Genomic DNA, 127383 nt, shown 5'->3' on the forward strand with positions numbered 1-127383 from the left:
TGCGTTTTTTAAATCTGTATTACCATCCAGTCCTTGATTAAATTCTTTGCTGGGTTTTGAAGGCAGAGATTACAGCTGTCTTTTTGGAGATTGTGTTTTTGTTAGTGCAGGCATATATTAGAAAATCACTGTAACTATGTAACGTAGTGTCCCAAAGCTATATAAGAACATAAGGGTGAATATAATGCAAAGATTATATATAAGTTAAAGCCCCAATTCAGCAATGTACTTACGCATTTGTTTAACTTTAAGAAAATAAGCCTTACCAAAGTCAGTGGGATTACTAACATTCTTAAGTGTTCTGATGACTCAGGAGTTAAGAAATTTTGATTAATCAATCAGTTTTAACGACAGTATGTTCTCCACGAGTCTGTTGGACACTTAGGTTGCTAACTATGGTACTGTACATACTCAACAGCTCTAAGTTTAAATTTTATTAAGCAAAATAAATCTGAAACAGAAGATATATATAACTAAATAGTAGGAGACATTTTTCAATGGAGTATTTGGCTTGCTTTGTGTAGTCTTGTTTTTTTCTCCTCAATATGGCCCCTCCCCCCCCCCGAGAAATCTCTGTATTGTGAATTAATTCTCCTCCCTCTAGGCAATGAGTAGATGAATGAGAGGATATATGAATGAGAGCTTGGAGGGGGGGGTTATAGACTCTGGCTATCCAGAACCTCACAACTAGCAACTAAAGCTATAGGACTTGGAGACTGATGTCTTGATGGATAGCTGTGTCCATTCTTCTTCATCAAACAAATCCCACTGAAGGTGAAAGTACAGAATGGAGACATCTGAAGGACAGGCAGCTTCTCTAGCATTGAGGGAAATGGTACAGTAACTCCTCACTTAACATTGTAGTTATATTCCTGAAAAAATGTGACTTTAAGCAAAACGAAGTTAAGCGAATCCTATTTCCTCATAAGAATTAATATAAAGAGGGGGGTTAGGTTCCAGGGAAATTTTTTTCACCAGACAAAAGTGTCTGGTGAAAAAAATTTCCCTGGAACCTAACCCCCCTCTTTATATTAATTCTTATGAATACTTATATATAGTGACAAAGCTCCGAGCCTGTATTGGTGGATCCCACGCTTCCAGGCAGATTCAGTGGCCTCAGAAGCTCACTAAGGCCCCCAATACGCTCTCCCTTTCTCAGTACAGCGGCAAATGTCACAGCTTATTGAGCTACTTTCATCAAAGGCCAGTATGGGAGATGGGAAGGTGGAATACCCACAGTCTCTGTTGCTCCTTAGAGCTCAATAGGTACAGTTTGGCCTCCTGCCTGGACCAAAGTCTGCTTCCCCTCTCAAGGGGATCTCTGTAGAGCGGGGGGGAAAGGGGAACCCGGGCCCACCCTTTACTCCGGGTTCCAGCCCAGGGACCTTAATGGTAGCAGCTGTTGGCGGCTTTCCCTTCACCACTGACGCTGCTTTGATTCCCTGGGCCACTTCCCCATGGTCCCCTTTTCCTAGTTTCACCCTTGATTCAGGAATGCTTCCTCTCCTCCAGCTCCTTTTACCTAGGCTTCTCTCGAGAAGAGCTGGAAAGGAGAGCTTTTAAGCAGTCTGAGTGGGACCTTAATTGGTTCCAGTGGTCTCCATTAGCCTAACAACCTTAACTGACCCTTTGCCAGTTAATTGTGGTCAGGTGCCGGCATTAGCCTAATGACCTTAACGGGTTAAATTGGCGTCAGGTGTCTTGATTAGCCTGGAGTAGCCTTTGTTTGGCTATCCAGGGAACAGGGACCTGCTCATTCTAAGGCCAATATACCTGCCTTCCACTACTCTCTTATATCCTTCTGGTCTAAGTCCGTCACTATATATATATATACACACACACACACTATAGGTTTTAAACAACCAATTTAATACTGTACACAGCAATGATGATCGTGAAGCTTGGTTTAGGTGGTGAAGTCAGAGGGCGGAAGAGGATAGGATATTTCCCAGGGAATGCCTTACTGATAAATGATGAACTAGCACTCAGTTGAGCCCTCAAGGGTTAACACATTGTTGTTAATGTACCCTCACACTCTACAAGGCAGCACAAATGGAGGGAGAGGAGACAGCATGGCAGGCAGAGACACACACCCTGTGTGTGAGAGAGAGAGATGCGCATTGCCCCTTTAAGTATGCTGACGCCACTCTAAGTACACTGCCTTTTTAAGTAGATCAGCAAGTTGAGACAGCAGCTGCTGCCAGCAAGCTCCCTCCATCTTGAGCCCTGTCCTGTCTCCCCCTCCCCCCCATAAAGATGGGATAGGCGGGGGGAGGCAGGAGCAGGGGGGAGGAGGACATCCTGACATTAGCCACTCTCTTCCCACCCTCCCGCACAGCAAGCAGGAGGCTCCTGGGAGCAGCTCCAAGGCAGAGGGCAGGAGCATCACAAGGCAGTGGGGGGAGGGACAGCTGAACTGCTGGCAATTGATAGCCTGCTGGACGGCTGCTGCACACGGAACTTAGGGGAGCTGATAGGGGGACTGCCGGTCAACCCTGCTTCCAAGCCCCCACCAGCTAGCTGCAACAGACTGCTCTTTCTGCAAGCAGTAGACAAAGCAGGCGGCTGCCAAACAACGTTATAAGGGAGCAGCCTTTCCTTTTGTGTTTCTTCCCTATTTCCTGTGGGTACATGTTTAGCTCCTGATTCTCTCTCACCCACTTTTCCTGTTTTTTTCTTTTTGCATTCTCTCCAGGTGTAGCGTTTTCAGGTCTCATGCTGCTTCCTCCCTTCTTGCCAGGGGCAAGAGCCTCTTTTTGAGGGTTTTGACATTTGTGGGGTTGGTTTTGCCCACTGGCATCAGTATTTCCCAGACATGAGTTGATTGCTGATGTATCTCTCTCCCTGCTCCCCAGTGCTTATGTACTATAGCCCATATTCTTCAGCCATTTGGTGGACCAGCAGCCTGATTTGAGAGTTCGAGACAAAGGAAAACCCAACTACATCTTGCTGCTCTCCAGGAACACCACCATTAAGACTGTATCTATAAGCCGTAATGGAATCCCAGTCTCTTCTGCAGAAGCAACCCCCAGTTAGGGTACACTTTCTGGACTTCAGCAGAGGTATCCAGTAGCTTGTTTCAAGCATCTGAGCACATTAATCTATCACTATTACATCAAAGTGATTTTCAGGAAGTAACATCAGTGGGCCGTCAGGGAAAGCTCAAGTATTTATTGTGAGAACAACATTAGCTGAGGGGAGAGCAATATGAGAAGATACTCCTCCCACAGCCTACCTCCTGAAGGTTATTCCATGAGAGGGGATGCTCTAGATCTTTACATGTAAAATGCAGATATTGATACTTAACGCTTACATGAGTATTGTGAGAACAACACAGAGCACTGAAAGATGCTATATGGGCGTGCAAATTGATCAAAATTCCAAACAACAGAACTACCTTCATAATTGGCACTAACCAATGTGTTTGTTGGCAGTATAAGCAAAGAGTATCTAAAACACTCACCCCATAAATGATTGAAATACAATTGGACTAACATAAACCAATATAAAACAGAAATAACTACTCTAAAAATCAGTGGAGCTGTACTATTCTAAACCTATTGCAAGAAGACAATCAGACCCAGTGGTGGGGACTGGGGATAGCATGAATGGTTCTGGCTGGCGCTGTACCTATTCTCATATAAATTTGAGGCCTTCCATTATCAGTCAACACTTTCATGAGCACTAAATTAACTTTAAATTTATTATATAAGACAAGGATTCCTTAAGAAGTAAGTTTCTTACCCGAGATAATCATCATCACTTTTACTCTCAACATAAACTGACTCCTTTCCTATGGATTCTCCAACTTAGAAAAAAAAAAATTGAAAATTTCATAGGAAAATGGAACTTCTGTATCCAAGAAATTACCACATTTGCGTATGAATTACCTTGCTGCTCCTGTTTTGCTCATTTTGGAATCTTAATGGAAAAGTTTCATATTTTTGATTTCTCAGAGGTAAGTGTCATACTGAATGTTATCCAATAGATTTGGCTCACAGCACAACCTAGCTTTTTTAGTAATTTAAACAAGTGATTTCCATTATATAAAATCAGTATTGTCATATCAGCTGTAAAAGTAAATTAGTCTTAAATTGGTAACCTTTCCAGTTATGCAGATGATGACAAATATACTCAAATGAGTCTGGAAGCAAGTGCAAGTAATAAGGCAAATCTCAAAAGATTTGAAATTTAGTTTTGTTTAGGTAAGCATCCTCCAAAATGTGGATCTTTATCAGAACTATTAGAACCTCTTGGATTTGCAAATCTGTATACGCTGGAAATCTTCTGAGAGCAGGCTCCCAATTGCCATTACGTTTTGCTTTTGGTCAGGCCCAACACACCATCAGGGTAGCCTCTTTAAGTGGTTTGGTATTTTAGCACATGTACTTCTACTTTCTGATAGAATCAGGAAATATAATTAATAATTAAGACTCACATTACGTATTATTATATCCATTGCTCTCATGGGGGAATTAAAGCATAGTAAAATTAAGTGACTTGGTCAAGGTTACAGAGGAAGTCTATATTAGAGTTAGTAAAAAATGCAGCCCTAATATTTGACTTTAAGAGCTAGGGCTTTAAAAACACCAATTATGTGAGAATTGAGATAATATCACATAATAGGTGCCTAACTGCATTTGTGCTTTGAAATTCTCTCCCTCTTTGGCCCTGGTTGGTGTTTCTTTTTACTGGTTCTCCCTTTCATGGTAAATTTTATGGTAAATTAATGGAAGTAATTGTTAAAAGGACCGAAATAAGCTATAAATAAATACAATCATTGTCACAGAATCAAGTTAGTTAAAATGCAAGTAAATGGGCCATATTCACCCCTCATGTAACTCCACTGAAACTATTTCCACCACAAAACCCTTCACCCAAATGCTGACTACTTGGTTAAGCATTGGAATAAATTGTCTAGGGAGGTTGTGGAATCTCCATCATTGGAGATTTTTAAGAGCAGGTTAGACAAACACACCTGTCAGTGATGGTCTCATAATACTTAGTCCTGCCATGAGTGCCGGGGACTGGACTAGATCACCTCTCGAGGTCCAGTTCTATTATTCTACTTCCCACCTGGATTGCTGCATTTTTCTCTTTGGCCTCCCACAATTTTGCCCATGCCCCTTGAAACCATCCAAAATACTGCCAGAAAAAGCATTTGCTTTAGCCTGACCATGTACAGCCCCTCTCCAAATCCCTGGCTGGGCTCCCATTCCCCGCTACATCAAATTTAAGCTCTTTGCCCACATTCAAAACTCAGAACCGCCTCTTATCACCCTTCATTCCCCAGCCTATCCAGGCCACATGCCTCATTGTTAAGCCTTGTCTCGAGTCCCTCCCCGATCTAGTCTCCATCCCCCTTTCCCTACATCCCCTTATGAAAGGGTCCCTCTGTCCATCTCTCTCCTTAATATGCACTTCTTCCAAGTCATTGCACCAGCGGGTCTGGCTTTGGGGAGAGGCGTTAGGTACTTCACCTGGTAGCTGAATTTGCTGTAAATCACTTTACATTTAGGCAACTGAATAGGGAAAACGCATATTACTGACTAAGGGGAAAGGGGGGTGTATTTCATACGTGACCGGTATAGCATCTGGGTCGGAGTCCTGCACCGCCGCGTTACAGGTGCTGATTCACACACCTGTAGGGTGACCAGTCAGCAAATGTGAAAAATCAGGATGGGGGGGGGGAGGTGTGTGTAATAAGAGCCTGCATAAGAAAAAAGACCCCAAAATCGGGACATCTGGTCACCCTACACACCTGGCTCCCAGGCCAGGCCTGTTTGGGCTGGCGGCAGCTACACCCCAGCGCCCTCGCAAGACGCCAGCTCCCGGGGGGGGGGGGGGGGGGGAGTCAGCACACAGCAGCAATGTGCGGTGGGGCAGGTACGTCCCCGACCCGCAGCGAGGGCTCGGCCGAGGTGCGCCTGCGGAACTGGGAGTCCCCGAGCGGCTCCTGCCCAACGCCTGCTGCACGGGCTGGGAAGGGCGGGGCGCAGGGAACCGGCTCCTGCCACCACGGCTGAGAGCGCGAGGCTCAGGCCCACCGACCACTGACCGTTCCCACAGCAGCGGGGGAGGGAGCCGGCAAGCGGGTAACCTCGCCTCACCCCAGTCACGTGATTCCGGCATCGCTGGGATTTTTCGCTCGTGCGGGATTGTGGGAAATATCTTTGCACGCTCTTCCCCATCTCAGATTGCGCGCGCAACCGCTTTCGTAGAGCGCCTCGGGGCAGCGGTCATTGACGGCCTGTCGTAAACTGAATCCTTCCTTTGGTTTTTCATTGCTTGGCTGTGAGCTACGGCCCCTCGGTCCCCCGCGCGCTTTCCGGCCGCGGCGCTGAGAGGACCCGAGCGAGCGCGGACAGGGGCCCGCCCCCCTTCCCCGAGATGCCCCCCAAGAAACCGCCGCCTGCGGCGGGGCCCAATAAGAAGGCGGACCAGAAAAAGAAGGAGAAGATCATCGAGGTGAGGAGGGGGCGCCGGGAAGAGGCGGCGGCGGGAGGAGCCGGGGTGGCCAGGCCCTCTGAGCCGCCTCACGGTCGCGATGGGGCGAGGGGGAGTAGCTCAGGGAGGGGGAACAGGGAGGCCGTAACCGTCTCTCGCACGTCACGCCTCTGGTGTGTCCCCGCGTCGCCTCCGTATTCCGTCCGGCCCCTTTCCTGCCGGTCCCTGCTACCCACCGCATCCCGTAGTCCCGTCCCTGCTCCTCGGCCCCGATCCAGCCCCCATCACCCCTCTCCTTCCCCCTCTCTGCCCCCCGCCAGCTCCCTGTCCTTCCCCTCGCCCTTCCCGGGATGCGTCTAGGGCCCTTTCTTGATCCCATGTCCTCTGGGGGAGCCTTAAACCAACAACCTTAGATTGCCTTAGAAACGGAGCTGATCTCCCTCTTTCCTCTCCTCCCCCTGGGGAAATGGCTACCGGGCGGCCACTTCGGTTGAAACAACTTTATGAAAATGTTTTTAAATCAACAAGCTTAAAAACAAAAGTGTAGAAGCTGCCACCAGGTATGGAGGCGCCTCTGAAGGGACTCCGCCGCCCTTCCTCTCCCAAGGCACCAGCCGCATCTGTTAACGCATTGCTTGCTTCTCCGTGGCCCTTTAACTGCTCTTTTCATTGGATCCCGTAAATAGACCAGGGTCGGTTATTTTCAGCCTGAAGATGGGTTGGTCAAAGTTTTTATTCTGACACATTAGAGCACAAGTGTTGGAAAGCTTGCAGGGCTCAGCTCTTTCAGATGTATGTCTGCAATGCCAGTCAAATCAAATCACTCTGTATGTGGATCTCAGTGCAAAACTTGGCCTATGGTCTCTTGTGTCAGGGCATAATGTCAGCTGATGGCGTGGGTAAATACTTGTTTAGCAAATCTAGGCTGAATACATTAAAGATTATCAGGTAGTAACCTTCTGTGCTCTGTTGGTCCTCTAACAATGTTTGTCATTCATAAAACTATTCTTGACTGTTAAGAAATGTCAGTGTTTATAATTTTATTTAATAAAACCTGTAACATTATACAGGCTTATTTGTCATTGGGATTCCTTGTGAGTGAATATCTTCTGAAATGCTGAAAATATGACTTTTTGGGGTGGAGGAAAGAGTGTAAATAAAAAATTAAATATCTAAGCAAACTGAGTGAGATCAGTCAGGTACGTTAGATTTGGGACCTAGATATCTTAACAATTTCCTTTTAAATATAATGCTACAAACTACCCTAAAATAATTGTTCTTTTTTATTACACTCCTTAAACTGCTTTAGATTTTAATCATTATCTTGGAGTGTTGATTGCTGAATTAGTAATGTTCTGGCTGAACTCAGTTATAGGAGAGTTCTAGTCCACAAAGACTCTTATTTTGTAGTTGAAAAAACAGATAAGTTATCTTTGACATTTCAGATGAGATCACAAACATGATAGTACATGTAAAGTAATGGTGTATTTAAGGGACATTCGTTATATAAAATGAGGCAGTAATGCCACATGTGAATCAGTCTTCTTTTTTCATAACTTAGGGCATGTCTACACTACAAAATTAAATCGACGTAAGTTAAGTCAACATCCATACTCCATACCAGGAGCACTTTGAGGGCACTGACAACTGGAACCCCCCACCGCAGGGCTGACAGCTGGAGCCCCACCACTGGGAAGCCCCAGCTGTCAAGCCCATGTGGGGCTGACAGCCAATAGACGATGTAAGTAACGCAGTGTCTACACAGCTGTACCACTGCAAGAGTGCTTGGGTAGTCGCGTTATGCCAACAGGAGAGAACATAATAGCTACCATTGTTCGTTGAGCTGGTTTTATGTTGGCGGGAGAGCATCTCCCGTTGACGTAGCACTGTGCACACAATGCTCAGGGCTGTGTTTGGTTTTTTTACACCCTGAGTGACAAAAGTTTTGCCCCATAAGTGCTAGTGTAGACATGGCCTAAGTTGACGTAGTGGGTGACTTACATCGGTGGGAGTGACGTTTTAGTGTAGACGCTTACAGAGTTAGATCAACATAAGCTGCTTTACGTCAACCTAACTTTCTAGTGTAGATCAGGCCTTATATTTGTTGTATTTAAAAGCTATACATTCATTGCAAAGCAACAAATTATTAAAAATATACACTGAAAACTCACTAATCCATTATTATTATTGATGGTTAATTAGTATGTAAAACTTTGTGAGCTTGAGTGCTGGAACTATTTTTTAGTGTTTTCAATAAAAAGTAACCAGTTTCTAATTTATTTATTTTTTTGTTATTTTGCTAGGTGTTTTTCCTCTATTAACATTTCCCAAATTGTGTTAACCAAGATGTTATCATTGGGTGACTTTTTTTTATTCCAGTGACTAGCAATAAAATATTTTTCTGCTTCTAATAAATAGAATTAAATCAAAGGCAAAGTTAGGCTTTAAATAGAGGTTGCAATCACAGAAAAATACATTGCCGCAGATAGGAGTGTAAAGGGAGTTGTCAGGTTTTATATAAAATTTGGAACTAAGATAGAAGATCTGCCTTCCATAAACAAACTGGAAATGTAGGGAGACAAATTGCTGCAGAGGAGCGTGAGCAGACACTTTTTGCCATGGAATGGGGGGATACTCAGCAACTTTTTGGATTGAACACACAGAAAGCAGGTGCCTTTTCTTCAACAGTATGAAACTTTGTGAAATACTACTTTAATGGTATCTTACAGTGGTCACATAGGGAAGATGGGTGAGGAGAGGAACTACAGCAATGGTAAAGAAAACTGTTAAAAGAATGCAGGACAAGAAAGGATTATATGGATGTTTTACTGTTTTACAAAATTTTGGGGCACAAATATTCAGATAAATTGAAGACATTATGACTTAATTTGGAGGACCCTTTGGTTCAGCACCTCTGGGGGAGGCAAGTGACAAGCACACCTTGCCATAACAGAAAACAGCAGTAAGGGGGAAATGCTTTTGGCTGGACACCCTAGGGCAACTGTTGCACTTACAAAAATGCCATGGAATGGCATTCACCCCCAAAAAAAAAAAAAAGCAGAATCTCCAAGTCCATTTTAAGGTCATATATGTAGTTCCTATCTTTTCCATAGCTTAGTGCATTTAACTGAGAAGCCTTTTTCTGCTGCCCAGAACTTGAAACTGGTGTTCCCAGAAAGTATTGTGTTTTAAGTACCCTTCTAGTCTATTTTCTGTTATATCATTCTCAATAGAATAGATCAGTGTTCCTCAATCTTGTGAACATTGTGGGCCATATATGCAGCTCTCTATGTGTTATGTGGGCCGCCTCCACACTATATATATATAACACATGTATGGCCCTGAGGATGTCACATGGGTCGCAGCTGTGTGCTGATTGGGCCGCAAGTGGCCTGTGGATTGAGAACCACTGGAATAGACAACGTCTTTCTTTATTTTGTGTTACACATTGAACTTGGGAATAATATTGTTCCACAAGTCAAAGTTAAAGGTGTGCGTAATGCAAGGTAACCTCTTTTTAAATAAAAAGCCCTATAGGTTTTACAGATTTGTAAAGTTGACTCTAGTTACTACAGAAATCTCCAAAGGGAAAATAAAGGATTACGAGTTGTTTTGGAGCTGAGTCTCAAAATGACATGCAACTCACATGGTAAACTGAGCCTGACAGATGGAATGTAAGATTTTATTCTGTTCATTTTACTATTGCTACATCATGTTATTGGTTCAGTCATTCATAACTGCCAGTTGAGATTGACATATATTATCAAGATAGATTATTTAATTTACCAAATCCTTGTTGAGGTATCTTTATTTTATCGTTTTTTTTTTTTTTTTTTTTTTTAATTCTTTTAATGCTGTCTCCATGCAGGCCTTCTATATTTAAATATAGACCAGATTACATCATTCAAAAATTAATAACACTTATTGAACTGGAAGTTACAACCATAGGGTTTTTTAATTTGTTTTAATTAAATCTTTAAATACTCTTCTTGCTCTTTCTTGACTAACAAAGAATTAACTGTAATTGCTGAATGCTGTATGTTACCTTTGAGAATAACATGGCTTGTTTAAACTGAAAAAAATCTATTTTAATTTAAGAGCTAGTGTTTAATTTGATATGAGACCTTCAATCTTTGCCCAATTCAAGACTAAATATTGCCCATTCTGTTCCTCAGATCAAAGTAGCTTTGGGGAAATCAAGGGTGGGAATGGTATTGATAAGTTGAAAGGAACAGTAAATTTTTGTTGTAACTTAAATTGAACTTTTCATAAAACTGTCCAGTAGCTGAAGCATCACTTATACAAATCTCTTCTAATTTAGGACAAAACATTTGGTCTAAAGAATAAGAAAGGAGCAAAACAGCAGAAGTTTATCAAGGCTGTGACTCATCAAGTTAAATTTGGTCAACAAAATCCAAGACAGGTAAGCACTTAATCTGTAATTATCTCTTATCAATCATAATGTCTCATATAGACTGAGATGTTGTTGAGGTAAGATTTATTATTTACCTAATGTATTTTTGCTAGCACAATTTGAATTTATTCAGTTGGTTTAGATTTATTTTAAAAATAATAGCCATTTAATTGTCAGACACTAATTCTCTTTGTCATTATTGTTAAGTTAATGTTTATCTAGTTAAGGAGTCGACAGTCTGCAGCACGCATGCCAAAAGCGGCACGCGAGATGATTTTTACAGACCCCCGGCCGGCAGCGGCTGAGCGACTCAGCCCACTTCCAGTCTGGGGTTCCGGCCACCGGCCCCTTGCCAGCCGGGGTTCCGGCCGTCGGCCCCTTGCCAGCCTGCTGCCGGCCTGAGATACCAGCCTCTGGCCCCGCTCACCTTGCTGCTGGTCTGGGGTTCCAGCCGCCTGGCCCCCTACCAGCCGGGGTCCAGGCCTCCGGCCCTGCTCAGCCTTCCTGCCGACCTGGGGTACTGGCAGCCAGCCCAGGGCTCTGCTCCTGGCCTGGTCCCAGCACTCTGCAGCCCTTATCAAAAATTACACTACAATTAGATTAAAAACTTGAAAACTTAAAAACTTTGTTTGTATATTACAGTAATCATTAAAACATGTATAATGTTAATAAATACATAGGTTTTATGAAACAAAGTAGTTGTACTTATGTGCCTGTGCTTAATTTGTGTTTTCGATGATTTACCTTCTAAAAAAATCTCGCATGTCTCGTACCCCCAGAAAGGGCATCTCGCACCCCCAGGGGGTGCATGCACCCGAGGTTAAGAACCACTGCACTAAACTGATAAGATCTGCATTTTAATTTAATTTTAAATGAAGCTTCTTAAACATTTTAAAAACCTTGTTTACTTTACATACAACAATAGTTTAGTTATATAAATATAGACATAGAGAGAGACCTTCTAAAAACGTTAAAATGTATTACCGGCACGCGAAACCTTAAATTAGAGTGAATAAATGAAGACTCGGCACACCACTTCTGAAAGGTTGTCGACCCCGATCTAGTTAAAGGATAACATAGTTCCAAATCTAGAAAAAATTTTAATATACATTTTTTATAAAACCTTTCAACTAGTGAAGATGTTTCCATATTTAAAAAGCTTTCCAGTGGTAACAGGATTAGCAAACATTCCTATGGAATGCTTTTAATCCAAACATTGTATTATTGCGCTAGTGTGTGAAAACCTGAAGATAAATAACTACCACCTAATTATAAACAAAAGTGAAACTAAGTGGCCCTTTTTTACCGATAGGGGTCAGGAAGGCACTCTTTTCCCTCCGTTCCATTCTAAGGGCTGAAGCATCAGAGGTGGCTAGGCAGTAATACTGGCTAGGCAGTGGAGGTTAAGTAGCAAATGTGTGGCAGTAATAGTGGATCACAAATTGAATATGAGGCATCAATGTGGTACAATTGTGAAGATGGCTAATATTATTCTGGATGTAATAATAGGGGTGTTTTAAGTAAGGCACAGAATGTAATTGTCCCGCTCTACTCACTACAGATGAGTTACTCCCCCACCTGAAGCTTTTGTGTCCAGTTGGGAGAGTCACACTTTGAGAAATGTAGACAAACTGGAGAGTTGAGAGGAGAGCAACAAAAATGATAAAAGGTTTTAAAAAACTGACCTATGAGGAAGAGTTTAAAAAAAAAAAAACTGGGTATATTTAGTCTTGAGAAAAAAAGACCTGATAAGGCTTCAAGTAAGTTACGGGTTGTTATAAAGAGGATATTGATCAATTGTTCTCAGTGTCCACTGAAGGTAGGACAAGAAATAATGGGCTTAATCTCCAGCAGGAGAGATTTAGGTTAGATATTAGGAAAAACTTTCTAACTGTAAGGATCGTTAAGCACTGGAATAGGCTTCCAAGGGAGGTAATTGGAGGTTTTTAAGAACAGGTTGGACAAACACCTGCTAGGTATGGTCCTGCCTCAGGGGAATGGTCCTGACCTCTCGAGGTTCCTTCCAGCCAGACATTTCTGTGGTTTTAGGCCACTGCCAGAGATGGGACATACATGGGAAGGTACGGTGCTATGTGATGGTACCAAGAATTCTTTTCTCAGGTGTCTGGGTGGGTCTTACTCACAGGATCAGGGTCTAGCTGATTGCTTTACGTGGGGTCAGAAAGGAATTTTTCCCAGGTCAGATTGTGACACCTTGGGTTTTTTGTCTTCCTCTGCAGCATGAGGCACAGGTTGCTAGCTAGGATCATCTTTAGAGCCCTGTGAAATTCTTTTTTGGTTCATGTCAGTTTCACAGCTGCCCAGGGCTGAATAGCAATTGTAAAACTGACCAGACTTATGTTGATTTCACTCAGTTGCTGCTTTTTCACAAAGCAGTGCGCAATAGAGAAGAATTCTCTCAACAAAAAATGGAAACTGGGCAAGGTATATCCTTGTATGTCTTACGGACTTGCGAGGTACATCATTGTATTAGGATTAGATGTTGAAACTTTTCTCCCCAAACAGCCAGGAAACCTAGAAGTCTGGAAAGAGAACTTTCAACATCTAATCCTAATACAGTGCTGTACCTCCCAAGGCCATACCTCTGTGAATAACCCTCAAGAGTCAAGGACAGGCATGTCTTGAGGTACAAATGGAAGTGCTGTCAAGCTAAGAAACAACTTCAGCTCTAATCCTAGAGGTGTAACCAAGGTACTCTAATAAGTGTGTAATTTCAAAGAGTAAATCATTAAACATATTGGTTTTTATTGTAGTTGACAAGTGTGGCGGTGCCATTTCATCCATCAGATGCAAAGTAGGATTGAAATAGGCTTTTCTAGATTGAATGTCATTAGAAATCAAAATTGTAAAGATAATTTGGCATCTTTTTTAGGTTGACTGTTAGCCCAGGATCAATTTACCTTCATAACTATTTTGAAAGTTAGATATCTCCTGCATCATTTAGGGAAGAGGGGAGCCTGCTTTTAACTCTGCATTGCATCAAATTATGCCTCTGCCTGGAAGTAGTAGTATACTGGTAGCATCCAGGCTGCGGAGCCTGAATGGCAATATATTGAAAAAAAGAGAATGACTCTTTCAAATGAATGTTTACCATTGACTTCAGTTCTGACTGGGCCATTATACACTATCATCATATAAATATTTACTACTGCTAATAATAATGAGAGCATAATTATATCCTTAAATAGTTAGGTATAAAGTCTCATTAACAACTTTGGGAGGAGAGTCAGGCGTACTAAAACTAATTAATTGTACATGCTATTTTCCCATGTCTTCGTTCTTCTGCACAGGTCCAGGTATTGGGGTATAGGTCTTTTTTCCTACCAGCTTAAGTAACAGTGACTTATGATGAGGGGACTTGATTTTTAAACTACTAGAAGGGGGAGGCAGGTTCACAATGTCTCCCTTGTAGTCATAGAAATAGTTTTCCCTTTCTACTTTATTCATTGTCTCTTCCTCACACACAATTCAAATGAAACTAAGCTTTCCTGCTATATACACCATCAGTTATTAACAGAACACTGTAATGCTGAAGAACTGCACACAATAAAATAAAAAATTGGCTAGGTGATGTAATGAATAAGATGACTTTCAAAGCCAGACTTCGTGGCTAGCTGCTGCTGATGCACATAAAAGGAAAGAACAAAACATAAATTTTAGGGTTTTAATAGTAGAGTCTCTACCTTTCTGGATCCTGGCCAAGAGTAACTGGGCTGAGTGTTGGCACTGGATCTTTAATTCAGTTATTCCTCTACTGTGACAGTTTGTGTTTGCTAGAGTCTTGCTAGAAGATGGCTGTCCTGTGCCAGCAATGACACTTATTTCCTGATTTCCTCTTCCATAAATGTGGAACAAAAATAGAAAAGGGTCCTTCAAAGTGTAAAGTAAAGTGTTTCCTCTCTTCGGTTTGAAATGTATTTTAGCTCTTCCTAACATTTGCTAGATAGTGCACCCTGGCCATTAATACAAGGAAATATTAGGAAAAGAATAATGCTGACACCTCCTAAATCAGTGACTGTCGTTCTATATGACATATAATTAATATTGCATGCTATATTATCTTTGAAGCTGTAGTGTACAGATTGTGAGTAATTTCATGGTTCTAAATATCCTTTACTTCTAATCTGGGATTATTATAGGCTGGTCAAGTTGAAGGTGACAAGAAATTAAAGAAAGATGATAAGAAGAAAGAATTACAGGAACTAAATGAACTCTTCAAACCTGTAGTTGCTGCCCAGAAAATTAGTAAAGGTAAACTAAGAGTAATGTAACATTTTAGTTTGTAGATAATTCTATTGGTATTTTATGTAGTTCACATTCAAAAAGTATTTAAAATGTCAGTTTTCCTATCTATAAGCAAGCAGTTCTAACTTTTTTATTTTAATAATTCCATTCTGTTAACAAATAAAACTAAAATGGATATGAAGGGTTATATTATGTGACCTCTTAATGCAAACCATTGTGAGGTCATAATGTCATTGATCCGAGTACAGAAATCTGTACGGATTTCAATGGAGATTTCTTCATTAACATTGGCAGTCTGATTCTGTGCTGCATCCAGTTTTTACTGGGTACAGTAGAGTCAGGGGTGGAGGGCTGTTAGAGCCAGTTGCAGTTCCCCAATTCTCTGCCCTGGAGATTGCTAGACTGTAGCGCACTCACTCTAGCACTGTCCTTCCCTGAAACTGTCCCTGTGCCAGAGGCTGCAGTGAACTGGTTCTACAGGCTCTATGCCAGTTGTGGGCCTTGCATATAGTTTTCGTTCTCTGTGTCCTCCCCCTTAGTGTTCAGTGGCGTCTCTTTCTTTGTAAAAGTATAACAGTTTGATTATTTTATTTATGTAAGTAAGGAACACTTTAAATTACCATTATCCCCATTTTACAGAGTGGGGAAACAGTCATGGTTGTTGTGTCTTAGGCTAGATCTATACTACAAAGTTTTCTCAGCGTAGCTGTGTCGGTCAGGTGTGTGAGAAAAATCACACCCCTTAGCTGACCTATCTGTGCCAGCCCTAACCCCAGTGTACATGCAGGTATGCCAACAAGTGCTTCTGCTTACATAGCTAACTTTGTTTGGGGAGCTGGTGGTAATATACCATCAGGAAGAACTTCTTATGTTGGCATATACTGCACCTGGACTAGGGGAATCTGCCAGTAGAGTTGTAATGTAATGTGCCAATGTAACTATCAGCAGAGCCTGTATAGGGTAGACTAGCCCTTAGGTGTCAGATCAGATCATTGGCCAAATCAAACTTTTTTTTTTTTTTTTTGCCTGACACCCACCCAACATCACTGCCTCATTAAGACTAAATCCTAGTAGTTTCATTGCTATAGTAATACGTCCCATAGCAGTGGTTCAGTGCCTGTGAAAATACACCTCTACCTCGATATAACGCTGTCTTTGGGAGCCAAAAAATCTTACCGCGTTATAGGTGAAACTGCATTATATCAAACTTGCTTTGATCCACAGGAGTGCTCAGGCCCGCGCGCCCCCCTCTCTTCCCCCCCCCCCCCTCCCGGAGCACTGCTTTACCGTGTTATATCCGAATTCATGTTATATCGGGTTCCATTAACTATGTTGCACTGGAGCTAGATGGCTGCCACTGAAAATATCATGCCTTATGAATCAATATAGGAATTAAGTACAAGAAACTTGATTAACCCAGTTGATAGTTTTAAAGTGAATTTGATTCTTGAATTAGTACCTATTGTAGTAAGCTAAGAGTAGGTCACATGCATTACTTAAGCCACACATTGATGCCAGTTTTTCTTAAATATCAAAATGCCTTTCAATTTGGACATTTAAAACAAACCTAACAACAAAGTAGGTATGAAGCATACAGTACATGAAAGACAGCAGCTTGGTAGTGGTATTGAGGGAGATTGAGAGAAGTTAGTGATGGTGATTGTACTGTGAATAACTTCTAGTTTTTTTTTAAATTAACTTTGAATTTCCATGCTCCACTGTTTGATGTTTAAAAACTGAAATGTTGTGTTAATGCTTTTTGAAAACAATTGGCAAATTTTAAATGCGACTTAAAATGTTTTGCCTGGAAACAGTACTAAAATACTAAATTTCATATGACACAGGTGCAGATCCCAAATCAGTAGTTTGTGCTTTCTTCAAGCAAGGACAGTGCACTAAAGGAGATAAGTGCAAGTTTTCTCATGATTTGTCTTTGGAGAGAAAGTGTGAAAAACGAAGTGTTTACATTGATGCAAGAGATGAAGATCTTGAAAAAGGTATATTCTTTCTGGAAAATAACTGCCAACATATTTTTCTGGTGCCAAAGTTCTAATAATAAGTTCATAAGCTCTTTGGAGCAGGAATAGTCTTCTTGTTCTGTTTGTACAACGCCTAGCACAATCAGGTTGTGGCCTATGGCTGGGACTTCTAGGTGGTTGGTAATACAAATAATATTGAGCTGACTTAAAAAAGAAAAATCACTCAACTTCATATCTACAAGAGAATTTTTTCTAGTCCCTATTTTGATGGATTAGTATAATAAAGACAATGTGCTCCAGGGCAGCAGTCCGTAAAATCTGGTGGTGTGGAGTATTTACAATATAGAGGGGGGCAAGTCATATAGAATTGGCTCCTTTTAGTTTCCAATTGCTTCTAAAGATAGCCAGGCTTTAGAAAAAGCAAATGAACTGCAACTTATTATGGTTTTTGCACATATGCTAGTAGTAGTAGTAGTATAATGTGTATGAACAGTATTTTAAATTCAGGTTGCTTGGGAAGCTTCTGTCTGTGGCTTCATTTTCCATCAGCACCGATCAGTTGAAAATAGAATGCTGTTTGGCTTTGCACTTTTGCTCAGCATGGGTTAGAGAGCTACACTAAGACAGGTCAATTTTCTTTTGTGGTTGTCACGCACTAACACAATGTATGCCATTCCTGCTTGGTAATGTTTTAACCTTTTGACACACTGAAGTGGTGCACCAGGACCACACGTATGATTTCATTGTTCTTGTTAGTGTTCCAACCTTTCACAGCTTCTTTTCTTTAATGGCTGCTTCTTGTGTATCACCAAAGATGATAAAGAACTTCCTGCCTTGACTTATATCTGTCAGCCTCTCTTCTCCTGCTCATGTGTTTATTTGAACTATTTTCCCCCACCTCCTTCCTGGGCACCATCCCACCTACTGTTCCTTGTTTCCTTCTTTTTCCCCCCAATCCACTCAACACAGACATGGAATCTCAGATTCTATGGGGGTTTTGGGGGGGGCGGGGGGGAACATGAGTTTATGTGGTGGAAGAGGTGTAAATTCCTTAAAATGCTCTCAAAGAATTTTTGATTTAAATAAAAGCACGTGAGGCTTTGAAAATCCTTTTTATTAAATCATAATTAAGAACCTAAACTTGACAGTATTGCTTTTCCTTTACTGCAGTTAAACTGCAGAATCCAAAGCAGTTTGATTGTGAGGTTTGGCATTTTAGTTATAATTCGAGATGTAAGTGAAACCAACTTTTTTACTATTTATATCTAGATACAATGGATAATTGGGATGAGAAAAAGCTGGAAGAGGTGGTGAACAAGAAGCATGGTGAGGCGGAAAAGAAAAAACCCAAAACTCAAATAGTATGTCCTTTTCTTTAATTGAGTAGCAGTAGTTATTAGCTATCATTAGAGATAATTAAATTTGGAAAGGTATTGGATTTTTCTACTAGAATATCTTGAAATCTTTATTTGACTATTATAAAGACATTTTGAGGATAAAGGTTGACTTGCATTATTCTATCATCTTGCCATATTTCTGAAATAAACAAGGCTCTTTTATAGTTATAAATATATAGTTTATGTGCATATTTGGGTATGAGAAGCATCTTTTTCTAAGATAAAAATGATTTCATAAACAGTATGAAGAGTAATCCTGGTACATTATTGGATGTAATTTGACTACCCATTTTCAAGATTCAAGTGTTCATAGTTACATATGCCAATAGGATTACTTATGTGATTGATTCTCTTGCACATCTTACTTTTTTGATTGTGAACCTAAGATGCTAATAGATTTATAGATGGGAACAAAGAAATATTCTAACCATGAGTGCCCTATCAGTGCATACAGTTTAATCTTTTCTGTAATGCTAAGTCTAAAAAAAACACTAATTAGAAGGTATTTTCTAGTCCTTAGGGCTCCAAAACTATGGGATATTTTAAATTGGGACCTTAATTTGTATCTTAACTAGCATCAGTTTAAATCTTTAATATTTTATACCTTTGTGTTTTTCACTCTTTTAATTCCACATTTTTATCCATTCACAATAACTAAATATTACTCATGACACAGTTGGAAGTGAAATGTGAAAGAACAGCTTGGGATCTATAGTAAAATTAATAAATTGCTTGTTAAAGTTGCCACATTCACAGCTCTGGCAACTGAAGTGTTCTATCTACAGATGGGTGTAGGACTGCAGCAAGAATGCATGCTGTCCCTTCAGTGTGCTTAAAAACTTGACCTGGAAAGGAGAACTTCCAAGGTTGAAAGGGTAGTAGAGTACAGTCTCCATTCTCATTACATTCTTGATGTATCAGTTTGAGACTGTCAAAAACATACAAAACCATAGCCTCTTTTTAAATTTGGATACCTCTCAATGAAGAACAGGACATAGACCTGACCAACTCGCTTTACACAGAGACACTGGATTTATACCACTAGACAATCAATCACCATTCCTTTGAGCCATCTGTTTCCCCAAATTTGGAAAACCTTAACAGAAAAAGCTGCTGAAAACTTTAAATGCAGTTTTTTATTTAAATAAGTTAATCAGTTTTACTCTTTTGTCCATTGTTCTTTAATCAAAATACATTCAAAATATTTCTTCTTGGGACTTCTGTTTGAATGATAGCTCAGAAATGTAATATGACAAGCTGTGAATTACTGACCATTGCTGTAATACTGTTCCTGAGTTAATGTGACAAACTCACTTTACCAGTGTATGTAGCTGGGGAGGAGAAAGTAGGATTCAGGGGTAATAACCACTGTTTTTTAATACAGGTCTGCAAGTATTTTCTTGATGCTATTGAAAACAACAAATATGGCTGGTTTTGGGTTTGTCCTGGTGGAGGAGACAACTGTATGTACCGCCATGCTCTCCCTCCTGGCTTTGTACTAAAAAAAGACAAAAAGAAGGAGGAAAAGGAAGATGAAGTTTCTTTAGAAGATCTAATAGAAAGAGAGGTAAGGTAATAGCTAACTCAGTCATTCAAGCCTGAATATTACATGGTTTAATTATTTTTTAACAAAGTACTCTGAAAAGAGATACATGTTCAAAATACTCTTCTAGCAACATAGTAAAATGGTACTCACTGATGTTTGTATCCATTTGGGTGTTAGAGTGAAATATACTTAGTGATTCTTTGAAAATAATCAAGTCTTTCTTTTGAAACTGTTAATTTCTCCAGTTTATTCACCAGATAAGATTGCAAAGTAAAGTTTAACTGAATATTTACCTCTAGAGGGCAGCAATGTTTTAGGTCAGAATTTTGACTTGTAGTACAGAAATGCAGCATCTGAGAACAGTAGGCACTATTGAAGACTGGGTTTCTGTGTGTGGGTTTTTGTGTGTAAATCAGGAAGTAGAAAAGATTGAAACCAGAAGAAAAATCTAGTGGCGTTTCTGCTTATTGTTTAAAAGGAACCTGGGAATTTTATTAATAACATCTCTTCAAAAGCCAGGACAAGTGTTCCCGTTGAAATTGACAGCTTTAGTTCATACCATTTATATTTTAAGGATGCACATAACCATCATTTCTTAAATATTGCCGGGTTACCTATAGTAGTAGAATAGATTTGGATGTAGCCTATTTAAACTTTTCTTTGATGAGTCAAACAATCTCAAATTTGAGTGCATGAATGCATGTTTATTATTAGTAAGTAAGTCAAAAGAAAAATCTCATTAAGTATCTCTAATGTACAGAAAAATCTTAAGAGGGAATGATTTTAAGAGTCAGTTTCTTAATTTGTGAAGAAAAACTTGACCTATTGTATTGTAGATAATTGTGTTCACAAAGATTGATTAAAGCTAATATCTTTATTGTACAGCGTGCTGCCTTAGGACCAAACATTACCAAAATCACCCTAGAGTCTTTTCTTGCATGGAAGAAAAGAAAAAGACAAGAAAAGATTGACAAGGCTGAACAAGATATGGAACGGAGGAAAGCAGATTTTAAAGCTGGCAAAGCACTGGTGGTATGTTCTCCACTCAAATACTACTACTTGTAAGAGGAAAGAGTGAAATACACTTTATAATGAGGTAGCTGGCCTGAAATTAAGCCGTGTGTATTTTCTTTTATTCTCTAAATTGCAGTACAGATAATAATTAGTGTTGTTTGAACATGTCTTACTTGCTTCCCCATGGATAGATCAGCGGACGTGAAGTATTTGAGTTCCGTCCTGAGTTGGTTGACGCCGATGATGAAGAAGCAGATGACACTAATTACATTCAAGGATCAAGTGAAGATGAGGTAAAGAAGCAAGTATTAACTCTTTTTAACTACCTCATATTGCTTGTTACCGTTTAAAATTTAGAGGCTAACTTTTTGGTTTTGATAGGCTTCCATAAAAAAAGTAATTATGATTAAATTTGAGAAGCTTGGCTAGTACTTAAATAGTAGGTGCCCCTTTTAGTTTGCTGTTACTTATACCGAACAAAATAAAACTTGCAGTAAGAAAAGTTGATGTCAAATGTAAAATTAACAAATCAGTTGCAGGAAAACAATGATTAATGCAAAAAAAACCCTTTGTTTTTCAGGTTGAAGATCTTGTGAGGATAAATGATGTAGACTTGAACCTGTATGTCCCAAAGGATGTAGATGAGACTGGTATTACTGTGGCTAGTCTTGAGCGATTCAGCACATACACTTCAGTGGAAAAAGATGGTAAGTTCACTGTTTAGGCATAACTAAATTAACAGATACAGTACATTGAAGTAATGTTAAAGGTCTTTCCAATACCCAAATAGAGAGAGGCTCTGAAGAAATGTTTGATAGATTTGTATAGTGCTTATTGCCATAGTATCTTAATGCTGCTTCACATATCATTATTCTGTATTTTCAGAACACAATATTTTCTAGTATAGGGGAAAGGAATTGCTGTAGGCAGATTATTATTTTTTTAATGGAAGAAATGCCCTTTGCTTTGTGACCTCTAGTTAATATTTACAGTCATTTCTACTACAGTATTTGTTGTAATTTTTAAGTGATTTAAAAATTACATCTTGAAACTGGGAAAGGAAACACCTTTCTTTACACTTTCCTGTTTTAGTAAATAAGTGAATGAATGATGACTCCAAAATCTGTAAGTTTACCTTAAACTTGTTAGCTAACTTTTTAAGGCAAGTACTCATCTTACTATATATTTGTACAGCAGCTACCATATAAAAGCCTGATCCTGATTGGACCTTTCTGGACTTATAATACAGCATTAAATAATAGTAATAACTAGGGCTGTCAAGCAATTAAAAAAATTAATCGTGATTAATCGCTCTGTTAAACAATAATAGACTACCATTTATTTATTGCAAGGTATTTACGTGCCAGATATGCTAAACATTCATATGCCCCTTCATGCTTCAGCCACCATTCCAGAGGACATGCTTCCATGCTGATAACGCTCGTTAAAAAAATAATGCATTAATTAAATTTGTGACTGAACTCCTTGGGGGACAATTGTATGTCTCCTGCTCTGTTTTACCTGCATTCTGCCATATATTTCATGATATAGCAGTCTCAGACAATGGCCCAGCACATGTTCATTTTAAGAACGCTGTCACTGCAGATTTGACAAAACACAAAGAAGGTACCACTGTGAGATTTCTAAAGATAGCTACAGCACTCGACCCAAGGTTTAAGAATCTGAAGTGCCTTCCAAAATCTGAGAGGGATGAGGTGTGGAGCATGTTTTCAGAAGTCTTAAAAGAGCAACATTCCAATGCAGAAACTACAGAACCTGAACCACCAAAAAAAAAAAATCAACTTTCTGTTGGTGGCATCTGATTCAGATAATGAAAATCAACATGCATCGGTCCACATTGCTTTGGATTGTTATTGAGCAGAACCTGTCATCAGCATGGACGCATGTCCCCTGGAATGGTGGTTGAAGCATGAAGGGATATATGAAACTTGAGCGCATCTGGCATGTAAATATCTTGCGACGCCAGCTACAACAGTGCCATGAGAACGCCTGTTCTCGCTTTCAGGTGACATTGTAAACAGGGCTTTGGAGCTGTGCTCCAGCTCCGCTCCAGCTCCAGGCAAAAACCTGCAGCTCCGCTGCTCCGGAGCTGCTCCGCCCTCTGCTCCAAAGCCCTGATTGTAAACAAGAAGCAGGCAGCATTTATCTCCTGGAAATGTAAACAAACTTGTTTGTCTGAGCGATTGACTGAACAAGAAGTAGGACTGAGTGGACTTGCAGGCTCTGAAATTTTACATTGTTTTATTTTTGAGTACAGGTTTTTTTGTACATAATTCTACATTTGTAAGTTGAACTTTCATGATAAAGAGATTGCACTACAGTACTTGTATTAGGTGAATTGAAAAATACTATTTCTTTTTATCACTTTTTACAACGCAAATATTTGTAATAAAAATATATGCTTTGATTTCAATTACAACACAGAATACACTATATATGAAAATGTAGAAAAACATCCAAAATATTTAATAAATTTCCATTGGTATTCTGTTGTTTAACAGTGCAATTTAAAACTGCGAGTTACTCACGTGAGTTAACTGCGATTAATCAGCAGCCCTAGTAATAACTTAATATTATGAACCAGTTGGTGAGGACAGGAGATGTAAAAATCTTTTGCATTTATGCACATCTGTGTTCACTTGTAACTGTTAAAAACCCAGTCCTACAAGCACACAAGTAGTCCTATTGAGTTCAGTGGGATGAATTGCATTAGTAGGTGCCGTAAGTCTTAGTTGAATATGGCCGTATGGCAGTATTTTTGCATCAAAACATAGGTGTGTATATTCTTCAAGCATGGAGCCTAGTTGGTGGTGAGAGAGAGAGAGAGAGAGTGTGTGTGTGTGTGTGAGAGAGAGAGAGAGTGACTAAGAATTTGTAACATTAATAGACATTGTAAGAATTTTTTATTTTCAGATAACAAATTAAGTGAAGCTTCAGGAGGTGGGATAGAGAATGGGGAGCAAAGTGATTTAGAAGAAAACGAGGCAGAAGGAGAACAGGAAAATGGAGTAATAGATGCAGTTCCTGTTGATGAAAATCTTTTTACTGGAGAGGACTTGGATGAACTAGAAGAAGAATTAAACACTCTTGATTTAGAAGAATGAACAAACAAATCGAATAAGAAAATTGAAGTCTACCTTACAAAGTGAAAACTGACGACATCATTTTTTCGTCTAGAATTCTTAAACAGGATGTTTATGGTTTCCCCAACTGATTCTGGAGGGCACATCAAAAATCAGAAGTACTTTCCTTCGGTTTCCTTTACTCCACTCTTGACTACACCTCATCGTAAGCTATTCAGAGTAGTTAATAATTGAATTGAGAGCTGTCATCGCAGAAAATGAGGTGTAATTTTCAACTAAAAGTAGGAAGCATAACTTGAGTTAAGTGGATTTATTACTACCAGGTGCAGTATACAGTCAAAGTGAACATTCTTTTCACCAGAACTGCATTTTTTAATAAGTAATTTTGAGTTGATTTAGAAACTGCCTAAAATATTTGAGCAATGTACTCTAAATGGAGCTGGTACAGATTCAGATGTTCATGCTCCAGTAGGTATTGATATGCTTTACTTCTTCAGCTGGATGCTAAAGATGTGGATTCGTGAATTGATACAGCATCAGCTATGGTGCCCTCTGTTTAAAATGTTTTAAACTTTCCCTCCACCTTTTGCCAACAAGGTTGTAAATAAAGACTGTCAACTTTAAAATCATTATGTTGACTTTTCTTTACATCAGTGTGTGACAAATTGTAAATAAAATATATTTTGTATGATATAGTGAGTAAATATGTTCCCTCTAGTCGTGATCCAGAAGTAAACTTGTGGGTTTCAGCTAAAGGAGTGGCTAGTTACAGTTAGCCTTCAAGCCCTAGACCTTCATGCAGAAGAATTCTAAATTGCATATTATCTTTCATCTTTCCCTGCAATAAAACCGTAATAGAATTAATATGACAGTTCACTCACCTGTTGTCGCATCTTATTCTTCCCTTGGTCATATTTGTACATTGTCTAGATTAGCAGCTTTTCACGGGGGGATCTTGTCTTCATATGTCTATAAAGCACTTAGCATATGTTTGGCACTATACAAATTATAAACCAGAATACATAATTAGTACTGTCTGCATCTCCAAAGGAAAACTTGGGGATGGGCATTGTCTTTGACCTCTAGAAGGCAGCATTTTCAGGCCTAGGTATAGGTCAATATGATGCTTTAAATGTAAAGCTTACATAAAGTTTACATGTCCTGTGAATAAAGAAATTGCCTCCATACCAATGATTCCTAATTTATAGTCTCCTGGAAAACCAATATTTATCCCCACCTCCTTAGCTTACAAAAAACCCTTGCTTCAGAACTAAAAATCAAGTAACAATACTGTTGCATTAATTATAAAATGTGTACTGATTTACTCATCAAATGACTTCAGAATTATTTTCCAAGGAACATTAAGATCCGTAGTACTATGGGTGAGTTTGCACAAATGTCTTCCAAGTGGTAACATCAGCTTTAATGGGTTACTTCTGGTGTTGCTAAGATGAACTCTTGCATCTGGAATGCCATTGCTAAATTAGCTGCCATAGACATTTTTTGCCCTTTTTGGGATCTGTCTTTGGGGGGGCGGGAGAGGGGGACATTTTTTCCCCTTAGCAACAGAAAATAGCATCTGAGAGACAGAGAGAGGCCCAGTGAAACTGATTTCTAAAAGTAAGTATTTAAAGGAAAACACTGATCAGTGAAAGCTGAACTTTCTTACTAAATATTTAATTGTCAGAAGCTTCCCTCCCCCTTCCCCCCCACCTCCCTGACATGACCACACATAAGCAGCACTGCCAGCAGTCTGATGTAGCTCAGGACACTGAGAATGCAGCTCCCATTTTGAATGAATGACAATACATAACTTTCAAAATATTTGTTTTAAGTTGGGTTAAAAAAGTGGCTTAATCATTTATCAGTCTGTTGAAAGATCTTCCTATTTCTGTTCATATTTTATATATATAAATGACTTTTAGGCCTGTAATTTTTCCTACTTAAATGTGGTGGTTAAAATATTCTATATTAGTGTGACTCCCTCCCCTTCACAATGAACATTAGCATGGTTGTTAGCTTTTGTATCATTCCTTGATGTGAGGCGTCAGGTGAGAGGGAGAGAGATCAGTACTGGATTTGGAATCTAGCCAAAAGTCTCTCTCTTATCTGCCCATTTTATTTCTCAGTTCCTTGGTGCCAGCAGTTTCAGTGCATTTCCTGGCCAGTGCAGTAACACTATTGGCAAGATTAAGTTTGTCTATAACAGTAACATATTCTAGTAATTCTCAAACACTTGATGTTATGGATGACATCTCTTAGCAGTGTAGTTATTGAGCTATGTTTCAGGCTTCTATGTGATATGGTAGCCTCTTTGCTCATACAACCTCTTTAATATGCAGATGAATAAATGAAGATGAGGCTTGTAGCATCTGATATGTATATGTATACTGGGGAGGAAAGGAGATTTAAAATCCCTACTGAAGTATTAAAAAAAGGAATATTGGGTGGGGTATGGGGAAGAGGGAAATGGGAAGGAACTTAAATATTCCTTGAAAATTTTTACCTACTCTTAGCACTGGTAATTCCAAAGGATGTCTAACTGAAAAAAAAAAAATTTTTTTCCAACTTTTCTTGTCAAATACCCACAGCACTTTGTGTAGCCAGTTTCCTTGTTTCCCTTTTTAGTTAGGTATAGGACTGTATATTGTGAAACCAGTATTTCTACAAAGAAAGGGGCAATTGTGCTTCTTTATGCTGGATTAAAATGTGTATATCTGGATAAAAATATTACGTTAATCTGTTACTTGAGAGTTCAGATGATTTTAACAGATATATACTCACTGTTGCTGTGCAAAGTGCTTTTCCTGAGAAAATCTGCAATTCTAAAGAGATCTTAAACCTGCAGCTAGCTTGGTCATTAGAAGTTGGTGCTGAAGCTGAAGAAGTTAGGGTGTAGCCACCAGTCAGTGACTTGTGCCCTACAATAACACAATATTGGTAATCAGCTGCCCAAGACACTTTTTGGCAATTGAAAGATAATTCTTGTGCCTTCTTGCAGGCAGGCATCTGTTACACATACTCACACACAGTATTGACTCCTATAACTGCAGTGGTTTAAAAAGGGTTAAATTGTGTCTTTGAAATTGTGCCAAAAATCTTTTGCTTTTTTTCCCTCCCCCAATCAGAACATCGACCAAGTCTGATTGCAAGAATGTGAATAATTGGGGTGTTAAATGTAGTGTTCCAAAGTTTCATGAACTACGGGGTAAGTAACAATTCTGTGGTCCACAAAATCCAGAGTACCACATCTGGCCAAGGGATGAGGTGCCTAAACAAATGCTAGTAGCCACACCAGCATCATTTCAAAAGTCGGGGAAGAGGAGAGTAAAGTGTTCAATGAAAAGATGTTATAGTACAATTAAAATACTCTCTAGTTCTGTACATTTTAAGTAGTATGTATTTCATTTAAAAACTGAGCGCTTTGGGGCCTGACTTTCAACAGTGCAGCGTACCCACAGCTTCAGTTCAAAACTATAAGAGCTGCATGTGCTCAGCACCTCAAATAATTCCCCAGGGCCAGAAAATATTGTCATTCACTGCCCTCATCTGTGTCCTTTCTTCTTTGCCAATTCTACAGTGTCCTCTGTTGCTCAGCTCTTTTGCCCTGTCTTGTTTTCTAACAGTAGCAAGCAGTATGACAGCCTTTAGCTTTAAAGAAAATCCTTAAACTTGGGTGGTGGTTCAGCATACTTTCAGCTTTGAAGAAAAATTTAAGAAATGAACGCAGAAATGTGCTACTTTAAATTCAAGGCATTTCTGTACTTCTGTCATTTGAAGATCGGCTTAAACATAATCTATTTTTAAAATATTTTCCAGTCCCGTGTCTTGTACAAAGCTCAAATTCCAGGAAATCAAGCAGTATGACAAGTACTTATTCCAGTCTGTGTGCTAAATTAAAAACGAGTGCATTCTTTGTCTGAATGAGTTCTGGAAACTATATCTGTGCTTTTGCAAATGAACATTGATGTAATACAAGTGGGTGCACCTGAATCTGTGATTTCGTGCACAGATATTTTTCTTACTACTGCCAAGTTGAGGCTTTTGTTCTTGTTTCTGTGGTGTTAATTTCTCTGTGATGAGTTGAATAATCTCACATTAAAGTCAGTTACAGTAAAGTGAGGGACAAGGTCCTGCTTGAATGAAATGAGTTACCTGAAACATTGCCTTTATGCAATTCACTGAACTCAGATACACGTTATATACATTTGTTGTATCTAACGTGAATAAAAAGTAGTTTCCCTTCCTCTAATCTGCCATAGATAGTGTATTAATTCAGTGGAAGGGACTCTTCATTTTTTCTAGTTCAGGAAACATGCTTTTCTGGCAAAAAAGGCTCACTGATTAGGTTATAGATTCTTTTCCTCTTTTCACCTCTCCTCCAGGCCCTACGTCTGTTCATCGATAGCTGCTGTATTTTGTTTGTTTTTAAAATCCTTATACACACTAACATACAGTGAAGACACAGCTTTTTTCACATTCCATGTAATAAAACTAGTTCAGATAATGAAGGTTCAATTGTTTCTTGGCTCTTCTGTTGTGTGTGACTGAAGTCACTTCCCAAAAGTTGCAGAACAGAACATTATAGTATCCAAGTCAGCAGTAGGAACTATAACTTGCTTAAATATGCAGATATTCAGTTAAAGTAGCGAGAAAACAAAACCAAAGGTCAAGAGGAGCTAGAATGACAGTTTCTTTCTACTACAGTAGCTCTATTATTTCTTTGTTCCAATTTCTTAAACGTAGCTAAGCCTGTACAATGTATTCAAGTTTTTGTTTCTAAGCTTAATTATTACCTTGTAACCAATGTGTTTGGAAACACACTCTTAGCCACGTGTTCTGTACTTCTTCTATGCCTACAGCTGCTATGCCTATCTTGAGCTATTAGTGAAATATTAGAAGTGATCATTTTAAGTGCACAAACCAGGAAATTCACAAGTTCAGATCCTTGCCTTCCCCTAATGCCCCAAAATCACTATAGCTTTAAACTTGGGAAGATCCATGTCCCTTTCTTAAATGCTTTAGCTTACACAGTAATAACAAATCTCATTTCTTTTTCTGTAGTATGTTTCTTTATTCATAGTTGCCAGTGTTAGGAGAGACAAAAAAAAAGGAAGATGGTGGGAAGAATGATGGGTCTAAGAATGACCAAAGGGGTTAGAAAGAAAAATGGTGTTTAGTAAAAAAAACAAGTCTAACAAGTGCCTGGGAGGGAGGCAGCACCAGAGAATTTCATTTATTCTTACATTGTTATAATTTCATTTTAATTTAATACAAACTAGAGTAACTAGATAAAACTATCAATATCTTGATCTTGTCAGGACCCTAATCCTTCAAGCATGCTTGTAGCTTTGTCAGTTAACAATCTTTGTTATGGAAGTGCCTAGGGACCCACCAAGAATGGGGCCCAGTGCTCTAAGCCCTGTACAAAGGTGTAGGTAGCCCTTGCCCGTAGTTCTGTACAGTGTGTTTTACAAGGCACAAAAGTGATTTAGAGAGACCTTTCAGTGGTTGTATATGCAAATTGCCTGCCCCTTCCCTTCAGCTCCCATATACAAATGCAAGACAGTGACTAGCTTTTTCTTGTCTCTCTTCAACTGATCAACTTCAATAGATGCTCTGTTGTCCTTTAGAGAGAGCAGCCTTTGCTGCTTTATTCATTTAGGATATTATGGCCCTGATATGCTCATACTAAAGGAACTATTGACTATTATTCCTAGTGATGAGAAAAATTATCTATTCTATTCAATGAATCATCAATAGCACCATTTTATTTGTGTTTAGTCCAGCAGGGCACAGAGGCAAGGTATAAAATGAATAGCTACATTATAAATGCAAATTCTTATAAAATACAGCATTGCAAGTATGTACATTGGGACATGGTTAATTAAAGCCACTTAAGGAGAAAGAGATGACAAAATTCTTCCAACCAGAGTCACGCAGAAATAACGACGAGATAGTTGCTTTGTGCCTCAGTGGGGCATGTTGCAACTGAGTAACAGTTTAGTGAGGATCAGTGAAATTTTGTCTAGCGTTTTCAGACTGCCTTTGTTTAAAGATGCATCTTGCTACTATCAGAAGCTATAACAAGTCAAGAACAAACAGCCTCCGTTATTTTTCACACCCCATGTATCACATATGTGCCTTATATTTTGATGAGAACAATGGACCAGAACCTCATCGGGTATAAATCAGGGTAACTCCAGGGAAATCGTTAGAAAAGAAATGAGAGCATGAAAAACAAAAGGTAGAATGAAACAAAAGAATGAAATGTCTGCTCATTCTACCGCACTTTCATTTCAATCTTCTACAGCAAGGAGGGAAAAAGAACCAGAGGCATTCTAAAAGGGAAGAGAAAAAGAACAAACTACAGCAGAATAAGAAGATTACAGCAAAAAGTGTGAGAGAGCCCAAAGCAAGACCCAGTGAGAAAATCTGATTCCCTTGTACATCAGATGGTTCTGGTACATGTGTTCTAAAAATAACAGATTATGCAGAGGCTCCATGGATCTACTGAAATAAAACTGTATAGACATTTTAATGACCCCTTCCATCAGTTTCAGTGCATATCAAGGTAGTGAGAGGCAGTGAGGCCAAGTGGCTAGAGCACTGGACTGAGACTTGGAAGACAAAAGTTCTCTTTCCAGCCCTGCCATTGGCCTGCTGCGTTCCCTTGTGCAAGTCACGTCCTCTCTCTGTGCCTCTGTTTCCCCATCTGTAAAATGGGGATAATGATACTGAACTTTTTAGAGCGCTTTGAAATCTACTAATGCAAAGCACTATATACAACCTACCTACTGTTGTTATCGCTTGTGGTCATTTTGGAATCTCAGCCAAACCATTCTGCCATTCCCTGAACACTAGAAATTGTGAAACTGCATTTACTACACCAGTCTTTTTATAATGGAGTGAATTGAGCCCTTAGAGACAGCTCAGAAGATTGAAGTCCTCTTTGTATCCTCTGAACGGGAGTGCTGCAGGCAGGTGCAGTGCAATCTTTCCCTCTCACTGCTCCAGTCATCTGCCTCAACCTTTCTCTGGAGGAACCAGCCATGTGGGAATAGCAGTTTTGTTTCCTCTCCATGCCTGTTTAATTCTTGGCTTTTCTTCTGCCACTGAGGGGGTCAGTTTTGTGGGTTTCTTTAAGCCCTGGCCACTTGTCCATAAAGAGTGGATCGAAGGCCATCAAGCAGCCATGTGTAACAACTTGTATCTACATGAAAGACTCTGAATCACATTACCAGTCCTCCCATGTTTTCCATCAGCCTCACATGTCTCATGGCCAGGACACAGGGGTGTACCTAAACAAGGGCAGCTCTCCTTTGAAACCCCAAGATTCCAGTCCAAACAAATGTAGGGCAATGCAGCCTTGAGTGTCTAATCAGGAATGGCTGTAATTTTCAAAACTGTCACTCTTATACAGCATTCCCATAGAAAACTTGTATTTTGTTTTTCAGACAATTCTCTAATTTACATTGACTAGTTTGAATAACTGCTGCATTTGAAAGTCAGCTAGTTGTACTTGCCCTTTTGGCTATATCTATACATGCTAAGCAATATGCAATCATTACACAATGGATAACCATATCGATGTGTATTAAACTTTTATTACTCTGTCTGGTGTATAATTAAGAGATCACACTTTGAAGGATCAGAGGCCTCAAGTCAGAAGGATGCAGCAGAGGTGTGTTGTATGCAGTCAGAAAACACAGGGAAAGGTGATTTTATATATATATATATATATATAAGATATCCGTGTAGTGGAAAACAGTTGTGATGCCAGTTAGTGGATATACTTTTATGCACCAAAAGAAATAAGAAAGGGCATAATCCAGAAAGCCTCCAGACCTTCCACTGACTTCAGTAGATTTCCATGTCTGGAGAACTTCCAGCATCAAGCCCTTTCTTATTTCATATGCATATACACTTTGGCTGCATGGAAGGGGAATCTTATTTCTTTATGGCTGATAACAGAATATTCGGTAATTAATATTACTGCTTCCAAAGTTTCCTACTAACACTGAATTATGTATGTTTCAAATTATTTCCCCCGAAGTAGTATCTTATATTTTCTAAATTTCATCTCATGTTGTGTATTGTCCCAAGCTGCTAATCTCTCTAGGCTCCTTTGTATTATTACTGGCCCGGACAGACGGTCAGGATGTAGGGCTGTATGAAGATGGACAACAGAGAAACAGGAGTCATCAGGAGAGATACGTGAGATACTGAGGGAGGAGCGGGGGATGTTCGAGGTGACAAGATGAGCTAGGATATGTGTGTGACCAAGAGGGAATAGAGGTAAGGGTTTCAGGAATCCCCTGGATCTGATATCTACATAGAAGTCTGCCAAAGAATGCCATGTAAGTCTCTGATGAAAGCTTATGTCACACTGATCATCATAAATAAGGCTCCTTGTTTGTCACGGAGCTCATGGAAGTCACGGATTCCGTGACTCTCCATGACTTCTGCAGCAGCTGATGTGCCTGGCCCTGGAGCCGCCCGAGTCCCCCCACCCCCCAACAGCAGGAGTTTGAGTGTGAGAGGGCTCAGGCCTGGGGATTGAGGTGTGGGGCAGTGCTTACCTGGGTGGGGGGCTCCCCTCCCTCAGCTCCTAGCTTCATGTGCTGCCTCTGCCGGCAGGCACTGCCCCCACAACTCCCATTGGCCACAGTTCCCAGCCAATTGGAGCTGCAGAACCGGGGCTTGGGGCGGAGCGGAGGCAGCCATGGAGCTCAGTAGCCAGGTAGGGAGCCTGCCCTAGGCCTGTCAACCTTCCCCGCTGTTTCTCTAATGGAGAAAAAAAAATCTTTATTAATTCTTTAAAAAAACAAAAAAAAAACAGGAAATATGAGCAATTAATGCCTATATGGATTATATTCGTTTTTCAAGTTTGCAGGACTGCTATTCAGAATGAATGTTTAGTAAAAGGCATGAGTTATGAGGACTTAATTCTGGCCAAACCAAGGAAATATGAGTCGATTTTTAAAGCCAGTGGAATTGTTTCTTATTCTGACTGTGTGAGGTCCTGGAAATAAAACGCGGATGAGTAACTTATCTACAGAAAGCAAAGAATCATGGGAGGAAAATGTCATTGTCTTATACTGAAGTAATGTTACTAACAATACTCAAGGAATTAAATCCAAACACAGACATGTTTTGGAACTCACTTCCTTTTTCTTCCTCAAGACTCTTTCAGGTTGTTTCTGGCCTAACCTACTTAGCCAGCCATACCTTAAGACATGATCTTTGGGCTAAATTTTGACACAAACTACATCTTCATCCAGCCATTGTCCTGACTGGACTATTGCATTATTCAGGCAGGGGTCTTGGCACCTTCTATACTGCATGAAAGCCATATAATCATGGTTGAATCCCTAAGGCCTTGGCTACACTGGCAATTCACAGCGCTGCACTTGCTGCGCTCAGGGGTGTGAAAAAACACCCCCCCTGAGCGCAGCGAGTGCAGCGCTGTAAAGCACCAGTGTAATCAGCGCCTGCAGCGCTGCACGCTCCCTCGCAGCGCTGCAAGCTATTCCCCTCGGAGAGCGCTGCGAGAGCTCTCTCGCAGCGCTGGCGGCACGACTACACTCGTGCTTCACAGCGCTGTGAATCCACGAGTGTGGCCAAGGCCTAAGGCTTTTGGGCCCCACCAGTTTGCAAAACATCCCTGAGGGCATCGTCAGTCCAACAACTGAATGAGGCACTGCAGATCTGGTAAGACTCATCACATGCTAGCCAGAAGCATAGACAGAGTGGTCCCCAGAGTCCCTGCCCCCGCCATTGCTCTCACAGATTCCTATGGTTCACAGATGTCCTGCACCAGCAGATGAGATGGGCAGACGCTCAAGTGACAATGGTGGAAATCAAAAGCAAAAACACACCAAAAGAAAAGCCTGTTTCCAGGCCTATCCAAAGCTTGTATTTCAGGCCAAGAGATCACTGCGGCTCACCTCCATTAATGCACCAAACCATGCCCAGTAGAAATATTCAGAGTGGTGAGTGATTTCACCAACCCCAAGTGCCTACAGTCCACAGCACAACCTACCCATAGCTCATGCTGATATCTTTCTTCACTGAGGGCACTGTCCATGTCTGTAAGGGCTTCTCAGGCGGCATGGTACTGGAACCCATCAGCAAATCCATGATCAGCCCTCCTTCACTCCATGAATTCATCCCACTCAAAACATGTGGGACACTCTAACGGAGTCATGACCCAACACTTATGAATCAGACTCCTGGCCTGCTTGATTAGTAAAGAAGAGTAATGAACAACCGGGATATCTTCCAACTGAGATTGCTAATGCTTCTTTTGTCCATCCTTCTTCCTGCTTTAAAGACTACACTGGCAGACCAACCCTGAAGAAACCATCCCTCAATGCCACAGATTAAGCTATTACCCACTATCTAATCTTCCTTTCTTTGGCAAGTTTAGAAAAGCTTGTAAATGTATTTGTCCACAGGGCATGCATGCCTACAGATTGTCAAGATAGTCTGCAATTCATCTGGCATGAAGCTGGGCCTGCAAATATCAGTGTGCTCGAGAAACATTTTCCGCCATCTCCAACTAGCTAGAAGTCTGTGTCCTCCCATCCTTGCTACTGTTGACCTGGTCACAATAAAACACACCTTTATTTCCTTTCACCATTGCAGCAATGCATGGTGAAAGGAAATAAATAGACAAGACAGATACAGAGTGGAAGAAAATATTATCCCCATTTTACAGATGGGAGATTGAGGCACAGAAAGAGGGAAGTGACTTGTCCAAGGGCACATGGGAAGTTTGTGGTAGATCCAAGACTGGAACCCAGATCTCTCTTAGGGCCTAATCCTGCAAAGTTTTATTCATGTGAGTTGTTCTGTTGATTCCACTGGCAGTCCTCGTGTAATAACTATTCACACAAATAGAGGCTTGCAAGACTAGATCCAGAGTTAGCAGATCCCAATAGGGGGCAGAGTTTATCCCTAGACCATAAGACCCTAAAAGAGGCTAGATTAATTTTAAATTAATCCTGCCTTTCTCCACAACCCCATCCCTAGCATTTCTAAAAAATGGAGCCAGTCCTCCCATCCACTCTTTAATTGTTAGCTTTTATCACCAAGTATCCTAGTCAGTAACTGCAAATCTAACAGTGGAGATAAGAGGAGAGCAAACACATAAGCACATACTTTGCTTGTTCACTGTCTGAAACATGATTTTACAGGCTTCATTTTATAGTTATGCTGGAACACTGAGAAAGCAGGAAACCCCGCCCCCCAATCTCATCTCCATGCCTGGTGAGATGGTGTTTTTGCTTGTAAATATTAACAAGCCCATTCTTGTGTATTCAGACAACAGTCCATCTTATTGCTCTGTCAGACCTAATTACTCAGTGCAAGCAATAAACAGAGAGATTAATTAAGCTTTTCTACAACACAAAATACTCTTCTTCCTTGTTAATGCAGAGTAAGCTGGCTTTGATCAGGACACACAGTGGTGCAACAGTTAAAGAGACATCAGCAGAGAACCAAATATGACCCAAATCCCCTTCACTTTCCAGCTCTACCTGGGCTGGAGGTGGGGGTAATAATGCCATATTAGGAGATGTGGCTACACCCTGAAATTGTCTAGACTTACTGACTCTGATTGTGCTCTGAATTAAGCCCAGACAGTAATGACTCCATGACTTCCGCTTAGCTGGATCAGTGACTAAACTTGGTGGGAGAAGAGTGGGAGGCTGTCTGCTGAGTCAGGAAAATGACAGGCTTTATTACCTTACTCCCTTTGGTACAGCTCAAGATAAAATGAGAAGAGATATGCATGTGAAACAGTAGTGAAGGAAAGAGCAGAGGGGAAATTGTTTGAAGAAGTTAGATAAATAACCCCAGTGATAAGGAACCCAGCGTGTGATATTTTCACATACCTTTTCTCTTAATGAATTCTCTTAACTGACAATGGAAGATAACACTAGACAGCTAAGCAGGAAGAGTCACCACTAAAACTTATTATTTGACACAGCAGCTCTGACACTTTGAAAATAAATCATTTTTCAGTGTTTTGGATATAGTTTTAAAGGGACACTGTCAGTTTAAAAAAACCCACTCTTCTCTTTCTGTTTTCCTACTTGTGCTGTAAGTAACACCTAAACGGTCTATAACCAAAAGAGATTAAAGCATTTTTCTATTTCTGAGCTTGTTTATGTTGCACATTTGCCAGCACTTTGTGTCAATTCACTGTTTATCCTCTATAGTCAGTCACTTAGCTGACATCTTGTTTATGTTTTTTACACATCCACAGCAGGAAAGAGAACATTTTTTTAAAAAAGCAGGAAAATTGCCAGAGAGGCTTAAGGGCAGGTGTAGTAACTGAAATTATTAAAGCTATGTTTACACTACAGCTTATGTCCGCATAATTTACGTTGCTCAGGGGTGTGAAAAAAACCACACCCCTAAGCAACATAAGTTACATGGACATAAACGCTTGTGTGCAGAGCGCTATGTCAGTGGGAGAGCTTCTCCCACTGACATAGCTACCGCCGCTCACAGAGCTGGTTTTATTATGCTGACAGGAGAGCTCTCTCCTGTCGACATAGGGCATCTTCACCAGATGTGCTGCAGCGGCACAGCTGTATTGGTACAGCTGCGCTGCTGCAGCACTGTATGTATAGACATGACCTAACTTTCCCTCTGTTCTTAATTTATTGGATTTTAAGTCTGTGCCCTTTAAGAGGGAGTGTTATCCATTACCACTGGAAGCCGGGATTTACCTGCCACTTAGCTTCTCTGTGCTTCAGTTCTTCCAGCCATAAAATGGGTATAAGATTTCACTATTTGACAGCATGGACGTTGTGAGAATTAATTAGTGGTAGTAAAGAGACCTGGTTGGAAAGTGCTTTTTTTTTTCCTGTGGACTTTTTTTTTTTTAAAAACAATCTCACAAAATATTGAAAGATTTTCAAGGAAGTAGACACTTTCTGCAAAACAAAAAAATAATGTAAGCGAAAACCCAGTTTTCTGTCAAAAAGGTTTTGACAGAAAAATTTTCAGCTACCTGTAGTAATAAAGCATTTTCAGATTATCAGATGAAAACTTCTGGATAAGTATAAAGTATTTAAGAATATAATGTACAGTATTTATTATTGGATTTAGGGACATAATCTTTTCAGTTTAACAATATAATTCCTTTTTGAGGATATATCGTATACTCTAGTTATTAAGGGCAGTATTTGCTTGGCTGGGAGTGTTGGCTCTGTTATTTAACTAAAACAATATTGCTTTTCATTTATAAGGATTGTGATTTAAAATTATATTTAGCACAATAGGCGTGCATGGCATTTTAGATATATTAATGCCTACATGGAATACACAATTCCTGCTTTGAGAGTTTTACAGTGTGAGTTATATATAACGTGACATGATGCAGGGGGAGTATCAGCAAAATGATTATTTTAAATTAAAGTTAAGCCAAAATCTCTTCAATTGTTTTTGAGCTAGGTGAATGGAAGGGGCAGTCTATACTTCTCCCATTGTCATAAGACATTTTCTGCAGAAAAAACTCACCTGGATATACATTTGGCCCTTGTTTGATTCTGTTTGTATGAGGACTCAGCCGTGTGTCAGTGTGCATTTATCCTCTCTGTTACAAGGACTAGAAACGAAATGAAATTTAGATTCTGCAGACACTGATGGGTCCAGCAGAGAAAGTAGGTATAGCATAGTACCGCACAGTTCAATCCCTCATTTTTGACCTTTCCTCCAACCCTCATCTTCATCCTTTCCCTATAGTGCATATCAAATCAATCCCAAGTTTCCCAGCTGTAGTGAATGGAAAGAATAATTAGGCACGGCATAGGAGCATTTCTCAAACCAACATAACCATACTAGTATGTTGAAATGAATAAATGGCCCACTAGACAGATTATCAGTCAATTTCTATGTATGTAAAAAGCAGCCAAGTATTTCTGTTTTGGAAAAAACAATTCAGGAGTAAGACAAAGTTTTATGTTGAAACTTTTCTTCTTTTTCTTTTCCCCCTCTTTTGCTGCTCATATTACATAAAATCAGTGTATGTGAGAAACAGCACTGCCTTGTGTTTTCATAATTTATGAGCTTTTTTATTGACAAACTTTCCAAATTTACTCAAAACTACGCCTCAAATTCTGCTCTGTTACACTGTGTAAGCAAGGGCAGAACCTGCCTTGCGACTTTAAATATGCAGAATTACTATGCTTTTAGCAGTAATTCTCCATATTTATTAAATCCAAAATAGATTCAGAAACTTTCCTAGAGGTTACCATTATCTTGATCTTTCCTTTCTAGTCTACCATAATCTGTGCAATCTTTAGTTGACTTCAGACTGACTTAATTTATATTGTATATAACCAAAAATAATGTAATTATATTTTATCCAGAGATAAATATTATGTTAGGCCTTTTAAATTTAAGGTGACTTTCTCTATTAAATTTTAATCTAGTGCTAGATGATGTCTGCATCTCCAATACTGATAATCAATGGGACCCTTACATAGTTTGTTCTTATTAGCTTATGCCCTAAAGACTACAGAGATCAATGAATTTGAGTTGTTGAGAACTAGCTGGGAAAGAAAAGAGAAGACTGTGATTTCCTATTGGATAGAAAACAGGAAACTCTGATACTGATCCTAAAATGTAATTTATTACTGTGGTTGTGGATAAAAGATCATATTCCTACTGTTTGTGAAAGGGTCTTAAGAGGATTAGTTCTTACAGGAAAAGTAAGACAAATCTTGTTAGAATAGAGGACTCTATTAAATATTAATACATTAATTTGATTAGATATGGATTAAGCCTTTTTATCAAAAGATAAATTATTAAAATGCCTCCTTTGGAAAGGAATTTTGTTCAGGAACAATGGTGGATGGATTAATAGTAATTCTTTTAAACAGCACTTTAAGAATTTAGCACTTTTAAGAATTATTTCCTATTGGATGTGTTTTCCACTTGAAAAAAAAAAAAGAAGAGTCTAATCCTTATAGATGCTGATTGCCCTCCCAGAATCACAGGATACAAGTTTAAAAGCGACTTCTAATATTGGGTACCTCCCTTTTTTGAACTCCAACTTCAGGCATCTTGCACTTGATTTTCAGAGGTGACGAGCGCCCGCAGTTCCACTTAGTCAGTTAACAGATTTTAAAGCCAAAAGGGAACACTATGATCACTCAATCTGATCTCTTATAAAACACAGGCCATAGAATTTCACCAAGTGATTCCTTCATCAAGCTCAAGAACCTCTTTTAGAAATACATCCAATCTTGACTTAAATACTTGGGGCTTTTCTACACTATCCGCCGGATCAGCGGGCAGCGATCGATTCAGCGTGGGTTGATTTATCGCACCTAGTATAGACACTATAAATCAACCACTGAGCGCTCTCCTGTCGACTCCAGTACTCCAACGAGGAGTGCAAACGGAGTCGACGGGAGAGTGTCAGCTGCTGACTTACCACACTGAAGTTGCATATCTTAGATCGACCCCGCACGGTAGTGTAGACAAGCCCTTAGTGATGGAGAATTCATCATATCCCTTGGCAGGTTGTTCCAATGGTTACTTACTCTCACTGTTAAAAATATGTGCATTATTTCTAGCTCCAGCTTCCAGGCATTGGATCTTATATCTTTGCTAGACTAAAGAGCTGGCTACTAATAGAAATCTTCTCCCCATCTTCAGGTGTATTTCATACACTTATTTCCTTGCTGATTCCCTCTTTTTAGGAGGGATTTCCAGAACTCTGCATCTGACCTTAAATATGAAATGTATCTATTAAGATATCTCAATATACACCTACCTGGTATCTTTAATATATTGTGTGCAGCCTTTATTATTTGCTGTCATTGGTTTTGCTTTTACTTGGCTCAGTCCCGAGGTCCATCTAGTTCAGTATCTGTGTGCATCACCCACACCTTCCTCCCCCCCCACATCTCTGCCAGCGGTATGTACCAGATGCTTTAAAGGAAAGTGCCTGAAACTCTGACAATTCTGGAACAACATGTTCATAGAGGAAGTTTCTTCTGAACCCTGATCCAGATACTGTTTATTCAAACGTGTCTAAATTTGGAATTGATCCTGACCAATGGGAAATCTTGGCAAGTGATTGTAACAAGTGGCACCATCGTCTCCATCTGGGTATCAAAGTCCATGACAGGAGCTGGCTCCTACAGTTTGAGGAGAAAAGAGCCCGTAGGAAGCAAGCAGCTCCCAACCAAGATACATACATTTGCAATAACTGCCAAAGATCAGGCAAATCTCAGATTGGCCTATTCAGTCACATGAGACCTTGCAAACCATCTACATCACAGGCTGCAATTCCCACCATCTCTTGCAGACGAAAGGATGCCAACTTGTTAACTAATGTAACTGTATTCCTATTTGGAGTCTGCAAAACTGTTGGCCTTGTGACAGTGAGTTCCACAGGTTAATTATACATTGATTTTTGTATTGTTTTCAATTTTGTTGCCTTGCTGTTTAATTCAATGTTTCCTTTGTTCAGCATCATGAGAAAAGCCAGACTTGACACTCATTTTACCGTGTCATTATCTTATGTACCTTTATCATTCCCCCGCTTATTTTCCTCCTCTCTGAACTAAACAGCCCCAGCCTTTTCTATCTCCCCTCCATTTGAAGGTCTCTCTCTGCCTCTAGGTATCTCCCTACCACTTTCATCTGTCTCTGAACTTCTTTTATTGCCAGTATTTTCTTTTTCAGCAAGTGACTAGCACCGAAGACAGTATTGCAGGTGAAGGTGTACAACTGATTGCTATAATAGCATAACATTTTCAGTGCTTTATCCCATTTTGTATGCAACCAACATTTTATTTAGGAGTTTTGAACATTACTCTACATTGAGCAGAGGTTTTCATTGAGTGTCCATAACGAGATCCAGGCCTTTTTTCCCTGCGGGATTAAAGTTAATTTTGAACCAATCACAGTGTACGGATAGTTCCAAATTATGACTTCCAATGTTTATTACTTTGCTTGAATTTCATCTGCCATCATGTTGCCCATTCTCTTAGGTGTTCTGAAGTTCCCCAGAATCTTCTCTTGTCTGGACTAATCTAAATTTTGTGCAGTCTCCAAACTGTGGGCCTCACTACTTAAACCTTTTCCTGAGATCACTGACAACTAATAGATTCTAAGGCCAGAAGGGACCAATCACCTAATCTCACTTCTCGCGTAATACAGAGCATACAACTTCCCCCCAAATAATATCAAACAACCACGATCCCACTATAGAACTCTAGGGCACTCTACTATTAACCTTTTGCCATGCTGAAAACTGACCATTGATTCTGACTCTGCTTTTGTCCCTGTAGCGAGATTGTAATACATGAAAGCACTTTCCCTCTCCTCCCCTGACTACTTTCTTTCCTTAATAGCCTCTTGTGAGGGAATTCATCACAGGCTTTTTGAAAGTCCAAACATGTAATGTCAACCAGTTCTCCCTTATCTGTAGACTCAGATGTTTCTAAATAATGTCAAGGCACTTGACCTCATTAAAGATTAAGTGTATGACAAATTAAACTTTAAAATTAAAAAATCTGAGTTCTTAATCTGTACCAAATATATTTTCTTTCCACCCTGAAATTACTCAAAAATAGCCTTATAACTTTAGCAAACTTTCCAAAACATTCCGCCTTTTGGGTTAGAATAAATGTTTTAAAAAAACCCCTTAATTATGATGATTTTGCATTTGTCCACAGAAACACAAGATGAAATCCTGGCCTCACTGAAGTTAACCGGCGTTTTACCACTGACTTCAACAGAGCCATGATTTCACCCTGGGAGAATGAAGACACAGTCCCTGTTCCAAGAATCTTCTAAGGTACACGCTTTGGTTTTGTAGAAAAAGATCTCTTCTTCCCTCAGTTCTGATTTCAGGGATTTTGTGCTGTCATCATTTCCCTGACTCTCCAGTTGCAATTGACTAAGTAGCGGTGCCACCTGCCCACCTTTGCCCAGAAGCCTCCCTTGTTCTGAGGCAGCTGTCCTGGGAAATCTGCCAGGGTGCTCAGCACACTCTGCCGCGGTCTAGATTTCTGCTCAGGAGCATCCTCGATGTCCCGGTTTTTTGCAGCTTAGAGTGGCAACCTTAAGCCTAAGTGTCCCAAGGCGGACAAACACTCCATCGCCGGGGGGCGGGAAGGGGCACTGACCGGCCCCTGCTGTTGCTCCTGCCCCCCCTCCCCCAGTTCCCCGGCCCCTGCTGCTAAGGGGTTCCCCGGGCCGCGCAGAACCCGGCTCTCGGGCGCTGCCTGGGGCTGGTGCTGCTCGGACCTCCTGGCGCCCCGGGGCCTGGCACTCACGTGGTGGGGCGCCCCGGCGCAAGAGCAGCCCAGCAGGTGCCCCTTCGGGTTCCCGTCCCCGACCGGCGGGGGGAGGCGTGGAGGGAAGCGAGTACCCGTCCCATGGCCGGCGCCGACCCTGTCCGCCTCCCCCCCCGCCGGACGCTCCTCCCCCTGCCCTAGCGCCACATGATGCAGCTTCCCCCGCCCCGGCGTGGGGCGGTGCATCAGCCGCCGGGGAGAGGCGGAGGCCGCGGCGGTTTCTCGCCAGCCCCAGTCGCAGGGAAGAGCCGCTCTGGGGACACAACCAAAAAGGAAGCGACCCGCCCGGCCAGGAAGCCCTGCACAGCCCAGCGCCCCCTCCCTGCGCCTCGCCCCGGGCAGCTGGTCCCTGCCGGCAGCGGGCACTGCCAGGCTCCGCTTCGGGCTGCTGGGGCCGGCGGGCGCTCGGGCATCCTCTGGGCACTGCCAGGCGGCTGGACACCGGCCATGGCTCGCCTCTGCCTGCTACTGCTGCTGCTCCTGGGCCGCTGGCTGGCGCTCGGCGGCGCCTTCAATCTGGACGTGGACGGCCCGGCTGTTTACTCCGGCTCGGAGGGGAGTTACTTCGGCTTCGCTGTGGATTTCTTTGCCCCAGACTCCTCCTCGTACGTATCTGTCAGCCCGGCGGGCCGGGGTCCGCACGCTGCTGGTGGGTGGGGTGTTGTAACCTAGGTCCCTTTGGCGTCTCCAGGGCCGTGTGAGTCCCCAGAGGGGCTGTGGCCCCTGGTGGCAGGGTGATAGCAAGTGTGAAGAATCAGGACGGGGGTAGGGAGTTAATAGGCGCCTATATAAGACAAAGCCCGGACTATCGGGAATGTGACTATCAAATCAGGACATCTGGTCACCCTTGGTGGAGCCTTGAAGGGCCGGGAGAAGGAGAATTGTGAAATGAACAAAGCCTCCCGTCCCGTCCTCTTCCCCTGTCCCCCGAAGCGGGCGAACATCCTGTTCTACTCTAGCTCGGGTCTCTAGACACTTGATTTCTTTTCTGGCACACTCTCTCTCTCTCTCTCTCTCTCCCCCCCCCCCCCCCCCGCTGTGGTTTTGAGATTGACCAGATGCATCCTATGCATCCCAAGCGTACAATGTTGAGGGTCGCTTTCTATGAACGAGTGAGGGCGTTGTGTGAGTGGCTTTTGGCTGTGGAAGTCACACAACTGGGTGGCTGAAAGAAACTCTGCTTTTGAAACTCTGGTCCATTATCACCTTTGGCAAATTGTGTCAAAGAACTTTGTCAGCCAGGAAAGTAATTCAGAAGTTCACACAATAATAATAAAGACCAAGCTAAAAGGAGGCTACCTACACATTTAAATGGCTACTGTAGCTTATTTTTGATTTGGGAGAAAATCAACCAAGTTCTCTGTATTAAGCCTTTCAGAAGAAAACTAATGGCAGGCATTAGTGCGGGCCTGTTTGCTTTGAAGGGGATGGCTAAATGGCCTAATATTAAGGATTTAAATATATAGACCCCCTGAAACAATAGATTTAAATCTCCCTTCATTCTTCCAGGATATACTGATCTAAAGCCCACTTGAAATCAGTGGAAGTCATTTTGTTTCCTTAGGCCCAAACTGAATCTTGTGCAGTTCAATCAATAGACCTGGCTTTTGAATGAGACCTTAAAAATTGTACTGCCTGGGCACTAAGGGCCATTTTTAAAACCAGATCCTTTTATGTGTGTCTGCATATGCGTACACAGTTACCATGATTGTGTGCACAAACTGGATATACAAAATTCTACTCCCTGCAAACATAGGATAGGTCACTTTTGTTTTAAAACTGGTGTGCAAAATATATAGTTCTTCTTACTCATCATCATAGTTAAGGGCAGGGGCATAGACTTTGTGCTTGGACTGGAAAATTTCTTAACAGTATTGCAAGACTGTCATAATCATCGTAAATATTATGTATGCAAATTTAGGCATGGGTTTGTATTTGCATTGTTGCATACAAAACACTGAGTATCCTGTTTTAAAAATCTGCCCAAGTAGCTCCCCAGGCAGTTAACAGAAAGATAGGATTTTTTTCTGGTGACTTTATCAACGGAATCAGAATATCTGTTTCCCACTCCAATGTTGTGTATGAAACTGTTTGACTCCATTGCTATAGCCCTTTGCAAACATGGAGGTATTTCAATGGTATATCTCTGAATTTTGTGAAGTATCTGAGGGTTCTAAAGGATCAAAAGTGCTCTAGAGATTGCTATTGATCATGTGCACTTCTTGAAGGTGTGAGATTTGAAAAAGTTGCAGTCCGATTTTAATTGGCACCTTAAAATAAGGATTCAGAATGACGTAGTTCGTGATTCACAAAAGTGTTCCATAGTTCTTCTATCAACTCTTAGATTAATTATAATACTACCATTTATCTTTCTTAGGTGGGATACACATTATAGTTCTCCCTTTTTGTGCCTTCCCCACCCCTCCAAAAATCAACTTCAGCGGTACAAGATTTACATATATCTGACATATGGGGTGATTTTTCTACTCATCTCTTGATTTTAGCAGCTAGAATTTGTTTATAAACTTATTTAAATATTGAGTAACACTTTTTGTAAAGTATCAGTCTTGTTTGCATTCTTTGTTGCTCCAGTTAAGTAGAAGTCACCCTGTAACTTGTAAATGTTGCAACACTTTTTTGTGCTGTCTTCATTCTGCAAGTTTTATACTATTATCTTTAGTTGTATATCTTGAGTAAGAATAGTAAATATGTAAACAAATTAGAGGTTCCTATTGTTTTCTGGCACAAAAGGTCTGATCCAACTCCCATTTAAGTCAATTATGGGGGATTTTCCCATTGATTTTAATGGGAGTCAGAGTGACCTCTTAATGCCTTATTGTAAAAGGTCCTGGTTTACTATAGTGTTTGTTTGCTTTTACCCTTAGAGTATTGGCATTTTCCTGATGACCAGCCAAATGAGAGAGACATGACTATCCTGTATGGGAATTCTTTTCCTTGGTGGTTTTTATATTGTTATGCAGTCACAATATGTATCTTGCGTGCTTACCCTACAAAATTAAGCCTCAATACTGCAGATTTACCATCTATTTAACTTTAAGCATGTCCCGTTCAATGAAATTATTCACTATTAATGCCCTTAAAGTTAAGAACATGTATAACTCTGCAGGATCAAGGTTTTATGTGCTAACCTACATTTTATACAATGGACCTGTTCAGGTGTTTGCAGAATCATTAGCTGTATTGAATATTTCATAAATGTATATATTTGCTGTGAAAGAGACACACATTCTGAAATATCAACTTCATGATAGTTACACCAGATTGCATAAATACAAAGCAGTGATCATAATTAAGGCTATATTTTAGTGTCAGGTATTTTTAGTAAAAGTCACGGATAGGTCATGGGCAGTAAACAGAAATTCACAGCCTGTGACCTGTCCATGACTTTTACTAAAAATACCAGTGAATAAAACTTGGCGGGGGGCTGCCTGGGGCCCCTGTGGGTGCTGGGGGAGGGCAGCCTGGCTGCTTGGCGGGAGGTGGCCCGGGACCCCCACTGGTGCTGGAGGGTTTGGGGGTGGCCATGGACCCCCACTGGTGCTGGGGGGGCGCAGGTGGTGGCACATGGCCTGGGATCCCCGCTGGTGCTGGTGGGCGGCGGCGCATGGTCCGGTACCCCTGCTGGTGCTGGGGATGCACGGGTGACGGCGTGCAGCCCGGGACCCCCGCTGGTGCTGGGGGCGACGGGTTGGCGGGGCCGGCAGGCTCCCTACCGGGCTCCATGCCTCCCCCTCCTAGCAGCAGCAGCAGCGTTTGGGTGTGGGAGGGGGCAGAGGGTTGGGGCACGGGATGGGGTGAGGCGGGATCTGGGCAGCGCTTACCTGGGGGGCTTCCCCGGAAGCAGTGACAGCCCCTCGCTCAGCTGCTAGGCGGAGGACTGGCCAGGCAGCTGTGCACGTTACCTCCGCCCAGAGCTCTGGTCCTGGCCAATGGGAGCTGCGAAGTTTAATGTCCAGAAAATGTAACGTCAAGAATGGAATGAAGCACGAGTTATAAACCTTAGTCCCCTCCAAAAAGCTGATTACAAATCTTGAAGCTTGTCCCTTGTGTACTAAATTTTCCTGTGTCACGCACTGAATAATTAGCCTTCTCTTTATCCCCACTGCATGCTTGTGGCTAAATAGCAAAGCTTTCATTGACTTCAGTGGTTCAGGATCAGATCCATGATTCTTCCTTTGTGATATGCAGAAGCTTGACAATGTATGTAAAAACACAGTTTGCCCATTTGGTCCAACCACTGTGTGAGAGAGAAAATAGGCAGTGAACAACAAACTACATGATATCTTCAGTGGACCATTGTGCAGAAATCCAAGAAAACTGTTTTTCATTATGATTAGGAAAAGGCATTTAGTGAAATCAATGTTGGATCATGTTACAGTAAAAGCTTTATCTGGCATGTTGGGGGAATGGGGAGTGCTGGTAAGTCAAAAATTCCAGTTAACTAAGACGGAGGGAGTTTGGGTGCAGGTGGGGGCTGGGGGTTGGGGCACGGGGGGGGGGGGCGTGGGCTCTGGAAGAGAGTTTGGGTGTGGGAGGGGACAGGAGGTTGGGGGCACGAGAGGGGGTGCGGGGTGCCAGATCCTGGCAGCACTCATCTCAGGCGGCTCCCCGCAAGTGGCAACGTGTCCCTAGCTGCTCCTAGGTGGAGGCACGGCTAGGCGGCTCTGCGTGCGGTCTCTGCCCATGGGAGTGCAGAGACAGCACTTGCGGTGGGGTGGGGAGCAGCACACGGAGCCCCTGTGGCTGTCCCTCCACCTAGGAGTAGCAGGGACATGTCACCACTTCCGGGGAGCCACACTGAGCCAGGTAGGGAGCCTGCCGGCCCCACGCCAACCAGACTATAAACCGGACTTTCAGTGACGATCAGAAATGCTGGTTTGTAGAGCTTTCCACTTGGTAAAGTGCCGGATAACACAGCTTTTACTGTATATGATTTCTGCCAAACTTGTGACATGGATCATTGACCCCTGAGCCTTTTTTGTTGCTGCTATGTAGAATGTTTTTTTTTTTTTTTTTTTTGTCACCTACTCTTCACTTGACATAGCTTCTTTAAGCTCTGCTTCATAAATGTATTAAGGCTTTAATGTGTTTATTTTTAACTTGCTGCAAAAATTATGTGCATCTTTTGTTACTCAATAAAACTTTATTGTTTGGAAAATAATTCATCTTCATTAATTCTGAACAGATGCTGCAGAGTGCCTGGCGGCAATGAGAGCACCCACTTAGTTTTTATTGTAAACTGTGACACAGCTCATACGATCATTGTGACCTTGTGTTTGTCAATCATAAATGTACAGCAAGCACCACAAAATTAGTAGGTGCATTGCCTGTTTTGTGATCCTAGATGTGCATCAAACATCGCACAATTCCTAACTGGTCCCCAAACTGCAGAGCCACGTAGAACACAGAACACCACAGTGTCTTACTGTGGCTCGCTGTTAAAGTGCTCTTCCAGAGCTTCCCTGATATAGCTCCTATATCTCCATGATAACCTGTTCTGATAGCCCCTGTGTCTGGCTGTTCAAACTCAGCAGACAGCTGCTCTAGCTCTGCCCTACATCCTGGGAGCAACTCTTCACCCTTTGCTTCACAGATACTATGCTGGTAGTCGAATCTGTCAAGGTGGTCAGTCAGTGGATGGCTTTGTAAGGCAGGGGAAGGCTGGGTCCTCCAGGATCACTATTGGCAGTTGATCACTTTTTGTTGATGTACTCTGTGGCAAGGCAGTCTGGTGCCAGAGTAGGGATATGTGTGCCCTCTATTGCTCCCGCAGTTTGGGAACCCCATTGCTGCAAATCCATCTATTGGACCCTGCATGCTGCCAAGAGTCAGAGCCCTGTGTACTGGGAGATGATTAATGGCCCTGCACACTTGTATGACGGCTCCCCACAGTGGATTTTCCCACTCCAAAATGATTTCTCATTGACCAGTAGCAATCCAGCATTGCAAGTTTCCACAGTGTAAATGCCACTTGACTTTCCACTGTCAGTGCAGCTCTCATTCTGGTGTCCCTGCACTGGAGAGCTTGGGGGAGTTCAGCACACAGATCCAGGAATGTGGCCTTGCGCATCCAAAAGTTCTGCAGCCACTGCTCATCATCCCAAGCCTACATAACAATGCCATCCCACCAGTCAGTGTTTGTTTCTCAGGCTTAGAACTGGCACTCCACCATTTGCAGCTGCTCTGTGCACACCACCAACAATCTTGAATTGGTTCTCGTTATGTCCCACTGCAATCTTTTCTCCAGAGAGTCATCATGTTCTCCGTGGCTCTTCTTGAGGCTCTGCAAATACCAGAGTATCATGTGTCCTGTGATGGTAATGCTCATGACAATAATTCACAGCTGAGCATGCTCCATGCTTCTGTCAGCGATGACGGACAGTGACTAGTCCTATGCAGGTTCATGGGATTTTCAAAATAGGAACGAAAATTATGGAATAGAGATGACATTATGGGTTGGAGACAGTTGCATGATGGAATCTTGACCCTGGAGTCACAACTCATTTTGACTCCACCATGCATTGCCAAAACTTTCCAAAAGACAGTGCACTGCTGGACAGTAGTGAGTTGCACACTGGAATACCTACCCGTGGTGCACTGCACGTTGCATTGAAACAAGCACTCCTTTGTCTTGACTACATCAAGTACCTTTTTGTTTCATTTCTGACTGCCACCACCAGTGGTACCATCCCTGCATGAAAACCAGCAATGTTAAAAACAGAATCTCATTGACTTCACTGGGCTTTGGATCAGGTTTTAAGTTTTTGGGATCCACTTGTAATATGACTAGCTGGTCAGGAATAATTCTGACTGATTTCAAAACAGTGGGCCAGACCCTCAGCTAGTATAAATTACGTAGCTCCCTTGACTATACTAATTTACCCCAGCTGAAAATCTGGTGTACCCTTGCTTCACTTTGGTAAGTGCACTAAGAATTGCTTAAGTGAAAGTTTAGAAAGCAGGAGTTGAAATGTAGAGAAGATTAAGAAACCTGGGTGTTTCTACACTGGGGATATTTTCTAACCAGTTTTGAAGTTGGTTCAGCTAACTAATTTGCCAGCCTTACACTATGGTTATCTGAATTAATTTCAGGGCTGACTCAGTTTCAGGACTGACTCTGTTTAAACAAGCCATGCTATCTAAAGCTGTCTAAAACCAGGTCTCTGCTATGGCTCTAACTGGTTTTAAAATCTATCTGAAAATATTCCTAGCATAGACTGGGGGATCCTATAACATAGTATGTTCTTATGAGTTTTTATAGGGGAGATACACTGGGAGTGCTGTCCTTTCTCTTCCTTTTGCTAGAAGCATTCTTTTCTTCTTTAACACGTTTGTTTTGGTTCTACGTAAGGGCCAACCAACAAAGGGTCCCATTGTGCTAGGCTCTGTACAAACACAGTGCAATAGACAGTCTCTTTCCTGAAGAGCTTACAATCTAAATAGACCAGACAGACACAGGGTGAGGGAAGGGGTAGAACACTTAAGCGGAGCAAACAATGTGATGACAGCAAAGAGCATGTTGGTTCCACAATTTTTTTTTTTTTTTGCTTTAGTTAGGAGGGGGTGAGGTAAATGGAAAGGGAAGAGAAGAGGGATGAAGGGTACAGAGCAGGGACCTGCAAGGATGAAGGGTCCCAGAGCTTGGGCTCCAGCCCAAGCCCAAATATCTACACAGTGATTTTTAGCCCTTCATCCTGAGCCCCACAAGCCCAAGTCAGCTGACCTAGGCTAGCCATGGCTATACCACAGGTCTTTTATCCATGTGTAGACATACCCTGTGAGGGCAGGGGAGGGCTGGAGAAAACAGCCAATCAGCATAGGGCAGAAAAAGTCCACTCAGAACTGTTGAAGGTTGTCTGAATATGGAGCTCACATGAGCAGATAAGGAGGGAGGTGACGTTTCCTGGGTCCTAGGGTCCTCATTGTGTTTGGGTGGTCTCCCCTGCACAGTTCTATGTCCAGGGGGCGTGGAAGGAGGGGTTGTCCCAGTTTGCCCCATTTTGCCTCCTCCCACCAGTGCAGCAGGCCCTGCTTTGGCTGCTTCTGCCCCTACTGGCTGGAGTCTCTGGCTTTGACAAATAAATACAAATTTGACATAAATGATAGGAAGGCAGAGCTGCTCAATGCCTACTTTCCTTCAGTCTTCTCACAAAAATAATATGTGACCGGATGACTAGTGAAGTTACCATAGACAGTAAAGGGGAAGGGATGCAGATCAGGATAAATGAAGAACACATCAGATATGTTCTGTCTAATTTGAATGAATTCAAGTCACCAGGGCCTGATGATATTCACCCTTGGGTGCTGAAGGCATTAGGTGAAGAAATCTCAATGTCACTGGCAATAATATTTGCAAACTCATAGGTGACAGGAGAGATTCTGGAAGACTGGAGAAGGGCTAACGTAGTGCCCATCTTTAAAAAGGAGAAGCCAGGGAAGTATAGACCAGTCAGCATGACCTTGATACCTGGTAAGCTACTAGAGCAATGTATAAAACATACAATTTGGGAATAGCTGGAGGATGAAGGGGTAATCACTAGCAGCCAGCATGGGTTTACTAAGAACAGATCATGCCAAACCAGCTTGATTTCCTTCCTTGACAGAGTAAATGGTTTGGTGGGTAGGGAGAATGCTGTGGACCTAATATACTTGGACTTTAGCAAGGCTTTTGACACAATCCCACGTGAGGAACCATCAATGGAATGATGTCAGACTGGAGGGAGGTCTCAGGTGGGGTTCCACAGGGATCTGTTCTAGGTCTGGTGTTATTTAACATCTTTATTAATGACCTGAGTGTATGCCTAGAGAGTATACTGATCAAATTTGCAAATGCAACCCCCCGAGCTTTGTGTCAAACACTTTGGAGGATAGAGCTAAAATTCAAAGGGATCTTGATAAATTGGAGAACTGGGCTATAGATGATAAAATGAAATTCAACAAAGACAAATGTAAGGTGCTACACTTAGGGACGGACAGCTTTACATCCAGTGTTGATCACAGTGAGCTCAATTTTGAAGTCAAAACAGGAGTACGTCAGGGGTGTGTCATGTCTGAAATCCTCTTCCCAGTCGATGACAATGTTGTAATGCGGCGTACAACAGAAGACATGCCAAGAGGCATTAAATGGACACTCTTCTCATCCCTTGAAGACCTGGACTTCACATATGATGTCACTCTACTATCACATACCTAACACCATATTCAAGAGAAAACAACTCAGCTCAACGCATTCAGCCAGCAAATTGGACTGAAAATCAACTGCAATAAGACAGATATCATGACCTTTAATATTGCCTCACCATCACCAACATGGATAGAGGATTATGTTCTCACTAATGTAGAAACATTCACAACAGCACCATCAGCCAGGATGGTGGAACAAGCCAGGACATCTGGAACAAAATCAATAAAGCCAGAAACACCTTCAGGATCTTAAATACAGTCTGGAAATCATCAAAATACAACACCAAAACCAAACTCAAGATTTATCAGAGCGGCGTACTTTCAGCACTACTTTATAGTGCAGAATGCTGGGGAATGAGAAAGTATGACCTGTCCAAACTGTCTTCATTCCATACAACTGCCTCAGAAAAATCCTCAGTATCTTTTGGCCCAGAACAATCTCAAACCAAGATCTATTGACACAGTGCAGCCAAGAGGATCTGAGCACCCTCACTGCCAGGAGGCGTTGGAGATGGATTGGTCATGTGCTTCGGATGGAAACTGATTCCATCACCAGAATAGCAATAAGATGGACACCTGAAGGCAAGTGAAAATGAGGCTGCTCGAAAACAACGTGGCAAAGAACTGTGGAAGCCGAGCTGAAAAACCTGGGGCACAGCTGGGGAACCATTGAAAGACTTGCCAGAAACAGACAGGAGTGGAGGAGCTTCGTCACTGCCCTAAACGCCAGAGGTGTAATAGGAACATGATGATGATGATTAGGGAAGAAAAAACAAATGCACAAATACAGGATGGGAGTTAACTGGCTGTGCAGTAGCACTGCTGAAAAGGATCTGGAAGTTGTGGTGGATCACAACCTCAATATGAGTCAGCAATGCGATACAGTTGCAAAAAAAAGCAAATGCAATTTTAGGTTGCATTAACAGAGACATAGCATGCGAGTCATTCTACTTAGCGCTGGTTAGGTCTCAGCTGGAGTATTGTGTCCAATTTTGGTCACCAGTATTTGGAAAGGATGTAGAGAAACTGGAAAGGATCCAGAGATGAGCGACAAAGATGATCAAAGGGATGGAATGCAAGCCATATGAGCAAAGGCTGAAGGAACTGGGTATGTTTAGTTTTGAAACGAGGCGATTAAGTGGGGGACATAATAGTGGTCTTCAAACATTTGAAAGGCTGCAATAAAAAAAATGGAGAAAAGTTGTTCTCTCTTGCCACAGAGGGCAGGACAAGAGACAATGATTTCAGACTACAGCATAGCAGATTTAGATTAAATCTTGGGAGGGGGGAACTTCCTAACTGTAAGGACAGTAGGACAATGGAACAGACTGCCTAGGGAGGTCATGGAAGCTCCTTCACTGAAGGTTTTCAAAAGGAGGCTAGATAGCCATCTGTCTTGTAGGATTTGTTGTGTCTAAACCATCCATCTTGGAAGGGGTTAGACTAGATGTCCCTTGAGGTCTTTTCTAACCCTATGGTTCTGTGATTCTATGACAAACTGTTTTATTAAGCATTCCTCTCTGCATTGGTAGTAACACTTTTACCCATTGTCTGCATTTTAAAATGTATTTGAGCAAAATGGCTCTCCGTGGCTTTAAAGGGAGGAACAGTGTCATAATATTCAGTATAAAATGGAAATAATACAATAGGCTGCTTATCAATTGCCGCCTCTTATTTTCTATCCACACTGTTTTTCAGATTCAGACCCTAAAGAAAGTGCTGATTAGTCAAGCGTGGTTCATGGAATTGTCGGAGTTTCTGAAAGATGTAGTAATCTTGAGTTGAATTGGTTTCTCTTTCTTTTTCTCACTCCCAATCTGAATATACAGAAGTAGATTTTTGCAATCTGCAAGTTCTCACAGCCTTATGTCACAGCAGCCACTGGGCAGAATGCAAATCTAAATACACATGAAGATTTTAAAAATTAGAATGGGTGTGAAAGAGAAAAGGGTTAGTTTTTGATGGGTTTCAATAAAGACTCAGTCATATGCCAAACATGCAAATGTGTGGTTGACATCAGCTGGGGTTCTTGGAGGGACTAATTAAAAAAAAAATGCTATTACTAGGCTGACTTACCTGTTAGAATATTTTTTAAATGAAAAATCCCAGATTTTTATCAAGGTTGGCCTTTGACTATCTGCCTTGAATTGCTTTTAGGTATGAAATGAACTAGAAGTGATGCCAGACTATTTTTTGTTTTGTTTTTTAACCAGGGTACACTACATCCTTTTCTGTCACACACACAAGATTGAATAATGCAAGAGGGAAGGAAAGGCTATCCAGCTAAATGTCTGTTTGAAATCTGAATTGGTCAGGAAATGTTTTAAACATGAATCTCTATTTACACTTTCTCAGCTGTCTGGTTTTTAGTCAAAATTTTGTTTTAACCTGCATTAACACAGGATCCAAAACAAACCCCCTAATCCGAACATCCCTGAATCTTGAAGTAGTTTGGATCCAAATTCTAAGTTTGTGTCTTGTAGCCATGGTTACATAACCATTTAAAGCACTATATAAGAGCTAAACATTATTATTATTAATTAGTGACTGTGCTCTTGAACCTTCTATTTGTGTTTTTCTTTTTTACTTCAGGATATTTCTTCTGGTGGGTGCTCCAAAAGCGAACACTACACAACCTGACATTGTAGAAGGAGGCCAGGTGCTCAAGTGTAACTGGAATTCCAACAAAAACTGCCAGCCTGTTATATTTGATTCCACAGGTAAAGTTTGATATACTTGCTGTAAGTAGATGGAGCTTGTAATGTTTCCCATGCCCTAAGCCAGGGGGCTTTCACAACAAAGTGAACACAAGTGTCACACTGACACTTTTTTCCTAAAATACTTATTTATTTGTTTTTCCTAAAGTTCATTATGGACATGAACACATCCAAATCATTGTAATTTATTTATGTAGGTTTTTATTTGCGGACTCAATAATAAAAATAATGTTGTGAAAAGTAATATTTGTATGTTCTTTAATATCACTTTTCACAGCACACTTAGTAGCTAGCTGGAAAGCTGGGATAAGTGATACTAGAAGTATCAGACCCTACTTCTAGTATCACTTATCCCAGCTTTCCAGCTAGCTATTAAGTGTGCTGTGAAAAGTGATATTAAAGAACATACAAATATTACTTTTCACAACAAGTATTATTTATCACAGCTTCCCAGGTGAAAAATGATACTTGCATGTTTGTTCATCACTTTTCTCAGCAAGCACCAAGACAAATTAAGCCCTGGAGGGGGAGGCAGCGGGGCCAAGGGTGATGGAGGGATGGTTGTGGGGCTGGGAAAGGCAGTGGAGGGCCAGTGTGATTGGGGGGTTGGGGTCTGCATGGCAAGAGCCAGGGGTCAGTGCCTGCTGCTGCATGGTCAGAGCTGGGGGCTGTGCAGCTGAAGCCAGAGGCTGGAACCTGCTGCCGTGTGGCCAGGACCAGGGGTCAACACTCGGGGTTGGCTCCCGCCATATGGCGGTGGGAGCCTGGGACCAGAGCCAGGGGCTGGAGGGCACCCGAAGCCCTGCAGCCAGGCTCCTGAAGTCCCGCTGCTGGAGCTGCTACCCAACCATCCCAGGGCTGAAGCCCATCCCCTCCCCAAGGTTGGTCAAGAACTTACTGCTTCTGCAGTGTTGTGCCCCACCTGTCTCCAGAGGCAGTGCAGGGCAGTGCATCCAGGAGCAACAGGGAGAGAGAGGGAGAGGCCAATACTTGCCCAGGAGGCTGTCATGGCCACACGAAAGGCCCCTGGTGGCCGCATTAGAGAAATTCTGCGCCTAAGCAATGTCTGACAGTATGGGACTGTTCAGATTCAGATGAGGGGTTGTGATCCCAGTTAGTTTAAATGCAAGTTCTCTTGGTTTGACTCACTAGTCAGGGCTTACTCTTCTTTCTCATTGAGAATTTCAGTGCGTTTGGTGTGTGCTGGAAGCTTATGTGAATTAAGTTTTTTTTGTTTAACCTGACTACAGCCCTCGTTATTCATTTATACTTTCTCTTTTGTATTCTGAAATATATCTAAGACATTACATGGTGAATACGGCCCTGACTTACATGTGTGCACCTCCCACTCAGGTTATTCAAAAACATCAAACTGAAACCTGTGGGTGTAAACTGAAACAAAAGCAAAGGTTTTCATGAACAGAAATCAGTGGGGTTTTTACAACTCTAGTCATTTCACAATACTTACCTCACATCTTTGTCAGGATTTCTCAATAGGTATGCAATGAGAAATTAACCCATGTCAGCACTGTACTAAAATGGAAAACAATATTGGTGATGTATTATACTGTGCAATGTTATCATTCCATTCAGTCTTTTTACGCTCTGTTACACTTAGTGATTTCCACCAGCTGTAGTAGGCTATGCGATAATCCACTGCACGTGTTCCTACACTTGAGCCCATGGGTATTGAATCCTGTTTCCCACAGCTTGTTTTAGGCCAGCATGTGGAAAAACCATTACATGTCATGAGCGTGGATTAGCAAGACCTATATTAATGTGGCCTGAGGAAGCACTGGTGATTTAGAGCATTACAGGTCACCATCCATCTGTGTGTCTGTCAGTACTATCTATGTACATGTATGCACACGTGAGTTTTGTCTAGATAGGTTGTCATGCTTATTCAGAATTTGTAAATTAAACTACAGTACAATAAAGATGCTATTTTTCTATTGCATTAATTTGTCAAGGTATCTCACCAAAGTCTCTGAAATCTGCACATGATACTGGAAATTGTTCTGTTTATTAGTTTCTAAATAGTTGAAAGCTGTACTCGGCATAGTGTGTATAAAACTCCTATCAAGATTTGGCTCTTTCTTCATTGAGAACAAACCATGATTTTAAAGTTGTTTTGGCTGTAAAATTTCAGTCCACAGCTACCAGTTTGTCAGACTGCTTAGGACATAAAAGCTATGTACAATTATTATTTTCAAGTTACTAGGGTTTTTTTCCCCCCTTCTGAACAGGGTAGGGTAAGAGTCATGAAATTGGGGGCTTGGATTTGACTGGAAAGTAGTGTTGGCAGTAGCTTTAGATATCATAATGGTCTATCGCATATTTGTTCTTCAAAATATTCCTTAACATATATCTAGAAATAAGACTGACTTTTTATTTCACAGTGCCCTAAAGCATGCTAAGTACTTTACAGCACAAATACAACAAGGGTGAAATCCTGACACCATCAAAGTCAATGGCAAAGCTCCCATTGACATCAGTGGAGCCAGGATTTCACCCCAGGTCCTTGCCTCAAAGAAACCTTTTCTCATGTCCAAAGTTAGGTGGTAAAAGAGCGTAGGTTGTGGGAGGGCAAAACTTAAATATGATCATGTGGTTGCCTAGTTTAGTCCTGAAAGATTAATTTAAAACCTATTTTAAGCAAATAAATCTTACAAATGTACTCCTGATATCGAAAATATTCTCTGACTCTCCAATAAGGGATGGACTAGTACTCAAAGCCATATTCAGGCAACAAGACTTAAGAGCAGAACACCCAGGAATCTGAATGTTTAACACACCTGACACTTCTGATGTGACATGAGCTTTAGAAACTCAGATTCTCAAGTGTCCTGTGTTTTATATTCACTCTAAATCATTGATTATAACACTTTTGCAAACCACCGTGTCGAGTTCTGAACAGTCCTTTTGATAGGGTAAGATTGGTTTTAGTATAGTTGAGGCTTGTCAATCAAGTCAATGACCGCTGTACAAATATCTTCGTTGACCAGAATACTGCTTATGTACATCTCCTCCTTGCAGTAATCTCTTTTGAAAATTTGGTATTCTGGATTTAGTCAGTAGTACAAATGGCCTTGAATAACCAAATTCAGACATGTAGCAGTTCATGATGAACATACTTTTTGTTAGGGGATCTCTTTTTTTCCACTTTAAATATCATCGTTAGTAGATGCGTTATAAATACCAAGAAATATAGGGGATATTCTGGTCATTAAACTTCTTTTTGACATTAAGCACTGTAGATAAATGTTATTGACATGTATTTCAATACAATTTTATAGCATTTTTACAACTAAACTGATAAGTTTGCCACTATTACAGAAATCAGTGTAGGCTCCAATAAATGATGGAGTAAAATTTCCTGTATAGGAAGAAAGTTTTGAGAATTCTACTGATGAAAAGTGCTATATAAGAGAGAGAGATTACTAGCTAGTCAAGGAAAGCAGGATGTCAGCCCCGTTTCTGCAGGCTGTATTTTTAAAAGTTCAGTTAAACATAGTTCTTTCAAATCTTGTAGTTCATTTTCATCCACTGGATGTTAGTTAGCATCTGGTCAACAGAATAAGGAGAAATATGTTCGTAGTCTAAATCAGGATGCTCAGACACCTCTATACATTTAAAGTAGCTCTCTTTAAAGGACACTACGCAGTTCGGGCCCCAAGTTTAAATTTACTTTTTTTTCAAAACCTGTTATAAAAATATTTTTTTATTGCAAACTTTTCTTTTATTTAAACATTCCCTTGCAGTACAGTAGCTATATTTGCATTGGGTTAGTGTGCAAGATCAAAAAAGTGAAACTGATTGTAAACTGCCAGCAGAGGTAAAGCTGTATTTAAATTGGAGCTGTAAGCAGAAAGATATGCTTTAGCCAGACACAAATTATTGGGCTCAATGCAAGGGTAAATGGATGAAATTTGATGGCCTCTGATACAGGATACAGATGGTCCTTTCTGGCCTTAAGTGATATGAACCTGTGAATTGAGGGAGTACGGTTTCAATGTCCAAGCTGAATGTAATTCAAAAACATAAACTGTGAATGCTCTAAAGTATATTAGATAGTAAAATAATTTCAATATGAATAATCATAGGCCCTGATCCTGCAATCCATTCCACGCAGGACCTCTGTGCAGATTCTCAATGACTTCAGTTGGAACCTGTGTTATGCCGCTCAAATTGTAGGATTGGGGTTTAAGCTGGTCTAAGTAAAACAGATAAGAATTTTGTTTCAAATATTGATAGTGGAACAAAATCTGCTCTTGTTTACACCAGTGTAAGAGAGCAGAATTTGTCTGTATTTCTGTGTCTTTGATAAGCTTTATGTTTTCTGGATTATGCTGAAGTACAGTCTTGGACACTGCTAGCAATCTTTAAGAGATCTTTCTACGCTAGCTGAAGATTTCTGCTAGATACAGAACCCCCACTTTGATGTAGAAAAACCTCAGGGGCAAGTGGCAAAGGGAGATGTGCCTCTTCTGTGGTGATCACAATTAATGAATCAGTTTAGGCTCTGAATATTTACAATAGGCTTTCCCATATGCCAGGCAAAGTAGAGGAAAAGGCCTCACTACTATAATGCATGTCTCTACTTATCAAGGTATGTACTACTAGGCAAACAAGCAGTGTTTTATTTGTATTTTTGCCTTAGGTAATGGGCACATTAGGTTCCTGGAACTTAAAGATAAGAATTTCATAGTTGAGAATCATGATGGCTCAGGAGAATTTTTATTCAGATACATTTTCAGTTGTTAAAATTTCATTTGGATGTTTATGGAAATGCTGTATTTGTTACATTGTGTCTGGGAGATTAAAAAGTATGTTTATACTCCAAAAAAACAGGGCAGTCAATGCATTGTAACAATGCAATCTCTTTTAATGTGTGTAATGCTGTAGCTGGTTCCCTGCCATTATCAGGCCAGTATTTCAGATTGCCAAAGCAGAATCATATTTTCTTTTTTTTAAAAGCGCATGGCAGGAACAAGGATGGCATTTTGATCTCTTTAGAGCAGAAATCTATTCAGATACTTTGTAAAGTACATGTGAAGTTTGGTTGCTAATGGAGGTAAGTCTGTTACACAACCTTTTGTGATAAAGTCTGTGAGAAAGTTAAACTAAGCATCTTGCCCATAATGGTTATTTTTGTGTTGGAGGTTCTCATTCTCTTTCATCCTGTGTCCCTTTATTCAGCCACTTGCAAACAGATATTCCTCAGAACTCTCTGTTCCTATATTTCTCTTCCTATGACCTTTTAAGCAGTCTTCCAAAGCAGGGCCTATAAGAATCCTCAAAATAGTTATGGGGAGGCCCTAGAGTCTAACATAAGAACCAGGGGGCTCTCAATGAAATTAATAGGCAGCAGCTTTAAAACAAACATAAGGAAGTACTTCTTCACACAACACACAGTTAGGGTTGCCAACTTTCTAATTGCAGAAAACCGAGCACCCTATCCCCGCCCCGTTCCCGAGGCCTTGCCCCCCGCTCATTACATTCCCCCTCCCTTGGTGGCTCGCTCTCCCCCACCCTCACTCACTTTCACTGGTCTGGAGCAGGGATTTGGGGTGCAGGAGGGAGTGAGGACTCTGGCTGGGGGTGCAGGCTCTGGGATGGGGCCAGGGATGAATGGGTTTGGGGTACAGGAGGGGGCTCCAGGCTGGGGGGTGGGGCAGAGGGGGTTCTGGGATGGTGCAGGGGTTTGGGGTGCAGGAGGGGGTGAGGGCTCTGTCTGGGGGTGCGGGCTCTGGGGTGGGGCTGGGGATGAGGGGTTCAGGCTGTGGGAGGGGGCTGCAGGTTGAGGCAGGAGGTTGGGGTACAGGGGGTTAGGGCTCCATTGGGGGGTGCAGACCTTGGGGTGGGGAGAGGGCTTGGGGTGCAGGAGGGGGCTTCAGGTTGGGGAGTGGGGCAGAGGGGTACAGGGTGGGGGTGGGGGCTCTGGGCTGGGGCAAGGGGTTGGGATGCAGGGGGGGTGAGGACTCCATCTGGGGGTGTAGGCTCTGAGGTGGGGCTGGAGATGAGGGAGTCCAGGTGGGGGGGGGACTCTCAGGGTTGGGGTGCGGGCTTATCTCTGGCAGCTCCTGGTCAGCGGTGCAGCGGCAGGGAAGCCCAGGCTTCCTGCCTGTCCTGACTCTGTGCTGCGCCCCGGGAATGGCCAGCAGGTCCAGCTCCTAGGCGGATGTGCGGCAGGCGGCTCTGCGCCCAGCTCTCCCCTGCAGGCACTGCCCCCGCAGCTCCCAGTGGCGGGGAACTGCGGCCAGTGGGAGTGCAGAGCCGGTGCTCGGGGCGGGGGCAGCACGTGGCGCCCTATGGTCCCCCTGCCTAGGAGCCAGACCTGCTGGCCACTTCCGGGGTGCAGCGCAGAGACAGGACAGATAGGGACTAGTCTGCCTTAGCTCCACAGCACCACCAAGCGGACTTTTAACGGCCTGACCGGAGCTGCCAAGGTCTCTTTTCGACCGGGCATTTCGGTCGAAAACCGGACACCTGGTCACCCTACACACAGTCAATCTGTGGAATTTGTTGCTAAGGGATGCTGTGAAGACCAAAAGTAAACTGGGTTCCAAAAAGGAATTAGGTAAGTTCATGGAGGATAGGTCCATCAATGGCAATTAGCCAGGATGGGCAGGAATGCAACCCCGTTGTCTGAGAACCAGACGCTGGGACTGGATGACAAGGGACGGATCACTCTATAGTTGCCCTGTTCTGTGCATTCCCTTTGAAGCATCTGGCATTGGCAACTGTTGGAAGACAGAATACTGGGCTAGATGAACCATTGGTCTGACCCAGTATGACCGTCCTTATGTTCCTAAGGAAAATCAATTGTCATTTACTGAGTGAATCTTCAATAGAAGACCGTATGCAGGGAACTGGAAAAGGCTTGTAATTCATCCACAGCATGTGATGGGGGCTAGGGAGGGAATGACCTGAGTCTCACATCATGTACATATTTCTCCCTGTGTATTTTGAGTGGTTAACTGAGTGGAACCTCTACAGCTTTGCAGAGTCATCCATCACTACTTTATTTCTCATATGTTGCACAAATGCTAATTCCTGAGTGTTGTTTGGAAATGGCAATGTAAAACATTACTCCCAAGAGTATTTGGCTGTTTTGTTAATGGAAAACTTAGCATTCTCTCTGTGCATGGACTAACATTTAATTAAGTGGGCTTCTTCAAAATTCTTCATTTAATTGTTCATATCCAGTGAGAATTCCATTTTATGAAGGTAATATGAAACTTAACTAATGGCTTTCCTGCCTGTGGTATATAACACAGGCAGATTTCAGTCTTAAATGGTTCTGGGGTAAAAGACAGGAATTCTCTCTCTCTCTCTCTCTCTCTCTCTCTTTTAAACTCCCGAGGGCTGGAGTCAGTAGAAGCCTTGCCTACACTAGGGTTTTTAACCACAGATGTAGCTAGACAAGTTTGAAACTCTTTTGTGTAGGAACTGCTTCCTGGTGGTCGTACTAGGGTTGTACAGAGCTGGTCCCAGAGGAAAGCACACACTATACCCTCCTCAGGGTTGACACAGTGGACGTGCTTCCCCATGAGTTGAAGATATCCTAGATGCTATTGTGCCACCTGGGGCTTTTTTTAAAAATTGCCACTCAAACTGCTTTGAGAGACTGGAAGGCACTTGTTCTAAAGTAATCACTGATCCTCCTAAAAGCCAGTCCATGCCTGAGAATATCTATATATTGGTGTAAATCAGTGGGGCAGTTATCTCTTCTTTATTTCCTGCAGAATAAGTACTGCAGTTTCTTTGTACTTACAAGCAAGAAGAGCAAGGTCAAAATGAAAATATGGTCCAGGTTACCTTCATCAATAGTTTCCAGAATTCTGCATTGGTGGTTCCCTCTGAAAAGGCTTTGCCGCTGGGAATTGGTGGTAAGCGCTCAGTAACCCTAGCCTGGGAATGGCCTACTTTTGAAATAGAAGAAAACCAGCAATCTACCCCCCCAAGGCAAGCCCACCGCAACCCCAACTACAAGACAATTCCGCAACACACACCCCTTCAACAGCCACTTACACTATCTAGAGAGAGAACACATATTGATAAGATTGATAACATCGCATGTCTCCTCACTCTCATGTGACTCAAACCATCTCTTGCACACGTGTGGTGCACTTGTGTGTTGGTGGGCAGACAGCTGCTGTATTTTCAACAATTTTGGTATGTTGTTGCTTAAACCAGGGAAGGGCAAACTACAGCCCGCGGGCTGGATCCAGCCCGTCAGGGCTTTCAATCTGGCCCGTGGGATTGTCTTGCGCGGCACAGAAAACTGTACAGCGTAAGTTCATGAAATTCGCTCCCTCCCTCAATGTGGAGGAAGATGTGCACAGCTTTTTGCCCCCAGTTATGAATTTTACAAACTGGTTTAGAGAAACAACAACAAGTTTATTAACTATGAAGGATAGATTTTAAGTGGATTATAAGGGATAGCAAACAGATCAAAGTACATTACCTTAGTAAATAAGCAAACCCCGCAAACTGAGCTTAACACACTAGATGGGTAGGATATAAATTAGCAAATTCTCACCCTGAGTGATAAACAGGCTGGCAGATTCTTAAGGCACAAGTTGCCATGGCTTTCCCAGTGGCAGGTTTTCATACACAGGCTAAAGATCCCTCTAGCTTGGGACTTCCCACAGTTCAGTTCTTGTTTCCAGGTGTGTTGTTGCAGGGAGAGTGAGGACCCCTCATGATGTCATTGCCCCCCTTTTTCGTGTCTTCCCACTTGCTGGAAAGCCCTTTTGCTGTGACCTGGGTTAAACACTTCCCATTGTGTAGTGCTATCTTGGAGAGGTTTTTATTGTACACAGTTCCTGGGGTAATCCTTGTGCTTGGGTGCATTTCCTCAGTAGGCCATTAGCATTGTTTGGCCTTTTTACTGTTGTATTTGAAAGGCTGATTACACTGGTCTACAATTTTTGAGAAGTCGTCTGCTTCAGAGATAAAATGTGCTATTTATTATGTATTTTGATGTGCTGAATTCAAATATGACAATTAAAACAACTGGCTACTGTTTCTAAGATATTTAAGTTTTTACATTTTATGTCTATGTATATTGTGTAGATAGTAGAGTTTTAATCATAAATTGTAAATCTAGGTCTTTTCATGTGTTTATGGTTGCTTTACATGATAATATTTCACCTGTCCTGTTTATGTAACACTTTAAAAATCAGCAAAAGGGTTATATAAATAAAATTTATTATGAAACAAAAGGCAAAAAACTATTATGTACATAGTTTAGTCCTATTCAGTGTCTACTCGGCACTTCTTGGCTTATCTCTTGTATTCATTAAATGGAGCATCTCTTGTCACTGTCCAGCAATAGTCTGCAAGCATTGATGGGCTCCATTTGCTCTGATAGCGTTTCTCCATTGTTGCAATGTCCTGGTGAAATCGCTCGCCGTGCTCGTCGCTCACTGCTCCGCAGTTTGGTGGAAAAAAATCTAGATGAGAGTGCAAAAAATGTATCTTTAGTGACATGTTGCAACCAAGGCTTTTGTATGCCTTGAGGAGGTTTTCCACCTACAACCTGTAGTTGTCTGCCTTGTTGTTTCCGAGAAAATTTATTGCCACTAACTGGAAGGCTTTCCATGCCGTCTTTTCCTTGCCACGCAGTGCATGGTCAAATGCATCATCTTGAAGAAGTTCATGAATCTGAGGACCAACAAAGACACCTTCCTTTATCTTAGCTTCACTTAACCTTGGAAATTTTCCACGGAGGTACTTGAAAGCTGCTTGTGTTTTGTCAATGGCCTTGACAAAGTTCTTCATCAGACCCAGCTTGATGTGTAAGGGTGGTAACAAAATCTTCCTTGATTCAACAAGTGGTGGATGCAGAACACTTTTCCTCCCAGGCTCCAGTGACTGTCGGAGTGGCCAATCCTTCTTGATGTAGTGGGAATCTCTTGCACGACTATCCCATTCGCAGAGAAAACAGCAGTACTTTGTTTATCCAGTCTGCAGACCAAGCAAGAGAGCAACAACCTTCAAATCGCCACAAATGTTGGTCATAGTTTATGCACCTCAAAAGTTGTTTCATGTTGTCATAGGTTTCCTTCATATGGACTGCATGACCAACTGGAATTGATGGCAAAACATTGCCATTATGCAGTAAAACAGCTTTAAGACTCGTCTTCGATGAATCAATGAACAGTCTCCACTCATCTGGATCGTGAACGATGTTGAGGGCTCCCATCACACCATCGATGATGTTGCAGGCTACAAGATCACCTTCCATGAAGAAGAATGGGACAAGATCCTTTTGACGGTCATGGAACATGGAAACCCTAACATCACCTGCAGGAGATTCCACTGCTGTAGTCTGGAGCCCAACAGCTCTGCCTTATTCTTGGGTAGTTCCAAATCCCTGACAAGGTCATTCAGTTCACCTTGTGTTATGAGGTGTGGTTCAGAGGAGGAGGATGGGAGAAAATGTGGGTCCTGTGACATTGATGGTTCAGGACCAGAAGTTTCATCTTCTTCCTCATCTGACGCAAGTGAGAATGATTCTGGTGTATCAGGAACCGGCAGTCCTTCTCCGTGGGGTACTGGGCGTATAGCTGATGGAATGTTTGGATAATGCACAGTCCACTTTTTCTTCTTTGACACACCTTTCCCAACTGGAGGCACCATGCAGAAGTAACAATTGCTGGTATGATCTGTTGGCTCTCTCCAAATCATTGGCACTGCAAAAGGCATAGATTTCCTTTTCCTGTTCAACCACTGGTGAAGATTTGTTGCACAAGTGTTGCAGCATATGTGTGGGGCCCACCTCTTGTCCTGATCTCCAATTTTGCAGCCAAAATAAAGGTGATAGGCTTTCTTAACCATAGTGGTTATACTGCGCTTTTGTGATGCAAAAGTCACTTCACCACAAACATAGCAGAAGTTATCTGCACTGTTCACACAAGTACGCGGCATCTCTGCTCACTTTGGCTAAACAGAAATGTGTCCCTTTGCAAAATCAAACACTGACAAATAAGAGAGCACGACACTGTATGATTTCTAGAGCTGATATAGGGCAATTTGTTCAGCAGAGTGATGTAAGCTTCGTTATGATTGCATCATCCATGACTTCTAGGAATAACATGATGCAATTCATATCATGTATGACGCAATACCAGCTTCAGATTGCATCATTCATTGTTTTGCCTAAAAAGCAAGTACTGTCCAAACCCAGTCATAGATTTATTCATAGATCCAGTCAAAGATGTATTTTAGTCATTTCTGGTTTAAATTGAGATCCCTTCCCTTTATAACTCACTTATCCTCCGCCATTCCCAAGTCAAGGGTCGTATATACTGACCCAATAGCATATCTTGAAAACTAGAGCCAATCAACAATTTTAAGCATCATTTTCGTTCTCAGTGACCCAGAATTAGTAAAGTTTGACTACATTTATTTCAGAAGCATTTTGGCTGTAGAGCAATGTTACGGATGCTTTCAATCTCACAACATGTTTCAGTAACACATACGTAGCCAAACTTCATAATTTCACATATGACGCTAACACATACAATCCAACAAGATATTAATGTCTAGCAGATAGACTTTCTGAATGATACCTCACAAGACTTACTTTGTACAAAACATAACTTAATTACATGACAGTGGTGTTACAACATCACCAGACAAATGCTTCAAAATTCGTTTCCTTTTAAAAAATACATTGGACGTTCAGTGCAAAAAATACTTGTTTTAGGGTAAATGCAAAATATCTTGTGTTAACACATTGTTAAGGTTTCAAAATTGAAGTGTCAGGCAGTGCACATTGTTTTTGTAACTTTAACTTGACTATGTTGCAGATCTACTGATGAGTGTACAGTATAAGTGCTAAGTAATTTTTCCATTCCTGTTTATCTTATTCACTGAGTAGCTTAATACATCACTGTCACGAAGTGTATTAACACTGGAAATTTTAATTTTTTGAGTTTCCTGACTTCTTATTAGTTTAACAATGTAAACATAACATAGCACTAGCAGTTTCTTTAAACTGAATTACTTCTTAAAACTCTCTCTGGAGTTTTCTTTCTGTGTTCAAATACAATTTCAGCATTTGTTAAGAAGCTCCAAGTGGGTGTTAAGTGATTCTTCAATACAAACGCTGTGGTGAAATCTACTCCCAGAACAATATACACTGTATAATTGCAAAGAGATCATGTAGTAGTAATTTCTCTTCCTTTTGAAGATACAGAGAGTTACTGGTTTCCCAACCAAATTGCTATAAACAAAACTTGTAGAGCATGTTGGGAAAACCTTGTCTACCTTCACCCTCACGACCTATCTGTGAAAACATAACTTGTGTTTTAAACTCTGGCTTTAAAAATTAGATTTTCGGGATTCAGATGGAAAAACTATGATCCTTATAACAAATAGTTTCTTTTCTCATTTCTCTCCTTTCTTCCCCTTCCCCACCAAATTTTGTGTAGAGGACCTCTACTGTACAGGGCGGATGCTCTAGCACATACTCTGGGTTTTGCATCTGATTTCCTGCCCTTGCTGCGTGGCAGCCAGATCTGGTAATTTTGTTCATAGTGAAAATCTGCACAGGCGTTGAACTGTAGCTAAATTTTACTACACCACCCTCTCTCTTTTCCTTCTGAAACCAAATTATATAAAACTTGTTAAAAGGTATGATTCACCCTATGGGCTGCACATAGGGTTGCCAACTTTCTACTCGCACAAAACCAAACACCGTTGCCTTGCCCTGCCCCTGCCCCGTCTTGCTCTAAGGCCCCGCCCCTGCCCCGCCCCTTCTCCAAGGCCCTGTCCATTCCATCCCCCCTCCCTTTGTTGCTCACTCTCCCCACCCTCACTCACTTGCTCATTTTCACTGGGCTGGCTCAGGGGGTTAGGGTGCGGGAGGGGGTGAGGGCTCTGGGGTGGGAATGGGGATGAGGGATTCGGGGTGCAAGAGGGGGCTTTGGAGTGTGGGAGGGGGTTAGGGTGTGTGGGGGTGTGAGGGCTCCGGCTGGGGGTGCAGACTCTGGAGTGGGGCTGGGAATGAGGGGTTTGGGAGATGGGAGGTGGTCAGGGGTGCAGGCTCTGGGTGGCGCTTACCTCAAGCAGCTCCCAGAAGCAGGGGCATGTCCCCCCCCCCACTGGCTCCTATGCAGCGGCGTGGCCAGGCGGCTCTGCGCACTGCCCCGTCTGCAGGCGCTGACCCTGCAGCTCCCATTGGCCGCAGCTCTCGGCCAATGGGAGCTGCGGAACCTGCACTTGCGGAGCCCCCTGGCTGCCCCTATGCGTAGTAGCCGGAGGAGGGACATGCTGCTGCTTCCGGGAGCCGCACGGAGTCCCGGCAGGTAGGGAGCCTGCCTTAGCCACGCTGTGCTGCCGACCGGACTTTTAACGGCCCAGTCAGTGGTGCTGACCGGAGCTGCTGGCGTTCTGGTTGAAACCCAGACACCTGGCAACCCTAACTGTGCACCTACATGAAGCTTTTTCTGAAAATCCCTAATTTCTAGTCTACGTGTACACTACACACCACTAGCAGCGACGTGTGGGGTATGTGTAGCTACACGCAGCAGTGAAAGGCTCTGGCAGGGTGGAGGCAGCAGTGAAAGGCTCTAGTAATGGGGAGCTGGTGGAGCCTTTCCTTGCTGCTTTTCCGCTGCCGGAGCCTTTCACCACGGCTGAAGTCATTCCCTGTGGTAGGAAAAGGCTCCAGTAGCGGGGAGGCAGCAGGACAATACACTGCTGAAAATAGTGGCATAGGCCAGGAGGCATGCCTTGGGCGGCTAGAGAGCTGTATAGGGTATGTACTCAAATACACCCTTGGAGGGTGTGTATATGTACTCATTCTACTTGCCTAAACCAGGCCTGACCGTGTATACTGCTATTTGTACCCATGCTAGGGAAGCTACCCGTGTATATACACTACACCCCTGAAAGAAGGTACACCCTTACTGCTGCACCCACTAGTTTTAACTGTTTGTGGGCCAGTCTCTCATTGCTTTGTGGTATGCAACTTTACCTTCCATGCCCCTCCCTCTTCACAACCTTGTAACTCAGTAGGACTGGTCTTACACAGACACAGATCCATCTACCGCTGAAAGTATTTCCAAATGTTGCCTAGCTGATGGGTTTTTTTGAAATGCTGAAAGGTAGTTCGCAGTAATTGTACAGACCGGGGATGTCCTCCTCTTTAGAAAAGATTAAATTTATTCTCATTTTGCCGAAAGATTGTCAGACACTAATTGTAACAGGTAACAAAAATCAGTGAGCAGATGGGTGTTTTGAAGTCATTGTACATGAACATCAGCAAAAGTAAGTTTTGATCAAGTGTGACGTACGAGGGTACAGTCCATACTAATGAGCAGCTGTGTCACCCCTGCCCTGCAACCTAGGGTGCCTTACAATGCCTTGCTGAAGTAGCTCACAGCTGTGCCGCTCACAAACAGCTTCCAGCATACAAGGCACATTAAGATTTTTTGTTACCGATAATATAGTGAATGTCAGGGGGCGTAACCTTTACTGGCTTTATGCAGTCTGGATAAATGCCTCCGTTCTTTTGCCATAGGATTTTGGGGGAGTGGGACCACTAAAAGCTATGAAATTTTATTCTGGACATACACTTTTCAGGGACCTACATGACCAGCTGAAGTCTATCAAATTGTACACATGTGAGCAATAGGTAGAAAATGAATGTGAACCAAAGGATTCTGTTATGTGACTGCTTCCAAAAAGGACATTATATTCTTCTTCCTTTCAAGTCTCTTGCAGTTCTCTTGAGTATCACGCCTGCAAGATTGAAATTAACTCTTCCTTTTTCAAGAATGTTTAGGGCATTGTTTGGAATCCCGTAAGCTTTTCAAAAGAATAGTAAAAAGTTTTAAGTTTGCAATGACAATCTTTCCTGTTAATGTTTCAATGCAGTGTACTTGTGAGCTCTTGAATTGCATATTAGATGGGGAAAATGTGACTGTTCCATTTCAAAATGCCTCTGTGTACAGCCCTGTGCAGTCAGCTTCATAACATGTATTTTTGAGTCCCTGCTTCAAGAGCTTCCTTGCTAATTCAAATACTTAGTTATCTGACAAAATACAGAAAGTTCCATTAAACTATTGTAAACTAAAATATGCTCTTAATACAACTTTGAACTTCCATGCTAATGAGTTGCAGATTTCTCTGGCAAATTCCATTTTAGCACAGAAAGTGCTGGCTCTGCAGTGATAAACTGTCTCCCCCACCTCTTTAAACATTTATATATAATATATATATATCCACAGATTGTGACTCACTGTTAGTTTCAATCTTTTTCCTGGCAATGAGGATGTCTCCAGAACTCTCTGCCTTTTCTGTATCACTTCCTGAAATCGGGAACTGGGAAAAGCATCTACAGAAAATTACCAGGCTTGAAGTCTGGGGTTTTCATGTACTGGTTGAAATGTTTGAGTCCATTCCAGCTTTTTCCTGATTGCTCCAGGAAAAAAAGTTACATAGGCTAAGTCTGACCGGGTGCAGTTTGGCACTTTCCCAATTAGCTGTATTCTTTCACTGCCCACGTTTAGTATACCACAGTGTTTACAAAGGAGTTGTCCTGTATTCATTTTGGCTGAAATTCGTTTGAGATCGATTGTTTTGATCCACGCTAAAAGAGAAATAAGGTTTTCAAAAGAGAAATAATAATAAATAATAAATGCCCCCCTCCCCCCCTTACATTGCTCAGCTTCCTTCCATACTGAAGTGGGTGATCCTAGACAATAAAAGGCTTTGTTTGGAAGCCTACTCCACCAGTCTGGCCTGGCTCTATTTGTGACCTATTTAGTTTTAGGAGGGCATATTAGCTGCTTTGTGCAGCTTCATCCTTTCAGTGTTCCATAGTTTAGGAACTGCTGATAGAGAGTTAAGGGCAGAACTAGCATGTTGTGAACTTGAACAAAACTCTTGAAGGCAAATTTATGTATATTGAGGAGGAAATAGTGGGGAACTCCTGCTTTCCCCTAGAGTAGGATAAGGAAGGGAAGTTAGGATGATAATATAGCTGTTGTATAGCACTTTTCATCAATGGATCTCAGGACTAGGACAGTTGGTATCTTTGGAAATTATCCACTTTTAGCAAAATATTGTTTTTTAAATGGGCATGATTGTTTTACTGGGCTAGCCTACACTAGAAGTGCTACATTGGTGCAGCTGCGCTGTTGTAACACATTTGGTGAAAATGCTGTGTGCCGACGGAGAGAATTTAGGGAGGTTGCTTATTCACACCCCCGAGCAACGTAAATTATACCAAAGTAAGGGGTAGTGTAGATTTGGCCACTGACATGGACAGAGATTTAAACCTGCGAATCTCAAAGGGAGCTGTTTGGTTCAAAAACAAACCACTCACCTGTGTGAAGGCTGTTTCTTCATTTGTAATTAGAGGGATCGATTCTAATCTTGCTAACTCCTCCTTCACACTCCTATAGCTCTGTTGAAACCCAGCTGTCAGCTCTGTGATTTACCCTGAAGTAAGTGAAATCTGAATCTGGCTCAGGGTAACTCCAGTGACTACAGAGTGGGGAGAGGTGTTACATGTGTAAAACCTCACCAATGTGCTGTCAGTTCCCAACGCTGGAGAAATCACTCTTGTGTGTTTGTGAATAGGTAGATTTCTGCCAGAATATTGTTTCACTGGGTGTAGTTGGATCGTGATTTAAGGACTAGCTGGAACACACAGCTTCTTGCTTACATCAAATGAGGTGGGGGGGGGGAGGATGGGGGGAATTCTGTTGCTCCAACGGAGCCTTGAGGAAGTAACAGGATTTTTTCCCCCAATCAGAGATAAGCAGGAGCTTTGTGTTCCCGTTTATCACTACTGGGTCATGATCCAAACAGGCTTGCTAACCAAGTGATACTCATGCAGGAGTCAGTCCCTTCACAGCATGGGACTTTTAAATGATGATTAACATTCGCCCTCTTGGCTCACGATCCCCCACATTCAAACCTTTATTCAGATTTTAGGTGGAAGATGTCCAGCTTCAAACCATCTACAATACTGCTTTCTGAGAAGAGCACTCCTGTATATTTTGTAAGGTTGCCTTTTTTGGCTAGCTGCATTAAGTTTCCATTTATTAAAACTCATCTTAACTGCACCACTCCTTATTTTACTGAGGAGACTTTAATCTATTCTGTAAATTAGGTCAGTCTTAAAATTTTACAGCTTTTTAAGTATTCATAGTCTGGGCCAAACTTCACCACCAGTTCAGTGCCTCTTGTCTTGACTCATACAGTTATCTCAATTCAGACTCTCACTTCCAGAGGGGGACAATGTTTACAGTCCAATCTTCTCATTACCATGGAGTTTTCATGAGTTTCTGCTTCCAAACATGTTAAGGGTTGCATAGCACAACTTCCAGATCACTTAACAGTAACTTCACCATTGTTTATATAGCAAATTGCATTTATATTGAATGAAGAAGGCATAGACTGTAGCGGACTGGCCAAAAATATGTCAGAAATAAACCTCCCCCCTCCTTGAATCTCTCTGCCTTCTTTGAAAGAGTGTGATTAATAATCTCCTCCTCTTCCTGCCATTTCTCCCCATCCCAACTTCCAGATGTAAACTTAAGTCCTATTTAATATAATAATGACAATGTCCCATTTCTCCAACAGCAAAAATACACCCACAAAACTGATCAGTAAAGGATACCAAGTTTGTTCTTGAGCAGGAGGCTTGAATATAATAGAACTGGAATGTATCAAGGCATAATTGTGTTAGGACCAGTTAGGTGAAGGTACTTTTTGTTTGGAGTAATTGCCTGCTCTGACTAGAAAGAGGAAAAAGTCCTAGGGGTGGCAAGGGGCTGAGCACTATTGAGTTGGCACATCAGGTCCTTTTCCCTAACGAAAAGGTACATAAGATGATGATAAGTAGGATGGTGGAACAGATGCACAAAGGAAAAGCCCCAACACAGATCTGGCATTTATACATTCATTTTTATTTATGTGACATGTACCCCATGATTAAGGCCCGTCATTTTCAGTTTTTATTTTATTTAATGTTTCCGAGGAGTTTATCACTACAGCAACAAAAACAGGTGAAAATCGGTGCAAAATTATTAATTTTTCTGGGTAAATATCAGGATTTATTTTGGTGGACAGAAGGACGGGAAAAAAGTATTCAGTAGGTTAATGCTTTGATGAAAATAATTCAATGTGGTTTGCTGCAGAACTAAAACTGAACTCAAAACACAATACCACTTCTGAGTTTAGGAAAACAATATATTTCTAATCCCCAAATAAAACTTTTCATTTGAATAAACAGTTTACTGTTGTAGATTTAGAACTATTAGCCTATAAATATTTACATTTAACAATTGGCCATACCATTTGCACTACGTACACTCAACTTTCAGCCTTTTCTCCTGATTTTTTTTTAAACTTTTGAATACTTCCTTGTGTTTTGAGACGTATTCTGATACAGATTTTTGTTTTCTTCCCATTTTAGTATATCAAATCTTTAAACCATTATCTGCTAACAGCTTGAAATGTGACGTGGTAGATGTGAGATTCATCAGTACATTCAGATGTGTACACACTTAGAGCTTGAGTGCAGGCCTGTTTGTTTGTGTGTATCTTCTAGACTAATACATAGCCTTACTTCAAGAGGCAGCTTTGCATATACACGCAGACTAATGTATTATCGTAATACATATATCTCATGCAATGTATTGTATTTCCTAATGCAACAAATTATTTTTTTTATATATTTGAATGATACAAAAGTAGGATGAAAATCAAGAAAAAAACAAATACTTTTTGTAAAACCCATAATTTTTTTGTTAAAAATTGGTTTAAACTGAAAATAAAGGGGCTTACCCACCAACTGTGTTCCTTGTAATGGATGCATTTTAACTTGGCAAGGAGATTTGTAGATGTAGTTTGAAAAATTAACAAATCTGTCTGAGCAAAATGTGTACCTCCTAGGTGTGCGTTCAAACACCCATTTAAAAATTGGATGCAGGGTTTTAAAGGCATTGTGGGGTAGTGTGTCAGTGCAACAGTGCCCCCTCTGGCCATGCATGGCACAGCCCCTGGGCTCACCTAGCCTAGCGGGGCTGTCCATCTAATTCTGGTGACCAGGAGTCTGAAAAGCCTTTCTCCAGTTCCAGGTCCATTGGGGGTTGATAGGGGAACCCAGGCCCGCCCACTCCACTGGGTTCCAGTTCAAGGACCTCAAGTTAGATAAGGAAAATCAGGGTTCTTCTGACTCTGACCGTGCCTGCAGCTGCTTCCCCTGGATCTCTGCAGGCTCTCTAGCCTGTCCATCGTTCATCCCCTCCTGGGCTGTTGTTTCTGGTCAGCTCTTTAGTAGTTTGCTGGCAGGAGCTCCTTTCTCTAACCTGCTCGCTCCTCTGGTATCCACCCACCCTTCTGCTTCCCAGCCCTTTTAGCCTTCCAGCTGTTGCAAGGCTTCCAATCAGCCTTGGCCAACAGCGCCTGTATTAATTCTTTGGTTGCTGGCCCAGTGTAGGGTACATACACCCCATGACAGGCATTCATTAGGCAGCCTTGATAAGCTACAAAAGAGTTAAAATAAAAGAAGAATGAACACTGCTGTAGAAACTTAGAGCAGCAAGGTTAACTATGTTATCCACCTGTGTTGGTTTTGACCTAAGAAGCCCTGTATGCTAAGGCCCTGGCTATTTTAGGATATGTCTATGCTGCAAAAAAAGATTTGCAGCAGAGTCTCACAGCTCAGATCAGCTGATTCGGGCTCCCACTATGGGGCTAAAAATAGCAGTGTAGACATTGGGGTTGGATTGCAGGTTCTGAAACTCAGTGAGGGAGAAGGGGAGGGTCTCGGAGCCTGGATTCAAGCTGAAGCCTGAACGGCTACACTGCTATTTTTAGCCCCATAACCTGAGCCCAAGTCAGTTGACCTAGGCTGAGACATGCTGCCTGGGGAGTCTTTGTTTGCAGTGTAGACGTACCCTCAAAGGCACTTCACTCCTTGTTGGTACCATTGCAGTTGACCTAATGAGCTTGTCTTCAATGCTTAAAAAAAAATGCATTTTTTACTGAGGGGTAACTAATGGACGTGAGCTATCCTGTGGTAAAGACACAGTGAAGATGAGCCCTCCCCTCCGCCCCACCCTTTTTTTTTTTTTTTAAACTGTGAGGTAAATTTGCTGCTGTCAGTCTGCGGGGGAGCGGGGAGGAGGCAATAGGGCTGACCTCAGTGTGTTTACTTCAAGGTCAATCTAAATTTCTTGTCTTCACTGGGTTATTGCCTTCCGATAGCTTATGCGCATTAGCTACTTCGAGGTAGAAAAACACAGCTCCTTTAGCAGTGAAGACCAGCCCAATGGCTTTGGATTTAAACAGGAGAGGATCTGGTGGCATGTTTTCTGTGTGGAACTCTGGTCAGTTGACAGTGGAGCATGCTGCAAGGCCTACTTAGACAATTTTTTTCCTGAGGGGATTTTTTGGTTGGGATTAAAGTTGCATTTTACTTTGCAAGGGAAGGGGATCAGGGTCAGGTCTTCACTAGATTTTCATTTTGTAGTTATTTTATTTGTACTGCAGAGAAACCAAAGTGTCCATTGTGCTAGGTGCTGTACAGATTCATAGTAGGAGAGAGAGTCTGTCCCAAAGAGCTTACAATTTAAGTTTAAAACAAGACAAGATGATGCAACAAACAAAATGGAGAGAATGGACAGGGGTTAACAGTGAAAGTGTTGTCAACTCTCTTTTTTTAGTCAGAAGTCTCATGGTATTTGGTATTAAAGCCCCAGTTACTACAGTCAGTTGATGGTTACGTGAAAATCTCAGCTTTCATTTTAAAAACAAACAAACAAACAAAAGTTTCTAGTCTGTGGACAAAAGCTTAACAAAATTGAACCCCCAAACCAGAAAGCAAATAAAAAGAAGCCCCAATTAATTATTTTTCAAATCTCATGGTTTTTAAGACAATATCATGATTTTTGAGGACCTGACCAATTTTATGTATGTATGTCTGTATTTATTTATTTACTTGGGGTTGGCAACATTCTGGTTAGAGAGAGATGCTCACTGAGATGGTTTTACAGTAATTTAAAAATGTATTAAAATATGAATCAATCTGTAAAGTTGTTGATTTAAAATATATAGTAGCTAGATGTAATTTTCTCATCAATGGTTTAACAAAATTCAGAAATAAATAGTACAAAAAATTGTCCACCAAAATGTCTTACATTGGTTTGAGCATGTGAACTCTTGTACCCAAAGTTTCATAAGTTTAGTAAACGCTTATTGATTTTCAGTTTTGCACGCTTAGGACTCTAGGCCTAATTTACTTTCTGTGACTGCCAGGCTAAAGAATACTCTCGTGAAACATTAACTTTTGGCACAATCTAAAAAAGCTGCTAGGGAGAAGTTATTGCAGTGCATATATTTCTCACTTGTTGATACATGTAGGTGAGATGTTTTTGCCTTGCTCGAGAGAGGAGACAGTTCTTTTTTCTCTTTGTCCAAACACTGCTTATGAAATATGATTATTTTGTTTAGTAATTGAGCTTCTTTGTAAGGCTTAGTTAACAAAAATTTAATCTCTCATGTCAAACATTTGTGCATTAATACTGTATGTTGAACACTTCTGAGCATGTTCAGAAGAACAAAAGGTATCGTTTTCTGTGTTTGTGGAATATACCTAAACAACTATGCTTAAATCTCTCCTCCCACTCCAACAGCGAGTTGCCAGAATCTCTAGGCTTTGTCTACACTACACAACTTTTAGCGACACAGCTGTGTCGCTACAGCGGTGCTGCTAAAAGTCGTGCAGTGTAGCTGCTGTTTGTCGTCTCTCCTGCCAACAAAAACTTCCACTCCCAACGAGCGGTGTTTGCATTTGCATTGTCAGCAGGAGAGCGCTCCTGCTGACAACACGCTGTTCACACTGGCACTTGTTGCGGCAAAACTTTTGTCTTTCAGCGGTTTGTTTGTTTTTATAACACCTCTGAAAGACAAAAGTTTTGTCATTCAGTTGCCAGTGTAGACATAGCCCTATACAAGGTGGGTACCTTTCTAGAAGTTTAGGGTGGAATTTTCCAAAAGCACCCAGTGCTTGATTTCAGTGGGAGCATAGTCATGCAGGATGCTTTGGAAAATTCAACTGTTAACCTATAACTTAGTTCAGTCAAGTCCTAGATATATCAGCATAGGGAAAGCTTTAATTAGGGAAACTGATCTTTTTTTTTTTTTTTTTTTTTTTTATAAACCCACCTCATTCTCTACCTTTTTAATACTGTTATGGCAAAAGGTGCTTAATGGTTGCATAATCACTGAGATGGAAGCACCTAGGATGAAACTCCCCATAAAAAGAGTTAAAGATGCCATACACAGTAACCACAACCCAACACATCATTAAGGGTGGGTTAAAACATTCTCCTTTGTCTGGCACTTGAAGCACCGAGGTTCCAACTTCCTTGGTACTGCAGAGCCCCAGGTTCACTTTTCTAGGTCATGTAGCCTTGGTGAGCAGCCTGGGATTTAGGAGTTCCCCAGGTGTAAAATTGAAGGGATTAGTCTGTAAAAAGAGAGACTTGCGGGGGGCCCCTCAGAGACAAGACAGCTGTTTCTGGGGTCAGGGCAAAAAGTGCCTTGCCTGAGGATTCTGGAAGAAGGATTTGCCTGTGTGCCATGTGTTACCAAACCTGTTGAAGGGTTACAGGACTTGTGTACATACTGTAAATAATCAAATCGCATTCAGAAGATACCTGGCTTCAAATTACAGATTTCTGCTCCAGACAGAAATTGACCAAATTTTGCTACCGCTGGGTGGTAATATAAATCTACAGGCTGCTGATCGTGGAGAGATGTGCACTTTTACTGGCCATTGAAGTATTAAATAGGAATATGGTGAGAGAGCAGAAGGGACTGAAATATCTTTTTCATTGGCCTCTTTGTGCTATTGAAATTAGAAAAATAAAATAACTTTCTCTGACACTATGGAAACCTGTCTTGGTTTCTGTGTTGTTCTGGACTAAGATCAGACTAAGGGTACGTCTTCACTACCCGCCGTATCGGCGGGTAGCAATCGATTTATCCGGGATCGATATATCGTGTCTCGTTAAGACGCGATATATCAATCCCCGAACGCGCTCACCGTCGACTCCGGAACTCCACCAGAGCGAGCGGCAGTAGCGCAGTCGACGGGGGAGCCGTGGCCATCGATCCCGCGCCATGTGGACCCCAGGTAATTCGATCCAAGATACTTCGACTTCAGCTATGCTATTCGCGTAGCTGAAGTTGCGTATCTTGGATTGATCCTCCCTCCCCCCCCAGTGTAGACCAGCCCTAAGGGTTATCCAGCCATCTGTTTGTTTTAGCCGCCTGTGGGGACTGGAGTCTGCTTTGTTTTCCTTTCCGCAGGATTTCCCCATCAGGAAGTAATAGCATGCCTATGGACACAGAGATTTCCTTACAAGGTGTATAATGTACAAGGAAGTTTTGATTCAAGTAGTCACAAGTATTGAGTAATGGAGCTGCTGATTCACAAGAGAGGGTATTTTTTGCAGCATGTGGGACTGATGTATCAACTAGTCAGCTTGCTGATACTTTAAACACAGACATAGCAAAATTTCAGTAATTTTCATGTCTTATGTACACAAGGAAGCTATTGCAAAATAAGCTAGGGTGTGGATTTAAACTGCAGTAATTTATTCTTCACTACCTCCTTGTGTGGACTCTCCTTTTTTGTACTAAAAGTGCCTCTAGGTTAATCCATTTTCAGGCTATTCCAGGCTATTTCCCCTATGTAGACAAGCCCTTAGTTATCTCCCACTCTGAGTGCTGTACCCTAGGGGCTTGATTATCTTCTCACTGAAATGGCAAAATTTCCATTGCTCTTGGTGGGAGAAGGATCAGGGCTGGGTATGTTAGATGATTTTTACATTTACACTTACACAAGAAACCATTCAAGTTATCTTACTCCTCCCAAGCTTCCACAACAACAGTTAACTTTTAGGGCATGTATATGGGGGTACTCAGGAAAGTGAAGTGGAATTAACTTAAAGTATGAAGTCAATGCACATACGCCCTTAGGAAGGCGCAAGTTAGCCATAACTGTCTTATTCAACTTACTTACGTTTTAACTCATTGGTTAATGTAGACAGCAAAACTTTACTCCTGCTTTGTATCTAATCATATCAGTTGGTATATTTTTGAATCTTTACTTGATTTGATAACATTCAGAGTGGAAATTGCAACACTTGTGCTCTTACAGTAATTCAGCATTCTGCCTGTGCTTCTTACATGTTGGGTAAATAGTCACATATCCCATAGAGATATAAGCACATCAGAAAAAAATTACTTCTATCAAAGCTATTTCTGTCCTCAAATATTATTGGTTTCGGCTTGCTTTTTATCTCTGTCTGTATTAGTATTGTTTCTCTAAAGCTCACTCGGTGCTCATGAAATAATGCTGTGTTTTTAATTTTCTTTGTAGGGGATAGAAATTTTGCACCTAATGATCCACTGGAGTTTAAGTCTCATCAGTGGTTTGGAGCATCTGTGAGGTCTAAAAATGATAAAATTCTGGTAAGTCTTGCTTGAAATGTTTTTCGGACACTTCTACAGGAAAATACTGCAATGAAAGGACTGTGACAATTCAGAATTAAACTTAGCCTTGCCATCCAGTTTGAGTTTCTCATTAGGAGTTTATTGGCTGGCTTTTCTTCTTGTGCTAGAGAAAGTCTAGTATAATTCATGAATTAGTGGATGTTGAAGTTATTTCTGAAAAATTCCTCTAAAGCCCTTCCAACAGATTCTTTTATGAGAGTTGTACACAACCTTCTATCAACGAATGCACATTTCTAAAAATACAAGTGGACTTTTCCTTGTCTAAGGTTGTTACAACTGCCCATTGTGTAGGTAATGTGATGTACTTCTACTAAAAGCAGTGCTTTTGGATCTTTTTTCCTTGGGCATGCAGTAGAACAATGGTGCAAAGTTCCATCCGACCTGCTCAGGCGTTCTGAAGAGAGATCTGTTTTATAGACTGTCATGTCTTTTCCTCAGGCCTGTGCCCCCTTGTATCATTGGAGAACTGAAGTGAAACAGGAGAGAGAGCCTGTAGGAACTTGTTACCTTCATGATGGATCTAAGGCTGTTGAATATGCTCCCTGCAGATCTAGTACGTATAGAAGGTTTTGTTGTTTAACTTAGTAATTTCAGTTTCTCCTCTGTTACACCAATTTTATGTATATTTGTGGGGAGTAAGAAGAGAATCTGTTTTGTGCCTTCCCTCTTTTTCCATGGTCAGGTTGGCATTTGTGGCAATTGGGGAAGAGCCTGACCCAAAGCCCCAGGTCTGGGCACTCCTGAACTTTCGAGGTGTTCAGGATTTGCATTCAAATTTCACAGATGTCGGTGTGTCTCTCTCTCTCTCCACCCCCCCACCACTCCCACCCCCGTTCCCAACAGTGGATCAAACTAAGACCATGGATCCAAATATCCCTGAATTTTGGAAAATCCAGATATGAATTTCACAGCTCATTGATAATTGTTGCGGCATCCAAAATGAGCCCACTTTCCTTCTGGGATGTGGATGTTGCTCTGTTGCAACCCCCAATGCATGAATTTCTGAATCTGGAATTATTAATGTCATATTAATGCTCCAATTGATGCTCCTTTTAACTGTATGAAATGTGCCAGAGCAGATTAAAGTTTCTGCCAGTGAACTACTGAAGAAGAGAATAACTAGGGTACTGCAACATATTATGAGTACAAAGTGCCCTGCACAGAACAGTCTCACTTCTGTGCTGCTTAGCTGTGTCAAATAACACCCTACTTTTAGTTGCTAACATTTTCAAAAGTAGCCTCTGATTTTTGGTGCCTTCGTGTTTTTTGTACTCAATTTCAGATATCATGGGTCTATTTGTTTGAAAGTGCTGAGCACCCACAAACCTTGGTCATATCAGTGGGGGCTGTGGTGGCTCACACCTCTGAAATCAGACACAAGATGTCTCAACTTGAGCACCCAGAATAAGAGATTACTTTTGAAATTTGTTACCCTATTTCTTTAACCTGCTTTTGAATCACAACACTGACTGAGAAATTTTGCAGAACAGCGGGAAGTGCATTCCATAGTCATCCAACATAAAAGCATAAACGTCTATGTCTTAAACTTAACGAATATTCAACAGTTATAAATAAGGGCCTGTCATATTACTGCCCTAAAGCTGTATATTCAGGGGATTAACTCAGTCATAAAATCTCTCTCTGGGCTGAATCCTAGCATGGGAACTATCAGCCTGGAATGCTTTTCTCCTCTTCTTCAGACAACCCTTGAAATATATTATAGTTATATAGCTTTCTGGTGGTGGTGTGGTTTTTTTTTTTTTTTTTTTTGGCATAGAAAGAGAAAAATATGTTCCTTTTTCCAGATACTTTACATCTATTTTTCCCCAATACCTTTGGAATTTAACTCAGCAGGAATATGGAGTTACCATTTACTTCTATTCAGATAGGCCTAGAACTAATCCTAAAGTTATTTGATTATGTGTTGAAGAACAGGAAGAAATATCTGCCTTGCCATATTAGAACAAACTATTGAAGCACCTAACTTGGTATCTGACCTCTGGCTTTGACCACTGCTTCAGAGAGAGGGACAAAAATCTCCCTCACACCAAACCAAAAATCACCTGGAGTTCAAGTTCACCCAGTCCAGGCTCTGGCCATCCGAGGATGTTTGAGCAGATGGGTCAATGTAATTATAACCATCTTACCATTCCCTGTCACAAAGTTTAATTTATCACTCTCCCCATCTTTTTTTTTTTTTTTGTAGCAATTATTGATGCTGATGGACAGGGATTTTGTCAAGGAGGCTTTAGCATTGATTTTACAAAGGTATGTGATGCTCATTGGATGTAGCCTGTTTTCACAAGTCAGCAGACAAATTACAGCATTTCCAACCAATACCTGATATAGGCATGTATCTATTTTTTTAAACTAAAGATCCATCATTCCTAAAAGTAAAAATTAAGTAAAAAAAAGTAAACTCATTGAAAAGTTTGGAACAAGCCATCATTATGAGCCCTGATCCTGCAAGGTGCTTAGCACCTAAGCTCTGAAAGATCATGCCCTTCATAAGTACCCTGCATTTCCAGCTTCTGTCAATGTAATTTTATGAGACACTTAACCATACACTGGTCACTTCAAGTCACTAAGTCAGTTCTCTTCCAGAAATTACTTGCTCTGAAAGTGACAGTGTGACCCCCTCTTAATAACTCCATTAGTAGACTGTGCTTGTAGACCCAAATCACTGCTGCTTATTGAGCCCCAGCTCTAAATTTCCTGTATCTTCTTGCTCTTGTTCTCTTCCTTATGTTTTCTTTCTTTATGTATGTAGGTTGCTGTATGAAAATGTGTTTTTCATATATTCTCTTTTAATTTTCCTTTTTTTGGTTTGATTTCTTTTAAAATCCAAACATAGAAAAAATGTTTACAAAGCTAAGCATCACATAAAAAACAGGACTTGATCCAGCAACACGCATAAGCACATGCATTGCTGTAAGCACGCAAGTAGTCCCAATGACTTGAATGGGACTGCTTGTGCTTAAAGTTACAAACATGCTTTGCTGGATCATAGCCATACCAAGTACAGGAAAAGCTGTGTTATCTGGCACTTTGCAAACCAGAAAGCTCTATAATCCATCCTTTTGGGAGGGGTTGCGGGGCGTGGGCTCTGGGAGGGGGTGCAGGTGCGGGAGAGGGGCAGTGGGTTGGGGTGTGGGAGAGGTTTCAGGGTGCTGGATCTGGGCGGCACTCACCTTGGGCAGCTCCCCACAAGTGGTGACATGTCCGGAGAGATGCGGCCAGCGGCTCTGTGCACTGCCTTCGCCTGCGGGCGCTGCCCCCACAGCTCCCATTGGCCGAGGTTAATGCTCCTAGGTGGAGGAATGGCCACAGGGGCTCTGTGCGCTGCCCCCACCCTGCCCCGAGCGCTGACTCTGCGGCTCCCATTGGCCAGGGACTGTGGCCAATGGGAGCTGTGGGGGCAGCGCCTGGAGGCGGAGGCAGCATGCAGAGCCGCTTGGCCGCACCTCTCTGGACATGTCGTCACTTTTGGGGAGCTGCCCGAGGTGAGAGCCATCCAGATCTGGCACCCTGAAACCCCTCCCGTGCCCCAACCCTGAGCCCCTTCCTGCACCCAAACTCCCTCCCTCTTAGTTAACTGGAATTTTTGACTTAACCGTCAACCCCCCATTCCGCCAACATGCTGGATAACAAAGCTTTTGCTGTAATATAGACAAAGATCAAAACCAAGACTTCTTTGTGTACAATATTTCTGTAGTTGATTAAGAAAAAGTAGGGGGGGGGGGAAGAGGAGGGAATAGTCTGTATGCCTCCACAGAAACCGGTCATATGGCAGACTCCTAGCAAAATGTCATACGATTTTGTTCTAACTATATTCTATTGTCTTAAAATTATGCCTGTAGGAGTCTCAGCTAAAATAACATGAATCATTCAGTTCAGAGTTTAAAAAGAAGAGGCGGGGTGAGGGGAGGAGCATAGGGGAGGGAAAAGAAATTGATCAAAAGCAGATGTCGATTTGCTTCAGTAGTGTTAAACCTAATAAAATTCTAGAAGTTCAACATTTTTAATTATTTCTTTTTTGTTTTTTTTATTCTCTTTTAGTAGGCCCGTGTAATCTCAAAACATAATTAAATAAATATAACAACATGAGGCTGGGTTGCTACAGGAACTTTACAGTACAAGAGAACTATGTGCCCCTAGAATTACCATATATTTCATTATTGTTTATTATTTTTCAGATGTATGGTAATGAGGGCTCTTATTTTTTTATTTAATTATTTCTAGGGAGACCGGGTACTTCTTGGAGGACCTGGAAGCTTCTACTGGCAAGGTAAGACAAATCACTTATGTGACAAAAAATGCTGACATCTTAGATTTTCCACCCCCACTCCACCTATCTTGACTCTTCCATAAACGTCAATATCTCAGTGAATGAGACACTAGAAATATATTTTTTTAATCCCATTAAAACATTTACTGAATATTTGAGGCAGCTTTAAAAGACTTCTTTGCACTGATTATTAACTAAATAGCCATACAAATGTTCTGTTAAATATATAAAGTGTGTGTGTTTGTTCCTAAAGGCAAATATTTTGTTTAAGCCCGATGAGGTTACTTCAGGGAATATTTTGCCCGTCCACCCAAAACCTTAAAAGCAAGGAAATGAAAAGTTAAGCAAGAGGTCTTTCCTGTATCTTATAACACAGACATCAAATTATTCACTGTCAATGAGACACACTACAGGCCCCACAAAGAGAAGTACATTCCATTTCCTTTGGATACAGAGATACGCTACATTCTCAGACTTCACAGTTTCCAAAATGCAGGGTACTTATGTAGGGCATGATCTTCACAGTTTCCACAAGAACATTTCATCTATCTTCTCCTAGAGGGAAGGCCTTCAACTGACCATTGCTCATCCACGGACACTGTGGGTGTATCTACACTGCAGCTGTGGAAGAGCCCTCTCCGCCTGGCAGACAGACACGCACTAGCTATGCTCAAACAAATTTGCTAAAAATAGCAGTGTGGACACGGTGGCATGGGCTAGCCACCTGAGTACAGACTCAAGGGGTCGGTTGGGCTTGTACTTGGGCAGCTAGCTTGTGCCGCAACGTCCGTGCTGCTATTTTTAGCACGATAGCTCAAGCAGCATAGACAGCCTGTGAATACAAAAGCCGATTGACTTGCTGCCACTACCACTAGTGAGCAGCTGCCAGATGTAGTTGCCCATGTTCCATGTACATAGCATAGTTTCTGTATTAGTGCAGACCCTGAATAAAGGAGAGTGATTAAAAATGCATTACAGATGCAACTGATGCTCATCAAATTGAGTTAGTAATGTATGTTTATTTTGTTAGCTCCTTGAGAAATTGTCATCTCTTACATAAAACTTGAAAGGAAAAAAAAATTCTAAATGTAACAGTAATTTATAAATAAAATAATGCTCCTGAACTTGCAGTTTCATAATTTTCCTACAATTCTTTTAAGCTAAATTCTGAAATGCCGCTAAAAGGCACGCAGTGTAGCCGCTGTTTGTCGGCAGGAGAGTGCTCTCTCGCAGACAAAAAACTTCCACCCCCAACGAGCAGTGGTAGCTTTATCGGCAGGAGAACTCTCCCCCCCGACAAAGCACTGTTCAGACCGGTACTTTTCATCGGTAAAACTTTTGTCATTTGGGGGATGTTTTTTTTCACACCCCTGAATGACAAAAGTTTTAACAACAAAGTCCACTGGAGACAAAGCCTAAGTCTTTGCTGGATCATGGTCTACATTTTTATTTTCATGCCTCCCAATGGCTACTGTTATTGTTGTCTAATGGAGGTTTCCCCTTTAGTCTAATGGAAAAGCTATTGGTTTAGAATCCAAACATTCTCTGATTAAGTCCCATTCTTCACAGTTAAATTCACCAGAGCAATTATCTATTTTAATGTATTTTTTTTTCCGCAGGTCAACTCATTTCTGATCGGGTGGCAGAAATTGTGGATAAATACAATTCCAAAGTCTACAGTATAAAGTATGATGACCAGTTAGCAACACGGTCCGCTAGTGCTGCTTTTGATGACAGCTACTTGGGTAGGTCACTTTGGGGGGGGAAAAAAAAGGGGATATTTGTATCAATATTGCAGCAAGACTCATTGGATTTGATCCTGCACCCATTGCAAAAGACCCAATAGCTTTTATTGACTTCATTGATTTCAACAGGAGCAGGTTTAAACCCTTACTGAATGTTAATGTTGATAAAGATAGCAGTTCATAAGAGTGTTTCTACCTGCTAAATGCCTATCCTTTTAGGATTGTGTGCATCCATCTTGTCTCTCATGGTCAATCTTGAGCTCTTGTACATGTTATCTAATCCATGTATATTTGCTTTGCACTTGCTTTTTATATGGTGTCAGAGATTTGTCACTTTCTCAGTGACTCTGTATGACCCTTGGGGGGAAAAAAATGTGTGACCAGAAATCTTTATCAGTGAGATTACTTATTATTCCGTAATCCTCTCCCTCTGCCCTTCAAAAAAGAAGTGTTCTAAGTCAGCAGCTGGTGTAACATGGCACAGAAAATCCCCTAATCCCCTAGTTCTTAAGTCCTTTATTACTTTAAAATTGTGAAAGTAAAGGAACAAGCCCTGTTCTGCCTTTACAGGACAGTCTAATGTACACCAGTCTGGCATGGAATCAGACTTGCCTGTTCAAATCATACCAGTTTCCAAGGTAATTCAAAATTCAACTTTCCCTGAGAGGTCTTAAAGGAGAATAAAAGACCCCAAAAAGTGTATAAGTGGACCCTGTTAATATGGGAACAGAGGTCAATCTCAGTGACCCATTTCCCCACCCTTACATAAACCTAGATAAGCAGGTGCTGGAGATTACGTTAAAATGCTGAAACATTAGAAGCGTTTGAAACCTACTTACTAGTTTAAATTCATGCTTAGAGCAGTCCTCTTTCTAGATAAAAAAATGTTTTGGTCAGGAACAAGTGAAAGTCTGCTTTTCAATATTGCACCAATTCATCAATTTGTCACAGTCACTTGAGACCTCATTTCATTTTTGTCAACACAGTGGATGCTGTTAACTTTTCATGGCCCTGAGCCAAAGCCCAGGGAAGCCAGCGGGAGTCTTTCCATTGACTTTACTAGGCTTTCAATCAGGCCTTACATCACTATATATGATTTTATATGGAGATTCACATCCACACCCACCCCCTCACACATATTGTATTTACTTTAGAAATACAGCAGTTGGAAGTAGCCTTTGGATTCTGTGAAACAAAATGAAAATGTGTGTTGAGGGAATAATGAATAAAAGTGTTCTCCAGGAGAGGTGAAGGAAGTAATCATTTAGCTTTATATAGGTCTTGCTTAGACAAAAGAAAGGAAAGGAAAAATGTTCCCAGGGAACATGGAGTAAAATTCCTGGGAGAGAATAGTTTTAGGGTGTTCCTTAGGTGAGTGTGTAGAATTCCTATGGATACCAATGTGAGGTCTGTATTCCAAGAATAGTGGGTATATATCCATCTTACTGCATGTGCAAAACAGAGGACCAGGAACTCCTTTAAGAAAAGGCTGTTTAGGAAACATTTTTATTTTGTTCACACGTACATTGTTTAAAAGAATTGTCCTTTCTAAAAATATTCCCCTGTCTGGACCTGAACATGTTCATCATTTAATACTGTAACAAATTAATATCGATGCTCTTGCTACAGTTCCTGGAAGTTCTCAAAAAATACTGTGCCTTAAACTTCCAAGTAAAACCCTTATCTAAATGAAGAAACTGTTCTTCCTCACTAAAATAAATTGAACCAGAGCATGTTGGAGTCTGTCAGATCTGACCGGTTAAGTAGGGTCTGTACTTGGGTGGATGTGTGACCTTCAAAAAAGGTATTGTGTTGCAAAAAGTGACTTTGTAATACTATTTCCTCTGAAACTGTACTGGACTAATGGCCCAGTGTAATGGTTGGGAGAATGGGGAATATGTACTCCTGAATGATGAGATTAATATAGAGGTCCTGAATTCTTGCGGTCATTTAAGAATCCTAGATGTCTTTTCACAAAAGCAGAAGTGCCAGTAATGATGTCTTAGCAAAATTCCTGTTTTCTTTCCTGAAGGTCTTGTGAGTAGACATGAGGCCCAGGAGCCAAGCACTTTTGTCTAACAGTGTGCACTTCACTGTGCATCTGTTAGTTTTTACCTTTCGGTAAAATTGGTATTGTGATTGGGCTTTTTTGTATTAAGTAGTTAGCAAAGAGCTTTGAGATTATTTTACCATCACCGTCTGAATTTACACAGAACAAGTCATTGTCTGCTATCTCAGTTGAATTATGATGTGACCTCCCCTCATCCATCAAAAAAAATCAGGCTAAGTATTAATATCTCAAGTAGGAGCTCTCTCTGTATTAGACATTTATTCAAAATTCTTTTACAAAACCCGGGCCAAGATTCAACTGCTGAGTCCAGAACTAGGATCATTCTGTTACTGTTCCTGATGTGCCCTTTTTCAACATAACAGGTAAATCCTCATGTGGTCTCGATCACCACCAAATTTCATTGCCATAAATTCATCAAAGGATTCCATTAGAGAGAAACTTGGATTGCAACATATAAATCCTTTCAGACTTTGGGCAAGTTGAGATGTGGACCCAAACGTGTCAATTCTGGACCATCTCTAGGTTCTATATGTTTGTTTGAACCTAGCCATTCCCATTTCAAACTGGTGGATCCCCATTTGGCAAAACAAACCTGCCCATTTGGGCATGGTTGTTCCTACTGAAATCAATGCGTCTCATGCAGACTGTAACTATTTTTAGTTGGGTAGTATAGTTATCCAATGGATATGCTGTTTGGAATAGCTATTATCTTACTGTCTTTTGAGATCATTCAATAGGATATGCAATCAAAGTGGATCAAATGTTGAGAAATTACATGAGAAGCAAAAATTAATAAGCTTCATATAGTGACTTATCACTTTTGTTATTGTTGCTCAGGTTATTCGGTGGCTGTTGGAGAGTTCAGTGGTGATGGCATAGAAGGTACAGCCTTGTTCTTGTTTTGTTGGTATGTAAAAGTGTGTTCAGCAGGAAGCAGACTGAATGGGATAAATTCATGGAGGTTAAGTCCATTAATGGCTATTAGCCAGGATGGGTAAGGAATGGTGTCTCTAGACTCTGTTTGTCAGAGGGTGGAGATGGATGGCAGGAGAGAGATCACTTGATCATTACCTGTTAGGTTCACTCCCTCTGGGGCACCTGGCATTGGCCACTGTCGGTAGACAGGATACTGGGCTAGATGGACCTTTGGTCTGACCCAGTACGGCCGTTCTTATGTTGTTATGTTCTAATATTCAAACAAACACAGATGTACATGTATGCATTCACAGCATAGTACATCACATTCTAGGAATGAGCAAAATGGTTCAGGCAAATTAAGATCTAGCTTGAGCCATTGTTCTTTGCTCAACTGGAATCTGAACATTACCAAGTTGTCTTCTCTTATCTTTCAGACTTTGTATCTGGGGTTCCAAGAGCAGCAAGAACACTGGGCATGGTAGGAAACTTGAAATCTTAAATTTGAAAAAATAATGTTAAATGTTGTTGTAGTGTATAGTGACATGTTACTAGCTCATTTCTTTTTCCTATGCAGGTGTCTATTTACAATGGGAAAAATATGTCATCCTTGTACAATTTTACTGGAGAACAGGTATATAGTTCTGCTTTATACCAATGAGGTGGCTGTAGGGGTGCAGGCGAGAAAAATTCTTCAGAATGACAGAACATAGGCATGAAGTCCGTGGCTCTAGGAGATCTATTTTGTTGTTAGCTCATATGCCTCCGGATCTTTAATAATCTATGGATGTGTTCCATGAATTCCCTTTCTTGTGATGATATTACTTAGAAAAACAGTCTTAGCACAGAAACCCTTTTAGAAACCTGTAAGAGTCATTTGGAGTGGAGTTGTATTCGTGCTGCTTGGTGTTGTAATTCAATTTAGTCTGTTAAGAATTAGAAAAGAGGATGGACCACTGGATTCTACTAGTTGCGGGGAAGGAGTCATCAATTCTCTTTATCCAGTTGTAGAAACAGACCAGTTTACTGAGGGAGTAGGGGAAAGGAATGAAAAAACTATTGGTGGCACCTAATGAAATTCATGTACCAAATATTTTGGAGGGGGGCAAAAATGGCACTCATTGAAGTATTTGGATCAAACGTAAAATTTCTGTTGTTTTCCAGATGGCTGCCTATTTTGGATATTCTGTAGCTGCCACTGATATTAATGGGGATAAGTAAGTGCCTTTTTTTTTCTTAGTTGTTTGTGGAAACGGTTATCTGTGTCTCTCAAAATTAATTTCCTAGAACAAAATTAGCAATATTTCCTATTACACTTATTTCTCTCTCCTTATGGCTTTTTTACTGCATTTTATTAGGGCTTCCCTGCACAACACGCTTTATTTTGAGCACTCAACATGCATTTTTTTTTTAAAGTTGTCATACGTCATCTACACTGTCTAAATAGGAAATGAATGCTTCAGATTCTGGTAGATGTATGCTTTCTTCATCACTAAATGTCTTTAAATTACAAGTGAAACCTAAAGATATCTATGAAACATTCATCTTAACCATCACTGTACAATTCTGTGTGACAATGGGTGATGGGAACATGTGAAACTGAAACTGGAGTTTCTTGTGGTGGTTGAAAGACTGTATTTTTTTTATACAGTTACACAGATTTGTTTATTGGAGCCCCCCTTTTTATGGAGCGTGGTTCTGATGGCAAGCTTCAAGAGGTGGGTCAGGTCTCCATATGCCTTCAACAAGCTTCTGGAGGTTTTCAGATCGTAAAGCTGAATGGGTTTGAGATCTTTGCGAGATTCAGCAGTTCTATTGCACCTCTGGGGGACCTGGACCAGGATGGCTTCAATGGTAGGACCTCATTTTATGAATTATTAAATTCATAGTGTAATGTGAATTCTGAACACAAACCGATTAGACTGTCGGACACCAAGGTCTAATCTCCCTTCGATGCATATATGCTACTCTCAAGAATGCTAACAGGAGTTACATGTGTGCATCACGCAGAGACTATACCAATTAAACTACAGCAATGACTATTTTAAGCTGTTATATCAGTCAGTGAACTTCTTTGTGAATAAGTACTTTGATCAAATACCTCATTCCCATAATGAGTTGGAAGGGCATCTCTGGTGAAAGTTTGAGGTTTTCCTTTTATAAAAGCCAATCCTTCCGCAAAAAGTCTTATGATAGCAAATACAACCTCAACAAAGGATATTTCATGAAGGATTAATACATTAGGGATTGTAGCTGATCTTTTAGCCTTTCATTTGGTCCATAGGAAATGTTATAGTTTGGAAATAGTCATGCTACAAAACAGAACAAGAAATGCAAACTAGATCTAAAGAACAATATTAAAGGTGATAATCTGTCCAGGAGATTCTTCTCATGCATGAGAGGCAAAAATTTGATTTCAGGCCCAGTATTAGTCTGTATATGTTACAACTTCTTTTCATAGGAGAAAACAGTTTTAATGTTCAGCTTTTAAAGAAACATGTTTTGCTGCTAAAAATAGTCTATGCCAATGGTTTCAACAAAAGTGAATAGTTGGACTTGTAGTTGTTAGTAGCATGAAATCCTTGTGTAGAGGCAACATCTCAGCAGCCATTCAAGTACAAGTTCAATAAAACATTAGTAAAATCAAGGCTGCTAATAATCCTGCAGAATGCTGATCATCAGACTAGATGACACAAGTGGTCTTTTCTGGTTCATTTGCTACTCTGTTATGCTTTTCTGCTCAGGTTATTTTAATCAGACTTAATTCATTTGTTAGAAAGGTAACTGAACAAAATCTTCACCTTTTAAAGTTAATTCATTTACTAGGATTTAAACATTACTATGTCTTTTCCCTAAGCTCTACTATTCCACTCTGTGACAGGGTCATTTGGTTAACATGCTTTCCATCCCAGGATGGTACAGGACCATTGTCTCTGCTCCTTTCATCAGCTCAGTGCAGATGAGTCCTAATGCCCATAAGACAACAGTACTATATTTGAGAGTTTCTTCTCATTATGCGGCTTTATATAAATGTACAGGGAGTAATGTTATAAAATCTGCTTTTGAGCATTGGCCTGCTAAACCCAGGGTTGTGAGTTCAATCCTTGAGGGGGCCACTTAGGAATCTGGGGCAAAAATCAGTACTTGGTCCTGCTAGTGAAGGCAGGGGGCTGGACTCGATGACCTTTCAAGGTCCCTTCCAGTTCTAGGAGATAGGATATCTTTATTTTAATACTTTGATTAGGTACCGATGGTGTTCTTGAATCAGCATGGGTAATGTTAAATTCAGATTTTATATACGCTTCCAAAGCTCACACTTGTTTTTTAGTTGTGTTTCCTGTAAGGAATCAGATTAGCATTTTGTTTACTGCCATTTATCATTCACTGCTAGTATAAGTGTTCTCAGACTTACTGAGATGTGGCATAATTGCATTAATTTAAAGTTCTGCCTATGGTATATTGCCAAGCACTCATTAACATAGCGCTTAGGATCTAATAACTGTGTTTTACTAGGCTGGTTTAGGTCTATAGGAGCTATTAAAAATCTTGAACCCTCTGGATGAACATGATGATATTAATGAAACCTAGTTTGGTGAGTTGTCTCCAGAAGTGACCAATCCTGGGTGTTTTAGGGGAAAGTGTTAAATACCCAGACTCCAGATAGCTGCAAAAGTGTGTTTGCAGGACTGGGCCCTTCTATGTTGCAGATAAGTCTACAGGACACGTGCTCCTTAAACATTAATTTTGGTGTCATTCTGGTAAATCTCAGGATCCTACAAGTTATATAAAACAGAGAAGAGGGTGTAGATAAACCTTTCAGAGAATAGTAACATTATCAACTTGCTGCCATGTACTGAAACTCTGCTGTAACTATATTTTGCCCATATGAATTGTTCAGTGTCAGCACAAAGAAGTTATCTTTGTTTATATTTGGAGACATTAAGGCTATTCCTTCTGGTTCACAGATATTGCAGTTGCTGCACCCTATGGTGGAGAGGACAAAAGAGGGGTTGTTTACATCTACAATGGAAGAGCGACAGGTTTGAATGCAGTGCCATCTCAGATTCTTGAAGGACAGTGGGCCGCCCGTACCATGCCACCAAGTTTTGGGTACTCACTGAAAGGAGCCACTGATGTGGACAAAAATGGATATCCAGGTGCTTTTTTCTTGACATAGCTTTAGAACAGTTGCAGTAATGTGACTGCATCACCTTTGTATGTCTGACCAACTAGTGTCCCTTTTTTAAAAAAAAAAAGAGGATAAACTCTCAAATTTAGCATTTCTTTCTCCTTTCCAGATTTGATTGTCGGAGCCTTTGGTGTTGACACAGCTGTTTTGTACAGGTAGGCACATGGTGCATGTTCTCATGTAAGTGCAGTCAGGAGGAAAGCTCAGTGCAAATTGTAAATTCCAGAGTGGAACAGAAACGAGAGAGTCTGCAGTTCTGTCTTGCTGCATTGCAGAGTGACATGGATAAAAGTGGTTACTTCATTCTTTCCACTGTGTTAATATGCGGTCCGTAATCTATAATTTGCTTCTGGTGGGTGTGTCCAGAGCTGAGAGAAAACACTGCATGAGATCTTCCTCCATGGCCTCCCCTGAGTGACAGTTCTCCAGAGGCCTGCAGGTGTAGAATGCTGCTGCCTGATGAGATGTGCAAACCTGCTCTCATCCTTGAAGGTTCTGCGACTCATTATGGGCGACTCCTCCTATGAGAGAGGGGCAGAGTGGGGCATGGAATGGAAGGAGCTTGCTCTCCCCCCACCCCTCATTCTCGCAGGCCAGAGTATTAAGTTGAGCACAAAAAAGGTTATGGCTGCTTCACAAAAAAGGGAAGTAACTTAATCTCCTCAGAGAAAGGGGGAGGAGGGGAGGAATTGTTGGAGAGTTCCAACTCCTCTTCTGATCTGCTTCTGGGAGCATGTTCCCTGCCCCTTACCCAGGGTAGGGTGTAAAGTTACAATATAGCCGTTAGGGATCTAGTTGAAAAGTGTCATTAAGGTTCTTCAGTTCTGCATGTATTCACTCCAGTCTCTTCCAGAGAACTTACAGTATCTTATTCCACTCCCTTCTCTTATCTAGCATATGCCTCTTCTTGATTCATTCTGACGTTTGGGTAGTATTGATGTGAGAGTCCACAGCTCCTGGTATCTGGGGCAGTTTTTCTTTAACTCTCTGCCCCATCTACTCTCCATCTATTTGAATTCAACGAAAAAACTTCTCTCTTGTATCTTTTTCCATTTGCTGCTCTATCATTACATTCTGTATCTATTATTTTTAGCTTTACTTAATGTATAACATATTTTTCATAGTATGAAGAATTTTGTGATGTTGTGTTATACGAGTGTCGTCGTTCAAATTTATTTACTTTTGTCTACAGGGCTAGACCAGTTATCAGTGTAAACGCCGGCTTAGAAGTTAACCCGACAATTCTAAATCCTGAGGAAAAAATCTGTGAACTGCCAGATACTGGTGTGAAAGTTTCCTGGTAAGGTGGTTTGTTTTTACTTAAACTCTCAAGGCTGAGAGGGTAGAACTAATAAACAGATTTTAAAAAATGAAACTGGATTTTCTGAATGGATAGGCAAAGCAAAGCAAAGCAAGCACACTTAGGGCTTGAGCCAAATCCCATTAAAATCAATAGAAAGACTCCCAGTGACTTCAGTGGACTTTGGATTTGATCCTCACTTTTCACCTTTCATTCACAGATGGCAAAATGTTTCCACTGAATAGAGTAAAATCTCCCCAATTAAATCAGCTCAGAGCTGAACAGCTGCATATCAGTGCAAATAAGGAAGTCCTCAGTTTCCTTTTGGAAATTTCTACATGTCCCGGGTTCCTAATGCATGTCAGCACCAAGGTTCAGCATCTCGCAATGAATACTTGTATAATCGCAAGCAAAGTTATTGGATAAATGTTTACTACTACTACTGATAAGAATGAATTCACTGTTCAGGAAAGTAAGAGACCACTAGGGTTGGTTTGAGCCAGTTGTGTGGGACCAGATGTCTTGCAAACTCCCTCTAGCAGTTCTGTTTTAACAATTCAGTTCTGGACTGCAATCGCCCTGCATTTTTAGGCCTGGGCTCCTCAAAGCCCAGGCTGCCAGTTGTTCCCCATTGTGGAGTGCTTTAACAATATAGGTCAAGAACCCCAGCTCACTTTCATTTCTGGCCTACAGCACAATTTGAACTCTGGTCTTCACAGGTGAACGTTATTAGGCTAATCAAGCTCTAAAGGCTCTGCATTTCTACCGTCACTGTCTATCTTGAAGTTTTAAATTTTGACAGTGGTAAGACCTATACCCCAACAATGACCCTTCAGTGTAGAAGTGCCATGAGCCGTATAAACTGCTATATGCGTTCTCCGTGGTCATGTTTAAGGTTGATGGCTCTCTGGTACTTCAGTCCCCAGAGCTATAATACTGCAAGGTTTACTTCCTAACCCTAAAGAGTGGCTGCCCAACATGCTTCAGGTATTTTTGTATCCCCCGCCCTTGAAAGCCTCCCCAATATTAAACTTCCCCATATGGAAATAACATAATCTATATCTTCTGAAATTTCCAGTTTTCTCCCAGGTTGGGAGTGCTGATTGAGAGCAATGCAGTGAGTTTTCTACCTGCTCCAGTTGGGGTGAAAAAACACATGACCTGTTTTTGTATATTCATTTGTCCTCGTAAATGGGGAAGGAGCAGGGCAGGTTTTGGACAGTGCCCCATGACCCCACTGGAACTAGATGGGACAAAAGAAACAGTCATGAATCTGTTCTGGTTTCTTTGGCTATGAGGATTGAACTTTGGGAGTGGGCTGGGTTTGGAGTCTCTAAAGAAAAGAACTTTGAACTGGGAAAATTATGGGAAAGCGCTTTTAAACCACATTCTGCTGAAAAATATTTAATCAAATATGCTTTTTGAAATATTTTTTTAAACAGCTTTAAAGTAAAGTTCTGCTTAACAGCTGATGGCAAAGGAAAGCTCCCCAATAAACTCAGTAAGTTCTGCTGTTTTAAAAAATGTAAAACTTTTCAAATTGTCTGTAAGCATGAATCCTGCTTATAACTGTTTCTTAATCACTGAAGTAATTGCTTTTTCAGTATAGAGCTTGATCCTTCCCAGTGCTGAGCCCCTTTAGACACCATTCAAGTTATTCAGAAGTGAAGTCCCAGTTCAGCAGTGAATTTAAACATGCATTATCCTTTAGCATGTTAGGTCCCACAAAATTGAATGGGCTTTAAGCACGTGCTTAAGTGGCTTTGCTGAATTGAGGCCTGACAGCACTTGTCATCTGGCAGGATCAAGCTCTTTAGCTGTGTCTACAAAAGGGAATTTTAGATAAACAATTCCCGTGGGTGCATTAATGGAACTAATAGTGGAGACAGTATTTCAGATGCTAAGGGCCTAATCCAACTCCCATTCAAGTCAATGGACAGACTCTCATTGGAATGGATGGGAATTGGATCAGGAATCGGACCAGTTTCAATAAAAGATTGATTCGAAGAGGTTTATATGGTGGCGATATGTAGGTTTTTGCAGGGCAACAGACTGATGGTTTCTGGCAGATTATACTGTCACATACAGGAAACTTTCAGTGTTTTCTACATAATGTGTGTAGAATAGATATGATCTGGCAAGGTTTATGTAGAAGGAAATTTATTATATTTTTAAGTTGTGGGATCCATATCAAATACATTAAGCAATGATTAGATTAGTAATAATAAAAGTGGAAGATATATATTGTGGGTGTAAGGATTTTTTTCCAGAGACCTCAACAATCTAACTTCTGCTTTCATAAAGAAATCCCAATATAGAGGCAAACCTATTACTTGAAGATTTGTCTTCAAAAATAATATGCTTACAGTGTTGAGCAGAAGATTTGAGTCTCATTTTAGTACATATCAACCTCTGCAACAATATTGTGATGACAGATTTAGTACTTGAAAGAAATAAAAGTTTTTAAGAGGGCACAGCTGTTAGATTGCCATTACAGCTGAAGTCAGCTTGTGACTTATTAGCTGAGAGGAACCTGCTATGCGTACGGGTGGTCAAGAAATTCCTAACTCAAATGCTTTGGATTTGACAGCCTTCCAAGTGGAGCTGCTGTTGGATAAGCTTAAGCAAAAAGGAGCCTTAAGGAGAGCTCTGTTTCTCCACAACAAACAGCCTGGTCACTCGAAGAATATGACTGTTGTCAAAGGGGGCACAATGCGTTGTGAAGAACTTCAGGCTTTTTTGAGGGTAAGAGGTCACTTCAGTTAAACTTTTAGGGCAAATGTCTTTTGCCTTATTGCACACATTGAATAAAGAGCTGTAATTACCAGAGTCGTTGTTGTTTGCCCTGAATTATTATTGCTATAGAAGAAGGATGGTTTTGCGATTAAAACACTTGGCTGGGTTTGGAGAGCCAATTCTCAGCCCTGCCACAGACTTCCTATGCTCCCTTGGGGAAATCATTTAAATCTCTCTGCGTCCTTCAATTTCCCATCTATAAAATGGACATACTAACACTAACATTGTTTATCTTGTATATTTAGATTGTAAGTTCTTTAGAGCCGGGATTTTCTCTTAGCTGCTGTACAAACAAGCAAAATGGGGCTCTGATCTTGGTTTGGGACTCTGGGTGCATAATACAACCAATAAATAATAATAGTACCCAATACTGGTAGGCTTTTGATTTGCATCCAGTGCACCTCTGGGTTCTTTTTGATGTGATTTAAGAATGACCGGAATCATTTCTCCCCTCAGGATGAATCTGAGTTTAGAGACAAACTTACTCCGATCACCGTTTTTATGGAATATCGGTTGGATTACAAAACAGCCAAAGACTCAGCTGGATTACAGCCCATCCTCAACCAGTTCACTCCTGCTAATATTAGCAGACAGGTATATTCCTGACAGTTTTTGGTTAAACAGAATAGACAGTGTTTTCAGCCTTTGGTGCCTAAATCCACATAATGGTAAACTAGTGGCCTTATTTTCAGAAACACCTCTGAAATATCAGAACACCTAAATATGGATATAGGGGTCTAGCTTTAGGCACTGAATTTTGAAAATGTTTTCCAAATACATGCACATATTTTTTTCTCTTTTATAAGTTACTTTTTTGCATTAGACACACCCTAGTCTTTAGAGCTGAGCCTCTTTTTCACCCATCATACGTAGCTGTATTACAGAAAACAGAGGTCAGGTCAGCATCAGGTATGCTGGTCCAGAAGGGTGAGAGGCTTTAATCCATTTTCTCATTTTGAGCTGCTGTACGTGCCATACCTATGTGAAGTTTCCAGGGAGAGGAAAGAGTAAGTTACTCACTGTAGCATGCAGTTCACTCCTGCAGCTTATTGGTGTTCCTAGATCAGTGGGCGCTCCTCCTCCCTTTTAACCCAATACCGCAAAAGATGTAGTCACCTCTGAAATTTTTTTTTGCTGTTTGCCATTCTGGAGCACAGGATTCCTAGAAATTGTTCCTGATCTTATACTTACATTTTTATAAGTTTCAGAGATGCTCTGTAGACTAGTAATTTATCCTTGCAGTTCTCTCAAACAACTTAATTTCTACCTTTTTATTCCAAGCTTTGTAACAGTCATTTGCACAGAGAGAATAGTGGAGATGCAACAGTAAAGAAACAGATATGATTTATTTAAGGTGATCTGCAAATACAATTGATAAATGTAGACATCGGCTTTAGATTTATATAGTGAGCAAGTGTAAAGGGGGCATGCAGCATGCATAAAAACTGTTTTTCTTTTTTCATAGTTCATGTATATAGAGACAACTAAACAGTTCCCCTAATTAGAATTGTTCCAAAAAACCTTTGAAAAAAGCAGTGATGAGGGAATTGTGCTAATGAAGATACATGTTTGAATTAATGGGCTGAACTTATTAAAGCCATATGTATTTGATTTTTGCACAGACACATATTCTGCTGGACTGTGGTGAAGATAATATCTGCAAACCAAAATTGCAGGTTGCAGTACGCAGGTAAATTTCAGTGTTGGAAAAATAAACACCTAATGAATACTATGGAAAAATACTATTGGGAAAGGTAACTTCCTATGTAAGGCTCCAACCCTACATAGATCTTGTGTACTGTGAGTAGTCCCATTGAAAAGAATGGAATGGAATGAAATCATTGGGAGTACTCAGAGTATAAAATTTAAGCGTGTGCATAAGTTGTTTTTGCTGGATCATGGCCTAAAAGGGAACCTGTTTTCCCATTGTGACTGAGTGCTGTTAACATAAATGAGTTGTGAGGAGAGACTAAACTCCTGTAAAGACACTGTGGCTGCATGTATATAGTCATCATTGTCTCAGCTAAAGTGAAAACATGTGACAAGGAAAGCAGAGCATGTAGAATCTTCGGCTACAAACCAAAGGGCTATACCACAGTTTCATTAGCTGCAACTAGACGCAGTTACAGACACATGAGAAGGTATGATTTTCATCCAGCAGAGGGCAATCGTACATGCATGCATGAGTATGTATACACATACAAACCCCATGAGGTGTCAAAGTTTGCAGATGATACAAAATTACTCAAGATTAAGTCCAAAGCTGACTGCAAAAAGTTACAAAGGGATCTCATTAAACTGTGTGATTGGGGAACAAAGTGGCAGATGAAATACAATGTTGAGAAGTGCAAAGTAATTCATATAAAAAAACATAATCCCATCTCTGCGTACAAAATGATGTGGTTTTAATTAGCTGTTACCACTTAAGAGTGAGTTCTTGTAGTCACTGTAGATAGTTCTCTGAAAACATCTGCTCAGTGTGCAGTGGCAGTCAAGAAAGCTAACTCTGTTAGGAACCATTAGGAAAAGAACAGATAATAATACAGAAAATATTATAATGCCACTATAGTAGAACCTCAGAGTTACGAACACCAGAGTTACGAACTGACTAGTCAACCACACACCTCATTTGGAACCGGAAGTACGCAATCAGGCAGCAGAGAGACACAGACACAGTACAGTAATGTGTTAAATGTAAACTACTAAAAAAAATCAATGGAAAGTTTAAAAAAAAAAAAAAGATTTGACAAGTTAAGGAAACTGTTTCTGTGCTTTTTTTCATTTAAATTAAGATGGTTAAAAGCAGCATTTTTCTTCTGTGTAGTAGAGTTTCAAAGCTGTATTAAGCTGTTCCGTTGTAAACTTCTGAAAGAACAACCCTGAAGTTTTGTTCAGAGTTACAAACATTTCAGAGTTACAAACAACCTCCATTCCCAAGCTGTTCCTAACTTTGAGGTTCTACTGTATATAAATGCATGAAATGCTCACATCTTGAATACTTCATACAATTCTGGTCGCCCCATCTCAAAAAAGATATATTAGAATTGCAAAAGATACAGAGAAGGGCAACAAAAATGATTAGGTATATGGAACAGCTTCCACATGAGTAGAGATTTAAACGACTGGTTCTGTTCAATTTAGAAAAGAGATGATTAAGGAGGAAAATGATAGAGGTCTATAAAATCATAAATGATGTGGAGAAAGTGAATAAAGAAGTTTTATTTACCCCATCACAGTACACAAGAACCATGGGTCACCCAATGAAAGTAATAGGCAGCAGGTTTAAAACAAATATAAGGAAGTACTTCTTCACACAACACACAGTCAACCTGTGGAACTCATTGCCAGGGGTGTTGTGAAGCTCAAAAGTATAACTGGTTTTAAAAAAGAGAGAGATAAGGTCATGGAGGATAGGTCCATCAGTGGCTGTTAGCCAAGATGGTCAGGGACACAAACCTGTGTTCTGGGTATCCCTAAATCTCTGTTTGCCAGAAGCTGGGATAGGACAACAGGGAATGGATAATTGTCCTGTTCTGTTCATTCCCTCTGAAGCACCTCGCACTGGCAACTGTTGGAAGACAGAACACTGGGCTAGATGGAATATTGGTTTGACCCAGTATGGCCATTCTTATACTCTTAGGGCTCGTCTATACTTACCGCGCTGGTTCGGCGGCAGGCAATCGAACTTCTGGGTTTGATTTAGCGCATCTTGTCTGGATGCGATAAATCGAACCCAGAAGTGCTTGCCGTCGACTCCGGTAATCCTGCTCGGCGCGAGGAGTACGCGGAGTCGACGGGGGAGCCTGCCTGCCACGTCTGGACCGCGGTAAGTTCGAACTAAGGTACGTCGACTTCAGCTACGTTATTCACATAGCTGAAGTTGCGTACCTTAGTTCGAATTGGGGGGTTAGTGTAGACCAGGCCTTACACTTGAGAAATTTTATACCAATTCAGAGAAAATTTGGGTCCCTTGTAGTTTATATGCAACATTTTCAAAGATTATATAGGGAAAATCTTTTACATTTATCTGGAATTATTAGAAAGTGATATAAATGTGTGTGTTTTTTTGGAGATGCTGCTTGCGGCTCTGTAGTTAACTTTAAGTTGAGTTTGGCACTGTGTGTGTGTGTGTGTGTGTGTGTGTGTACACATTTATATATAAACTGCGTGTTTGTGGTTATTAAAATGGCAAGGGCATACTGGGGATCTGACCCTTAGCATTTATCTACTGTTCTGCTGTTAGGAAGTGTGTGTGTTCTGTTGTGGTTTGTTTGTTTTTTTTAATTGACAAAATGCTTTGTCAGGAACAGTTCCTCCTAATGATATTTCATATTTGCTCCATTATTGCCAGTGATGTATCTTTTTTCCTTTAAAATCCATTGCAAGTTGTATTTTTGGAGCTATAAAACATTTATTGCAAGTTAACTGCAGTGCCCCTAATACTCTAGTGCAATGTCAGAATGCCTCGTTTCTGTAAATCCTAGCTGTTAGGCATAACTACTTTAAACATGTGAACACAGTATTCACTTTTGCACTTGCTGTGCTTGCTCAGTGATCAGAAGCAGATCTATATTGGTGATGACAATCCTTTAACCCTGCTTGTCGATGCCCAGAACCAAGGGGAAGGAGCCTATGAAGCTGAACTCTTTGTTACCATTCCACCTCAAGCAGACTTCATTGGTGTTGTTCGTAACAGTGAGGTAAGTTTCTAACTCGCTTTCTTCCTGTCACTAGTCCTGTTGCATTTACTCATGTGGAGGTTTGCAGGATCAGGCTCTTAGTGTTGCAGAAGCTTCAGTCTTTAACTAAGCCTAAAAATTCAAATGTTTACCCAAACCTCTTGGCCGTGTAAAACTGGACTGGAGCTTTCATTAGAACAGATGTCATTGCAGGAATTCTGTGGTACTTACTTTGTTTCCTGTTAATCTGAAAGTGCTGTAAGGGAAGTGTGTCTTCATCTACAATGATACGTATGTTTCTGGTACCAGTTGAAACCAAAAAGTCAAAGCAGTGTGTGGGAAATATTAAAACCACAACTTTCTAATGAATTGTTCTGGCCTCACAGGACACACTCTTGCTTGCCTTATGTAGTTTTGTGGACCCCAACACACTATTTTACCTTTTAGGAAAGAGTTCCCAAAAGTAAGCTATTGTAAGAGGGGCTCTAGATCACCAGTTATTAGACTGGGTGCACTAATATTCTCCTGCTCTAAACCCTCACTAGCTCAATCCCAGAAATTATGGGTATTCTGTGTTAGTCTTCCAATTAGTCAGGTGATCACAATAACTTTGAAATTTCCTGAGCAGATGCCCAGCTGGAACTTCAAAGCTGAATTATTCTGATTCAACAGAGAGGTGTTAAGCAACGATGGATAGACTGCACACAGCCACAGTGAATACACACAGATTATTTCTGGTACAGGTCTTTGAACAACACCTTTGCTAATTAATTTATATTCAGACTAAGCATTTCATATCCTGGGTAAAGAGCTGAGCAAATCTAAGAGATACAGAATAATATCTGGGCTCTTCTGCTCCCTCCCTGCCACACAAGTGAAGAACAAAATCAAAGAGTGGATTCTGCTGGAAATTTTGTAACTGCAGAATCCTCATAAATTAAAGGGCTTCAGTTCTCTTGGTCACATGGAGCATTTGGGATTGACTTTTAACTGCTGCCCCTGTAGCCTTCTGAGATGTTTGTATTTCTTGGAAGGGACACAGATTCTCTAAATGGGTTTTCTTTGGCATCACACATGCACAGGCACAAGCGACCAATCTCTAAGCACCAATGCTGATTCTTGAAGCTTCTGTGAAGTTTCCCAGCAGTGCTCTGCCTCAGAGTGTGCTTAGATCCCACTGTGCTTCCAGAACTTCCCCCATCCTAGTTTTCTCTCAACACAGTTAGGCCTTTGACCTATAGGATTGTTTAAAATGGCCACAAAGTTGGAGAATGCTGAGATAAATCAGTAAATGCTGTTTTTGCCATGAGTTCTTGCAACCTAGACTGACTGGATTGCTCTGCTTCTGATGTCTTGTGCATGGTTACCTCTGAGGTGTCAACACACACGCACTGTCCCCCTACCCTCAACTAGTCAGACCAGGGAGGAGGAGGAACAGCCCTCAACAGCTGAATAACCTTAGGTTTGGTTGGACTGCCGGGATGCTAAGACAAACCTTACCTTTGATGCAATTTATCCCACTTCTTTGCTAGCCAAGGTCTGTAGGAAGCACAAAATGAAGTTACATTATCCCTCTTCCATACTCGTAAAGTTTAAGAGAGCACCTGCTCTTAAGAAAAAGAGGGGGGGGGGAAATCTTTTTGTTTAAGCCTCCTCAACTCTGTTGTTATTCACTGTCATAGTGGGCACCACTCCTTTAGTCCCATATGATAGTGTGCCCTTGAGTATCCTGGGTCATACTTCAAATGGCATGTTCAGAGAGGTTTGCCTTCTGCTACCCTAGATCTCTCTCCTGTTACTCATCTGTCGTCAGTTAACTTGTGGACTTCTTATCCAAAACCTGATGTCTCTGATAAGAACTGCTTCTGAGGAGCTACTGACTTCGCATCGCATTTTGCCTTCAAAGACTTGTCTCTCTTAAAGTGAAGTATTAATCAAACTCTGAAACTAACTCCCCTGCAGAAAAGAAGTCATAGGTACTTCACATAGGTGTGGAGAACTCAACCTGAGAAATATTTGAGGCCTCAAAAATCATCATTGCTACCCAATATGAGTAAGAGTATTAGACTTTCATACTGTATATTCGAGAAAACAGAACACCACCTACCTCGTGAGGTTTTCGCCTCCAGATTTTTTCCAGAGCTATTTGCTACTAGATTATATTAAGATTAGCCAGTAATATTTAAATGAATGCAACTTGCTTGCAATTTGTTCCTGTCTTTCATACTGATGCCAGAAAATATTGCACTGCTCTTCTTTAAGATATGCCTGTTTTTATTGCAGGCTTTAGCACGTCTATCATGTGCATTTAAAACTGAGAATCAAACTCGCCTGGTGGTCTGTGACCTTGGAAATCCCATGAAGGCTGGGACTAAAGTAAGTCAAATGCGTGGCTGGGGTTTAAAAGAGGCAGGAAGATGACTCTTCATATTCTTGGAGAAAGATGCACACTCATACTGCTAGAAGATGTAATCTCATTGACATTTAGATCTCAAAATATATTTTAAGCCACCTACATGTTAGAGTAGTTCAAAGAAAACATTCTGATAATTGGCTGCAAGTTTGCCGGTAAACTAATGTCTGAAAAGAATGTACATGGTTTTTATGATGCAACTTTACCTAGAATTATTCTGTAATAATTCTGAGCACTGTTATATAGCACTTTTCACCCATAAATCTCGAGGCCATTTACATAAGGGAATACATATCATTTCCAACCATTTTAAGGATGGGGACGCTGAGGTGCAGAGAGAGTAAGTGATTCACTGCATGACCTTGGGTGAATTAGTACAAAACTCGGAAATGAATCTAATTTTCTTGACTCCCAGACATTTGTCCAGTTTACTAGACCGTGCTGCCTCCTGGTGCAGAACCTGGGGTCTGGGAATATGTAAAAGCAAACTGGGGAAATGTGAAGCAAATTTTACTTTTTCTCTGAGGCAGTATTATGACAACTCAACCTCAACCAAGTGAGAGAGGCACCACTTGTTCAGTTGGATGCCCTTATTGCTAGTTCAGTCTGCCTTCTCCTCCTCTGTGACCCCGGGCCTTGTGCAATTTCAGTGACAAATAGTAGTGCTGAGCACTTTTTGTTATGAACTTGATTCTGTTTCCACTAAACCTTGGTCACTTGGTTTTGTTTCTAAGCTATTAGCTGGGCTGCGTTTCAGTGTGAATCAGCAGTCAGAGATGGACACCTCCGTGAAGTTTAACTTACAGATCAGAAGGTATGGAACTAGATGCTAACACCCCTCCTCCGAATCTACTTTACGCTGTAGCTAGTACTGAATAGATACCGTGGTAAATGACAAAGCTATGAACTGATCATTTACAATTTAGTTCTAAGCTAATTTCTTCCTTTCTATTTGGTAAATGTTCTATCATGGATTTAACTTGCTTTAAAACACTTCTCTGTTGTTTGTAATGTAGGGAAAAAGTCAGTTCTGTTTGTATGCAGTTGATTTTCCTTCCACATGATGTGGCACAAATGAAATGGTGCTATTTAGTGCCAATGGGTACAAAACCAGATGAGGTATTTGAAGTGGAGCTTAATATGTTGCATTCTCGGTTCAGTTCAGATCTCCTCTTCGCACATGCAGTGCCAAACTGTGAAATAATGTGTGCATTTGAAGGGTTAGCAGGAGGCTCTGTTTTAAAAATGAACTTTGCTTGGACACTCCAGCCCTTCTATGGGTGCGTCTGCACTGCAGCTTGAGGTGTGATTGCAGCTGGGTTAGGCACACCTGCGCTAGCTGTAATCTAGTTACCATGCTACAAGTAGCAGCGTAGGCGTGGGCTTCAGCTCAGGCTATACGAGCCCGCCTGGAACGCTGAGTATGTACTTGTGTTGCTAGTCTGAGCTGGCGTCCGTGCTGCTGTATCGGCACTGCTATTTTTAGCTGTGCTAGCTAGATTAAAGCTAGTGCAGTTACACTGACCTGAGACTCAGTAGTACCTCCCATTGCTATGCAGGCATGCTCTTAAGAGAATGTTAGGCCAGGCTTGTACGTCTAATGAACTTGTGACCGTGGGAGCTGCTACTCCATGCCAGGGCTATTCACCTATGCTGTTCAGAGCAGAGACCATTTCTTTGTTTTTTTGTACAGCCCCTGGCACAACCCAGGCCTAGACCTGAATGGTGACTTCTGGGCAATACTGTTAAAAAATAGTAAATATATCAGGAGCATATGAATGGAGTAGATTTATGTGCTTGCTGGAGAAAACACAGGCCTCCTGTGATGCATAGTAAATAGGAATCTATCTCTCTGGTTATTATTTATACGTCTCTTAAGTTAACTCTGAGCTTCAAATGTAGCACCTTGTCCTTGAGGCATCATGTGAATTTGCCTCATTCCCTGGGAACTTTGTCCCCAGAACCCAATGAATGAATTACACTCACCCATATATGCATTTTCGCTCTCCAAAACTGATAATATAAATAATAATTTTAGCCCCTTCCTTCAATTTTAGTGGCACAGCAGTTTGCCTTGGTGATCAAAGGCTTTGCAGCACTACAAACCCTTTGATCTCACATAGCTGTCTGGTTCAGTTTTATTCCCATCCTTTCTATCAGCTAATGTACTGTTGCTTCTGGGCAGTGGCATATAACTCTAGCTCACCTCCCTTGGAAAAGGTGGGCACCACTGGGCCTCCTAGCTTCTCCCTCCCTCAAATGTGAGAGCAATCACCAAGGCACCTGGTTCCCTCCATCGGAGGAATAACAGTCCCTGCAGATCCTCTTTCCCCAGCTTCCTCCACGCAGAAGGGTGGGGGGTGGGGGGGAGCTGCTACAGCACCTCCCAGGTCCCACCTCAAGAAACTCGCCTGCCTGACTTCCGATTGCCACCTCCCTCAAAAACCATCCCCCACCATCTACCTCTGATAGCTCCCCAACCCTTTTCACCCCTGATCTCTCATGAGGGCAATCAGTTGTGAGGAAATGAACTGAGTCAGCAACCCAAGCATAATCTACTACAAGTTAATATAAGGGAGAAATGCACGTTTTATGTAACTGTTTCAGAGGGCAAACACAACAGGATAGAAATTGCTTCTGCAGAATGTGAGAGGGGAACTGCAGCATTTAGTGACATGTGACAGGTCCGAGTAATATGACAGACATGTCCCACTTCTCTCTTCTGTGCCTTTCGCTGCACTCAGAGGTGTGCACTGCATGTCAAAAAATGGCTCCCCAGTCAAAAAATGGCTGTAACACTCCCAACAGTGACAAAAGAGGGGGTGCCCTTGTTTTTAACAAACCCCAAATTGGTTGTGAGGTCTAAACTTAGATTTCACCAACAAACTGTACCAAGTGCAAACTCCTCAGGCACTTTAACAGCCTTAACACAGAGTCACAGACAGTCCCCTTGGGTACTCTGATCTGTATTGCCACCCAGATCTCTGTGATAGATGTCTCCTTATACCAAGGATCACAGCAATATTCAGGTTACTCCTGCTCCCAAAGGACCAGTCACTTACCACAGGTCATTTGCACTTAAGGTCTCACATCAGTGACAGTACTTGTAGACAGTCCTATAGTAAACTATATGAAGATTTATTAAATAGGAAAAGGAAACAGAGTTATTTACCAGGTTAAAGCAAACAGACAGAGACACACGAATGAATTACAGTTTTAGGTTTCAAAGAGTAATATAGGCTTCTATAACTAGCAAGCTCTACTTGACCTTTAGAGCTAACCTATGCTTCAGCTGGGGATCTCTTGTTTATGCCTAGAAACACCTCCCCCTCCCTGATTCCAAGCAGCATGGAGATACCTATTTGCTTGGTATGGGGTTTTTATCCCCCTCCTGCCATGTGCTCTGAGCTGCAAACTCAGCTGATGGGCAGAATCCACTTGCATGACTCATATTCTCGGGGAGAAGAGCAGAACAACAATAAGAGTCTTCAGTCCTTTTGTTGAGGGTTTCTCAGTCCAGACATAGGGAGTTTTCAGTTGCAAGATCCAACCAAAGCCCCTCTGTTATGGTGGGTCTTCTGTAGAAGAGCAGTTCCCCACACTAATTAACGTTCCTCTCCTGTATGGTGAGAATCGCAGAGGCTCACAACAGAACCGCTCACATATTACAGTATGGAACGTAGACACTGCAAGTAAGATGAATGCATGCAGCAACTCTCGTCTAAACACTTTCTTAAAATTCTAATAATTTATCAATATCAACCCACAAGTGAGCCATACAGATTCCAGCTACATATCTGTTAGTGTCCAGCTGAGACACGAGCACGTTGACATGAGCTGGCACCTGGCCCACCAATGTCACAGGTACAACCCGGCATCCAAAAGGGTATGATGATTGCTGCCTAGGAGGAAAATTATTGCTCTGCTACATGTAATTTGTAATTACAACAGCTGTGAAGAAAATAGAGAACATTTAGGAAATCCTTACAGAGGAGGCAATGTGTTCTAGTGGATAGAGCACTGGTCTAGGATTCAGGAGACCTGGATTCTATTCCCAGCTCTGCCACTGGCCTGTTGGATGACCTGGGGCAGCCTCTCTCTGCCTCAGTTTCCCCTTCTGTAAAATAGAGATAAAGAATTGATGAAAAGCTTTTATATAGGAGCTGGAAAGTGCTAGATTGTATTGGTATGAGTAATCCTAGCATTTATAAGTGACAACTGCCCTATGATCTAGTACACCCTTCTGTAGGTTTTAAATGTAGGGTTCAGTGCCCAGCTGCTATTAGTGTAGCTGTGGCATGGGATGAGGTATGCAGAGATGACTTTAAGGCACTTTCTTGCATCCCCAACATTGGGGCTAGATGAAGGCCACGCCAGCCCTTGGGGCAAGTTAGAGTGGCCTAAGAGCTAGATAGGGGCCATTATGTAGCAATGATCACTGGAGTGCATTTTGCTCTGACCCTGCCTCCTCTAGCCCCTCGATTGCCCCATATGCCAAGGAGAGTTAAAGTGGAAGGGCTGGCGTAGTCAGCTACACCAGCTTTATGCCAATTGATTTTTCCATGGCAGTAGAATATTTAGGGGATTTAGGGCAGGTTTAAGGCCCATTTATTCCGTACAATATGGCAAAGCAGACCTCAGTGGAGCAGAGTATCTGGCCCTTCGTTTTTAGTGCCTCTCCTTTTGCCCCGGTGACACAGGAGTCACATAATAATGTTACATAACATGTGCTTAACGCTTGAAAAAAGAACCTTGTTCATTCCATTTAACAAATGGACTTATCTTCTTTTTCAGCTCCAATCTATTTGACAGTGTAAGCCCAATAACATCTTATCAGGCTGACCTTGCCATCTTAGCATCTGTTGAAATTAGAGGGTGAGTGTTGATACTAATTTAGCAAGTGTCTCTTTCTCAGATGAGTGGTTTTTTTGTTTTTGTTTTTTGGTAAACTTCCTTGCAGGTCTTGCTTCTTATTGAGCCTTGGAGGTTTTGTAATAGAAAAGTAAACATGGATTCATGTCGTCATCTTTGGGGCTTTAAGTGAAACCTAAGTAATTTGGGATCCCAAGTCAATTTTGAAAATGGGACTTGGGTTCCTAAGTCACTTAAGTGCTTTTGAAAATGCTACTCTTCATCTTTATAATTTGTTCAAAGAACAGTATGTAAAAATTACTCCCAAAAATCACCTTCTGAACAGACTAAGAAAATACACTTTGAGTCCAAAACTGCCAAAACCTTTTTTTAGAATGTCAAAATACTCTCCAAATATAGGTCTAGAGTAGCTTGTCCTTTTCAGCCTTAGGTATAGTATCTGTGCGGCTGTGATGAGACTCTCCTACTGCTATTTATTGAAAGCCACACTTCACCGAACTGTTAAATGGTCCTTCTGATCAGCCAGTCAACTCAGGATGCCTCTCACTACATATTTTAATGTTCCTGACTAGCTTTTATTTATATATTTATTTTACAAAGAGCACTTTTCTGTGCAGCTCTTAAACCTCTGAAGAATCCTGACTGTTCAGTGAAGATGTTAATTTTTTTCTTGCCGGAACACTAATATTGCTCACAATCATTGAGGCCTTGCATATTTTTTAGGGGAAAAGTGAAAATCGCCTGTGAGGCACCATTTTCTTTAATTTTTACTTCCCACCAGAAACCTACTGCATTAATAAGTTCCTTGAGATCCTGATGCTGTTAAACCTTCATGTTTAAAATGGAAGAAAAATTAGTAAAACCACCATTACCAACCAGGTGCTGGCTGAGTTCCATGTATGACCCTACCAATCAGATGCCCCTATCATCAACACTGCTCGCAGTTGAATTTTTCACCACAGAAGGTTGTCCAGATAGCATGTATTAATTTTATACAATGACCCCAGACTAGAAGAATATGAAGAAAGATCCCTCTGAGAGAGAATTATTCTACACAGTATATTGAGCGGAAGATCAAGCATTTTATACAAAAAAAACCCCACTTCTGCTCATTCCAACATCCAGTATTTAGGATGGAAAGGTCAGTGTCAGTCAGTGTTAGTTTTTAGATATTTGTAAATTTAGTTTTCTCGAGTCTGCATTATGAAAGCCTTAGGGTCAATTTTTAGAAATTAGTAGTTCATTAGGCTAAATATTTGATAGCTTTGTTTATTCCCTTCACTATGTAGTGTCTCTTCTCCTGATCACATCTTCCTCCCCATTGCAAACTGGCAACCCCAGGAGAATCCAGAGACAGAAGAAGACATAGGACCTCTAGTTCAGCACATATATGAGGTATGTAATAGTTACTGATTTGAGGTCCAGGATTCTAGCCAATAAATAACGGGAAGAAGGAAATATTTTAGTTAAGATTTCCTTTATGGTAAATGTGCTTTACTCCATGTGGTTGTTCAATAGGAACTTAGAATTTGCTGCATTGAGTCAATTTAGTCCATTGGTTCAAGCCTCTGAGGAAGGCAAAAATACTAACAATTAATATAGCCAGCTGTGCAGCGCTGTACGTTGCAGTTAGTGGGACTTGGGAAGAAATTCCTCTCTGATCCTTACAGCAGTCAGCTTATACCTGAATCATAAGCCCCTGTGCTATTTTACATAACTGTGCATGTTATTGGCCATAAAATCATCCAGTCCTTTAGAAAACTATACAAATTATCTGGTCGCCTGAATCTTGCAACAGTGAAACCAATAAAATGACTACTCAGTGTGTTAATTATTCTGGACACTCAGCTGTACTGTAATTATGCAGTCATTATTACAAAAGCCTTTTGCCTTGAAAATTAAAGTCTTTTGAGAGAGCCTTTTTTTAAGCAACTATCACAGCTTTCATCTGTGTTCAATTAATTTTTTTAAATAGTTTTTTTAGAAAGACTGACTATAATTCAAGTTGTTATACAACCAATAAGGTACTGCTTTATCTAAAACAATTATTCTTATCATATATCTGACATGTTCACAACATACATACAACTTTGGATAAGAAATGTACAATATCTCTCACTTTGGGCAATGTAGTACATTTAACAAATGGAATTTCTTGAAGGCAGAAAAATATCTTTCCTTTAAGTTTTTTCAGAAGAATCTCCCCTTTCCAGCAAATTATTTCAAGTAATTATAAGTTAGCTTCTTGGGAGATGAAATTTCTTTCCATAGTAACACTGGTGATACTCTGATTGTACTGACAGTCAGGGGAAATCTTGTAGATGCTCCTTCATATAATTTTAAATATATACTAGTGCCTACTGAGCCATTAACAAAGGAAAGAGGATAGTCTTACACAGTCATTAATTTTCTTCTCATCACTAGCTGAGAAACAATGGTCCAAGTGCCTTCAGCAAGGTGATGCTAAATCTTCAATGGCCTTACAAATACAACAACAACACCCTGTTGTATATTATGCAATATGAAATTGATGGACCCATGAACTGCACTTCAGATATGGAGATCAACCCATTGAAAATTAAGGTATGCAGAGACTTTTGTAATGCCATGCTTGGGTATTGAGTCGGGTTGGGTTTTTGTTCCTGTCGTTTTGCTGCATACTATAAACTGTGAAATATAAGATTATTTATATAGACCAGACCCTCTGCTGATGTAAATAAGCATAGTTTTGCTGGTTTCACTCCTATTGAGAATTTGCCTATTTTCTCTATTCTTTTTTAAGTATTTCCTTCTATGTTTTGTTATACCCTGGCTCCTTGTATGAGGAGACACCAGCTGGAAGGATAGGTAGACACCAGTTTTTCAGCCAAAAGTTCAGATCTAGTATCCCACATCTTTTTTTATTTTTTTTTTTAAACTCATGTTGGCATAGTTTTCAGTCCACAGCAATGTGTAGCCTTTTATTTTATTTAAAGTGAATTTTGTAATGTGGGTAACACAATAACACTACCGTGGGTTCAGCTGTGGCGGCTACAGTTTCAAGCTTAACAGAGTAAAAGTCACCTCTGCTACTTGCTTCAGAGTACGTCTACACTTACCGGAGGGTCCAGCGGCAGGCAATCGATGTTCTGGGATCGATTTATCGCGTCTGTTTTAGACGCGATAAATCGATCCCGGATCGATCCCGGAAGTGCTCGCCGTCGACGCCGGTACTCCAGCTCGGCGAGAGGAGTATGCGGCATCGATGGGGGAGCCTGCCTGCAGCGTCTGGACCCGCGGTAAGTTCGGACTAAGGTACTTCGAATTCAGCTACGTTATTAACGTAGCTGAATTTGCGTACCTTAGTCCGAAGTGGGGGCTTAATGGGGACCAGGCCTTAGAGTCTCTAGGAACACATAAAAACCAAAGGTAGTGACTACACATACATTCACAAGTACAAGGTCTAGACTGTTTTACAATTTTTATTAAAGTTACATTTAAAGGTAAAGTTACTCAAGCATATAGAAATTCTATACATACCTATGCACAAGTTACAAATATAGTTATATTCACATCCTTAACAACAGTGTTAGGGTCTGATGGGTCTCTACTGCCTTGATCATCAGTAGAGGATGGTTCCCGATGGAGTCTCCCATAGGGAGTTCAATTTTCCCATTCTGGGCATCCTCTTTTTATAATGTGATTCTGTCTATACCTACATTCTGCGCATGTCCATAAAAGTGTCAACCCTCTTTCTCTTATTGGTTTGTGTCCCCTGAAAACTTAAGGGACCCCAATTTTCTATAGGCTGTATAAGTTCCCTTTATTCTCATTAGCATTGATGCACAACCTGTATCCCGTGGTTGAGACATGTCGGATACAGATGCGCCTTTACAGTATTTTTATGATCTAATATTTATTTTCTGGGTAATTTTACACAATATTACCACTTGGTGCCTCTTTTCCCATAATCTTAGGGCATCGAGTTATTTTCTGGTCACTCGGGTCATCATTTCTTGTCTCCAAGACCTAAAATAGCTAAGCTAAAATCTTGCAGGCCTCAGCCTACAGGTTCTTGCATTTCAGCTTGTCATGTCTGATTCTTGGTTCTTCTAAATACTGATCGATCTTATACTTTTATAATCTTACAAATTAACTCTAATTAACATAGAATGAATATATATGATATAACATATTGATTAATCATAACATCACACAATAAATGAATAATAACTAAAAACATTGGCTACAAATTGAATGTTACTTAACCTACATTTAAACAGCAACATTCCACAAGTTGTTTTGTTATTTATGTAGGAGACATTGCATTATTGTTTTTATTACTACTTATTTATCTAAGGCCTGATCTAAAGCACAATGAGGTCAATGGAAGTCTTTTAATTGATTTCAGTAGCCTTTGGATGAGGCCCAGTGTGCCACAAAAGTATTTTATATATAATACACAATGATATATATTTCTCTCAGGCAATTTCAATATACTGTATAAATATAGTGTGTACATATATATGCAATTTCAAATCCCTCACAAGGATAAATGGGTATTTCATATGTGGAACCCAGAATAGTATAGTGTCCGTTAGGTCTCAAATGTGAAATCTGGAAAAAGAATTCCCAAATTGGAGGAATTGCTAAGGCCCACAATATCCTACCCACAGTACCCTATTTCAAATCCCTCCTTAAATGATACAAATGTGTGTATGTAAGTGTAACGTACAGTGCTTGTACCAGTTTCTTAGACTCAAATACATTAGAAGTGTTGGGGAGAGACCCTTGAATATGAGATTGCTAAATTGAAAGTGCTCTATTGACAGCTTTAAGAATAAATTCTTTGCTCATTCTAGGCATGAAACTTCCATTGACATCAGCTAACATTCTACTAATTGAACTGGCTGAACTGTATTAAAAAAAAAAAAATTGAGTTTGGTGAGGCAAGAATTGGACACTGCAGGGCTCTGAATTAGGTTGTATTAAACATCTATGTTAATGATCTAGGAAAGGGAGTGAACAGTATGTTAAATTTGAAGATGATGCTAAATTTTGGAGATTTGCAAACCTCAGCTAGGACAGAGACAAAGGGACCTATCGGGATTAGAAACAAGGACAGATATATCTTTTGAATAGGTTCCATTCTGCTGCATGTACCAGAAAGTTCCAGACTAGGGCGGTGTGCAATTCATAGGTTTTGATTTACCCAAGTTTTGTGAAATCTTTTAGGTGAGGTCAGTTTGAATTTTTTCTTGACCTAGTTTTGCTTTGCTTGAAGTTTACAGGCACCCAGAAAGTCAATGCAAAACACTAATAAACTTGAGTTCATTAAATGGTTTTGCTATGCAATTGGTATGTTCATGTCTGTGTTGCAATGACATAGCAACAAAATTATCCCTGGTTTCAAGGAATCCATTTGCAAAATCACTTTTTTGCTTTCTCTGGAATACAGAAACAGCAATAACAATTAAGCAAAAACATGTGAATGATCCAGTCAAAGAAGTTTGGCTAGCTGTTGGCTTGTAACCCAATTTCTGCACACTCCTAAGTCTAATTAGTAGTAGTAGACTATCATAGACTATCAGGGTTGGAAGGGACCTCAGGAGGTCATCTAGTCCAACCCCCTGCTCAAAGCAGGACCAATCCCCAGACAGATTTTTGCCCCAGATCCCTAAATGGCCCCCTCAAGGATTGAACTCACAACCCTGGGTTTAGCAGGCCAATGATCAAATCACCGAGCTATCCCTCCCCCTTCACCGAGCTATCCCTCCCCCTACTACTTTAAGTAGTTCTTAAAGATCTCAAATCACATTTGCCAAGAGTAGAGGTATTAGCCTGGTGTCCTAGACACGTTCTTTTTAGGTAATTACTTTTGTCTACTTAAAATTCCACGGCATTCCCAATAGTATGTGGCAGTGTTCTCCCAGTCCTATACTAAACTGTGGTGAAATGTTGCTCTCTGCAGTTAAAATGTTGCTGTGTTCCACCCCAGAGGTGATTGCTTCTGTTAAGTTATTCCTGTATTATATGTATTTGGTAGTTTATAAAGCATTCTAAGATCCTTCAGGATAAAAGACGCTATATAAGATATTGTTTATTATTTGTGCCTTTCTTGATGTAACCCTAGATTTCAGTCCCTAAAGCAGATGAGAAGAATGAAACCCTTAGGGATGAAGATAATCGTGATCACCATATAAATCGAAGAGATATAACTGCCATTGAAGGCGATGTACATACTTTGGTAAGCGCTATAGTAGCTCTTGCACGGATATATTTCAGCTGTCATCTTTTCCTCTTTTAATGGAGAGATGAAAACTTTGGAAATAATTTTTTATAAAGGAAAAAAATGCATTTGATAATCTAGGGCCTTGATTTTTCCACATGTTTCCATTTTTAGTGGAACATATGTAATTGTGCAATCAATTAGTTAGATGTCCGAATGCATTTGTGCCCACAGTTACTTGTAGGCATGGGAATTGAGTTGAGGCCTTTTTCAATGTCAGGGTCTCCATATACTATGCTTTTCTGTAGAATTGGGAGATTGACAGTTGGATGGGGGAGATGTGAGAAATCGGGGTAACTGAGGAGAGGTATAATGACTGGGTGAGCCCTGGGGGCATCTTCACAGCCCTGGATTGCAGTGACATTAGAGCATACTCTGCCTAACTGACCAATGGACTTTCTGCCCTCCTGCTCCTGATGTTTGCAGGGACCTGTCCCTGTTTTCTGGATAACAGCAGGGAGTGGGAAAACTTCTGAGCTCTTGTGGCCTCTCAGCTCCGAAGGGGACCCAATATCCACAGGAAGTGTGGGGTCATCTGTGTTTCTCTTTGAAAGGAGCCAGAAGTGCTAGATAGAGGGATTTTGGAGATCGACTCTGCAGAAGGAGGAAAAAGTAATAATATAGTAATAATAATGTAGTGAGTCCACTTTATCTAGTAGGTGAGGGAGCAAATGTAGAGGGAATCCGGGGCGGGGGGCGGTTATGGTTTAATGGGGACTCTTTAGAAAGGATAATTCTAAAGAAATGTTTAAATGGTTTGGAACCATCAAGCTGTGTATCCACCTGTTGTTGCTGTCACCCATGAATTCCTTCCTTCGCTTCCCCTTTTCTTTTTCTTGTTTGTTATGCTCGATTCTTGTGCCTTGTCTTTAATTGGCTGGGGCAGGATCCATGTCCACCTAGTGTTTGTATAGCACCTAACAAAGTCAGGCCCTAGTTCTGATTTGGGCCCGTTGGCATTACTGTCATATAAATAAAGTTACTCACTGGAGTATCAATCTATTCTGTAACCCTGAGACTGTGAAATAGACAGTGAATTTCTCCCCATTTCTGTGGAATGAACCTGTCATACCTTTGGGAAGGGCAGTCTGTTGAATCTGCTTGGGAGAAGTGGTGGGAGTACTTCTGGGATTGGTGCTCTGCTCAAGAGGCCGGCATCAAGGCAGAGCCATAGGCGCCGACTCCGTGGGTGCTCTGGGGCTGGAGCACCCACGGGGAAAAATTGGTGGGTGCTTTGCATCCACCGGTAGCACCCCACCCCAGCTCACCTCTGCCTCCGCTCTACCTCCTCCCCTGAGCGCGCTCAGGGAAGAGGCGGGGCTGGGGCGGGGATTTGGGGAGGGATCCAATAGGGGCAGGGAGGGGGCGGAGTTGGGGGCGGGGGCGGGGAGCACGAGCACCCACCGGCGCTAAGGAAAGTTGGCGCCTGTGGGCAGAACCACCAGAACACACATCCCGGGATTATTTGCTATAAGGCCGTGGTGGGGAGAGGACAAAGAAAAGGATCAAAGTGTACCTGCATCCTGTGTTGGGGGGAGTGGGTCTGTGAAGGAGAAAATGGGGATTATCTGATCGGGGGGAGGAAAGGGGGGGGAGGAGATTCTTCTCCACATAAGAGCTCCAAACTCCTATACCTCCAGTGCCAAACATTCCTTTCTTAAGAGTCGCTGCCTTTGCCCAGCCTTCCCAATGGCTCGGTAGGCTCTCTAACCACCAAAAATTATATCCTGTATCTGGAGTCTGTATTCTAGCATTTTCAGGAAGACTGATTACAGGTAGGTTCCATTTAAAATACAACCTGCACTGTCTGCAATAACCCCAATAGCTTTCCCGAATTAGAAGAGGAGGTACTGCAGAATAGCAAATAGTGAATTTTAATAGCACCTATTATAGATGATACAATACAGTAGGTTTCTTTAGTCTCGAACATCTATGATTTATTATATGTGAGATTTCAATTGATTCACTAGCTTGACAAATAACTCAGTGTTTCAAACAACTCTGAGACAGGTGAAATCAAGGACACAGTTTCTGAATGACAAGAATATGCTGCCAGTTTGTTTTTATCTTGTACACCCAAGGCAGGGTGATGGTTGCATCCAAATGGTATTGTATAAGCATAGCTACAGTTCTGAATGTCATGTCAAAAAGGAAGGGGGAAAGAGGCAGCCTTGTATTGTTCCTCTTTCAGTCTGAACTGTTGATGATCTAATCCCATTAGTTAACGAGGATGCTAGTGGAAAATAGAAATGTTTAATCCAGGTTAGAAAAGCCAGCCAAACTCTGAATTTCCTTGGCATTGCTTACAGATAAGGGACTGTGATGCGGTCCCTGGGATGCAGCCTGGGACTGTGGGACCGCTGTGCCCCCTTAACTCTCCACCCTGGTGTCTCTCTCACAATGCTTTGCTAGTGACAAGCAGCAAACCCCTCCAGGTGCTGTGATCACTCAGCACAGCAGCATGTGGAGCTCCTCACCCAGCTAGATTGCATGAATGCTCCCAGAGCCGCTCCTGAATCACACAGAGAAATGCACCAGAGCCAAATCTCCCCAGCTCCCAGCCTCAGGAATATACCGTCTTTCACTGCTCAAGACCCTTTATTGAGCAGTGCAAGTTTATTAATTGGTTCACCACTTCATCAATGGAAAGAGGATATATACCAGCCTTTGTAAACCTGAGCAGATTTACCAAACACTTCAGGGAAACTCACTGGTAAAGATAAACAGTAAAACAAGTTTATTGACTACAAAAGATAGATTTTAAGTGATTATAAGTGACAGGCACAAAGTCAGAGTGGTTACCAAAATAAAAAAATATATAAACACGCAGTCTAAACTCTCAATCCTATTAGACTTGGCAACATCTAGATTAAGCAGTTTTTCTCATCCCACTGGATATTGCAATTCATAGTATGCAGGTTTCACCCTTGAAACCTGGACCAGTCTTCTCTGTTGGAGTCTTCAGTCTTCTGAATGTCCTTGTTGCTTGCAGCATAACGGGAGGAGAAAAGGCAAAGCATGGGGCCCCTGTGTTCTGTTTTATACCCTTAGTCCATGTGCTTGGAGAAGCATGTCTGGTGGGCATTGCTGAGTCACAAGGTGACGCAATACCCCTGGTGTGTCTCCTGTGAGTGAGTCATTGAATTGTAACTCCTCTGCTGGACAAAGGCTGGTGATGTCTGTTCTGCACCCACCCGGGCGTTGGTTACCTCCCTTGTCATTGTCTCTGGAGAGCTAGTATCTGGGCGCTTCCCAAACCCACAGCATATTTTAGTGAAAACCATACAACACAATTCTTATAATTTTATATGCATTAATGATGCAAATATTTAGATGGAACAATGGGTTTCAGCAGATCCCCTGATACCTCACATGGCATCCTTTATTTGCAATATCACAATTATATATAGATGAGGAACATGGGGTTACAGGGCGCTCCCCCGAGGTATAGTGTGTCACAGGGTCACTCTCCCTTACTGAAGGGCTTTTGTCCAATTTATCAACAATGCAGCAGCAGAATGTTTCATCGGTGTCTGATACAGCAGGTGGAATCTTTGGCATAAATCTTTTCTAAAACCTCTGTGACCTTTGTATGAAGGGCAACGACACTGAAGCACTTAGATTGGGTCTGTGCAGTTATTTGGCACATGGTACACAATAAAATGAGAAGCCAAAGCTTCCACAGTTTCTAGAACAAAGAGAGAAAGTAAAGCAGTCTTGTCAGTTATCATATTAACAGGAATAATTTCTATTTGAAATAATTTTTTAGCTATGTTCTCTGGGATTGGAGGATACTACAATCTGAAAGGATTTGTGCTTCTCCTCGTTTAAGGGTATTTATCTTAAATAATGGAATTTGTCCTTTACATGTTGTAACAAAAATATATTGCATCATGAGTTTGTGATATCCAACTGTGAAATACAATGCTATGGAAATCTATAACTGAGAATACATCGGGTACAATGTACCATATTTTGTAGAAATATGTAACCTTTCTAATGAACACACTGAACAATTACAAACTCCAGCATTCAGTGAGAGTTCAGATCAGCACACATCTTACTAAAGTATATATCTGTAATGCATATCCTGGAATGGCCATCAAATATTTCTAATCATGGTACAAAGGGGCCTTAAAATTGGGTTAAATCAATAGAGTTTGTTAATTGCAAAATTATGGAATTTCGCTATGGATTTCCCAGTCACTTGAGTGATTTATGGAGTTTCTATTGCACATTTGGATATAGAAATTATCTAATGTGTAGCAATTGATGTAATGTCATTTGTGTCTTTAAGACTGAATGTAGACATAGTAATGAATTTTCATCAGTGAGGTAACCATTCCTCTTGTTGCACGTAGGGCTGTGGAACTGCTGAATGTTTAAAAATAGTCTGCCAAGTTGGCCGCTTGGAGAGGGGAAAGAGTGCAATATTGTATGTAAAATCCCGCCTTTGGACCCAGACCTTTATGAACGTAAGTGCCTATTAGTTCACAATCGCTCCCACCTTCTGAAACATGAAAAGTCTTTTTACATCCAGCATGTAATATCAATTTTGGTTTTTTGCACAGAAAGAAAACCAGAATCATTCGTACTCACTCAAGTCATCAGCCTCATTCAATGTTATAGAGTTCCCTTACAAGAACCTTTCATTTCAAGATATCCACAATTCTACAGTAGTAAGTCATTTTTGTCTGAACATGGTTTGACCCAATGCACATTCAGTTGAAATTAATACAAGAAATAGAATGATCAAAATGAAGCACATAAATTCACCTTCATAATGCTACTACATTTTAACTAACTCTTAGTTTTATATATTAAAATTATTTATACATATAAAATTAAGAATAAAACCAAACATTTTCAGTCTGAAAACTAGAATTCTAGCATTTGGCATGTAGGCTGTCATATATCTATATTGACAATACTGTGGGCAAATAGACCTAGTTAATAGATACAAATCAGTCTACATACTGACAGTCCTGAATCACTCAAAGAGCCTGTAAAACTTGTTCTGATGTTCAGGATTATATTTAGTCCTTTATTGGGAAATAAGGTTTACTGATGTCACAGTGGTGGCACTACCAAACATATCTTAGGGCCCAATTCGGCAGACATATGCGATATATGCTATTTATCATTCATCTTTGACCGCTTCACCTGCCTTTTGCCTACTAATCTATGTCTGCTGGGACTGCTTCTAATATTCCGAAGCTTTCCAGCATCTACCATGTTGTGGGTCTCCCCCCCCCCCCCCCTTAACTCTTCCAGAGAAATATTCCCTTCTCCCCCTCCCCACCCACACACATTACACTTGCCAGACCCCAGAATGGACAGTGTTAAGTCCTGCACCATTGACAGAGGTGAAGTCCAATATCTTGTGACCAAACTGGTGCAATAAGAAAACCAGGAATGGTAGAAATCTTCAGTTTTCTAGTCTTTGTAGAGTGGAATGGTTTGAACTTAAAAATTATGACATTCTTATTTCTTATTTATTAATATTAATAATAATAATCTGGTACTGCAGTAGTGCCCAACAGCCCCAGTGAAGAACCAGAACTATATTGCACTAGGCAGTGTACAAATGCAGAACAAAAAGATGAGCTCTGCTCCAAACCGCTTAACAATCAAAGTATAAGGCAGTAGACAACAGGGTGATACAAAGAGGAGGAGAAACAATGAGGCAGCAGTGGTCATCATGACAAACAGCGATCTCGGCTCACCAGCTCTCTAACCATGGTCAAGACTTTTGTAGGCATCACGGCAAAAGAGAGTTTTTACAGAGGGATTTGGAAGAGGACATTCTTATACAGTATCTGGTTTCTAAAATATATTAGTTACAATTTTCAAGTCCTGTAAGGTTTGATTCTTAGTATTACGGGGGTGCCTATCTTTAAAATAAAATATAAAATAAAATATCAAAAATACATTTAAAAGCTCTGAAACATTTGTGAGATGCCACAGTTCTTCTTTAAAATGTCTAGCATATATAGAATATGTATTTAGTGTGGTTCAAAGGCTTTCATAGTCTTGGATAATGTGGCTGCTTCCAACTCGGGCTAATGAAGCCTTTTTGCCATCATATATTCTCCATCAATTTACAGAAGTGCCATCTCATCCAAAAGAAATGTTAATTCATGGGGTGCATTAGGATGTGTTTTAAATATGATAGGTTTAAAATATGTATGTCACATACTGTATGGACAAACTCATTCATGCCACTACCTAATAAAATGTGATTCATTGTGTTTTTCATTAGGTTACCACAAATATCACCTGGGGCATTCAACCACAGCCCATGCCAGTGCCAGTGTGGGTTATAATTTTGGCTGTCCTAGCAGGATTATTGCTCCTGGCTGTTCTAGTCTTTGTAATGTACAGGGTAAGCATTATACTTTGGGGGTGGGGGGTTCCATTATTGATGTATTACTGCAAATGAGACTAGTAATTTTGTCCTAAACAGGCTGAATATGTTGATCTATTGGGTAAACTGCAGAGTCCATCCATTCATCCTAGGTTGTTGAGCAGGGAAGGAATTGCAATAAGGATTGGTGTTTGTGGGAGGACTGGGCTGTGTTTTGCTCTGTTTCCTTTTTCAGTTAGTATTTCCTGGTTTTAGAGGATGAGCTGAAACTAGAGAGTAGGGAGGAAAACCCAAGTGACTGAATAGTTAGGTTGTTTAAGCGCTCAAACAGTGAGAAATGGCTTGTAGATGGCATGACTGTCACTTTCCAAATACGTGTGATTTCTCCAAATTACAGATGGGGTTCTTCAAACGTGTGCGACCTCCTCAGGAAGAACAAGAAAGAGAACAGCTGCAACCCCATGAAAATGGCGAAGGGACGTCAGAAGCTTAAAAAGAGTTTTATCTGTGTAACATACTGAAACTGTAAAAATGCCAGCATCTTGGTTACAAATTTTGATTTCCCTCTTAAGGAACAGACACTCCACGACTGCACTACTGCTGATGTCTTTTGGCATTGGGAATAGCCTTAACTTCAGATTAAAAGCAATATATTTAATTCTTCCCCTGTATTAATCACGTTAATAGATGTGACTAATGCATATGCACTGATTTGGATGTCAAAAACATACATGATATTTAGTGCCATGATTTTGCTAATTAATTTCAGGAGACACTGTCTTTTGATGCACAGACTAGTGTTGTACGAACTGCTACATAGATTTCACTTACGCTCTGTAAACCAGCAGTTCCCATAGTTAATTGCTAGATTTAGTATGTTCTCTGTTGATGGACATTTACATTCTGACACTACACTTAATTTTCAAGCTCTCAGTGGCTAGATGCACAAAATGAGTATAGCTTGTTTTACAAGTCTGCCTTGATTGCAAAGCTTTTCTGTCCTTAGACTCTATGCTGATGATTTCCCCCCAAAAAGTAATGGGAATATTTAGCAGGATCATTCTCATTTGCCATCTCTTCTGCATGTTGGTCTCCCTTTCTGTAGGGAGTTGGGGGTCAGCTGCTTCCATGGGACCATTTCTCCTCCCTTTTCCCACTCCTCTTGATTTCATAGATGGTGCTCTAGAGGTCTTGGTCTGCATTTTTAACCAAATATAGTTACCCTGATACAAACCCTAGTGTGGATGATGTTATACCAATATAAAGGTTCCTTCTACCAGGATAGCTTAGTACCCTCCCAAACAGAAATAAACTATACCAGTATAAATTCCTTTATGCCAATGTAACTGTGTCCACACTAGTGGTATTATACTACTTAAATATACTAGGATAGTTGAACTGATGCAACTTTTGTATTTGACAAGCTCTAAGAGTAACAGCAAGGACAGACCACTTTGGCATGTATTCCAGGTTGCTTGGGGCAGCATCTCCACTGTAAATTCCCCCAATGACCAGAGAACCTTTTTGATGCAAGTTGTTGGAAATTAATAGCTTGTTTAGACTTTCATTTCTGCCTCATGTCTGGTTTTTGGAATACCAGAACTGATTTTCACTCTTCATTGCATTCTTCTTAGCTGAACCTCTATTGTATCTGAGTTATTACTGAGAAAGTCCAAAGTTAATAAGGAGTTAATTTGTATATTGGGCAGCTTCCTTTTTTATCCATTTACATATTGTTTTAGACAGCTGTTTAAGTGAAATTAGTTTATAATGGAAATCCTGGCCTCACTGAAGTAATGGATTTTACTCTCAGCCTTTAATGTTATAGTATTGTTATTGTAATCATAGAGGGAGGAATCAGGACCCAAGCCATTAGGGGCATGTCTACAAGGCATCTGGGGGCGAGCCTCCCACCCTGGATCCCCAGAGTTGCTCTAGTGGGGCTCATGCTAGCACTCTAAAAATAGATGTTTTGATGTTCCATCGTGGTCCAGAACTCAGGCTCGCAAGCCCATCTCCCCCCACCCTGGCTTCAGAATCCAAGCTCTAACCTGACCTGTCTACACAGCTGTTTTCAGAGTGCTTGTGCAAACCCTGCTAATCTGAGTCTGTGGACCCAGGCTGGGTCCCAGATGCAGAGTAGACATGCCCTAGATGGCCTTGTTGTATGTATTTTAAGATGAGACAGGAGTGATTTTTTTTATTAAATTCGGCTTCAGTTGAGGCTTGATCCTGCAGTTATACTGCGCACCTGATTCCCATTGACGTTAGTGGGAAATCTGCACGCAGAAGGACCATTGGATTCTTTGGGTCCAGTCTGAAACTTAGGCTAAGCCTAGAGGTTGAAGAGACTGTCAGCAGAGAGAACATGGCTCTGATTCTGCAAACACGTATGTGCTTAAAGCATGTGAGTAGCCACAGTGATTTGAAATCAGCAGGACAATTCATCTGTCTAAGGATGAGCACAGGACTGAGGCCATTACGGGGAGACAAAGAAAAGCACGGGAAAGCTCAGCTCATCTGGGAGGGGTGTTAACGTTAGCATTAACTACCCCCTGATTTTATGGTCACGAAAGCGTGTTATTTCTTGGCATTTAGGGTACAAAGGTATAATTTCAGCACCACTGCTATAACTATGGAAACTTCCACCTGTACTAAGTTACATAAAGTAAGATTTCTTGAAAATATTTGTATTTCTTATATTCTACTAAAGAATAACAGCAAATAATTGCCTCCCCTCTTTGATTAAAATCCCTGTACATTCATTAATCTCCAGTTTAATTGTTAGAAAACAGTAATGTAGCTGCAGTGTTCAGGTTACATCATGAATTCAACCGTGCACACAGCCCCCAGTTCAGGACAGCACATATGCACAGGCTTAAAGTTAAGCATATGCTTAAGGGATATTTTGAACAGGGATGCTTTCCTGAATTGAGGTCTTTGTTTTTACAATCTAGATTTGGCAATAAGATGATTATAGAATTTATATTTTCTACTGTCATAATAGTTTTCATAGTGGCCTGCAAGCGCTACTTGTATTCTTATAGCAAGTGTTTTATAATGTTCACTTTTTTATAAAGAAAATGTGATATTTTTGTATGCAATGAATGCCCCTGAATCAAGTGCTGTGCATAAAATACGAATGGCAGATAGCTTATTTAGTCCTCTTTTCAGATAAACTCATTTCATAAGTCCAAATTCATGTATATGCACTAACAACTTGTGAAATTATTTAGCCTAAGAGGGCAATTAAAAAAAATCCAGATCTTTTATGAATTTATATAACTACTCCAACTTGCATTATTGCAGCATTTCATGGTGTATCTTAAAAAGTTAAGATTTATATTAAGAAATGTATATTGTCTGGTACCATACTTTGACAAGATACATGAGGTGTAAGGATGTAACCTCACTTGTAGGTTTAAATTAGTCTTTCAAGAAACACTATTAAAGTTCAGTAGTAGATATATTGTTGTTAAGCACAAGTGGGAAGCCAAACTTTAGATATTTATATCAAAAGTCAAAATCTTTTAGAAATGTTCACAAATGTCTATATTAGACTTGTAGTTCTATCCTTTAAATTTATGATTGATGAAATGACCTTGGTACTTTTGATACTTTTAAAGAAAGTCTGCTACTGTATTTCCTTTCTTTACTAAACATTTTTTTATCTTTTTATGTATAGCTAAGATTTAAATCCAAACCGAGATTTTAGTATTAGTTATTCCTAAAATTGTGTCCAGCCTTGAATACGTGTAACCTTGTTAAAATTAACTTTCATAGGTATCTTTTGAAAGTATTTCAGCTGGAACTAGGGGATTCTTGGTGCTTTTGAAATGTTCACTTTATTAATATATAGCTATGAAAGTGTAGAGCTTTACACAGCAAAAAATGCATTAAAGAAGTTTTCTTAGGAGTGTCTGCTACTATTTCAGAGAGGTTAAAAGAGATTTTGACCATTTTGGGGGGAGGAGACGGGGGGAGAAAGATTCAAATTGTATAACATCTTGTTTTAGAGCTCATGCCTGAGGGAGCTATGGGATATCACTACTGAGCACTACCAAATCGCATCAGAGAGCAGCATTAGCGTGGATAAAATCTAGTCAGCTCTGTCTTACTGCAGGGTAGGGCCTGTTCCAAAGTCCTATGAAGTCGGCTTTCAGTTGGGCTGCTCACGTACAATGCAGCTGTCTGTGAATGGGAAAGAATTGAGGTTATGTAATAGGAAAATGGCAGCCTAGAATGAATGGGTAGGTGGCAGAATGTGCGCTGACCTTGTCACTTTCTTGGGGTGATAAGGGCTTCTTTCACTTGTTGACACAAGAGCTGAGAAAAAATGTTTTGTGCACTGTGTACTCCTACCACAAAGAAATGCAACCTTTTGTTCCGTTTAGGATCTAATCGTGGGAGATGCTGAGCTCTCGCAATTCCTTGGGATCTGAACTTTTTGGTACTCAGTCCCTAGTTTTTAGTTCTCAAGTGCAATATAACATTATAATCAGACCTAATTCACTGCCAAGTCATTTTTAAGTTTAATAGGCCTAACCTAAGACGTGATGTAGCATTTGTTGACTTACAGTAGTCAATATTTTTAAAAACCTTTTACAAAACAGATGTATTAAATTGAGTTGATACATGAATGCTGTAGAAGTGTTTTGATCACCCACATTGGGTCAGACATAATGAGTATATATTCTAAAGTTTATCAGTTGCTAATTCATTGGTTTGGGTTAATGAGATTTGGTACAATGTTTTTCTTTAAATCCATTGTGGAAAATTTTGACTAGTGACTGTACAATAATGTATTTGAGTCTGTAGTGCTACTGCTGTTTCATATGTTTGTGCCCCTTATTTCAGTGTAATTTTTTTCCAGAAGATATTGGAAACTTTTTAATAATAGCAAAGGAAATCTAAGTTTAAATGCATTGTCCTTGTAAAAATATTTTACATTAAGGTTGAATAACTTGACCCTTGACTTTTGCAAAATAAATAAAGATTTAACATAACATTAGAAACTGCAATGAAAATATTAGTTGAGTGGCCCTTTCTGATCCATAAAGGAAACTTACTTGTTATGACAATTCTGTTTTGAAAATGTAACATTTAATTCTTCATTTTATAAGACCATTTTTTGCATGCATTTTGCTAGTGCATTAAATTAGTACAATGTTGTCTGCACAAGCAGAAAATTAACTTACTAACAAGACTGCCACAAATTTGGGCAACTAGCGTTCCTAGCTATTTGATAAATATATTCATGAATCAAGTGGAAATATTTTCAACAGTTACAAAATTGTTTCAAGGGGCCTTACAGAACATTTAAAGAGAGCAATATTCATTTTCAGCCACCTTATTTTTTTAAAATATAAATCACACAAATTGTGTATTGCAGCAGGAAGAACTGCATTAGCATCAGATATGGCTAGCAAGCCTTTCTTATTTTCCTTTAAAGTCAATTTTTAATCCCAGAAATCCACTGAGACCTTACAATTTAAAATTATTTCATTGGGTTATATTTGTATAGCTCTGTATTCAATTTTAGATATAATTTAGAATATTCATGATTGGATAAACAGATTTTCAAAATCTGATTGTAAATGTTAGATTTTTATTAGAATTTTGGAATAAAATACCTCAATAAAAAATCTTCTCTGAATTATTTCAAAGGGATATGCACTTTAAAAAAATTCTATAAAATAGTCAGTAGAAAAGTTCCAGAGTAGCTGCTTGCAGCCCACAAGGATTCATTGAGTATTAAAAGGTGCACATAACACAGATGTCACTTTCTCAGCTGAAGTTGCACTTCCAACAAGGGGATTTATTACTACAGTAAGGGGAAAGAGAAGCTGGTTGCAATCTATTTTCTCTCATTACTGGATGACAAACCTCTTGCAACATATCTCAATATCAAAAAGTTATATCTGCAAGGATTCCATGGTCATTATTTTATTGACGGAAAACAGTCACTTTTTATCCTTTTCTTAAATGTGTAAAGTTACCAAGGGAAATTTCTGGGAACGAGTGTTTAATTTTCTAGTTGTACATATTAGGACAATTTAATTTCTTGGATTGTTTTCAAATTAACAACTGTATTCATCTTTATATTCTGGGTGATTGTAAATATTTTGCTGGACAAAATAAAGGGGTGCATATTATTTTCTTTTGACTGACTATATGTTTACTTAGAAAGTAGAGCTAGCTGAAATTTTTCAAATTTTCAAGTGTGTGTGTGTGTGTGTGTGTGTGTGTTTCAACCAGCTTAGAATGGTAGAAATTCAGTGGAAACTTTTTTGGCATTTTTCAATCGGCTCTATAAGATACAGCATCTGCACACAGGTTGTGTGTCTATAGAACACACTGTACATACAGCTCAGGTGGTCAGGTTGCACCTTTAGACCTAATTCTGCATAGACTTATGCATGTGCTTCCCTTTACACACTGAGTAGTACTATTGTCAGGGCTTTAATATTCCCTCAGTTCTGCTTCTTTTGAAGAC

General features: G+C 40.9%; 2 protein-coding genes across 2 annotated transcripts; both read left to right on the forward strand.

Moving 5' to 3' along the window:
* Positions 1–6320: 6320 nt before the first annotated feature.
* ZC3H15 (zinc finger CCCH-type containing 15) lies at positions 6321–25299 on the forward strand. Its single transcript, XM_065413166.1, has 10 exons — positions 6321–6468; positions 10769–10870; positions 15022–15133; positions 16972–17124; positions 18376–18467; positions 19888–20070; positions 20935–21081; positions 21255–21356; positions 21644–21770; positions 23998–25299. The coding sequence occupies exons 1-10, from the start codon at positions 6391–6393 to the stop codon at positions 24186–24188; spliced, it is 1287 nt and encodes a 428-aa protein (XP_065269238.1). The 5' UTR covers positions 6321–6390; the 3' UTR covers positions 24189–25299.
* Positions 25300–42949: 17650 nt separating this feature from the next.
* ITGAV (integrin subunit alpha V) lies at positions 42950–121380 on the forward strand. The gene is made up of 30 exons (XM_065412981.1): positions 42950–43107; positions 54299–54426; positions 78851–78942; positions 79423–79537; positions 81191–81252; positions 83227–83272; positions 84892–85017; positions 87926–87970; positions 88441–88484; positions 88581–88637; positions 89168–89220; positions 89655–89857; positions 91969–92160; positions 92302–92347; positions 93385–93492; positions 94935–94993; positions 96083–96237; positions 96745–96882; positions 97911–97978; positions 100841–100988; positions 103251–103343; positions 104115–104194; positions 108175–108255; positions 109542–109647; positions 110677–110835; positions 114365–114478; positions 118882–118995; positions 119092–119199; positions 120783–120905; positions 121285–121380. The coding sequence occupies exons 1-30, from the start codon at positions 42950–42952 to the stop codon at positions 121378–121380; spliced, it is 3117 nt and encodes a 1038-aa protein (XP_065269053.1).
* Positions 121381–127383: the final 6003 nt, after the last annotated feature.

Source organism: Emys orbicularis, chromosome 11, assembly GCF_028017835.1.
Source record: "Emys orbicularis isolate rEmyOrb1 chromosome 11, rEmyOrb1.hap1, whole genome shotgun sequence".
NCBI classification, from domain to species: domain Eukaryota; kingdom Metazoa; phylum Chordata; order Testudines; family Emydidae; genus Emys; species Emys orbicularis.

What these genes read in the sequence shown, in the direction of transcription:
- ZC3H15 (XM_065413166.1), top strand. Translation starts at nt 6,391, where the DNA reads ATGCCCCCCAAGAAACCGCCGCCTGCGGCGGGGCCCAATAAGAAGGCG. An exon ending in AAGATCTAATAGAAAGAGAG is followed by an intron (nt 20,071 to 20,934) that starts GTAAGGTAATAG and finishes TTTATTGTACAG; the next exon opens with CGTGCTGCCTTAGGACCAAA. An exon ending in AAGGATCAAGTGAAGATGAG is followed by an intron (nt 21,357 to 21,643) that starts GTAAAGAAGCAA and finishes TTTGTTTTTCAG; the next exon opens with GTTGAAGATCTTGTGAGGAT.
- ITGAV (XM_065412981.1), top strand. Translation starts at nt 42,950, where the DNA reads ATGGCTCGCCTCTGCCTGCTACTGCTGCTGCTCCTGGGCCGCTGGCTG. An exon ending in AAAGCTCCCCAATAAACTCA is followed by an intron (nt 94,994 to 96,082) that starts GTAAGTTCTGCT and finishes TGGATTTGACAG; the next exon opens with CCTTCCAAGTGGAGCTGCTG. An exon ending in CTGCTAATATTAGCAGACAG is followed by an intron (nt 96,883 to 97,910) that starts GTATATTCCTGA and finishes ATTTTTGCACAG; the next exon opens with ACACATATTCTGCTGGACTG.